General features: G+C 43.8%; 4 protein-coding genes across 8 annotated transcripts; all 4 read right to left on the reverse strand.

Annotated features, from left to right (window-relative positions):
* Positions 1 to 3,554: 3,554 nt before the first annotated feature.
* LOC108885058 (vasoactive intestinal polypeptide receptor 2) lies at positions 3,555 to 31,556 on the reverse strand. Of its 2 annotated transcripts, none has more exons than XM_018679235.2 (13): positions 30,890 to 31,556; positions 23,791 to 23,890; positions 21,977 to 22,084; positions 17,883 to 17,980; positions 9,258 to 9,355; positions 7,874 to 8,015; positions 7,390 to 7,540; positions 6,348 to 6,408; positions 5,863 to 5,932; positions 5,037 to 5,128; positions 4,680 to 4,818; positions 3,947 to 3,988; positions 3,555 to 3,859 (listed from the first exon to the last, which is right to left on the reverse strand). In XM_018679235.2, the coding sequence occupies exons 1-13, from the start codon at positions 30,944 to 30,946 to the stop codon at positions 3,686 to 3,688; spliced, it is 1,332 nt and encodes a 443-aa protein (XP_018534751.1). In that variant the 5' UTR covers positions 30,947 to 31,556; the 3' UTR covers positions 3,555 to 3,685. The 2 variants fall into 2 exon arrangements, with proteins under 2 accessions (XP_018534751.1, XP_018534752.1); XM_018679236.2 differs by lacking the exon at positions 30,890 to 31,556 and adding an exon at positions 27,863 to 27,986.
* Positions 31,557 to 32,565: 1,009 nt separating this feature from the next.
* On the reverse strand, positions 32,566 to 73,102 carry LOC108885057 (disco-interacting protein 2 homolog C-like). Its single transcript, XM_018679234.2, is given in 40 exon segments — positions 32,566 to 35,157; positions 35,678 to 35,801; positions 35,897 to 36,071; positions 36,647 to 36,721; positions 38,826 to 38,883; positions 38,959 to 39,020; positions 39,356 to 39,526; positions 40,427 to 40,595; positions 41,250 to 41,380; positions 41,868 to 41,977; positions 42,304 to 42,415; positions 42,499 to 42,620; positions 42,698 to 42,821; positions 43,004 to 43,084; positions 43,751 to 43,851; positions 43,944 to 44,145; positions 44,640 to 44,754; positions 46,127 to 46,335; positions 46,948 to 47,084; positions 48,503 to 48,642; positions 49,356 to 49,470; positions 50,190 to 50,309; positions 50,445 to 50,538; positions 50,770 to 50,834; positions 50,917 to 51,019; positions 51,410 to 51,519; positions 51,760 to 51,883; positions 54,141 to 54,251; positions 54,399 to 54,490; positions 54,969 to 55,166; positions 56,506 to 56,625; positions 57,704 to 57,850; positions 58,585 to 58,707; positions 59,466 to 59,549; positions 59,552 to 59,624; positions 59,626 to 59,765; positions 61,202 to 61,327; positions 61,927 to 62,031; positions 62,712 to 62,783; positions 72,970 to 73,102. Coding segments are annotated over 40 exon segments (4,872 nt in total). The 5' UTR covers positions 73,049 to 73,102; the 3' UTR covers positions 32,566 to 34,904.
* Positions 73,103 to 74,843: 1,741 nt separating this feature from the next.
* Positions 74,844 to 85,936, reverse strand: LOC108885056 (la-related protein 4B). 4 transcript variants are annotated; one of them, XM_018679233.2, is made up of 16 exons: positions 85,801 to 85,936; positions 83,994 to 84,151; positions 79,389 to 79,524; positions 79,093 to 79,227; positions 78,964 to 79,018; positions 78,723 to 78,859; positions 78,443 to 78,546; positions 78,230 to 78,340; positions 77,783 to 78,055; positions 77,612 to 77,688; positions 77,300 to 77,497; positions 77,124 to 77,190; positions 76,916 to 77,044; positions 76,705 to 76,775; positions 76,403 to 76,472; positions 74,844 to 76,305 (listed from the first exon to the last, which is right to left on the reverse strand). In XM_018679233.2, the coding sequence occupies exons 2-16, from the start codon at positions 84,084 to 84,086 to the stop codon at positions 76,150 to 76,152; spliced, it is 1,812 nt and encodes a 603-aa protein (XP_018534749.1). In that variant the 5' UTR covers positions 84,087 to 84,151; positions 85,801 to 85,936; the 3' UTR covers positions 74,844 to 76,149. The 4 variants fall into 4 exon arrangements, with proteins under 4 accessions (XP_018534749.1, XP_018534748.1, XP_018534747.1 ...); XM_018679232.2 differs by lacking the exon at positions 85,801 to 85,936 and adding an exon at positions 85,434 to 85,775; XM_018679231.2 differs by lacking the exons at positions 83,994 to 84,151; positions 85,801 to 85,936 and adding an exon at positions 79,972 to 80,869.
* Positions 85,937 to 86,374: 438 nt separating this feature from the next.
* On the reverse strand, positions 86,375 to 100,400 carry LOC108885055 (gamma-aminobutyric acid receptor subunit rho-3-like). Its single transcript, XM_018679228.2, is given in 11 exon segments — positions 86,375 to 87,452; positions 87,683 to 87,814; positions 88,316 to 88,377; positions 88,769 to 88,921; positions 89,421 to 89,558; positions 89,690 to 89,772; positions 90,017 to 90,240; positions 91,052 to 91,119; positions 96,579 to 96,691; positions 100,223 to 100,308; positions 100,310 to 100,400. Coding segments are annotated over 11 exon segments (1,413 nt in total). The 5' UTR covers positions 100,361 to 100,400; the 3' UTR covers positions 86,375 to 87,149.
* Positions 100,401 to 104,390: the final 3,990 nt, after the last annotated feature.

A 104,390-nucleotide genomic window follows, 5' to 3' on the forward strand; every position in this document is an offset into this window, starting at 1 on the left:
ACAGAATAATCAGCATTTTCACTCATGTTTTTTCTTCTCCCTTCAGTTTCACCACAGAAAAAGGAAAGCTCTGTGTTAGTCCTGATGCTGAGTGGGCCAAGAAACGTAAGTTACTCGTAGTAAAAGGCACAAACACTCACAAAGAAATGACAGTTGTCATCATGAATAAATATTCAATCTATAACAATCAAATTCAGAATTCACCAGGTGAGTAAAGCAGGTACGCACAGACAGTTCACCTGTATTGATGCTCCACGTATAACATAGTTTAAGATTAGGAAACAAGGACTGAATTCAAATTATGATAATTAGAATAAATTACTTGTGATTTTTCTGAAAGCGTGACAGAAGCACTGATCTGTCTCTCTGCTCTCTTTGCTCTCTAGTGTTCGATGAAATGACGAAGCAGTGAAGCACCGCTACCTGTCTGAGCAAAACGTTTTCCTGCTGCTGTTCAAGAACCTCCACCACACACGCACACACGCACACGTAAAGCAACATGTACTATATAAATAATCCTATTTTCTCCTGTAACAATCCCACTGTTTTCAACTGTGAGTTCAAATACATTCAGTATACATTTATATGAAAGCATAATGCGCATTATTAAGCAATAAATAAATGTTTTTTTGTTGTTTTTTTACTGAATAAATGCTTATTTTGATGAGTATGGTCGTCTGAAAGCTCATACTATGTCGCTTCACTTCTTACATCAAACCTAACCCTTGAAATTAAAAGTGTTTCTGACTAATAAAACTGCACAAGACATTAACATTGATGTGACAGTTTGTAAAGTATATATTGGTTGGTGGACAACTGTGCTATAGTTGCACAAAAAAATAAATAAATCACAAAAAATGTTTTGCATTTATTAATTTTGATGGAATAAATCATTATTTGAAGTTTTAGAGAGCCTTCTGTATCCACTTTGACAGTTTAACTGTGATACAACTTGAATACTTGTACTGCTCTGTAGACTGAAAATGTAAAGCACTGACACAAGCCTGAATTTTCGACTGGACATTGGTGTCATCTAGTGGCAATTGCTGGTATGAAGCAACAGTGAAAGACTGAACCATTCCTTATGGCTCCTAAGTGCTGGACTTCCTACTTCTTATCAGGAAAATATAAATGAAAACTTCCTCTTAAATAGTATTTTCTTCTCTGAACGTTTCTCAAACTTGAGTTAAACATTTCCAAGTTTGTTTTTAAACATTACATGTTTTTAAATCAAATCAGTAAATCAATAAAACGGTGTTTGTTGGTTGTTGTTGACTGATTAAATGTTTCAGGCAGTCCTGAGGAGCTACTAAAACGGCCCCCAGATAATGTAATATTCCAATTAATTAATTTAGAATTTCTGGGAAAGATTTAACAACAGTTTGTTTGACTTAAATCAAGAGTATATAGGCATATGCGGTGCTTTTATGTTACCCAACTTCTCAGGTCAAAACTAACACCGCAACAAGCTAAAGTTTTTAGCCATGTTAGCTAACACCTTGCTAATGTTTTGAACGCTAAGGTTATTCACACAGTTTTTTCCAGTAAACAGTCGCAAGGCCCCTGTTAACATTGAACGAACATTAACGCAAACAAACAAACAAATGATAAGTTACTTACCTAAATCTTCGAACGAAGTCGCGATGCTAACCGTGCTAACATTATCGCTTCATGAACTTCATCTATCCGGTAGGTCAGAATGCTTTGACGTGATTGGTTGGATGAACGGCGGAGACGTCACTCATTGGTTGGCGCTTGTCCAATTAGGTATCGCGTAGGCGGAACTTTCTCCTGCGCGTCTCACCCATTGGCTGTATAAAAACTATATTAAATTAAATTAAATTAAATTATAAATTGACAAATTGAGCAGAATACTAAACCGTGAGCACAAGGCAGATTAATTTATTATACATTTGAGAGCAGGGAAAGTGAGTTTATATACAAAAATTTCTACTCTATTCTTCTACTCTGGTGGTAGAGATTATTTATAACTTATGACCTTAAAATGCAGAGCCACAGAAAACATTTGTTTTAAATATAAATGATGGAAGTAACATGAAAAGGGCAAGGAGTGAAAGAGGAGGAAGTGCAGCATGTCACAACTACAGCCTAAAACATTCACTTATCTCATTGTAACCTGACACTGTGATAAATAAATCAACCTGGAACCCCCATCATTACCTCCCTCACTCCACATGAGCATTTCTTCTTTGCCATTTGTTTTTTTTTTTGGCTCTGGCTGGAACAACATGCTCTCTTCCTCGTTGACCTCTGACCTCTGATAGCACGGGTCAGTGTGAACTGTCAAGGGCAGATAAACACACACTGCAGAGATGGGTTTACTCTTAGCCAATAGAAACATAAATGAGAGATAAGAGCAGAGATGTATCTGTAGATAAAAACCAGCAAGTTTCTTTTTACTTTGTGGCGATGAACAAGAAAATAACTCAACCTTTTTCTAACATTTTTGGTTAATTTGCTTTAACCTGCCTTCATTCAACATACTGACACTCTTCAAAACAATCTGATCTATGTTGGGAGAAAGGAAAAAATCAAACAAACACGACTCAGTCTTCACAATAAAAGCTTTTATACATAAAATATATGGAGTCACAGGTTTACAGTTGTGCTCAAAAGCTTAAAAACAACATTGATGCTCAGTCCCCGTCGACTTCAAGAAGTACATACAGTAACCAACTGTGTAAAAAACTCAACTGACACAGAATACAAAATATCAGTACAAGGCGATGTATGTTTATTTATTTTTGGCTGTAAGTAGAAGTGAAACCCTGCCTCGGTCGCTTCTCCAATCGCGGCAGTAAACGCTAATCAACACGATCATATTCAAGGATACAGAACGTCACAATAAAACAACAAGTTTCAAATATTTTGAGCTTCAGAGACTCATACCTGTTGATCCCTGAATTTGGCACTGACGACAAGCGAAGAATAATCAAGACTCACATGAGCTACAGTAATCTGTATGTTCTCCTTACCTCCCTCCTACCTCTCACTTAGACAGTAGTCGCCAACATGGAGGTTGAAACACCAACAAGAGGCCGCAGGATAAAGGACGATTACATCTGCTGCACCTTTCTTTCTTTTTTCTTTTTTAACAGTGTTTGTTTCCTAAACTGATTTAATGTCAGTTTATATTTAAGGTAAATGACAAATGCCTTTTCTGCTTCTGTGGGCCTTCTATAATAAAAAATAACACATTTACAATTGTCAAACTGATTCCTCCACCACCACAGTGTGTTGTAATTTTTTGGTTATGAATTTGATTAAGCAACATATTTAATACATAAATTCTTTAAGGCTTGTTTTTAATCTTTGTGGTAAATGCTCTTTGTTTCGATTCTAAAACAAAGTACCTGTATAAATGTTTGTTGGCATTAAATACATCAATTCCACAGATGAAACATTCAGCTGTGCCTCAAGAACAAGTGAGAACACGTCAGAATATTGTTTTTGTTTTGTTTTTTGTTCCAGCAGGTTCTGTTTGAGTTGAGGATCACTATGAAGACGGACTCAACAGAGGCAAAACATAACAAGTCTTCAGCTCAGAAACCTCTGCAAGTCACAGGTTCAGTCCCTGCAGCAGCAAACGAGCGTCCTTGAGTCGCTTTGATTATGAGCACAAGCTCTAACTGTCTGCACAAAACCAGGTTTCCTCTGTCCCCGGTCAGAGCACGGTGGTCTCAGTCTGCAGGATGGACTGGGCTCGGGAGTTCCTGGGGAACTGGGCCGAGTTTTCGGTGCCGTTGCGGCTCACCGACATGGGGTGAAGCCTGTAGTCGCGCCCCACGTAACGCTTGAGCGATAAACTCCTCCACGTCCTCCTCAGCTCGCTCTGAACCTGTTTGTGCACAAAGCAAAGCAGAGTGAAGCGAGTGTGAAACAGAATGAAGAGGAATCTGTGGAGACCAGGAGCGTGGAGACTAACCTCGCTGTTGAGGAAACAGTACAAGACGGCCACGATTAGACCCTAAAACACAGAGACATGTCAGAGGCCAGTTATTTACATGTTTAACGCTTCAAATAAAAACACAGTTAACACCCGTTCCTAAAGATTTCATCTCTCAGTTGAGCTGAAGCTCGCAGGGTTTAATCAAAAATATTTATCAGAAAAAAGGTCATACTACAGTCATCTGCTTTACTAATCAGGGCTGAAGTTCAGCTTTAATCAAGTCCAAAACAGGGTCAGTTCAAAGTCTGTGTTAAGAACTTAAAGAGGTGAAGTTCAAGTCAAGATCTGAATAAATTAAAGTCTGTTAAACAAGATCAAAACAGGCATTAAACTGCTCATGTCTTTCCACACAGACGCAGAAATACAGAATGTTCTGAAGCTCTGGACTAAACCTTCTTTAAATACTTTAATTAATTTAGTGTTTAGATTTAAAACCAGTATCATGAACACAGTGGTTCCATGCATTTTCACTGAAAGAACGTCCAGTGTTGGTGCGAGCTATAGTCAGTGGATATAGGAGGGGGTACGGTGGAGAAATCCACCGCCATTTTGGGAAAACATGAGCAAAAGCACGAGCTTTTATGGACTGTGGACTACGTTAGTGTTCGGTTCTAAAACCTGTCGAAACGTGGGCCGGTTCTCAGCGATCCGGTACGTTCAGGTGGAGAAGAGATACACTTTTCATCGGTAAATTTCTTGTTCGTGGTACCTGGAAGGACCCGAGAGCGAGCTCGAAGAAGATCTTGATGCGCTTCATGTTTTTATCAGCCGGCTCCATCAGATAGACGAACACCACGTAGTTCATCCCAAACAGAGGGATGAGCAGGAGGGTGGACTTGGCCAGACGTCTGGGAAACACACAGGTATGGATTAATCTCCTCTACAGAACTGTACTGCAGGAAATGTATTTATTTTGATTAAAACAACTGGTAAAACATCCACATTTAACTATTTCTCTTTCGCTTTTTTGGCAACAAACACTAGAACCAAACCAAAACAAACTGAAAATCAATGGAAAACCTTCAAACTCGTATAAAAATCCAACCAATACGAGGTAAAAGCGCACCTGTATTGCGACTGCTCGTTTCCTCCGACGTCAGTGCAGCGCAGTTTCTGCACCAGAATACGAATGATGCTGATAAACAGAATGAAGTTGATCTTGAAGCAGGAAGACAAGAGACGTATTAGCAAACGTTTCTCCTTCTACACCAGAAAGAAGAATTAGAAGCGCAACAACAAAATCTGTCTTTTTAGAGACTCAGAACTGTAAGTTAAACAGCTCATTTTGAGTAATCAATAAGTAGAATTATCAACAGAATGTGAAGAAAAACACAGTTTTAACAAAAGACATTTATTTATTCTGTTGCAAGAGCTAACGTGCTAATCAGCTAGCGTAATACCACTTTGTTTAACGCTTCCTCTAGCTATGTACATGTAGCATCTTTAAAGGGAGTGTTCGACAGTGTCGCAAGTCTTTGGTGAACAGAAACCAAAGCAGTTACACAAACACATATTGTGCGTTTAAACTACACAGAAAAGCCGACAATCTGTTCACATGGCAACGTAGAAACAAGAAGTAAACACGTCATCCACAATGAAGCGAACAGAGCTGTGCTAAAGCAGCGAATCAGAAAAGTAAAGTTCAGGATGACAACTTGCTCTGATTGATCATCTGTTGGCCAACGTGTTTTGAAATAAACTGCTGAATAATTGAACCTTATCTGAAACTTATCTCTGTTTTCACATGTTTTCCAGATGACCGAGCAGTTTATAAATGTCTGTACAGGACGGTGGAAGAGCTGAGATATCAGAAAGGTTCTCAGATGTTTTTTGAGCACACAAATAATATATAAACACTGTACTAACAAATGTGAAACTGGGGGAAAACTCACAATGACAGACGCCACTATGGGCCAGTTGATCAGCCTGTTGGGGATGACGGTGTCATTTTTCTCCCAACACCTGAAAAGTAAACAAGATGATGATTCGTAAGCAAATTAACCAGCTGCTAATAAGAGAGGAAAAGAGAGTTTTGTACTTTGGGTTTCTGGTTAAATGTCGGTGGAGACGTGTCATGTGACCGTGGTGTAGTTGGTTTATAGCCTAACATTAGCTTCTTACTTCGGGAGGTTGGATTTAGGCTTCAAAGATTATTTCAATGGTGTAACATTGAACTTGACTCCTTTTGTACCTAATATCACCATTTAATTTAATAGTTAATAGAAATTAAAATGGTTCACAGGGATATGACAGAAAAAGTTCATGTCATCTTGGTGTTTTTTTGGTGATCCTGGCTGCAGGTGGTGGTACAGGCCACTAGAGGTTGACAGTCTTCTCATTTATTAAAAAGCAACCAGATCAGGAGGCGCAGACTCACCCTGTGTCCTCCAGGTTTATCCGGCACGTGATCCACGCCACGATGAAAACAAAAGGGATTCCTGGTGGAGAAGGAAAGAGGAAGGAGTGAGGAGGAGAGAGAGTCTGTTTAGATTCTCAGTCCGCCAGACACAGACACATTAAATATGACATCTACACACACTCGTGTACATTAAACAGCTGGCGCTAAATGCTGATGCAGTGGGGAGGAAGTGTTGGTAAAGTGGTGATGGATGGTGGAAGGAGGCGTCGCATGGTAGCAGCTGCGACTGGACGGGAGAGTGTTTATAACCCGACCTTTTCATGAAATACACCGATCCACTTCGGCAGCGTGACGCACTGTCTGTCGTCCTGCTCGGTGTGTGTGCACATGTGAGAGTGTTTTGTAGGAAAATTGGTCTTGGGAGAGAAGTTTGAGGCGTATTTGTTTGCTTGCAGAGGAAATGGAACTGGAAATGGGAAGCAGAATCCACCTACCAGCACCAATAAAGCTTGTGGAAAAAATTAGACAACCCTGGTGCAACTTCATGTGTCCATATTAGTGTTTACAGCCTGTTTTTTTGTCTTTGTCTACACAAAATGCTAAAACAAGCGATCGTGGGCAAGTTTAAAGTGCCAGTGGATGACTTTTTTTGAAGCAAGTTGACTGCACAATGTAACAGCGGTAGAATAATTACACCACTTGGTTTCCAAAAAGCCTCTTTTTCACGGTGCAATCGGTGCCAGCCAACGGGAATTTTCGCAGAAAAACAAAGGCTCGATTTACAGCACAAAACCAAAACAGAAAGAGGCTTTCTGCAGGTACTTCTTCACTGTTTAGAACAAGCATGAACCTCGGACGGAGAGAGCTGGGACAGAAATTCAGCCCTGGACTTTTTCTCTGGGACCAACTAAATCAGTAAGTAACAAAACCTGCCTGCTTATTAATACAACCAGGTGTTTTACTCTGTTATCAGCTCTGAGGTCAGAGTTTCGACTTCAAACTTGGATTCTTTCGCTCGTTTCTTGCTAAAAAAAAGGCAGGAGAGAAATCACAAACCCACCCCAGCCGATGAACATGTAGATGGAGAGGGGGGTGGAGTAGGTGTGGATGACGAGCAGCAGCGTGTGCAGGTAGAGACCCTCCACCAGGAGCCAGAAGAAGTTTGCCATGATGGAGTAGTGGAAGAACACCAGGCTGGTTTTACAGCCCACCTACAACAACAACAATGGATTAATGGATTCATATTTTGACGATAAATCGTGAACACAAGGTGATTTAATAAACAAAACAGCCTAATCAGTGTTTGCATGCTTTGTTTTATTGTTTTTCTTTTAAATTATACTGTATATGCATTAACATAAAAACCCTGAATAGCCAGTTATACCAGAGGTAGACTGAAGTATGTCATTCCAAGGTTAAAATAAAGTGAGATCAAGTCAAAATTGTCCGTGTTTGCAAGTAGACAAACTGCTTTATATCCAGGTGAACGTCGACAGTAACAGAAAAACTGGCACTAAAATAAATGTGTGTGTTTATGGGGTCACCATTGAGGGTTGTGTGCTGCAGTCTATGTTGCTTTCATCGTCTGAGAAGAGCAGAGTGTCTTTGATCAGCACGGCCGCGGCTCGCAGCATGAACGACGCAAACAAATTCAGATGGATGTAGTTCCTCATGCAGTGGAGCCTCCTGCACACAGACAGACACACACAAAGAGAAGAACGCTGAGAAGTGTGTTTATAGACGGTGTCAGGGTGTGAATCCAGTGAGGGATGAGGTATCTAAACACGGCGATAGCAGCCGAGCGAACAGCTGGAGTCCATCCAGACTGAGCTGCAGACGTTTCATCAGTCTCACACGTTTCTGCAACAAACTGTTATCACCCTGACTACTCCGTGTGTTAGCATGTGTGTATACATTTGTTTATATTATATATACTGAGCTCATGTCTCAGAGTGGTCCTGATGTTTCAGGGTCATCTTTAACTCTTAAAGTTGAAGCTTTCTGCACAACAAGTCTGACACTTCTGTCAGTAAATGTCAGCGCTTTGCACACGTTTAAAGGATGACACCAGGTTTTTATTTTTTATTTTTTTACCTGGGCCTTAGTTTCCCATGTTTTTGAGTGTAAATGATTGATCACGTCCACTAAAGTGTCTGATAACATTATGGACAGGATTCCTACAGAGAGAGACCTTTTTATTTAACCAGAAACACCACCATATATCAGTACCAGACTCCATTGACAAAAACAGGAATTTTACAGAGCAGAACAGAGCAGCTCCTGTGTTCTGCTTGGTAAAATTCCTGTTTTTGTCAATGGAGTCTGGTACTGATAGATCATCTGTTTCTGGTAAAACAAAAGAGATAAAGCCCGAGGTTAAATGTTCGTTAAAATAATACTTATCTGCATTTCTTTGCAGAAACATATGTGAGCTTCAGACAAAGCCTCTGAGAGATGATAAATCATAATCAGTCCAGTTATTTTTTGACGTTTTCTGGATCAAACTGGGACATCAAAAGCAGATCTTGAGCTTCAATAACATTCCTGACACTTTCTTTTCCCATCAGGACATCAGAAGCGATATAATTATCACTGCTGGAGGGCTGCTTTTAGCTTTGTAACCTTCACTAGATATTTAAAAAAACACAGGACTTTCTGTACAAGACAAGTTTTTCAAATTACATATTTTAAAAAGAAGATGGTGTGTTGTGGCCTTACTTTAGCCCTTCAGTCTTTTATTCTCTGGAGGTTTGAGCAGTGTCCTAGTTCAGTTTTAAAGGGTCATTCCTGCTTCATACTTATTTTTAACTTTTCATCTCCCCCTCAGTTTTTGGAGTGAAGATATGTGTCCAGAGCATTTTAAACTGTGACACCTGAGGATGCATTATCAGGCAGTGTGATGGACGATGGGCGTGAGTGTGTGTTTACCTGAATAAACAGATGATGACGGTGCTGGTGAGCAGGGTGATGAGCGACAGGCTGTGGCCCAGAGTGGACAGGATCATCACCACCCTGTAGAAAACCAGCTACACACACAAACACAGGAAATAAACTTATTATGCATTCAGTAAGGAATAAATATAGTGATTTTCTTTCATTCACTACAAGAAATCAGCTTTCAATAACAAATAAACCAATAAAATAGATAATAATATTACTTAAAATAAGCGAAATTATCAGGCCAATGGAACAGGAAACTCTCACTTGCCAAGATTTTTCAAACAAAGCAGATGATTTTGCTTATTTTAAGTAACATTTCTCACATTTTATTGCTTTTTTCTTCTTGTTTTTCAGAGCTGTGCTCCTCCAGAAGCTTTTAATTCTTTTAATTCTAGTTTCAAACATTAAGAACTATTAAACTGAAATGCTCTGACGTAAAAGGAAACAAAACAAAAAACAAACATTTATTGCTTTAAGATTTCATCTGACTTTGAAATCTGCTTAAATATCTTTTTTAAAAAGCATTTTGTTGAATTCTTTAACTTGATTTAATCGCTGATCTGGATGATGATAAACTGAGGCAGGATAAAGGTAAAGACAGGAAATGAGAGCCACTAGAGGGCGCTGCTCTCTCCTTCTTTATTTACACGTCAGATAGAGAAACGGACCGAATAAATATTGTTTACTCCTGCTACAAGTAAACAAAGCTGTTGCCTGGCAACGATTAGATGATGAAAAAGAAGATGAATCAACATTTTGACAGTAAACTGATTGCAGGCTGTTGGTCAGACACTGATTAATTTAAAAATTAAGAGGCAAATTAATTGAAAATTACGTCCTTATGCCTTTAAAATAAAAGGTCCTTTTGAGTAATTAGTAATCAGACATCGAGCTCTTTACTTCTGTAAGTTCTGGCTCCATTTTCCCACCATCCACGAGTGGTTAACGAGGACGCACATGATATTATGGAGCGGCGCTCGTTAAGCCTCTGCAGCCTCCTGTCTCTTTTTCCAGAGTGGAGAGGCTCTTTCACAATAAGAGCGTGGGTCAGCGGGATCAGGATGAGGATCTGGTCCGTCTCAACACAGCACACAAAACTCTTCATGCACACACACAGGGGTGGATCTGGACTGTGTGTTATACTGCCCACTTTGTGTGTGTATGTGTGTGTGTGTGTGTGTGTGTCGTGCCTGGCGTTCATCGCTCTCTCATCATCTATAAACAACATTCCCCATCTCTGACACACCATCTGGCAATTAACCAGACACACACACACACACACACACACACACACATCTCTCTCCAGGTCAGTATATACTGTACATTTAGACGCACAATCACGTGCATCTGAACACACACTAACTGTTACACACACATTTTTAGTGCCAACACAGACACACACACATTATCCATTATTATTATATTGAAGTCTGTCACTTGTGTTTTACTTAACCATTTTTGGAGACTTTATTTTTTGTTCTCTCTCTTCCTTCTGTCCATTTTTCCTAATTTCTTCTCTTTTTTTCTTCCCGTTTTGTTTTGGAAGTCCATATTTCCTTCCTACTTTTCATTTTGTTTCCTCCTTTTCTTTGCACGTTTGATCTTTATCTCCACTTTGTCCTTTTTATCCTTCTTTTGTTCCTACTTTTCATCTTTTCTTTTTTCTCCTCTCTTCCTTTTCTACTTCCCATCTTTTCAAACTTCTTTTCTCTCCCTTTCCTTTCATTCTTTCCCTCTTCCTGTCATTTTGTTTCTGTCTTTACTTTCCACATTTCGTCCTATTTCTCCCCTTCTTCCTTTTGTTTCCTTCTTTTCATCCTTACTTCCTTCTTGTCTTCCTCCTTTCACCTTTCTTTTTTTCTTACTTTATTCTTTCCTTCCTACGGATTTTTTGACTGATGTTTGTGCATATTAAAGCTCTCAATCTGAGGAGGAACTGAGCAGGATTACTTTTAAATTTTGTTTTTTTAAAGATTTATTTTCACGGCAAAACATATTTTTCTGTAACTTTACTAAACGCACAACAATCAAAGTTAAAGTTCTGGGGGAAACAAACATCCTCAGTTGTTCTTTAGAAGTTTAACACTCAGAAACTCTGCTTCATTACGACTCGACCGCCCTCCGTCTGTCCATTGCACACATATGGACAAATATCTGAGTGTACACAGACAGTGGCGGCCTGGCATCGGTGTCTCATTCCTGAGTTTGATTCTCAGGCCCTCTCTTTGGCTGGGAGCTGATGACCTGCTGGCTCTGGTCTGCTGCAGCCATGCTGCCTTCTATGTCCAAACACATCTCCATCCATAAACTCTCTGACACCGGGGGAATTAAAGCGATGTTGAACTTTAGGCTGAGCTGCTTCCTGGCCGCGGTAGAAGTCTAAATCTGGTGGGCTGTCTTTATCTCCTGCTCCTGTTAAATCAAGATGCGAGTCATGACAAAGACCAGGGAGATATGAATCTTACCAGAGACTATGACCAAATGTGTTTTTGTGATATTATAGCCAGGGCTAAAAATGTCAAGTACAACATTTCTACTTTGGGTCTAGGGCAGTTTTTACTGGTTGGGGCTTTTGCTAAAGAATACAATGATATCTGTGTAAATAGTTTTGGGGAAAACCCGCTTCTATTTCAACAGAACTAGCTCAATAAGGAAGTGGTTTTCACAACACAAGACTGAACACATCACCCAGCATCAGTGTTGTAGTGTTGTGTTTTGATGATTTACTGACTTGTAACAGGGAGAATGGAGCCTCTGTCATTCCCACCCTGAACACCTGTTGTTGCTCTGTGTAACTTTTAAGGTACAATCTCCCTCCAACAGGCCAGGATCAGAACCAGCAAGTTCCAGAGTAATGCTGAACTGTATATCAGTTAAAAAGACATAGAAGTCGTTAAAAAACCAGCGTTCATCTCTGATATCCAGCCAGAAAACGTAAAATATCCAGATTTCTAAATGGAGTTTGGTGTGGTTGTTACAGCGACAGCACTTCCTGCTCCAGAAGCAGGGGATCATGGGTAATATATACACTGTTCGGCTGTGTTTCAGTCAAACGGAGATGATACGCTTTGTTTTCTGTGCATTAAAAACCAATTAGCCGCTCGGACTCAGAGCCAATCAGAATTAACAACCACTCATGACTGCAGAGGGCGCTGTTCCTGAGCAAAATTACATTTTGTTGCTTTAAAAGTGAAGCATTTGCAAGCACATATTAATTGTTTTGGGTGAGCTGATGCCAAAAACAAACAAATCTAAAAAAAAAAAAGTACATTTGTAAGTTCATGGATTGCCAGAAAAAAACAAATCAGCACCTATTTTTTGTTAGTTTTTTCAAGTAGAAATGCCAAAGATTTGTGGCCTCCAGCTTCTAAAATGTGAAGATTTAATGTTTTTCTTTTTGTAAACTGAATATCTTTGGGTTTTGGGGCTGTTGCGCAGACAAAACAAGACATTTAAATGGGTCTGGGAAACCATGAACAGGCATTTATCATCACTTTTGCACATTTTATAGACAAAACTACCAAGTGACATTTAGACCGATGTTGGGACAAGTTTGTCTTTATCCATTTTTTATAAACTGCACTGCGCCAGAGACAAACAGGTGGATTTTTCATGGTGTCAGATATTTGATGTGTTGAGAAAAGAAGCAAAGAGGCAGGCGGTGTTTTGTCTCCCATGAGCCTGAAGCTTTCATCTGGTGTTGAATACTCCAGCTCTGATCGGTGGAGAGACGATGAGGACAATCAGCTGTATCTGCTGTGTGTGTGTGTGTGTGTGTGTATGTCTGTCTGTTAAGTGCCAGCGGTGACGTCTGGTCTCGGGGCTGAATGTTTTCCAGACGGAAAACCTCTGTCTCTTCAACAGGAAACAAATAGAAGCTTCGGTGAGAGTCAGAGAGCGGGAATCCCACACCTGAGGGCTCTGGAGAAGATCACGAGCCAGCTGTGTGTGTGTGTGTAAAAGTGTGTTTAAGTGTGTGTGTGTGTGTTCTTAAAATTCATCTTTATGCTCTGCTGTTCTCTGTCACCCCGCTCAGGAGTGTGTACAGTACATTATTTAGTAGCCTAGGTTCCCTGCTCTTGTTCTCGCTCACCTCGCCTCCTAAAACCTGTGATTCTCCCCCGTGTTTATGTCCAACCCTGCTTCAGACTTCGCAGTTAAATAAAAGCAAAGAAGATTTAATTAGTCAACTACACAAACGACGTAAATCACTCATCCTGACTGTTGAACACAGGCTGGGAACACGATGCCGCTTGTGCGACTAAAACGATCGTTTATATTCACAGGAGTAAGATGCTCTCTCCTTGCAGAAGAAGAGCGATGTCGGCTGTTGCTGCTTTTTATTAAAAATTTACCATTAGCATTAAAAATTTAAACCTTTTTTTCAATATTTGGGTTACTCTGGTGAGTTTAAACACTTCCAACTACAAGACTTCAGACTCTTTTTGTTCTTAGAAGCAAAAAACGGCTGCATTGCTGTTTGAACATTTTAATTTCCATCTTATGTTACTTTAATAATGGCTCTCTCCCCCTCTTTTTATATATTTTCATGTGAGGCCCTCTGTGCATGTAGTTTCTCTACTGTAAAACACTTTGAGCTGCCTTTGTTGTATGAAAGCTGCTGCACAAATAAAAAGTTCATCCACAGTATCAGCAGTTTCAGCTCTCATTCAGGCAGACAAACGATGTAGGTCACCCTCGCTTCACCTCATCTCGGTTTGAGTTGCAGTCACATTATCATTCTTCATCATAAAACAAGATACAGAGGTGTTATCTAAACTATTGTGCACAGTGAAGATTATAAAAACGACATTTCTCTTTGCACGCGTCTCGTTGCCACAGCGAGGTTTGAAAACCGCAGCGAGAATTTGGTGGAAAAGTTCGACGTCTGCAGCCTTATATGAGCCTGTTTACACACAGAGGGCAAAGAAAAACAGAGCAGCGACGAGAAGAGACGCTGTAAACAGAGAAATACAAGGATGTGACAGAGATGTTAAAAAGAAAGATGGACAACCGATAGAAAAATATACAGAGAGCCGAGTCTCAGATGCTCGCTGAAGAGTCCGTCCACATAAGGAAACTGATGGTGGAATACCGCTCTCATTTAAGATGCTGGGTTTAACAGGAAAGGTTTCTGCATTTTTCATCTGTCTGCAGAGGGTTTAAGACCTCATCTGACTTTGTAGTTTGTGACAGCAAGAAATAACAGTTTGAATTTTCGAGGGTTTGAAGCACTTCATCATTCAAACATCTGCTTTAGAGTCCGTAAGGAAAAAAAAAAAAAAAAAGAGGTGGAGAGGATCAGCTGCTTTCTCAGTTCAGTTCAGGAATTAGGTACCAAAAGTTGGTCCCCAGCTGAAAACAAAAAAAGCTGATTTTTGGCCTCTTTATTTTATGATTTCTCTAAGAGTTGCCTCATGAATACACTGAAAATGTGGATGTTGCACTTAAAACAAATAAGTGTGGTGACATTTCTATATTCTCTCCATGAACTGATCCTTCAAAAAAGCCAAAAACTCCAGTGTTGTCTAAAAAATACTGGACAACAATACGCCGCTGAAAAAAGTCCTCAACGAGTGCACTACTTTCAAACGTTTGTGATTGAATAAAACTTTATTTTGATGAAAATTATTAGACACTTTCACTTCCTTGTAATTCACAGAATTAAAAGTAAGTAATCAACAACAGGAGGAGCGTGTGGTGTGATTTCTCGGGCAGTGTGGACACAATCGCAGTTCCTTATATTATGTTAGTCGCTTCTTTAAACCTCGGTATGAACCAGAGGGTCCTGGAATGCAGCCACGATCATAAGCAATAACCGAGAGGGTCAAAAAATAAGCTCCATGGCATCACAGGACGCCTGAGGGCGACAGGAAGGTTAAAACACACAGGTGCAAACACACATGCACGCCTACACACACACTAACAGATAATAGAGCAGCCACAGACAGAGGTTCAGCGCTGTGAGAAAAAGCTGCTATGACCACCTGGTCCACTCACAGGGTCAGATACTCAGATGTGGGAACAGACGAGCCAAGACCGGGAACTGAACCCCACAACTGTGCTGGAGGAGCTGGGAGTTTAAGCCGGTGTCTCGCCACAAGTCAAACAACAACAACAGATACTGTGTGCGAGTCTCAGCTGATGTTAGCAGTGCTCTTTTCCCTGCTGGATGTTTGTTTGGATGATCGTTCAAGAAGCAAGGGCCCAGGTCAGACTACAGCGTCTGGGACTGAATGTGAAAGTCGAGAACGACGAACAGGCCTCGTGGTGTGTCGTAATCGAAGAGCAAGGATGTGGCGTCTGTGGTGGCCCACAACACCCCAACGAAAAGTCTAGCATGTCAGATTTTTTTTGCATTTTCCTGCCTAGTGTGGTGTCGTCTACCATGTTCCTGACCTTTCTTTCCCCAACGACACACAAGGACATGAACGACCATTTGTCAGGGTCAAATCTGACGTGGCGACCGTTAGACACAGGGGAGAACACTTTATTTTTCTAATTTACTGTACAACAACTTTACGAACTGACAGTTTGGACAAAAATACTGGACGTATAGAGAAGATGAACAGGTTAATATCTGCCAAATAAAACACATTGAGGACCTGGTGAAGGAGAAGACAGATTTCACGGTGGTCTGAGAGAGAAAGACGAGTGATCAGCTGGAGGTCACAGATCTGTCAGCTGACAAACTTGCGCTCTTCTCTCAACCCCCGACCTTCGCCTTCGTTTATCTCGGCCGTCTGCGAGCAGATAAACACAGGCAGGGACGCTGACATGCTGAGGTGATAGGAAATCAGGCTGTTTCTGAACCTCAGCCTGTAACCGCTGATTCTTAACTAATCTTTTAACCCACTCCAAATGTATGAGGCTGCATGAGAAACTGGTGAGATGTGATGGGTTTTTTTGATTGACAGTTTAATGAAGTTACACTGAAAGCTGTGGCGCCACTTTTTCTGCACATCTAAAAGTTTTTTTTTTTGTTTGTTTTAAAAAGATTTGTCAGCTTTCTTATTTTTGTGATGATTCTTTTCTTTTTTTGTTATTTTGTCTTTAGCTCATCATCAGCTTCACTCGCCTGCTTGTCACAAATTAACATCTTGGGTTGAAAGTTAAAAATTCTTTCCTACCAATGTTTTCAGTTTTAGGGATGGATGAATAGAAAGTAAAATTTATCTGAAGTTATAATGAGGCTTCTGTGTTAGATATCTCCCTCTGTTTTAGACCTCTTAGTGCACATTTTCTCTTTTTATGTTTTCCCAGAGCTGCAGCTAAAACACAGGAACACAAAGTGAGGATTTTGTTCCTGAAAAGACTGCATCTTAACATCTTTAACAGGCCAGCGTGGACAGAGGGAGTGATTACAGGCAGTAAAAACCTTTTTCACCGTTCATATCAGTGCCTGATTAATGTTTCAGGACTTGCTTAAGTGTTAATTGGTGTGTTGAGATCTGGTTTGGGACATATAGGCCAAAAAAAAATATTCACCTAACCCTGACCAAGTCGTTTTAGAGCCTAAACCTAAGCAATGACCTTTCCAGCTGTGATTTACAACATTAGACGCAGACAAATAAAGCTGTCATTTGTTGTTTAACTTGTGGGTTTGTTGCTTTACAGAGCTGAACTGTCATGTTGAAACAGGACAGGGACAAACACAAACTGCTACCACACAGTCTGAGACTCTCTAAATATAACCGCAGGCTCCTAACTGACACTGACGTGACCTGAAGGCAGCACAGGTTAAAAAGGGAGTTCTCCCTCTCTGCACAGGATGCACAGCTGACTGAAACTAGTCCGGTTTAAAAAGTCACATCAGCCAAAAATCAACTCCACATAAAAGCTCTCAGAGTGAATTTAACAGGTCAACACCACAGACTTGAACATGGGGTTTGTTCTGAGTGGAAAACACAAGAGGAAATAACTGCGGTTTTGAAACCCAGTGTGCAGCATTTCTAGATTTTCAAGCTCTCAAACAACCAAACATCAAGCTCCCACATCTCCTGAACCACAACGATCATCATAAAGAAAGTGAAACCAAAAAAATCAACTTAAACATATTTCATCTCAAGAAGAGGAACAGATTATTTTACAGATCTTGTAGTTTTCTAATATTTTCTTCACTGTTAAGTTGCCGATGAAGATCATGTGATATGAGCAAAAAGCTCCTGAAAACCTGGTAAACAGAACTTGAGATGAGAGTGTTTCATCAAATGAAGAGTTTCCAGTAATAGATAAACATTTACGTGAGCTTTCTTTCAAGGCAATTCAAGGAACTAAAAGACTGATTATAAGAACAATATGATCTCAGTTCTTTCCACAAAACCTGAGATTAATGAGTAAGGTGCTCACTGTACTGCTTACTCCCAAAGTGCACATTTCTATCCATAAAACCTCAGAGGAAATCATGATGAATGTACAGGACCTGTAAAATAAATCTATCCCACAACTGACAACGGAAGCAAAGAGAAAAACTGACAAATGAATTCAAGTTTGTGCACCAAGAACCTCAAGCAAACGCTTAGAAATATCATGAGAATCTTCACATTGCATGTTTTTCTTTTTAAAATCGCATTAATCATCTCGTGAGCCTTCTGTTCCTGTCCCTGAACTCACCTCGTTGGGTTCGTCTGTGTTGTTTGACGAGCAGGCGATGGTGATGATGGGGTAGACGTCCGACCAGCCTCTCTCTGTACAGTTCCTGCTGAGGTTACCTGAGACACAGACAGATTGTTTGAGATGAAGGTGAAACTTTAATAATTAACTGTCCAGTCTGTAGCTTAAAATCTTAAAGGTTTCCAGAACTTTTTTCAGTTTGTGATGATATATCCTTAAAAATCCTTGGGATTTAAATATCTCATCTTATACTTTACCACGATGGCTGTTTTCACTATTATCTGACAATTAATGCAGCGAGTGATTAACTGATTGAGAGGAAGCTGCAGCTGTAGATCATGAGGGTGACTCCAGGGATGGAAAGGTCATGTTGGGTTTAACCTCTGCACAGTAAACACGATCTGATTATAATACTGATACACACTTAATTTAAAAGGAGATAAACTATGTGTGTATCCGGTTTGACTTATTTATTCACAGCTACACATTTAAAACTGCAGCTGCCATCGAGGACTTTTGGGAATTTTAGCAACAAATTCTACATATTAATGGTGTTTCACATCCTGATTTTGTGACTTCTTTCAGGTCAACAAAACATTGTCCACAGTAATTTTATTCCTGGCAGCAGGAAGACATTTGTGTTGGGAAATAATATTAATAGAAAGTATAATTTAAGAGTTAACTGAATAAATAAAACACAGATAGCTAGAATAATGTAAGTTTAGAAACGTGTGAGGGTTAGAGAAGGTAAAATCGTAGCTATGCTGCAGCTAACTCCCACTCAACAGTTCATATTTAACAGTATTTATTTGTGATGAGAACCAGTATTTTGCCGGCGACTGATCTGCTTTTTTGCACCAGTTTCCAGTGTCATTTCGCTTCATGTCTGACAGGGCGACAGAGCTGAACTTATTACATGTAAATAAAGTCGAAGTGCAGCAGGGAGGCTGGAGAGGATCGACCATGTTGGAGATGGTCGACTGTTGGCGGCGGTCGTAGCAGATTGTGTTTCTAAACTGTCTCATTGTAAATACACTTGATTTGTTCTCTGCAGCGGTGTGTTTGTTAATGAGGCTGCTGGCCCGCTGACAGTTTTTTCACATTAACGGAGCTGAGCTCTTCTCGAGCTCAGAGGACGGACGGACCCAACATCCTGCAACCGGGAAAACTCACACGAGTTACAAAGAAAAAAACCCACTAAATATATCATTATATTATTAATACTGTTGATTTTGTCCTCCAAAACCTCTGTATTGTTACGTAGAGGCCAAAAAAGTCTGTACTTGCAATTATTATTTGTTATCTCCAGATAATGAAATATTAACTTGTGTTCTCGAGATAACCACGTTCGTTTTCTCGTGATAATTTATCTCATTGTCTCAAGATAACGAGCTACTCGACCTATTATCAGGATAAAACTAAAGGCTGTTTCCTCGACTTATTATGTTTATCAGGAGAGTTTGGATAAAAGAGAGTGAGATGGGACTTAATAATAATAATATCCTTTAACAAAACATAACTATTGGTGCAGGAATGAGTCCTGAAACCAGGTAAGTCAGTTAGCATGTTAGCGCTTCCCGTTCCCTCGTCTCAAAGTCAGTGTGTTTCTGGTTAAATGTCTGAAATAAGGTCTGTGGTTTTAACACAAGCTCAAGACATTTTCAGGTTTTATTCTCCGAACATAAAATGGGTCAGTAAATCCCCCACTCCTGATGGTTTGAAGCTTTTACGTGTCTTAAAAAAGGCGGTTGCTAACGAGTGTCTAAATGAGACTACAGAGGTTGTCGGGGACGTTAACATGAAAACCCATCTACTCACCAGTCCACCTCTTTCAACTCTCACTACTTTCTAGAAGAGGCTCAGAGCTAAATGAAATGACCAGTTGGAAGCTTAGTGGAGGAGACGTTGACGTCATGTGACCGTGGTGTAGTTGGTTTATAGCCTAACATTAGCTTTTTTTATTATTATATAAAAGATTCATGTTATATTTTCATATTTACAATGCAAAAAAGTAAAAGTCAAGCTTGATTTGTCTGTAAAATTTCAAATTGTTCTTGCAAAAAAAAAAAAGAAAAGGAACAAGCATTTAAGTCACAGCAGAGACAAAGGCTGATGTGTTGACAGACGGCAGAGTGAGAATATTTAACAGTCAAAGTCTCAGTCAGTGACTCTTAACGCCGTGCTGATTACGCGCCTCATCCTTTAACCGGCTGACCCCACCGCTCCCCATCTCCGCAGGGAGGTGGATGAACCAGCCGCTGACAGATGCTGCTGAGGGAAATGAGAGAGAAAAGTCGGCCGGCCCCAGATGTTGTCGGAGGCATCCGTGAATAATTAGATTCATCAACGGAAAAAAGGAGCCCCAGATGGAGTAGAGATGGAGGAGAGCGACAGATCAAACAGAGAGGTGGAGGGAAGGTGAGGAGAGGTTCAGTCGGGCAAAGAAAGAGCATCTCAACAGCTTTTATATCTGAAGCAGGTTTTTATTCTTTTGAAAAATAAGGTAAAATTAGAATAAAAGTCATATAAAGTTTCTCTTTTTTGCACAAGTCCTGCCAAAACTGGCAGAAATGCACCTTGCACCACACCTGATGTATCAAAAACACACTGTAATGACGGAAAATGCTCATTGAACCACGAGGCAGATTATTCCTGAGGAGGAGGCAGGGTTTTGTTTATAGATATTTCTCAAACAAAACTTGCAAAAGACACTTTCCAGCTGTTTTGCTTTAAAACCAAATCATCTGTTGATCCATTTAAGCCAAGTTGTCATCATTATTTCTGTCAAAAATATGCTAAAACTTCCATAAATCTTTTCTTAATAAAAAAAGATTTTAGCAGGCACAGACACTTCTGATGAAATCTCACGTGATGCACATTCAGAGACTGAGAGGTGGCAGAGGGTGAGGAGGGTTAAGATGGCGGGGTCAGTGGAGGGAGAGGAAAGGGAAGCAGAAGGAGGGATGAGATGGAGGGATGAAAGACCTGCAGGACAGTAACGTGCACAGAGGATGGAGAGGATCAAAGGCAGGGGGACGAGAGGTAATCAACATGATGGATGAAGCTGAACGAGTCCACTGAAAGACGAGAGTCGGTGAAATTAGCTGTGAAAGGAAGTGGTCGAGGTGTTTGGACACGACGGCGGACGATACAGACTCAGGAAATTATAACTGGATGCCATAAACATTATTCAATCAAATCAAAAGCTTCATTAAAATTTCAAGTTTCAGTTTCAAAGCAGGAGGAGAAAAACCTGGAGACAAATAAAGATAAAAAAACGAAAATACAAAAGCAAACCTGACAATTTGACAAATAATTAAGGAATCAAACTGTCACCAAACCTGCCCTGAAGACACTTCTATTAGCATCTCTTTTGTTTCTAAATCTTTTGTTCCCCGGTGTATAAATGAAATTTGATTGATGGACCGATTTGGAAACAGACTGGCAACCGCTGCAAAAACCATAGCAACCATTTTGAACACTTGAGTAACCACTCAGCACCCAGCAAGGAACCACTCACCAGAATCCATCTCTACATCTTCTAGACAAACAATCTTTTTGCACATTACTTTTTCAGCCCTTCCACCCAAAGTAAAACTGCTTTTTCTCCCTCTGTATAAATCTTAAAACTGGGGCGGCCGCTGTGCAGCAGTAAAGTTAAATAATTGACTCTGTAATGTCTCGTTTTACAGTAAATGTCAGTGTAGCTGTCGTCATTAACCTGGATTTATGTTGATTCAGTCCACCGGGCGGTCCTGGCCCACTTCTCAGCAGATGCTGGCTGTGATGCAGTTTTGTTGTTTGCCAAATTAAAACAGGACGATTTATGCGTTTTTATGTTGTTCAGTTGTGACCAGAACACAACACATCAGAGAGTGACAAGATATTTCAGTCAAGTCACTCACGTATTTGCTCCTAAGACACTTTAAATTTGTTGATTTATACACTAAAACACAGGTAAAGCTTACACCAGTGTCACCACTTGCTTTGGAAATGTCCAGCTGTTTAAATCCAAGAGGACGAGTCTCAGAAATAAAACGCAGCATGAGCTCAGGACTTTCTTTGACCCAGAAAAACCCCAAGAAGAAACTCACCATTTTTCCCAAAAAGATGCTGGAGGGGGGAGGGGCAGGGGAGGGTCATCACCTCACCCACCACCGCGTTCTGCCAACAGGAAGCGCTGTCCCACTCGCCATGACATCCTGAAAACACACACACACACACAAGGTATAAATTAAACGTCGTAGAACTTCCTGTTTGGCTACTGATCCTGTGCTGCTGCACGAACAGATGGACCATAAATCAAATAACATAAAAGCACTCTCTTGGTCCTCTGGAGTTTAAGGGCAGAGGAAGTCCTTAAACACCTCTTACTTATTTGTCCTCTGAATGAAATTAAAGAGGTGATAACACTTAAAATTTCTCCTTAAAAACACCAGAATGAAGCTCCAAATGTTGGTTTTGAACACCTTAATCACTTTAATTTAAGGTTTATTTATGTTACGTTACGAGTGTGATGATTGAGGAACCTGTTTGATTGAGGGCTGTTTTAAGAAAAGTTTTTCCTCTTAATTTAATTTTTTTTAAATCAATTTATCTGGCAATTATTATCATTATTGTTATAATTATTATAATCTAGTCTTTGAACTTGAACACGAGTCCAAGACAAATTTCCCCATGGGGACAGTGAAGTGTATTGTATCAAATAGTATTGTATTGTTTTGTATCGTGTTTTGTTTTGTATCAAATCGTATCCTATTGTTAAGTTTTTTATCATATCATATCGCATTGTATTGCTTTGTATTGTATTGTATCACATTGCATCGTATCCTATTGTTTTGTTTTGTATCATATCATATCATATTGTTTTGTTTTGTATTGTATTGTATTGTTTTGTATCACATTTTTTTGTCCTGTATTGTGTCATATCATATCGTATCATTTTGTTTTGTATCATATCAGTTTTCCAACGTCTTTGGTTTTATCTGAATGAACAAAAATCCAAAAGCTAGCAAACTAGCAAATAATTATCCAGAATAGGTATTTATCTACAATTATCTTAATTTTTTGTCCTTTAACTAATTGTCTCAGCTCTAATTTGACTAATCCATGATTAACACAATTTTGTTTTGTCATCTTGGTGGACTTTTGGAATTTCTGCATGTTTGCATCCTTAAATCTTTCTTCCATCTCTTTTGTTGTAAAACAAAAAAATGTAAATATATAGATAAGTTTTATTTTACTTCTCTCTACGATGTTAGGAGCTTTTAAAAGTGCACGTCTGTCTAACAGGACTGTGTGTTGGTGGTTTGTCCTTCAAGATAGATTTCTGTGAGTTTAACACACAGATAAACACACACACACACACACACACACATAGACAGGTGTGAGAAAGAACCAACATTCCACATGCTGCAAACCACACAGATAATAAACGCCTTTTAATTATCGCAGTGGTGAAACACTCAAACACACCTGACCTTTTAGAAAAAACAGAGCAGCTCAGCATCGCATGTACTGTAAGAGTGAGTGTGTGTGTGTGTGTGTGTGTGTGTGTGTGTACTTCCTGTGCTCCTCACGACTCTGGAGTATTTGGCCCGAGAGGTAAATAAATGATTGATAGCGAGTGTGTTGCAACACAGGCTGAAACGGCGTCCAGACACACCCTCCTCTTCACATAGCTGACCTCAGTCAATGTGCGCACGCACGCGTGCGCGCGCGCACACACACACACACACACACACACACACACACACACACAAACTGTGTTTAAGTATTTTTTTGTAGCTTTTGTCACTGCACATGCCAACAGTGTTAGTCACCTGTAAAGCTCCATCCTGCATTTATTTCTCTTTAGAGTTTGATGTGTGTGTTTTTTTTGTGTGTGTGTGTGTGTTTTTGTGTGTACCTGTGCTGGGTGGCGTCTGTTGCTGCAGTTGCGTCCAACACTCCCTCTCGGCCCTCTGCAGCTCCCAGCGGAACTGGCAGTTAGGAAACTTTCCATCAACCTGTCGGAACGAGAGGAAATAAATATTATGAATATTATCTCCACGTGAACAAACCTCCTGCGTCAGTCAAAAGTTCAGGCTCTGGCCTCCCTGTGTCTCGAGGGTGTTTGATAAACGTGCTTCAGTTTTCTGGACTAAAGTTCATTTTTCTGTCAGCTGCCCACCTCTTGCTGCTATCTGGGAATTTCAGATAAACTGTTCTGTGCATCTGTGCATTCAGTGTACTCATTTCATTCCCTCACTTTAGGATTTGTGCCACTGTTTCACTTAACTTTGTTCCTAAAAATGAATAATGTGCAGCATGTATCCTGTAGCCAGAGCAATGCCAGACCTGAGCCGAGTGTGCCGACAGCGAGCCTTAACTGGCACGACTCAGCTTAGAAAAAAGAAAAGGATGAGGAAAAATTGAGTTGCTGATTGTGTTACTGATAAAAGCAGACATTTCTATTTGTGTTACAGGTGGTATCTTTATCAGATTCCTAATTAGCCTCACCTCGTTAGAGCTGACTGCACCAACTAGGCCAAACGTGCCAACCAGACTTTTGTGCTGCTGATAAAAACGATAACATTTGGCAGCGTCACACCAGCGTCGTGTGTGCGTGTGCCCTGGTACAGCTGACGGTAACCAAGGACACACACTCAAACAGAGTGCACACAAAGGGCGATCCACACAAAAGGAAACACACTCAAACAAAATGAGTCCGTGTGTCAACTTGACTTCATTGATATACTGAGAGTGTGTGTGTGCTGGGAGGTCTGTTTACACTGAGATATACTGCCGCTCTCAACAGCATTTCAGACCTGACAGTGTGTTTATACCCCTCTCTCTCTCTCACACACACACACACACCTCTCGGGCTTTTGTTACTTCCCACTGAGACTCGTCGACACACCGAGTCGTCGTCTGCAGCCAAACAGCCGATCATCGCTTCACCTCTGTCTTCAACTCACCCGGGACGCAAGAAAATTAAACAACACCTTCTCACCTGTCGATGCGCAACGCTTGACAGACGCTAAATATTTTTCTTATTAATCCCATGAAAAGACCAAAACCAACATAATCCATCTGAGTCTCCATTCCAAGACTGACATCTCGAAAATATAGTTTCATTTAAACCTGCGTTAATTTATTTTTGTGGCTACATGAAGGCACGGGAAACAAGTTGTGAGAGCAGCACAGACATATAATCGGCTTCTAAGTTGATATTTTGTCAAGCATAAAAGAGCATGGTGAATCTGATGAATCTAAGTTTAGTATTCCCTCTCTTTTAGAACTGTTTTTGGAAATGCTTGCTCCACTATGTTCACCAGTAAATCTTTATAACTGTGTCTGTCTGCTGTTTGCAGCTGACCAGGTAGTGCACAGTGGCTTTTTACAGCTTGCTTGCTGCTGCTGGAAACACAGTTAATGAGAATCAAAAGAGTAAATGTGTCTTAAACACAAAAAATAACGAGGCTAAATGAGGCTAAAAAGCACCGCTGAGCTGCAGAGTTGGCGATAACGCTGTGGGTTACTGGCATCTACAACTTCACATGCAATTAAACGATACAATATGATAAACAGAGCTTGAGGTTATTTTATCATTTCAAATGTTGGAAATGCTGATGCTGGATTATGATGTGCACTCAAGTGTAGGCTATGAAAACACCAACATCTGAAACTTTGATGTGGACTTTTGTTCAAAAACTCAAAGCTGACAACAAAAAACAAACAAGCAAGTTAATCCTCTGAGGGATGATGTGAATCTGGCTGCTTCTTTTTTTATAACAGTTATAAAAAGTGAGGCTTTAAAGTAGGAAATTGATTTTTTCTGACTTTATATTCCTGTGTGACTCATCCGTCTTCCAGACTGAGGATGAAACAACAAGTAACAAGGTACATATGAGACATTTGGTCCCAGTCTGCAGTTGTTTGGCTTCATAACATTTTAATTTTCCTTCAAGAGCTGTTTTCTGAACATTTAATGAACATTTTATCCTACAGTGGTTTGGGAGAACAAAGTTTGAGTTGGAACGACAAATGTAAACTTGCTGAGTGTTTGGTTTTCTACCAACTTTAATGAAGTTTAAGCTGACATTTGGAGCTGGAGCAGATGATAAATTTTGATTTTCATTTCATAGCAAACAATGTGACTCAATTTGACATCAGATAATAACTGTTTAATTTCCCCTTTCAGGTAGTCAAACTTCAATAACTGTTGGATGATTTGCAAATATTTTTCCAGGCTCTTGATGATAAATAGCAACATAAACTCTGGGTTTTCCTCTGGGGGGCGCTGTGATCCTCACTGGTTTTACTCCTCTGATTTTGGTTCATGTCTTTTCCTGTTTCCATTTTCTGCTTCTCAAAACAAAAAACTATAAACGGAAAGCAGCAAAGGGCAAAGGATAAAGCGTTTGACCTTATTTAATCCACCGCCGTCTAACAAACAACATAATCTCTGTCATCTAATGAGCTCTAATACACACAAATACACACAGAAACACACAGATCCATTACGAGGTAGAGGATAAAATGTTCTGGATTAAACTAAACAAAGGACTTTTTTTTCCCAGTTTGTAATCCTGAACCTCGTCTGACCCTGACTCCGTCCCAAAAAAAAAAAAAAAAAAAAAAAAAAAAAAAAAAAAAAAACCCTAACCGATCAGACTCGTCCTGCTCACAGAGAACAATACGCCAACATCCAAAATGAGAAAAAATAACACAACTATAATCTGTCTCTGGCAGCAGGAATCGATACAAATCTATAACAATAACAGATTTCATCATGTCTGCCCTTAAACTTTGACCCCTGTTGGCCACCATACACCCAGTCTGACCATGAGCCAATTACAACAAATCAAACAAACAGGCTCCTGATCACACACACACACACGCTACAAAAGACATCATCCCATATTTATTTTTCATTTATTTCAATTCCTGGACTTGAAACCTGAACCGCTGTTCCTCATACTGGATCAAAATTTTCACTATTATCCAACCATTTTGAACAGGAAATAAATCAGAGCACCTCCAGATTGATTTTATCTTGAGCTGCAACTTTGGAAAAAACTGAAATTTCATATCTGAAACTGTCACAGACCAGCTGGAAGAACTTTTTTAGCCCAGTAAATTCTAATTTTAATTTCATTCTCTTTATTCAGCTCCACTAATCTCCTAGATGAAGCTAATTTTTTCCATCTTAAATCCCGGCCCATTTATCCACAAATCCACACTCAGGAACAGGAATTTCAGCTTCAAATATCACTGTTTTAAACATACTTTACATTTTTCCTTTGTGACGACACCAGTGACACAGAAAAAAGCAGCTGTGATGAGGAGAAATCTGCAGCTGTTACACCTCAAACATGATTCAAACATGCCCCGTAAACACTGGTTTTGTGGTTTGGAGGTCAAAAGATGTTTAGGTTAAAACTGGATTAAACAGGATTGTAAAAATGTGTGTTTTTAAAGGTACAACAACGGAAAATTCATTACCCATTACTTTAATAATTGAATAATCGTTTCAATCATTGCTTTCGAGCAAAACTGCTAAATATTTGCTGGTTCCAGTTTATCAAATATGAGGATTTGATGCATTGCTTTTGTTTTATGTGAGAGTAAACTGGTGGGGTTTTTTTTAATTATTATTATTATTATTTCTGACTGTTGGTTGAAGTAGTGGGCCGTGCATTTCACACCTGGACACACACACCTTCACTGGTCTCCTACCTGAATTACCCACCTGTTAATACCGTCATTATGATGTCACGGCTATAAACCATCAATAATACACAGAAAGGCGGTATAACACTCACACACACTCTAATATGTAATGTAGCCAGAGTAAATTACTAAATTACTAAACCAATGCTATAAAAACCCAATTGACACAGTTCAAAAGGTCTCTAAACACACATATCATCTCCAGCAGTTAACATTAGCTAATAAAATGACAATAAATTATAAGTAAAATGCATTTTACTCACCGAAACTGCTGGTTATTCGTAGACAAAGTAAAACCCTGCTTCTGTCGAGCGGACATTTTTAGCCTTGTGCGACTACGCAGATTCACTTTCAGCATTAGCCTCCACAGCGAAAGAAAAGGACTTATTGTTGGAACTGAGACGCACAGATAACCTCTACAACAGAGTTACCGAACTCTCCCTCCTCCTTAAGCCATTGTGGGTTGAAAAAACAACTATTAAACCTATACAGACATGTTTTAGCTTGCGCTATTAGCTATAGCCGCGGTTTGCTAGCTCTCTGACCATCCAATCAAATGACACGAAAATGCCGACGTCACGGTTGTTAATGTCACCTGATCTTGCCAACTCGAAATCTGATTGGTTAAAGGATTCGCGCGGCAACAGGTTCGTCGCCATTTATTTTAAATTACCGGGTTTTGAACAGTTGTTTCTGAGGCCTTTAGGCAGCTTTCTGTTACCTTGGCAACACGGTGCTGAAATCTGATTGGATAAAAGCTCTAACATTAACAGACTGTATTGGAAGCAGTGTAACAAAGAGGAAAGCTACGAGATAAAGAGAGTAGACTATTAGGAACAATTTAAAACGTATAGTATTGATGGAAAAACATATATAAAAATATAATTCAGTGATTGTGACAGTGTTTAGGCCCTGCTGGCCCTGGCAGACGTTACATCGGTCGACCAAACGTTGTGTATTACCCATGATCCCCTGCTTCTGGATCAGGAAGTGCTGTGACTGTAACAGACGCACCAAACTCCATTTAGAAATCTGGATATTTTCACAGTTTCCTGGCTGGATATCAGAGATGAACGCTGGTTTTTAATGACTTCTATGTCTTTTTAACTGATCTACAGTTCAGCTTTACTCCTGAACTTCCTGGGCCTGATTCCAGCAGTTTAAACCGCTGACTATCACTCAGTTAGAGGGAGATCAAACCTGAAAAACCAAAGTTACACAGAGCAACAACAGGAGCTCAAATGACAGAGGCTCCATTCTCCCTGTTACAAGTCACTGAACCATCACAGTGATTCTGAAGCTGAGATTTTAATGGTTTGAACTTTATCATTATGTCACATGCAAACTAGATTTCACTTCCTAAATAAATAAGTCCAGTTTTCAGTGACGTCTTTTCACCTGCAAATCACCACATCAGTTCTTACTGAGACATGAAGAAATTACTTTCATATAAAACTAATTTACAAAAACAAATATGTTCAGGAAACATAATGCAAACTGGATTAGGTTTCTTGTATTGATATAATGAGGAAAAGTTAATTGAGAAACAGATTCATGCTGAAAGCCATAATTTATAACTCATAAAGACTGAGCAGCTTAAATCAAATTCAGTCTCCATACGACGACAGTTTCAAACTAAAAGTTAGTGTGTTAACTGGCAGTGACTCTTTAACATCAGGTTTTCCTCTCTCTCTCTCTCTGTGGTGTCTCTAATCGTCTGGTTTTGTCAACATGAGTGAGGTTTACTGACGTCACCCTGCAGGATTTTCATGCTGAGGTTTCAACAGTTGGTTGAAGCTGTGAAACGTCCAAAAAACCAACATGGGATTAAATCGGTTTTATCACAGCTTGGTCTGAATCATCACACTTAGAGTACGACAGCGGCTCGCTAACTTCTTACATGTCCCCCGCCTCAAAAAGTCCACGAACCCCCCCCAAACACATAATGTTTTATCAATCATTAACAATGACGAGAGAAGCTATGAATAAAAATGTTGAATTAAGGTGAAATAAAGCATCAGTTAACTCTTGTTTGTTTATTTTTCGGTCTATAAATCCTTCCTATTCAACTTAGTTTCGCTCCATGTTTTCACCCTGGTCATCCAAGACCCTCCTGAGAGGAAATAAAAGTGAAGCTCCTGTCGTGTTTCTGCAGCTTCACACAGAGAGCAGCAGGACTCTGCTCTGCGGTCATATCAATAGAGGAAGCAGAAGTCATTAACCTTTAGTTTAAGTACTGTACATACACACTCAGGTTTGACATCTATTGTAACACACACACACACACACACAGAGAGAGAGCTGACACACTGAGAAAATATCTGCATATTTCTAAGAAAACAGGCCTAAAATGATCTTATCAGCTGAAAAACATGCAGATTTTCCAGCTCATACTCAAACGTTTCAGTGATAAATCAAAAATAAATAAAGACTTAGGGTCAAACTACAGCTGATAATAATATAGGATGTTATCAGTCTGGGATGTGAACTGCTGTGAAGTCACATCAGGAACTTTTCCTCTTAACTGAGTCACTTTTCTCTCACTAAAGTGCATTTCTGTGGCGCTGACGTCACCTGCGCTGCATCTACTGAGGTGAGGTCTGAGTGAAACATCCACTTGAGTTGTCTGGATGTTAAATCCAAACCCACTGAGGAACAGTCCTGGTTTTAAAAAGACGATAATGACTTGTCTAAATGAGCTGATGGTCCAGGCTGCCGGGTCTAAATATAGAGCCGAGCCTACAGTCCTGAATATTAAAAATTTACCAGCAGCAGCAGCAAGAAAAGTGAATCTATATTTGATGTTTCCACGCAGATGAACGATGAGGAAGAGTCGGCAGCAGATGAAGCTGCAGCACAGATCCATCCAAGTTTATCTCTGGTGTTTATAAATGAGAAGATGCAGATGTTTACAGTCCAATCAGTGTGAAATCAATAACTCTGACAGCAGCAGTGTGCGAGCTCAGACTGTGAACAATGAAATGTGATTATTAAACCATCCATCACCAGGACAAAAAAAGGAAATCCTGAAGAAAAAGGCAGAAATAGAATTTCCCAGGAGGAATATTTGCTAAAATTAAAGTAAATAAAGTAGGATTTGGTGCCTGTAAACTCATTTAAAATGAATCCTTCAGTGCCACAGGAGAGAAGTCTGCTCAGTAACACTGAAGGAATGTTTAAAGTCAAAGCATTAAAAACGTACAGCACATTCTTTTATCTCTGAATTTGAGAGAATACAGAGCAGTTCAACAAAATAAAGCCCTGGTTTTGATGCTGGGTGCAGGACTGACCGTGTGGATGGAGCTGAAGCCGAGCAGCAGCAGAACGAGCCGGTGCGTAAAGGACATGGTCACATCTCATCCAGAGCAGGGTTAAACCCACCTGAGGAGCAGCTCGCACTTTAATGGGACTGTCATCGTCCTCACACAGGAAACACGTGTGGTGAAAAGTGCGACTGAGCTGCAGCCTGTTTGTCAAGTTTCTGGGGGGTTTTTTTGTGCGTAAAAATGCGTAAAGTCCGGTTTCTTTTGGCGCGCTGGTCAGCAGCTTTACGCACGGGTTTATTCACAGCAGCGTCTCCGTGGATCAGACCTCTCCGTGGTTCCCAACCAGCGGATTAAATGTGTTTCCAGAAACACAGGCTCCAGTTAAATATGTTTCCAAGCGCCGGAGAAAACAGTCCAATACGAAAGTCACACCTGAAACAATCCGAAGTCCTGGATCTGACTCCCGGGACTCACAGTGAGGCGGTGGTCCGGTTCACTCCCTCTTCACTAACAAGCGCGTCCCCGGTGCACGTGTCCCTCAGGAGGACACCCCGGACTAATGCGCGCTCCCGCCACTGGGACCTGAAGACGGAGCTTCCTGGGATCCCGCTGCGCGTCGAGACGAAACGTCAACAGCGACCTCTGGTGGCTGAAATCACAACTGCTGCCTGGAAAAAAAATCAACTCTCAGAGGAAGAACTTTATCTCCTCATCATGTAAAAATAAAGAATAAAAGTTTTACATTTATGCAAAAAGAAACACAACTGACTTCTTGTGTTTGTCCACACTTTGCATTCTGGAAGCTTTGCAGTTCAGTTTGTTGCTTCTTGACCCAGTTTTGTGTTTTAATGTTAAATAAAAACATTTTTAAAAAGATATAAAGATAATTATCCAAACACATGTGAGAAACACTGTCATTAAAACTTCATCAAGGCTATCTGCTTGTATCTGGGACTCTAAAGTTGAATTTTAGCGTCTGAATAAAACCACAGATATTAAATCTTCAGTTTGTTAAATTCAGTCAGGAATGTTTTTACTGCACAGGAAGGAGAATTAGAAACAGAGAGAACAGGATGAAGGAAAAGTTTTAACATCCAGTGTTTGAAGCAGCTGGACGGATGTCTGTCTGTCCGTCTGTTGGAGCTGCATTTCTGTAAATATTTGCTTTTATTTGTGTACACGGTCTGTTTACAATTAATATGAGCAGAGAGAGGAGGAGGAGGAGGAGGAGGAAGGCCAGTCATCGAGTCAGTAAATCCACTCTGACTCTGGGAAAACTGGGGAGGATGAAAGAAGAGGGACAATGGAGAAAGAAAATAAAATTAAAATAACACATTTACAGAGCTGAGTCTGAGGTTTTTAAACTGCTGAGAATCAGTTTGTCCTGTGTTTTATTTTTATATTTCCTCTTTTTACTATCATCTATTTTAACTAAGACTGAAAGAAACATCAGTTAAGTTTGTTTTTGTGTTGATTGATTCTGCGGCTCAAACTGAAATATATTGAAAGAATATTTCATCTAATAATAATTACTGCAATAAAACCTTAGATTGTGGTATAAACAATAAATAAAACTCAGCCTTTAAACCTGCAGGAAATAAAAACAGATTTGTCTGGATAATCATCGATTACAAGTTCAGCACAAACCAGTCATGTAATAATAATAATAATAATAATAATAATAATAATGAGGACTAGTCTGAGTTTTAGCCAATCAAAGCACTTTATTGCACTGTATAGTGTGACGGTGAGCCAGTAGCAGGCTCTTATAAAAGTGTCATTTAATCTTTTTATCATGTGTACAAAACAAGTCACACACACTTGTACCGTACAAAATCAACACTATTTACATACAATATACACACACACACACAGATACACACACACCTAACACACACTCACACACACACCGTGCAGTCTCTCTCCCATCCAGCCCTGAACACACACAGTCGAGTCCTTCTGGGTTTCTGATGGGATTTCCTTCTTGTTGTCGAACGTCCTCCACCTCTCTCTCTCTCTCTCTCTCACACACACACACACACTCTCACACACTCTCTCACACACACAGGGACTGAAACATGACCGCTACGCTGCTACCAACGAACCCAAACTGCTAAGATAGCCGAACAAAGCGCTAAGCAACTTCTGATATGCATAAAGATTTTTTCTTCTTCTTCTGATAAAAACGATGATTAAAAAAAAAAAAAAAAAGACGATGAGACAAAACGAGGAAGGATGAGATGAAGCCACAGGAAACTTTATCCACAGGGATGTAAACAAAAGGATGCACTGTGCATGGATTATTCTAAATAAAGTTTTCTTTCTAACCTGACGGTCTGACAGGTTCAGTGCTGATACTCACTACACCCAGTGGGCATAAACTGATTTCCTTTAAATCTTTTAATATAGTTCTTTATCTTAAATCTTATATATCCTCACAGTATCTGAGGAAACTCTGCAGTTAGTGCACACACGCTGGTAGCTGTTGTACCAAAGCCCAGAGGACGCTCTTCACTGAGGATTCTGGTAGAAACGAATGGATCAGGACTTTTTACATTTACAAATCCTCTCGTGTTTGATTTCAGTCGGTCTGATTTTTCCTCTCGTCTAAAATGACGTGGTTTAATATTAAGATAAAGAAGTGAACCTGACTCGCTGCAGTGAAGAACGTCCTCTTCAGGCGTTATTGCTACAAGAGGAGCTTCTCTCTGTAAACTTTTATCCCTTTAGTACCGACAACATCCAGATGTTGCTGCCGTTAACTTTGCATCTGGATTCTGAAAGTGACTCTGAAGCTTCACCAGCTTCTCTCGTTGCGTTAAAACGTCACCTGCGTCTCTGATCTGCAGCGACACTTCACTGAGGACGAGTTCCAACTCTGTTTCCCTTTAAATATTCATAATACTCTGTCTTTTATATACACACAGTGCACTCTGCTTGGTGAAATGCTTTGGATGTTGCAGGGACTGAATTACACTGAATTTCTCTCCTTTCTTACAGGTTTACAGAAAGACGAGCTCAAACTCTTATTGACGCAGTTTTTTAAAAACAGATTTTGCCTTTAAATAAGTCAAAAAGAGCTGAGTGATGCTAAGAAAAAGGCTGTTTTTGTTCTTCGGCGTTTCAAAACTGAACCAGATTTTAGAAAAGTTGCATTGAGGTGTGATTTTACTGCACACTGGGACACTGAAAACACACATCCAGTTGTTTCTTGTTTATGTGATCTGAGCGTTTCCAGTCCCCTTATAAAAAAATCTCCTCATCTGATCGTCTGAAGGGTTCAAATCTGTTTGAAATCAGCGTTAGATTCACATTGAAACTAGGTAAAATGTCCCTGTCGCACATGAACACGGACAGATGAACACACACTCACAGACAGAGACACACACTCTGCAGACACACACACACAGGGTGCGGGTGGAGAGAGCTGCATATAGGGGCTACTACACCTCACCGTGTTTTAGGTACCTCTCCATATAGATTATTATGTCTATGTACAATATTTATATTTTTACAATAATCTGGCTGCCCCTGTTCTAATTGAAATAATACCACAGATCTGGGATTTTTCGAGTCGACCAGTGAAACATGACGTCAGATACAGCCTCTAGTGTTTCTCTCTCTCTACTTTTACCTCCTAAAACCTCTGAAAAACGACCCGGAGCTGCCGCCCCGTACACAGTGTTCCCCTAAGGCTTTCTACAGTGACGAGCTCCTGGTAACGGTCACGAGATTGAGCGGGGGTGGAGAAAAAATAAAATAAAATAAAGTAAAAAAAGGTCACACCACCACTGAGCAATCAATCAATCAATCAATCAATCAACCGGCACAACACGACTTTAAAGAAAACGGACGACTTAAGACCACACCATATGCAGGTTCAAAAATACAGTACATCTGGATTTTGGGAAATAAATGAACAACAACGGCGATATGCACGGCATACAGACGCATGCTCGCTCTCTCTCTCTCTCTCCTACACACACACACACACACACACACACACACACACACACACACACACACACACACACTCAGGCTACATGTTGTAGGCCACGTAGATGGGGTCTAGCTGGTCTTGTAAGAAGCCGTCGCGGAGGTGCATGCGCTGTTTCTCGCCGCGGGAGTTGATGGGGATGACGCCGATGTCCGTCACCACGACCACGCCCACGATCAGGTAGTGCTCCTCCAGCACCGCCTTGGTCACCATGGGAACCAGGTCCAGGGCCTCCTGCTCGGAGCCCTCCAGCTCCACCACCACCACCAGCAGGTTGGTCCAAGGGAAGACGGCGCTGATGAAGACAAAATAATCACATTGAACTGGATTCTATTGTTTGTTTTGCTGGGAACACTGGGGGGCAGCAAAACTCCACAACCACTAACTCTGGTATTTTTAAACCCTCTGATTGTTTTATGACAACTTCTAACCAGAAACACCACTTCATATCACCACCAGACTCCATTCACAAAAACAGGGATTTTACTTTGCACCTGCTGGAATATTCCTGCCTCCATCTGTTAGTGTGTTTGTGTTACTGTGTGGTACTTGTACTTCAGTAAAGTATCTGATTACTTCTTCCACCACTGGAAGTCACACAGTAACACAGACACACTAACAGATGGAGGCAGTGGTATTCCAGCAGCTCCCAGGTAAAATCCCTGTTTTTCTCAATGGAGTCTGGTACTGATATATAGTGATGTTTAACATATATCCTCATCAGTCATTTACAGCCAAACACAGGTTCAGAAATACCTGACTTATTGTGACAGAGCTGCAGAGTTGGTGCTAAGTCTACGTGGATTCAGACCTACCACTCCATGATGCTCTTGTGCGCACGTATGACGGAGGTCTCGATGTCAATGGGATGGTACCTCATCCCCCGCAGCTCCATGGCCTCCTCCAGAGCTCCCACCACGAACAGAGCGTCGTGTCTCTCTGAAAAACACACAAGCAGAGTTGTTGTTGTTGGAGCAGAAGGCGGAGAGGACGCAGGTGAGGACACGTGGGAGAGAGAGGTTATAAAGACCAACCTCCGTTGGCGTCGGTGAGCTCGGTGCGGCGGAGGAAGCCCAGGTAGCCCGTCCTGGCCCAGACGGTCTGAGTGTCTCCAAAACTGAGTCTGGAGTTGAAGTGATCGGACTGGAGGACCTCCTCGCCGTAACCGCTGTAGTAACCGCTGCCGTTATGAGCGCTGTGAACCCAAATCTGCAGGAGGAAGACGACAGAGTTAGAGAAACGTTTAAGGCTGCGGACGAACGGAGTATATCAGTTACACCGAGACAGACAGAGGAGAGGTTATATAAACTACATCTGTTCCTCCTACACCGACATTTAGAAGAATAAAAACACCCAGAGCAGAGAAAGAAGGCAGGAAGGAAGGAGGGAAGAAGAAAAGAGAAGGGAAGGAGGAAAAGGTCAAGGGAAATAAAAGAAAGACTAAAAAGAAATGAAGAAAAAGGGAAGAAAATAATAATAATAAAGAAAATAGAATAAAAGATACAGAAAAGATAAAGAAAGAGACAGAAAATGGAAAAGAAAGAAAAACTTGGAAATGAAGAAAGTAAAAGAGGAAATTAGATCAAGAAACAACAAAGACAGAGAGAAAAAAGAAAAAGAAAAAAAGAAAAGAACATAGAGAAAGAGGCAAAGGGGAAAGAAGAAAGATGAAGAAAAGACACAGAAAGAGAGAATGGAAAAGAAAAACTTAGACAGGAAACGAGATAAAGAGAAAAACAGAAAAGAAAAGAAAAGAAAAGAGAAAAGAGTTTGTGTCTGTCGACCTCTCCGAGGTGCGAGTCTCCCAGCGGTCCTTTGGTCTCTGGGTTGGCGATAATGATTCGAACTCCAGGTAGGATCTGATAAAAAAAAAGAAGAAGAAGAAATCAGTTGCCATGGTTACCGCTTCACTTCACTCTGAGTCTCTGATTTGAGCGTGACTCGGGAAACAAGAGGCAGCTGTTTACATTTAACACGTGGTCACACTTTAAATTCAGGTGTCAGCTCTTATTTAATGAGGCAGGTAAAGAAGCTTTTCTTCCTCCTCCTCCTCCTCCTCCTCCTCCTCCTCCTCCCACCTTCAGTGAGTCAAAATAAAACAGCGGGCTGATCGATGACCAGCTCTGAAAAATATGACGTCCTCCTCTTTGTGTGTCAGCGTGGGGGAAGAAAAGAGCCGAGCGTCTCATCAGGCTCCAAGAAAAGATCCGACAGGTTCATATTTAACTCGCAGCAGGATGTGCCCTGGGTTTTGCCTCTCAGGCAACATTCAGGTTACTGTCCCACCATCTTTGTCTTTGTTTAAGGAGTTAATATTGAACATCAAATAATGTTCAGACACATTTAGAACAATAAAAAGTACAAGATTTTGAACCTGGGTCTTATTTTCTAATTGCTGCCAGACTCCATTGACAAAAACAGGGATTTAACCAGGAGCTGCTGGAATACCACTGCCTCCATCTGTTAGTGTGTCTGTGTTACTGTGTGACTTTCCAGTGGTGGAAGAAGTAATCAGATACTTTACTGAAGTAAAAGTACCACACAGTAACACAGACACACTAACAGATGGAGGCAGGAATATTCCAGCAAATGCAGAGTAAAATCACTGTTTTTGTCAATGGAGTCTGGTGGTGATAAATAGTGATGTTCCTGGTTTCTGAACCTGATTATTTCTTCACAGACATACGTGACTGACGTTGTGTTTCATGTCGGCAGATGTCCTCTCTTCTGCTCTCTCTCTCTGAGGCTGTTATATATTTAGACGTTATGCAGTGCTGTCTGTGCTCCTGCTGACCTCTCTGATGAAGTTCAGTTAGTTGCTAAGAGATCTGTAATGAAACTGGAATAAGTGCTGCTCAGCGATCAGATGAGTACAAAGCAATTTGCTCCTGGAATTAAAGCAGCAGATTTGAGGAGAAGCAGAAGGAGTCGGTATTTAGTGAAGGATGACTCGTCTCCTCGGCTGCAAGGAGACGATTTTTAAAAAGCTTTTAGAGGACGTTTCCTGATTTTATCAGGCGGCTGGAGAGAGGAGAGGAAGAGGACACAGGACAGAGGAACATTTCATCCCTCTAAAAAGAGCAGCTGTTCTTTACACACAGCCATAGCTGAAATTTATCCTGAAATAAACTGAAATATCGACTGCAGTCATTTACAAAAACTCTGAAGACTCTTTGGCACGTCCTCCTCCTCAAGTCCAGAGTCTAATCTGAAAGTTTTCACCCTCCATCTGCTGGCTCTCCTCCACCACCAGTGTCTAGACTCTGTGGGGATCCTGTCCTATCTCCTGTCTTCATCTGAGCTGCTTCATATCGTTGGCGTCTAATCGCCCCAAAAAATCTTTCCTCTATCGCGACCTCAATTAATGCTGGCGTACACTCTCTGCTTGATGAAACGGCTGCAGGAAAACAATCTGTAAGTTACATTTCTGAGCAGCAGAAGATCAAAAGATCAAACGTGGACGACGACAGCAATGAACAGAAACTAAATGGTATGGATCCTAAAGCACTGATTCACCAGGACACCTGAACATGTGTCGTGTTAAGAGGAAACATCGTCAGCATCTTATCTTCCTTTCGGCCCACGATTCCTCGCAGCGGAAAGGAAGGAAGTCTGACGCAGACGTCAGGTCTAAACTCTGGAAGTCCACAGATCCACAGACAGACAGGGAGACTGCTTCAGAGCTCATCATGTCTGTCTGTCTGTCTGTCTGTTTTGACTCAGTAAATGTGGGAGGGCACGAAGCCCAGAGCAGGAATAGCTCTGGAGTCCTCTGTCATTCAGCTGCACGACAGCCATTTTGGTTCATCTTGTGTCTCTGAATGGGCTCTCACAGTGTGGGCGTGTTGTGCGTCAGTGATTCCCACTGATGGTTTCAAGTCAGGTTAACACAGCCAGCATTTAAAATATGAGCTTTAACTTCTCCATAATATCTTTCTAAATCTTCATCCAAAGCACACTCACCTTGCCGGACTCCATTAGCGGCAGACTGTGAGGAGAACCTCTCTCCACTAACCGAACCCTGAAAGACAGAAACGCTTTAATCCTGTGTGGAAAATAAAGAGTAAAAAAAGACCATCGGGGCGGACTGTGGTACCTGTCATGGCGCAGCGCTCTCATGTCCACGTACACAGTAGTGGGGTCCGGTCCTGACGTGCCCTGCAGCCAATCACAGCACAGACACAGGTGAGCATGTGAGTGGTGTGTTTTTGTGTTTTTTAAAGTTTATTTTCGGGGTGTTTTCCATCTTTATTTGACAGCGACAGCAGAGAGAGAGGACGTGGATAAATCTACACTTCCAAATGAAACAAAGAATCAGAAATACCTGGAAACTCAGTGGCAAAGTTTAGATTTGAACTGAGTGAATAAGTAGGAGGAGAAAAGCTGCAGGTTATTTCTGATTTTTGACACGTGGATGATGTAAACTGAAGCTGAAAACAGAGCCACAGGTGATGTAGTCGTACAGAGTGTAAGGTCAGTGTGTGTGTTTGTACCTGCAGGCAGATGGCCAGGTTGACCCTGCAGCCGAAGGCCGTGCTGACGGAGCGCGGGTGAAGGCCGAGGTCTTTGAAGAGTTTGGAGAAGGAGTGTGTGAGCGACATCCTGGGCCTCTCCTCCGCCACCACCACGCAGGCCCGCACCCGGGACAGATCAAGACCCCGAGCCTGGACGACAGACGGGAGGAGGGGGGAAAGATCTGAGCACATGGAGGTCTGAGGGACAGCGGTGTGTGTTTTATGCTCCTCACACAAAGAGTGTGTGGAGTGTGTTGTGTCAGTGTCGAGAAATAAAAAAGAACATTTCTGCTTTTCGCTCAGCTTTCAGTCTCCATGGAGACTTTAAGACAGATAATCACTAAAATTAACTCTGCAGCTTCCACCAGTGACCAATCAGAGGCATCTGTAAGTCCAGCACTCAGACGTGGCCTCGGGCTCAAACAGGCTGAGTTTATTACAGACGCCTCCTGCAGAGGAGGAGGAGTGAAGTCAGTTAGTCTGCGGGTTTATCCCACTGCTACAGGGCGAGTGTTGAGTCCACCTGACCTGCTGCATGTCGGGAAAAGGAACCACTCGCTAAAAGACAAGTTGTGGTAAAGATTCATCGTCTCCTAACAGGAAACCAGATTTCAGTGGGAGCAGTTTGAGAACAGACCAGCGGGAAAACGTCCTAAAACGGAGACGTGGTGGGAGGACAGTGACAGAAACACTGAGATTAACTGGCCTTTGGCTGCTCTTAGGGGTCTTTAGAAACTGTTTTCTGCTCATTTTTTCGAGACGGTTGTTGCTGCGCTGCATGATGTTCATGATATGTTAAAGACTAGATCTTCTTTGGAAAGAAGACAGATGTATGTGGACAGATTGCATCTTGCCTTGTGGCAGCTGTAACATAACGAGCTGCTAGTTTTGTGTTTTTTCTGTCCTCCCCCGACGGAAAACATTTAGCTTTCTTTCAGATTTGTTTTATTTTTAGTTGAATTTCTCTATTTTTGCAGGTAAAAATAAATGTTCCTGGCTTCCCGGAAGATTTCCTGTGCTTGAAAAAGGTCGTGTCGGTGCCGTGCTGACCTTGAGCGCCTCTGTCTGCAGGCCGAGTCCTTTGGTGCAGAGCTCCATGACGCTGTAGGAGCAGAAGGTGTCTCGCACCCTCAGCTGGCTGACGGCCAGCAGCCACAGCGCCGGGTTGGACTCCAGCTCCACCGGGGGGATCAGGATGGACTGGTGGCCCGAGTACACGCTGCAGACAACACAACAGATTTAAAATCTTCCTACACAAATAAAACCGATATATGACAGCTGGAGGACATATTAGCTGGTTACACCCACTCACAGTAGCATCAGAGGATCTGGTTATGGCTGCGATGTTTGCTTACCGAGGTCCTGTTTAATAATTACATGCAATAAAATGAACATTTATCCTTTATATAACCAGGCAGTCTGAGAGAGACTCATACCGCAGGTGATTTGCAGCCTGTTTTATTTACAGGACGTTCAGCAGCAGGAGCTGGCCTCGCCAAGTTCAGAATTTATGAGCCGGAGAATTTAAAAGAAGCCAGACCTGAGATCTGGAACCAGGATTTAAGATTTAAGGACGGTGGAGCTTCAGACGCAGAGTGTCGCAGATAAATATTACTGCAGTGAATCTCTGCTCTTGTTATTAAAGGAGAGCAGACAACGTTCAGACGTAAATCATGAAGCGAGTGTAACGTGGACCGAACCTTCTGTGATAGAAAAAATAACGACACAGGAGCGCCTTTCCAGTTAGGAGTTTCTAAAAGTATGTGGACACCTAAACCACGATTACTGCAGTTAAATCAGGGGACTGCCTCTTTAAAAACACATCTAATAGTGGTGTAAGTAGGTGGGGACACTTTTAAAGGTTGCGCCGAACCTGCAGAGACACCAGAGGACGAAGCCGAGGCCGCAGTACGGATCCAGACAGATGGCCACCTCCCTGGACGGGTACAGCTCACACTGCAGCTTCACCGACCGACAGAAGGCTCCGACGGCATTGTGGGACATCTGGAAAAGTCGGAATAAGGGAAGAGAGACACAACAACACACACACACACACACACACACAGACAACAGGATGGAAGAGTCGCACAGTTAATACAGGAGTTATTGAAGCTGCTCAGATTGTTGTTGCTGGTTTTGTTAGCTCTTAATTTCCTCTAATTTCTTCACGAAAAAACACAAGTAAATTCTTTTTTTTCCACGACAACACAGACGAGTTCTCTGTGTCGTTCTTCAGTTTGTGCATCAGCACTGAAAGGTCTTGTTTCTACAACAAGACCTGCTCAGATTTCTGCTCCACACAGCGGTAAACATGTATCTCTGGGGGAGGAGGCAGCTCTGACTCTGTTTATTACATACAGGAGCCCCAGATGCTCTTTTATCATGTTTCCTGACGGCTGAATTTCCCTGCGGAGTGAGAGCGTGATAAATGAAATAAGGAGGGGGACTGGGTCCAGGCGACGGGGTGTTGAGGATTAAACGCTGAGCTGACCTGAACTCCGGCCAGCATGCCGGTCGTAGACACGCTGAAGTCCAGATAGGCCAGGCCGTCAGGGTTGGTGGGCTTATAGAGAGCTGGAGGCTTCTTCTTTGGCAGGTCATCTGCAGCACACACACACACACACACACACACACACTTTTGTTTTATTACACTCAAGAGGACAGTCTGCTCAGTCACATTCACTTCAGAAACACTGACCTCAAGCTGAACTCACACTTGTGCTGTAGCAGGGAGGGAGAGAGATTTCAAACGTCCTGCTGACTCCTCACTGACACGGACACAGAATATATCTCGCTACACGTTAAAGATCACGTTTCACTCGTCCTTTTACGCCACAGTTTAAAACTCTGCAGGTTTCAGAGACCTGATGAAACGCCTGGTTGTTGAGAGGTTGAGGGGTTTGTGTGTGTTAGAGAGGCTGCAGTACCTGTGTCCAGAACAGGAGGCCAGTTCCTGATGTCCACGGTGGCCGTGGCCTCCTTGGAGCGCAGCAGCTTACAGATGACCGCCGTGGTCATCACACAGGCTGAGTGGCTGACCTGCAGAGAGGAGAGCAGGGAGGCGGTGACGCTTCATCTGACAAACAGAGAGGAAAGAAGCAGTTTATGGTGAAAGCTCTGACCTCGACGATCATCTTGACGGTGGGCAGCGTGGTGGAGATGTTCTGAGGGTGAGGAGGTCGCACTGTGATGGGAACGCAGCCGGCGTACAGGCAGCCGTAGAACGCCGCGATCAGGTCTATACCTGCAGGAGACAGAGGTGTGTCAGAGTGTTCGCTTTGAGCTTGTCAGGCGGAAACATGGTCCTGGATCATGTCTGACCTGGTGGGTAGACCAGAGCGACGTGGTCTCCCTCCTGCAGACCTCCTCTCTCCATCAGCAGAGCTGCCACTCGCTCTGCCCTCTTGTGCAGCTGCAGACAGGTGAGAGAGCTGGACACCGCCCCCTGGAGACGAAGGAGAGAGCTTCTCAGTATTCCAGGCAAAAAAAAAAAAAAGCTGAATCCTGCACAAAGCATCACTCCACGTTTTTTTGTGCAGAATCCCTTGAAAATAAATTCAAATGACAAAAATTTGACGTCAAAAACTCAGTTTAACTCCAAAACAGGAGAGAGGTGTGTGTTGTTACCCGGGAGCTGAGCAGGGTGTAGAGGACGTGGTCTGGTGTGGTCTGAGCTCTCCACTGCAGAACCTCAGACAGGAACAGGAACTGGAAAAACATCGTCAGACAAATCCCGGCTGTTTTATCGCTCTGAGATGAGATTCTTACATTAATCTTTCTGATTTAAACTCACAGGTTTATAGAGGCTGTAAAATTACACAGAATTCCAACTAACATCAGCACATCATGTAAAACTGCAAACCAGACATGAGACATAAAATCCCAATAGTGGAGACGCTGCTGCATAAAAGCTGTAGATAAATCTTGCTGCTGATGGAGCTTTATTTTGTTCCTCCTGTCCAACACTTGAAAGTGGTTTTAAATCGATATCACAGGCCGTGAAATTTCAAAGCAGGTGAGAAACAACCTGCTGATGCCACAAACTGACTGAAGGAGCAGTTTCACTGAAACCTTTTCATCTGCTGAAACAGCGATCGGACAGTTCAGAAAGATGAAGTCGAGATTGTTGTTTCTCTAAAATAAGCGACTAAGGAAACAGTCTTGACCTTCGCTTCACTCAGTATTTATCATCAAAAAAAGGGAGGAAGCACGATTTAGATCCAACACTGATGAGGAACAGTTAATCATTTTGTCCTTAAACGTTAAAATAAATTGTGAAAAATGTCCAACATCATCATATAAAACAGAGAAAAGCAGAAAATCTGAGAGGCTGGATTCAGAGAATTTCTATCCCTGCAGTTTATTTATCATCACCTGGTCGTTGTCGTCGGTTTGTCCCAAATCTCTGCCGCTGGCCTGAGCGATCCTCTTCCCTGACACCAGATTCCCCACCATCACAGAGGCAGGTCCGATCTCTGCAGCACACACACACACACACACACACATTAACATCCACACACACAGTCAAACCGAGGCTGTTTACAGTACCAGTCTCTCTCTCCCCCACCTGGTTGTTTCTGCCGGGGTTTGGGCAGGTTGGTGACGCAGGTGTGGGGGCACATGAGGACGTTGCAGGGGTGCAGCCCGCCCTCCAGGTACAGCTGCTTGATCTCGGACAGGTGTATGCCGCCCAGAGGAGTCTTGGGCAGCGTGTTGGCCGGGACCAGAGCGAGGCAGAACACACCCACCCCGTGGATACTGTCTATGGCCTGAGAGGGAGGGAGGGAGGAGACAGAGGACGGTCAGAGGACGGGGGGATTATCTGCTGATGAGGAGTTATTTTCACCAGCGACGGGGATTTTGAAAACTGTGGTTCTGTTGTTAATACATGTGATTTCTCCAAATGCTGCTCGTTTTAATTGGGCATTTATAATCAGTAAATATAATCAGTTGCACTCTTGACACTGATTCTGAATTAATTTCACTTCTCAGGATTTCTAGATTGACCTTTTGCATAATTTACTAGATGTTAAAATGGAGGCTTAAAAACATCTAAATGTAAAAAGTCACACAACAACACAAACTAACTGAACAGCTCCTGTGTTCTGCTCGGTAAAATCCCTGTTTTTCTCAATGGAGTCTGGCAGTGATATATCGTGATGTTTCTGGTTAAACAAAAAGGATCTTCCTCTTTGATAAAAACTACATAGAAACTAAATATTTACTGCAGAGCTGTGCAGGTCCACAGTCTGAGGCGACCTACCTGCAGTACGCGGCTCATCCACTGGAAGCTGTCCTCCTCTGTGGAGTCGGGCCTCTGCTCGGCCACGACCACGATCCTCTCGTCCCTTAGCACCGTCACGGAGAAAACCGCTATCCTGCAGGGGGACAGAGGACACAAACGTTTCTGAACGTCATCAGAGCCGCAACAATTAGCCGATTTATTCTGATATCAATTAACCATTTGAGTTCCAGTGGAGAGGTTTAGGTTAGTAAATGCGGCTTCAGAGGCGTCCTCCGCCCTGATAACAGTAAACTTTGACATCAGGAAGGAGAAGCAGCGGCAGATATCTGATTTAAAACGTGACCCCTCTGATCCTCCTGGTGTCACGTCAGAGGAAAGCAGCATGAATCTAAAACAGGTCTGACGAAGAAGAATCACTGTGTTGGAACCGGTGAACGTTCATTTGTTTTCAGATGGAGGCTCCGCTGCAGATGGAGATTAGAGTTTGTTTGATGCAGGTGTTTTCCTGGATTCACTCTACCGACTAAAAAAAAAAAAAACTAACTGTACAATGTGTGCGAGCGACAGAGGAAGGATGTTACACGTCAGATGATCCGGAGCGTACTGTGAACAAACAGACTAACCGGCAGAGCTCCGTCTTTACCAGATTCAGATCGAGCCGAAACTGAGGTGTTAAACCGGGGTGTGGTCAGGAGCTTTCTTGGTGCATTGGGAAGCAAATGAGCAACAAAAACCTGATCTGAAGTCAGTGGAGCGGCATCTCAGTCTTATTTTGAGGATGCATTATGGAGATACCTGCTTGTTACAGTCACAGCGACAGAAACACGAAACAGATCAGAAACAAAGAGGCATGTGTCATGGACGTCTGCTGGACACGAGGTCACATTAGAGGACCACAGCTGAGAGAGGAAGCGGGAAAATCTGCCAGTTTAAAACCACCACTGGCTTTTAAAGGAGAATGAGGAGGAGCTCCTCTGATTGGTTTATTGCCAAACACAGCCATGATTAATTAAGAGACTGAAACAGCTCTTCTGAACCATGCGTCTGACGCCGCAGCCTTTTTTTCCTGCAGTGTAAACTGACCTGGACACGCCCTGAATGCACCTGCTCCCTGTGCTGTAAACTCTTTACATCTTATTATCTCATTAAAATGTCTCTATCCGTTTCCACGTGTTTAAACTGAAGGATGCTTCCTCTGTGTGAACTGTGGCTGCCTTAAATAGCTCCAGAGAACGTCATCACATCCTGTCAAGGTAAAAGATGAATTTCCTCCTCGGTGGCCGTGGACACAATTAAACTTCACTCTATTACTGTTTCTGGATTCATCCACTATTGCTCTACTTTATTAGATTTATTATGTGCGGGGGTATTGCTCGTTTATCAGCGTGACAGTAAATGTGCCAGGATCTGACGTCTGGCTGGTTTTCAACTGCTATCGATGGGACGACGTTAAAAACTATTTATCTGACTCTCAGTGTGACTCTGCGGGGGTGAGACACGCTCACCTGCCTCTGTAGACAAATTTCATCGGCTCCACCGCCAGCGCCGTGGCGACGATGTCGTCGGCGTTGTGCCTCCGCCCGCTCACCATGATGAGTCCGTCCATCTTGCCCGTGATGAAGACGAGGCCGCCGGGGCCGATGAAGCCCAGCAGGCCGGTCCGCACGAAGGCGTACTCGCTGATCAGCCCCCCGCTGGAGCTCACCGGGTAAACCTGCAAACACACACACACACACAGGCGTTCAGCTGCAGAATCACCATGGCAACCAGCCAGCGCTAGAGCTGCATCACAGAGCCAAAATCAGATATTTTTAACTTATGACTTTTATATTGCTAATGCCACACTGCTGGTCTTAATAAAGTGGATATGATGGTAAAGCAGATACTGTGGAGGCATTCACTTCTCATTTTATTCAGCCTCAAGACTCATGAGCTCAAAAAATGTCTCTGTTGGATGTAACATGGCATTTAACACAAAAAACCCCCAGATATTTTGAGAACCAGAAACAGCCCTTTTATTGCTACCAGACTCCACTGACAAAAACGCCAATTTTACCAAGCAGGGAAAAAAGAGCTGCTGGAATACTCCTGCCTCAATCTGTTAGTTTATCTGTGTTGCTGTGTGACTTTCAGTGGTGGAAGAAGCATCCAGATCCTTTCTATAAGTAAAAGTGGCACAGAACAACACAGACAAACTGACAGATTGAGGCAGCAGCTCCTGTGTTCCGCTCAGTAAAATCCCTGTTTTTCTCAATGGAGTCTGGTGGTGATGTGTAGCGATGTTTCTAGTTAAACAAAAAGGACCTTCCTCTGGAGGAACCCTCACCTCAAACGTATTCTTGGTCATGCCGGTGAGGCCGTAGTAGGAGGTGCCGGTGGCGATGGAGCAAACGCAGAGCTCGCCGATCTCATCCGTCTGACAGAGCTGAGGGACGCCCTCTGGTTTCACCACACACACCAAGCCTGAGGGAAATACAGGATAACACTCCCATTTTAATAAAGTTATCTGTCACACGGGGGGAAGAACAGAAGCATTACTCACTCCAAACGCACCTGTTTGCTCACATCTGAGCTTAAAGTAGGTTGTTCTAACCCAGTTATAACGTCTGTGTCTCCACAGAGCCAGGTTACTTCAGTAACTGGGTTGGAAGCAGAAAACCCACAGCAGATAACAGGAGAAAAGTGACTCCTCAGTTTCCGACACACTTTGATAAAGCTGGCAGATTGTTTAACCCCTCTGTGGTGCGGCAGGTGCAGTTCCTGAGGCGAACACTAGGTGGGGTGAGTTTTTTGTGGTCATGTTTGATGAGCTGTGTCAGCCTCGGTGTTTACACGTCCCCCTCTGCAGATTACTGCCTTCTTTGTGGATTAGAAGAGACAGACCTTCACTGCAGCATGTGTGGATTCTATTTACATTCACTCATCTGAGCAAACATGCTGCACTAGCAGCTAAAAATGTACAGAATATCACTGTTTATTTTTGCTTTTACAAGGAATAATTTCCACTGTACTCTCCTGCTCCTGCTCTGCAGAAACTCCCTCTAATGTTAAGCACATTTACGAGGATGTACGAACAGTAAGTAGTTATATTTTTACACAGTAAGGTTGTAAAAACTACAGCTGTACACTGTGATGTATTTATAAGCTTCCATTAACATATTTTCGGATGTTTAACTCATGATTCAGGGCTTCAGTTAACCACTTGTTTCAGATATTCTGCAGTAACGACAACTGGAATTTATATTTATTACTTAATTAGCAGCAGCTTTTTGTTATTAGAAACAGGTTTAAACCTTCAGTGGAGGAATGTCAGCCAAGTAATAATGTCAGTGGCGTCGGTGGATCCTTCATTAGGACCTGGACAGATGATGTATTATGTGCTAAAAGCTTTTTTATGTCCTGTATTACCTTGTTAAACTACCTGTGTGACTCTGTCCCTGAGCTGATGAGAATGGATCCAAGCCAAACTGAAAACTGTCCCATCTTTGTTTTTCTTCTTCCATGCTTTTGAAGCTCCTGAAAATTTAACGCAGAAGCCACTTAACGCGCTCGGTCATGAGGAGAGAGCGAGCTCCCGAATCCGGACGATGATGAGAAAGGAGAGGGCCGTACATTTACACAGCCGCAAAACTAATTTTACGATTTAATGAACTGCCAGAAACCAGAGAGAGAGCAGAGAGGTTCAGGAACACAAGAACACACGCATGAAGCCTGTGAGCTGAGACACATTTATCAAAGTAGGACGTTTTTTTGTTCTGATGTATCATTAGGAAGTGAGCGTTGACTGCACAGTGTCATGGCTGCAGAAAAACGCCACCATCTTAGTTTAGATCGGTTCCCTAAAAGCCTCGCCCTCGCCAAATGAATTTATGGACACGTACCTCCTGGTGTGACGGTGCCCACGTCCTGCACGGTGAGCACCGAGAGACGCTCCTCTGTGTCGACCCTGACCACGCCGTAGCTCAGACCCTGCATGGACAGGACGCCTCGACCCGGAGGCTGGCTGCTGTCCTCCACTGGCCTGGACACGACACAAACACACAGCAGTGACCCACAGACACATGGCATAAAACGCAGTGTTTAGTTTGCAGTCACCACACCACGTGGACGCAGGCTGAGACATGACCAGCACGGTGAGCGTGAAGGAGACAGAACCAGGTCGCTCCGAACAGGAGAGGGACGGGTCGGGGCTACCTCTGCAGCACGGTCCTGGTTTGTCAGACACAGACCAGAAACCTGCACTTTGCAACAGCCTCAAACACCACAAACATCTTCCACCGATAGAACCACAACAAAGAGTACGGAGACTGGTGAAGATGGAAGGAGATAACAGCGGCCATTACAGCTTATATCTGCAGAGACGTGGCCATTTTGAGACGGTCTGGTTCAGGGAAACTCAGGCTGAAGCTGAGAGCTTGTTGCTGCTCTCAGCTCCGTTACTGTTTGATAATGCACTGTGTTGTTTGTCTTTCCTGATTGCTGTGATTCATTAGTTGCTCCGGGCCGCGGCAGCCTCCCCCCTCCTCTGATACGGGGCTGTGTGCTTCGCTTGTTTGTGTGAATTTGTTTGCTGTATATGTGATTATGCGTTTGCGGATTGCGCTCTCTGTGGATGTGTTTGCATAGGCGAGTGTGTGTGTGTGTATTTGTGCGTCCCTGTTTGCATGCATGCGTTTGTACAATCTGTGTATGTAAAGTAGGCTTTGGAGCATGTGTGTGTCTGTGTGTGTTTACCTCCTGATGGCGACGGTGAGGGCCTCGGGGGAGCTGGCGCAGGGACAGATCACCTCACCCCGCAGCCCTTTGGTCTGAAAGACGTTGAGGAAGGCGTCGCAGGAGGAGATGGACCCTGACGGACACAAACAGTCACAAACCGTGTTTCAGCTTCTGTTACACAAACTCCTGATGATTAAACAGCCTTTAGGTCCTTTCAGGGGAACGTTATTAAAAAACACTTAAAAGATGATTCTGATGTTTTCTAGCAAATAATTAAGTTTACTGCTGAACACACTTCTTCTTCTTCTGAGCAGATAATCCATCACTTTGAGCAACTCGCTGTCTTTATGGTTTTTGTGGACGTTACATTATCACAACTCAGGGAAAATCTAATTGGTGGTGCGTTCAAGGACGCTCAGACATTAAAGATGTGTCAGAAAGTCAAACCAAAGCTGTGTCTACGTACAGAACCTGATTTTTTTGTTCTCCTTAGCTGCTGTTTGCTGCTGAGCAGGTAGAGGACCGTGGCTTTTTAAAGCTTCTTTCTCAGGAAAGATAAAAAATAGGAAAAATAACTTGTTGTTTTTAACAGTAACACGTTGTATGAACTAGAGAATGACATCACTTCCTGGTTATATTTCAGTCGTCTCCACTGGAGTTGGGTTGAAAACCATTTATCGTGCCAAATGTGCGTAGTTGGACACATCCTGCTCTATTCCTGTAAAGCGACCCAGTTTTCCGACTTCCCCAGAGAGTTCATCCATTTCCCTGACATTCTCTATCTCAAATACACCTCTCTAAACTCCCCCGTTAGTCAGAGAGCGCCGCTGTGGAGGCCGAGTGTGACCTTACAGGGGTTTGATCCGTCGGCCACCAGCAGCATGCGCAGCGAGCTCAGGTTGATGTCCTTCTGGTCTTTGTGGGCCACCAGAGCCCAGTGCATGTCTCTGGACTTCACACAGGCTACCTTGGCTGCAGAGGGAGATCCACACACACACACACACACACACCAACAGACAGAGAGGAAATTAGCATTTAATCTATGTGACGGACAGGTGAATGGAGTGAATTGACTGAGCTGAGCGACGGGCCGAGTGTGTGCCTGACCTTTGTACTGGCAGACTTTCTGGATCCACGACAGAGGGTTGACCTTCATCAGCGAGTAGGGCACGCTGATCACGTGCATCATGTTCATCACACTCTGCACAGCACACACACACAAAATGACACAATATTTAAAGGGCAGTTTCACTTATTTTTGTGTCAACACAAGCAGGTTTTACTTAAGACAACACCTCAATCTGTCACCAAAATACAGGATTTAACACCTAAAACATCAGCAGTGATCGATCGCTCCACCTTCAGCTGAGAGGGTGAAACACAAGCAGGAAATGAGGGTCATGACCTCTGACCTCTATCAGGAATATCTTACCGTCAGGATGCCGTGCCACAGGCCCACGTCCTTCTTAAAGTCCAGGACGTTCACTATGGTCTCGGCTGCAGGAGAGGGTTCAATTATTAAATCATGACCTGGAGACTGAGCTTGTGTGTGTTTATGTGTGTGTGTGTGTGTGTGTACCCTCAGTGTAGCTGCAGGACTGGGTGAGAGCCTGGCAGTGTGTGAGCAGAGCGATCCTCGTCACTGTGACTCCCAACACGCTGCCGTCTTTACAGGTTTTATACTGAGAGGAAAACAACAGACGGGTCGTTGTAATGAGAAGAGACAGAGGCTTTTTCTCTGCTACCTGTCGTCTTTAAAGTCAGAATAAACTCTAGGTTATTTCAAAATGTCTGCAGGTTGTTAAAGTGTGCATATAAAATGCTACACACTCAAATAAATCTTTTCTGTTTCAGAACAGCTGCAACAAACAGTTATGTTCAGTATCGATCCATCTGTTGATTATTCTACAAAAGCCACAGAACAACGTCTCAGAAAATGGAGGAAAAATGTTACATCCGTTATTAACTCTGCAGCAGACGGAGGACAGGTTGTTGAGGTGACCAGAAGAATGTCAGCTTCTGTTAAAGACGACGTTTATTCACTGTGTGTTCATGTGTGTGTGTTAGCTGACCTCTATGTAAGCAGTGTCATTGTTTGCATCCTTGATGTGAGGGAACCAGTCTCTGGGAGGTTTGGAAAGATGCTTCGACTCGGTTACAAACCACAGCAACTTGGGCCAACCTGCAGGAGAGAGACAAACCAGAAACAAAGACAGGCGGCCTTCAGTTACTCTCAGACGAATCTGTGAGTAAATCATGAATAACACAAGCTAACATTTTCAAACACACAGAAAAAGAACTTTTCTCTTTATTTCTGAGTCTGAGTTTCCTCCAGCGTTCTCACCTTCACTGACACAGGCCGCCCCTCCCCCGACTGGGAAACCTTTCTGCCCCCTCCATGATTGATGATTTCCACTCTCACCTTTGAACTGTGGGATCTCTCCTGTTGCACTCTTGGGCAGACCCTTGTGGCAGGCATCGCTGGTCAGCGCCACGGTAACGCCACAGCTGCCCAGCAGGAATCCGATCTGCTGGCTGCCGGCGTCCTATTGGTCGAAACGCACACAGACGCATATTAATGAACCCAGAAACAAAGGTTAATTCTTCTCCAGGTTTAAACGCTGATGTAGAAATGCAGGAAAACAGTGTTCAGGTGCAGGTCTGCCGACGTCCCTCTGTGAATAATCCCCGATCATCTCTGCCTCACACAGAGTGCTCTGACCTGCAGATGGCCACAGGGACTGGAGAGCTGAATTTCAGCCATACACACATTTCACATTCAGGCTTTTTCGACACACACATATGTAGCCCTCCTTCTATTTTATATAACAAACTAATTCCCTCTGGTTGTGGTTGTCACTGGCTCTGAGAGACCATCTGCTAAGAAAAAATACATTGAAAAAAGGTTTTGGAAACAAAAGGACGCCTGTGTGCACTGCTCACTAACTGCCCTATAAAACCATGATCAGTAATTCAACCTTTCAGTGAAGAGGCAGGCAGGAGAGAGGAGAGAGGAGAGAGGAGAGAGGAGACAGGAGAGAGGAGAGAGGAGAGAGGAGAGAGGAGAGAGGAGAGAGGAGGGAGAGAGGAGAGGAGAGAGGAGAGAGGAGACAGGAGAGAGGAGAGAGGAGAGAGGAGAGAGGAGAGAGAGGAGAGAGGAGACAGGAGAGAGGAGAGAGGAGAGAGGAGAGAGGAGAGGAGAGAGGAGAGAGGAGAGAGGAGAGAGGAGAGAGGAGACAGGAGAGAGGAGAGGAGGAGAGGAGGAGAGAGGAGACAGGAGAGAGGAGAGAGGAGAGAGGAGAGAGGAGAGAGGAGAGAGGAGAGAGGAGAGAGGAGACAGGAGAGAGGAGAGAGGAGAGAGGAGAGAGGAGAGAGGAGAGAGGAGAGAGGAGACAGGAGAGAGGAGAGAGGAGAGAGGAGAGAGGAGAGAGGAGAGAGGAGAGAGGGAGGGAGGAGGAGAGAGGAGACAGGAGAGAGGAGAGAGGAGAGAGGAGAGAGGAGAGAGGAGGAGGGAGGAGAGAGGAGACAGGAGAGAGGAGAGAGGAGAGAGGAGAGAGGAGACAGGAGAGAGGAGAGAGGAGAGAGGAGACAGGAAGAGAGGAGAGAGGAGAGAGGAGAGAGGAGACAGGAGAGAGGAGGAGGAGAGGAGAGAGAGGAGAGAGGAGAGGAGGAGACAGGAGAGAGGAGAGAGGAGAGAGGAGAGGAGGAGAGAGGAGAGGAGAGAGGAGAGAGGAGAGAGGAGACAGGAGAGAGGAGAGAGGAGAGAGGAGAGAGGAGAGAGGAGGGAGGAGGAGAGGAGGAGAGAGGAGAGGTGTGACATGCAGCAAAGGTCCCAGCTCAGATTTGAACCACATGGATGTTGCGTTTAGGTGGCGCTGTAACCACTCGGCCATCAGAGTACTGCGAGCTTGTACGTGTAATTTAAAGTGTGTTCTTTAATTTAAGCCATCAACCTCAGCTCTGTGATGTTTACCTGAGAAGTTATTAAGCATTAAAGAGCATTTACACTGCAGAGAGGGTTTAACTCTCTGTGTTGGTAACAGAGGTGGTGTTTGCTGCACTGCTGCCGCCTTGTTTCTCCACCACAAACACACACTTTATGGAAAATCCTGCAGCACGGATGCAGGCTGGGGGAAGGGGTTCAAGAGAGGCGACCGACGTGAAGCCAAAAGGCTTTTTCTGCTGCAGCAAGTAATCGCTGCGTAACCATGCCGACCGTTCACTGGTCATCGCACCGCCGCAAAAACAGACACACAGCCGAGCTAAATAAGTGACACTGAGCTAAAAGTGACATGAAATACAGAAAAGAGGTCCTTTCAGAAAGCTTTTTGTCAAAGCACTGACTTCCATCTTTCAGACGTTTTTGTTCCCAGGGGATGATGGCACGCACATCAACTGCTGTAACCCAGCTGATGACTATAGTTTCCCCCGTGATGGCAGGGCAGCAGGAGGGCTTGTTGTTTCTTGCGTGTCAAAAATGTTGAGCATCTGACGTGTTTTTCTGCTCTCCCTGTTCAGACGGGATTATTTTCTCTGAAATAACTTGTTGCTAGCAAACAGCTGCGACAGTCCACGGCATCACCGAGACGTCCACGCCAAACAGAGCGGAGCTGAAACACGGCGGGTGAAAAACAGATGTGGCCAAACCAGAGAGGATTAAAAAAAAAATGAAAATTACCTGACCTCCTGTAGAGAAACTAATCCTGAGGAATAAAACTAAGCAGAGCTGCTGCGATGAGAGATTTACTGTGCAGCTCAGTCAGGTGACACGGTGACGGACACACAGGTGGATTCATGAAGTACCTTGCGACTTAGTGGCACCTCTATGGGGACAGGGACCACCTCCGCCAGCAGGCAGCCGTAGAAGGCCACCATGAAGGCCACAGGGTCGTTGTTAGGAAACACCAACGCTACCTGGAGGGAGGGAGAGAGGACACATGTAACGATCAGGTTTTACATTCATTCCAACTAACAACACGGCTGCAGTGGAACGAGCACGACAACGAGAAACTGAAATCTGTGTGTGGCGGTGGCAGGTGGCGGTGGAGGAGTGTGACTCACCCGATCGCCCGGTCGCACCATGGGCTCCTGCTTGCTGCCCAGTTTGTGGAGGATGTTGTAGGCAAGCTTGATGCTGCGAGACCACAGCTTCCCTGCAGGGAGCAGGACACAGGATATGAGGGTGTGAGAGAGAGAGAGGGAGAGAGACTGAGTTCACAGGATATGAGTGTGTCTGTTCTTGGACGTCTATTTTGAGGACAAACAGTCGATAAAAAAGGAGAAAAAACTGTCTAGAGTGACGACATTTAAGAAGTGTCAGCGGTCAGGAGAGGTCACTATTGACATTTAGAGGATTGTTTTTATTTATTAGCAGTTCAGTTTATTGAGGACACAGTGTTTTGGTCATGGACCTTTGTCAGACATCCAATTCATGACTCAAACTCAAGGTCTTTGATGCAAAAAAAGTTTCGTAAGTGTGCATCAACCACAATCAAACATGGGTCTTCCTCACAGATCTGCTAACTTAAAATATTTTTTTTATCTACAAGCTCTTCAAAGTTGTGTCTGCTGTAATTCTTCATCTGTTTTGCTTCTCATATAAATGACTGAGGAGCATGAGCGTCTGTTTACCATATGTGAGCACATAGAGCGGCTTCCCTGCCGTGTCCAGGCTGGTGAGGCAGGGGGCTTTAGGGGATATGGTTCCCCAGCGTTGCAGCGCGGCCTCCAGGGAGGGGGGCCAGTTAGTGACCACCCCCAGCGCCTCGCCTCGCACCGGCATCATCTCCGCCCCCTCCGGCCGAGGCTGATTGGGGTCCGGCTGCTGGACTGGAGATGAGGAGACAGATAACGGCGTCAGTGTGCAGCTCGCAGACCTTTACTGCTCACGGTTTGTTTGCTGTGGAGTTGTTGCTGAAAACACCACATGGAAACATTTAGCCAGAGCAGTAAAACGAGACAGCTGTAGGGAAGCTGTAATCACACTCAAACACTGATAATTAATTAGGTGTACCTGTTATTAACACAGATGTACTGTGGGAATGTGCAAACTCGGGACAGCTGATTCCCTCTAATGTTTAGTTTAGACAGCAGTGAGCCTCAGAGGGAGGCAGCAGGGGAAGGATTTGGCAGGAATCAAACTTGAGCCGTTGTCATAAAAACATGGATCCAGAGTGAATTGGAGATCTTAACCACTACATCAAACTTAAAGCTCAACATTATCTTGCAAGACCACACTACAGATATTTACAACCCGCTGTAAAATGGATCCAAACTGGACTAGAAAACTGTAGAAAGACGAGTTTTCTAAAAGACAATGAAAGATTACAGACTAGAAACGAAGAGACAAAGATAGAAAACGCAGCCAGATGGTGAAAGCTGAGCAAACAGAAGACAGACGTAATGATCTGCAAAGATCTCCAGGCTCCAGATTCCTGTGATATAAATTTCAAAATACCTCAAAACCTTAACTGGGTGAAGAACTTTTTTGATCTTTAAGAACCATCATCTGGTCTCAATCATCTGTTCCATATGACTCAAGAGGAAAATAACTCTTTGCACTGACACAAGGGTGTGACCGAGATGTGAATGTCAGTTATCAAGGTGTTAAAACACTGAGAAGTGCAGCTGCATGTACAGAAGGACGACGTTTTCCAGTCTCCTGCACAGTTTTACTAATTACAGCAGAATAGAGCAAACCTTTTGGGCTGTGCTGCTGCTGCACATCGTGTCCCAACACATTCACTTTCATTTCAGAGGAATATTCAAGCTGTCAGAAATGCACAGCTCTCCCTCTGCTCTACCAGTGCCACTGCTGCTTCACTGCTCTGCAAGAATCCCTCCAACCTTCACTGCAGCTGATGCTTTGCTTTATTCAGCCCCAACAACACCCGAGCATCCACCTGCAGGCTCTGACTGTAGTCCCACGAGGGAGGATATCTACTATCATCACTCCCCAGTCTTTTTCTCTATGCAAGCGTATGCTGTGGGGAGTGATGAGGTGATGAGCCAAGATGGCAGACCTACTGTAACTATCCTGCTGTGCTGTAAATACGTGTTATTACAGGAAACATTTAGAGAATCCGTCACGACTCCCAAGTATGAAGATAGACTGGATAACATACTGTACAGAAATATGACTCATGGAGATGCAGAGATAGTTTCTAACCCTCGAGAAGTTCGTCAAAGTCGTCGACAAAAAACTCTCGCAGCGGAGGTCTGCGGGGCTGCTTCAGCGTGTTCACGAGCTGCTGGATCTTAGCCGACACACGGCTGCTGACCGGGACGCCTGCAAAAAGACATACACATGGGGCAAGGGTAATGTTTTCGGCTAATTCCCGACAGTAGAGGGGGAAAAAAAAACAAGTGGTGGCAGTCCTGCAACAGTCCTCACAAATTATCAGTAACAAACCCTACGAGGTGCGATCGAAAAGTTCTGAGACTGTTTCTGCTGCAAACGAACACGCCACGGTGATGTGCATGCAGCAGAGCGCGGGAGCGATAACACTCGTGAGTCGGTACTCCACGTTACAACCCAGAGACCAAACATCCGTCTTCGCAGTGGAAGAGCCCGCAGACTCCAAGACCGAGGAAGGTGCAACATGTGAGGAGCGAGACCAGGAGCATGCTCAACATATTCTTTGAAATTCGCATTTGATGTCAAATTCTACTGCACCGTTCTGAGGCGTCATATTCAGTACAAATATCCTGTACTGTGGCGCACTAGCAACCAGTTAAAATCATGCAAGCGTCGCCCCCTAACCGCCCTACTAGCTGGATTTGGTTCCCAGCCTCTTCCCTGAATTGAAATTGAAGCTGAAGGGTTGACACGGTGGAGAAGATCCAGATCCAGATCCAGTGATATCGCTGCACAAGGTGACTACTTTCACGTTTAAATCAGGTAGGATTTTTGCTCGTTATAGACGCAGTCTCAGAACTTTTTGATCGCACCGTGAACAAACCTAAACGTTTGGTAAGAAGACTAGAGTATTGCTGGTCCAAATCTGAAGATTGGCTTCCAAGTGAAAAGGAACTAAACAAGAAACAGCTTGCTCAAGAAATGCTGTTTACCACAGACTGTGGTTGTTCTGAACTGCTCTCAGAACAAAGGTGCTCTGTCAGCTTCCCTTAAAAAAAATAAACGGTAAAAAAAAAAAAAGTCCAATCTGTTCATCCGAGGGAGTGACATCAACAGACTCAGTGTAATTGGTCAGTTCTCTAAGGTGGTGGTCCAATTTGAGTTCACCTCCTGATTTAAGAGTTTCTATTTTTATGTGAGTGTCTTCAGTATCTTTATTCAGAGGCTCCAGTTGGGAGCAGGCTAAAGGTGTGACAGCGTTTCACACGGCTGCGGCGATGACTCTTACCGTCGCCCGTCTCCATGCGCTCCGCGTTGCCGTACTTCTGTGTGTTCCTGGCAATGGTTCCCATATTGGCCATGTGGTGACGCTCGGTGTGGGAGTGGGACGAGTCCGACGAGTAGCCTGTCACATCCGGGGGGGCCGAGTGGTTCTCTGGAGGGAGAGGGAGACGGTGAAGCAGACAGATGGAGAGCGCAGAGGGAGAGGCAGACAGAAAAACAGACTAACAGCCAGTGGTGACTCATTGTTCATATTTATCACTGTACTGTTTGTCAAGGGCCTTGTTTTATTGCCTCTATAGTCAATTAGCCATGCTTTGATGCTCGTTTTGACTTTTCAGTTAATTTGGGTCACATCCCTGACACACACACACGAGAGTATGAGGAACCTCTATTCAATAAAACACCTGTTTCAAAACATGGCTTCATTTAAATACTCAGAAATAAATTAAAGCACATTTTACGACACAAAGTGTAAAATGTCTACAAGCTTTCCCAAACAAAATAAGATCACATTTAACTGGTTTCCTCAACACACATCTCCAGAAATAAACAAATCATTTCGTTTTATTACAAGAAGCTTGTCAATAACTTTTAATATCCTTAAATTAGAAATAGAGCACAGAGCGTTTTCAGGATCAAAAGAGCTCACCGAGGTCAGAGCACTCATTAGATCTCTTTGATTTCAGATCAAGATGTTCCTCTTTTAAATCTGATTTATTGGGAGCTATCAGGCGCATTCTTCTGTCTGACTTTGGCCCAAAATCAATATCATAAATGTGTGCTGTGAGCCGAGTGCCACACTTATTCTAACAAGTATGAAGCCCTGATTAAGACACTTCCACAGGCTGCAGAGACTCTGCGACAGGTGGAACTGTTTGGACCTACCGTCTGACTCCAGCGGCGGGGGCCACAGCATGTCAGATCCAAACTCGCAGGATCGTCGCAGAGATCCTCCGTTCTCTGCGACACTCAGAGCTCCCTTCCTCTTCAGAGACAAGTGGCCGATACCTGGATTCACACATACAGGTGTAAGATGGGGGTAAAACCAATAAAGTAGCATGTCTGAGAAAGAAAGGAGGCTACATGGGAGGATTACTGGGGTAAAGGCACAATAAATAAAGCAAAGAATGCAAAATACTGGGCAAGATACACGAGACAGAGGGAAGACATTTGGAAGAAGATGCAAGTATGGTAATAAAAAAATAAAAATCAGCTGCATTTTTGCATGATTTTGTTTCTGTTCTGCAGCTTTTGATCATATCACATGGCCTTCCTCAACAGATGGGAGTTTGCCCAGTTGTCATGGAATTGCAGATGTCCAAACTTCTATTTTTAACATGTGCTGACATTCATTTGTGAGTATTTTACGACGGTTTGTCCATGTTGGCTTGTACTGTGAGCACATCTGCCAGTGAAGAAAATGTGGTACGTATAAAAAGCTTTCTCAACTGCTTGTTTCCAAGGTGCAAGAATGAAGAGTTTATAATGTGCTTTAAAGTTGTGTTTAATTAAATTAGCACAAACTAATTTATGCACAGAAACTTTATGGGTTTTCAGGCTCTGTATAGGGGCCTCTAACAGGTAAACATGTCTGCTAAATACTGTGCTTTAACACTTTAATTAATACCCTCCTCTCAGGACACGTTTATGGAAACACACGTGATTTAATTACATGGATGCTGTGATTACTCTAGAAGCCTCACACGTGCACATCAAACAGGATAAACACACACAAAACAACCAGGTAAGAACTGGTGAACTCTTACCGTGGTGCGACTGTGACAGGTGGCTCTGCTGGTGGTGCGACTGGCCCAGGTGCGTGTGCGCCAGGTGCGTGTGCGCCAGGTGCTGAGATGTGCGTGTGCGCCAGCGAAGTCGGCCAGCCGCCCGGCGTTGCCGCTGCCTCCGCTCTGCGTCGACGAGGACGGAGGAGGAGGTGGAGCCCAGGTGGGCGGGGCCTAACTGGGACGGGCGGCTCATCCAGTGCTCCATGCCCGACATGTCGTCGCCCGGCCCCGCCTCCTCCTCTGAGCCCGACGACGAGTCTGAGCACAGGGGGGACAGGCCTAGTGAGAGTCAGTAACCGCCATTATTTGTTAACGTTAAACTTTCACACATAAGCAGTCAAGGTCAGAGACAAATTAAAGGAACAGTTCAACATTTTGGTGAGTAAAGGAATAAAGTCTGATGCTGAACCTGCAGCATTTCTGACGGACTGGTGGGTAAACTTACATATAGCACCTTTAAACAAACAATTTCCAATGTTTTCAGCCTTTATGCTAAGCTAAGCTAAGCTAACCAGCTGCTATCTGTGACTTTCTATCTCCTCATCTAACTGTAAGCAAGAAAGTGTGTGAAAATGCCAAACTGTTCCTTTAAGGAGATGCAGTCATAACACAGAAGTGATAGAGTTGCATGGCTTTAAAACATCTGTAAAACTACCTGAGCTAAATAGAGCTGCAGCTCAAAAAAAAACAACAAAAAAACAAGGGTTCAAAGAAAAGCAGCGTCACCACTTTTCACCATTGAATGTTTTACGCCCTTTAAGTGGCAGAGGCGACAGGCTCTGGAGCTCACAGACCCCGAAATGTCAATAATTAGTCAGCTTACGCAGAACAGCCACAAGAACCAATTTAGTTAAAACCGGCTTCAGGCTGTGCATCGGAAAAGAACCACAAAGACTGAATTTGCTTCTTTAAATAAGAGATAATCATGTGAGCACAGAGGAGAAGGCATTTAAGTAACATAAGAGACAGATACTTTCTACTTTCCATTTCAGTTTTCATAATGTTATACGAGCGCTCTCTGATGCATTCAGGAGCCTTTGGGGAGACGTCAGGTTCACTTAAGAATTTCCTCAAAGGTTAAAAAGCAAATTATCAGCGAACAAAGTTATTACATTTCCTTCATTAAAATTCAATCAGCATCTAATTCATGTTATCAACTCTGATTATGTTCAATCTAATGAGCTCATATTTGAGGTAAAGGTCAACTTCAGCCAAGTTCCTGTGGTTACAGAGACCAAAACTTCAACTTGAAAACAGTTAATAATGCTGCTTTCAGCGGCAGGGCCACATCAACAGTAGCTCTCTGGCTGCAACTTCACAGCTGTCTGTGGTTTGTTTTTACTGTAAATCTGTCAGTGGGTTTGCATGCCTCGGAAAATGCTGCGTGTTTGCAGATTTTGGTGAAAATGAGTGAAAACGTCTGAGAAGCAGAGACACGGCATTACAGCGTAATCCTGTCTGGGCACAGGACGGCCTCTCTGGGGTCAAATTTTAGGCTTAGTACGTACAACCCAGCTCAGCTGAGATAACCACAGAGTGTGTGTGTGTGTGTGTGTGTGTCTTTTTCACTTTCCAAGCATTTTTTAAATTCTAAGTCAAAGGGAAATTCTCCTCTATCTCTGCTTTTACACTGAGACTGTTTGCTCTGCAGCTTTACACCTCATCAGGTCGGAAAAGAGAAGCACAGGTGTGTGTTTTCGTGTGTGTCTCGTCACCTGGAGGCGTGTATGCATCCATGGAGGTCTGCACCACCAGCGAGCGTCTTTTGGACGGCATGGGCACCGCCACCTTCCTCTCCACGTGTCGCGCCAGCACAGCCTGCACGGCCTCGGTGTGGACGTCTGAGACAGACAGACAGAGAGAGAGTGATCACATCTTCCAGGCTGAGCTTCAGGTTTTACTGAATGTGTGTGTGTTTTCATTTGGATTCGATTCTGTTCACCTGTGGAAGCAGGAGTTAGCACAGAAGGAGCTAAATATCAGTTTATGGAACTAATTATCAAGGTTTTGGTTTGAGTCTTTTACTTAAATACAACATTTTAAATCACATTAAAAGTTGCTTATTTGTGAATACTAGCATCGAAGTCATCAGACATCCAGACAGCTACAGGATTATCCCCACACTTCCTCCTGCAGTCTGCAGCTACATCAGGCGCTTCTCAGCTCGAGGACAGAAAAAAAATAGTGCAAACACATGACACATTACTGAGTCTATCATTAGTTTGTGTTGTTGTTAATTAAGTGGACTTGCTACTATCAAACTATCAAATTCACAAAAAGACAAATTTGTTTAAATTTCACAACAGCAATTCCAACTGTGCTGTAACTCCTGACTCCATTCAAGACTGAGAGGAATGAATAGAGCCTAATGCTGTTTTTACACCACATTATCACACATAGGTGTGTTTGTAAAATGCAGGTAAAGGTGGAGGTTCTGTACCTGATCGGTAGCGTTCATCTCTGGTGCCGGAGGTTCTCCGCCGGTGGAAACGGGCGGCAGAGGGAGGGCCGAGCGGGGCCCGGTGAGACATGGGCCCTTCCATACCTACAGAGGTGAGCAGGCGAGCAGGCGGACAGACGCACACATATATATACACACACACACACACACACACACATATATGTACATACATGTTTGACAAAAGCAGTAGATACAGTGCATAAAAAGAAAAACAAACATGGAGATGATTTGATTCCGCAGAAAAATCACATTTTTCTGACTTTATAAAACAAAACAATAATAAAATAAAACAGAAAATGAAATTAGAATAAAGTGATAGTTGCATCATCGCTGCTCTGTGACAGAACATCCCTCAGCATCCCGTGACCCCTTTTCACTAAAGCTACATCCCCGTGATAAATGACGAGGATACACCAGATTGTGTGATGGATGTGTGTGTGTTTTAGTTGCCGTGAGGCCTGCGGGGGCCGGTGTGTGTGTGTGTGTGTGTGTGTGGAGGCAGCGAGCGACTGAAGCGACTACAGCACATTCGGATACAGATACAGAGGAGCAGGCCCAAGCTGAGCTCAAGGGAGTCTTAACCTACATTTGCTAATGGCGGCGGCTGAAGACTGAATCGATAGAGTAGAGTACAGTATCATCGCGCAACTGTATTTGTCATGATACCAGATCGATGCTCTAGCAGTGGTGTGGGAATACGCTGGTTGAGGGTGGGTGGGTGTGTGTGTGTGTGGGGGGGGGGAGGTCAGAGGTTGCTAAATTACCTCCAGCATGTGGAACATATGCCCTGATCAGCTTGGACCTCTTCTTCTCATAACCCTTCTGAGTGATGTCCCCTGCGAACAGATAGAGATAAATAGAGAGTGAGAGAGCCAGTGACGGCTGCGTGGGCTGGTTTTGTCCTGAAGTTCATCTAAAAAAACATGAAATCTTTTTGTTTTTCTTTTTTTTTTTGTGGTGGCTTGTTGGACAAACGCCACACAAGTACATCGCCCTCAGTCGAACACCAACCTCTCTGTCTCTCCCAGTCTTTTAATGCCTCTGTCTAGACTGTTAATTAAAAGATAAAAGTGTAAAAACATAACTGAAACAACAGAACAGAAATAATGCGATGACTAATGATGGAAATGAAGAATGTGATAAACAAGAATAAATGGAAGGTTTCAGTTCAACAGTCAGACTCTCTTTCTTTCTTTTATTTCACCGTACTCATCGAAAGCATGAGATATGAGCAACTTGAGCAAGAAACAGTCTTTGTTTGCGTTCTCATTTCAGGACACCAACACCTGGTGAGCGTCGAGAAAGCTTAAAGGGGCTATTTGTACGTTTTCTCTGCCGCCAAACGCAGATTCTTGCAGGGAGACGAGAGGTTAGAATAAACCTGGAGGGAAGACTAAATATGAGCCTGTGGAGAAGGGTGATGGATAAGAGAGCCCAGAGATGATCAGCATGAAGCTAAGGATAGAGAACAATATTGTGTTCAGGTCAAACTCGTCCTGATTCTTCTGTAAATGTTTTCATATTTGTGGAAATAACCCGTAAAATAATGCTCTGCGTTAATAAAAGCCTGGATTTTCTTTTATAGCAACTAACTATTGTTGCTGATGCTAAGCCCTCTGTTCTTCTTCTGTGCTCTCCAGATGAATGACTCCTGTGACCCTGAGGAGTTTCCCAGGAAAGACCAAACAGACGTTCAATGCATAAGCTTTCATGAACTGAATTATTTTCATTTTAGATAAGTCCCAGAGCGTCGAACTGTGGAGTTACACCTTCAGCTCAAGTTTTACCAGTAAAGTGGCGACAGCAGAGACTCGTGGACGGCCAGCCATGGAGAAGCTCATTACAATCCCTGAAGGGGGTTTTCACTGCCTAGGCAACCACTCACGCCCCCCTCTCAACACCAACACCACCACCTGTCAATCACACAACCCCAGGGTCCTCGCAGCAGGGCTAATATCAGCTAATACCTCCCTGTTTGTCCTCATTAAGTGCTGTTAAACTGGCTTGCACCAGTTGGCTAATTACTGATTCTTATTTGATTGCCACAGAGATGTTTAACTCACCAACAACGGGGGGAACCAAATCAAATCCACTTGTGAAAGCAGGGCGAGGACCTGAGCGCGCTGGTGTGATAATATGCTACAAAACAAAGTCAGCTTTCATTCAGCAAAACCACAAACGTGTTACTCCGCCTGTCGGTGCTTTCTGACTTCCCTGCTAAAGACGCAAATCTCTAAAAACAGCTCACGAATATGTCGCTTCATTTTTAAAAAAGGCTCGGTCAGCTGGTCACTGTGGTTTTTAACCAACAGACAGAAACAGCTCATTTGTTGGGGACTATTTTCAGCGGCGGATGAATCCACATTTGGTGCTCTAGTGCGCATTTCTAGCAGCATTTCTTAAACTTGGAAAGACGCTCACTTTTTTCACACATCTTGAATCACCAGTTCTATTTACTGCTGCTTCATTTTCAAGCTGTTTTTGTTGCTTCATCTGAGATAAGTGAAATTATCCCACCTGAGTGATGACTCCCGCACTCAATTTGCCAAAAGATGAACTCAGCTGTTTGCACACAGATTGGTTTTTTTGGCCACATGGATTGAGGGCACAGATGCAGTTGTGCATCTACGCATGCAAACAAATTACGTCTGCAAACAAATATTGACACATCTCAGACTTTGCACCAGGATAGCAGTGAGTCCAGTTTCCAAATCAGTCACTTCCTAGGGAGGGAAACGTCTTTTTGGTCAGCTTCCTAAACAACATAATCCAGGGGAAGTCTCTGGACTATAGATCAAGTTCATAAATCGCACAGCTCCTCTGGGTGCACACTGTTACAGATTAATTTTCCACAGCTTGGCCGTGTCTTCAAAACTCAAAAATAAGAATTAACACAAAAAAAGACAATGTGGAAGCAGGTCTGCTGCAGAAACGGCTGTGGAGTGTGAGTGTCTGACGGAGAGACTGAATGAGAAACAGAGGGAAGGAAAGCAGAGTGTCAGATATCCATGTTTTCATGGACCACAACCAAACCAAGGACAGATCTTTTAAAATGCTGGATGTATAACAAAGCTGCGTACTTGACCAATCAGTGACATTCAACTCTTCACCTCCCCCTCCACCCTAAACCCTCAGAGAGTACGACCCCCATCCCCTTTTCTGGGGGTAAAACAGCCTTGAATTCAAACCCTGGTTCCTCCAGTGGAAACACAAGTAGGGGAACCAAGTTCCTCAAAAGGTTGCTGTTCCCAGGGGAACGTTCCTGCGGTGGGAATGCACCTTAAACACTGACAAACCACAATTACTGTTTAATTGTTTTTCCATTTTGATAGTTGCTGAAATAAAAAGTAACGGTGCGTTAACGTTTGGAGGAAGCCTCCGTTATTTTCATTAAACAAAATGAGGTGAATGTCATTTCCAGCTGTGGATGGATAGATGCAGGCAGATCTTTAAACATAGAGAGAAAGACAGAGAAAGAGAAGAGTCTGCATTTCACAATCTGACTGTGGAGAATGGCCAGAACATCTGGGTCCAATCTGCTCATCTGTGCTGCTAAAGCTGTGTGTGTGTGTGTGTGTGTGTGTTATATCAGAGCGAGGCCTTTTCTCAGATCAACCGCAGCATAACAACATTCTTCTCTCTCACACACACACACACACACACACACACACGCACGGTCTGTGGGGAGACGCCATCTTCCACTCACAGCGCAGCAGAGCAGGGAGGGAGTTGCCTAGCAACGGTTCTCCTGGAGAAGGCCTGAGACAGCCATCTTGGATTTGGAGCGTCAGATGCGAGACGTGGGCTAATGATACCTGCCTGGGTGAGTGCATATGTTTGTGTGTGTGAGAGAGTGTGTGTCTACCAGCCTGTATTGGCACCCTAATTACTTTCCTCCTTCTCCTCGCTCCCTCTCCTCTCTGCTCCCTGACACTCGGCTGTTTTAATGGCACACAGCTGAGAGAGAATCGATAGCGGCCGACTGCAGATTGGAGTTTTTCCGCCCGCTGAGATTGTGTAGCCAAAAGGTCTGAGCTTTCAGCGCCGCTAAAAAACTCTCTGAAAACTCATTTCGGCAGGTTCGCCGCAAACCTGCGACGTCGTCTGTGGTAAACACATCGTAAGGAATTCCACCAGAATTCCATAAACCTGAATATAACGTGGATTATTTATCCCGAATCCTCTGTGCTCACATGTTCTCATGTTTAACAGCCAGATTCTCCCTCAGCCACTTCCTACATTTCCCAGAATGACCTGCACCTCTCCCTCAAACCCCCAATCTGTCTTGTTATGCTGCTTTGCATTCTGGTCTATTTCCTCCTCCTGTTATCTCCTGTAATAGATTTCTGCCTCTTTACTTTCAGATCATTTGTGGTCGCTCAGAAACGCCTCGCTCTGATATTAAAAACTGACATTTACAGTTGATTTATTTTAGATCTTAGAGACACTTTGTGCTCTTTTGAGGCTGCTGGAAATATGTTGGACTGGGTATCAAGCATCAATACTTTTCAAGCTTTGAAAATGTCAAATACCAAAAGTTTGCAACAAATATCTGATCGGATAGTTGCTGGTTTAAATCTAAATTCTGACTCTGAAACGCTTTAAACACAAACGCTGACGGAGCATCCAGACACAGACAAGTTAGCCTACAGCTTTAGGTGCTGCGACATGCAAACTGCATCCATTTTAACAACACGCAGCCACGCCGACGACTTCTCTGACATGGTGTCAAGTAGTCTGGAGTAAATGTTAAACATGTTAGAGCTAGCAGTGTGTGTTCACAGGTCGTCTGTCCACCCCCCCGCCACCAAAAACAATGGATTCATCCTGGTGGGGTATTGATGAAAAGCTCGTCTCCTCATGACATGAACACAGGTGACTGTCCCACCAGATTTGTCCTCATGAGAGCACATCAACCAATCAATCGTCCAGTCGATCAGGGGAGATGACTGTGCAGATTCATAACCAGAGTTTATATAATAGGCCAGTTAAATCTATCGATCTATCTATTGATCTATCGATCTATCTTTTCCTCTCACACAGTTCGTCTCTTCTGCTCAACATCCTGCTTTTATTTGATCTCTCTCTCTCTTCTTTCTTATCACATCATCATAAACAGCCAGTCCACCCACAAAGCCACCATGGTAACCAAATCTACCTCCAGCAGGCGCACACACACACACACACACACACACACACACACACACACACAAACAGAGGACTGGAGGATGCGTCATGCGTTGGGACCTTGGGCTGTCACACTCACATGCAGGGACCCGTGTGGACTGCAGAGCGTCCACTGGCTCTGCAGCGCATGTGTCCACAGCAGAGCCAGGGGCCACATGGACACACACACACACACACACTCATATATACACACACACACTCATATATACACACAGCTGCAGTTGAGGCCAAGTGTCACGTTCACAGCGGCAGAAAAAGCAGAAAACCAGGGCGTCCCGGTGGTTCAGTGGGTTAAGATGCCACGAGTGGAAGTACAGTACAACGTCAAGTAGAGCTGATTAATGTCACCATCAATTATTATGTAATGTCTTCAAATGTTTTATTTTATCTGACCAGACGTCCCAAAATCTAAATCTACTGCAGTTTGCAATCATGGAAAGTAGAAATAACTGAAAGCTGTTGTATTTAGCAGAGAAAAACACCAAATATTTAGCATCTCGCCTTAAAAAATGACTAAATGACTGATACCCATCTCCACTTATCGCAGCCTGTAATTATCATAAGTAGCATGCTTACATAAAAAATAATCAATACTAGATAAAAGGCAGAGTGAGCTGTGCAGATAGCTGAGCTGTAGAAAATGTATCAATAACAATTTTGATGAATAATTAATCGTTAAGCTCAGTTTGGATGCCATTACTGTTCTGATAACCTGCCAATTTGTCATTTATTTTTGTCACATTATGGAGTAAACATTTAATCAATCAATCATTCTGGAGAACAATGTGATGGTGAAGCTCCAGCAGCAGCTGTTTCCACTCGATAACTGACACTAACTCTTCATCAATGATCAAAATTAGACCCAAACGTCGAATCCATTCGCTGCTTCAGCTCGAGTGACACCTCCGCTCTCTGAAGTTCTACGTTTCTATTTCAGTTTGGTCAAACAAAACGAGACATTTGAAGTAATCCTAAGTTATCATGGCAACAGCAGAGAGTAAGAGTCTGTGGAGCCAGGGAGTCTAGTGGAGTCCTTCAGGAGGTTTCTGGTGGACCCTTAGGGGATTTTAGGGATTAAACACCTTTGGGAGAATGTTCAATACTCATGAAGAATTTATGACGAGGACTGAAGATGTGTGTGTTTCCTTTAATTTGTCCCCTGCCTGTGTATAAAACACGTTTCTGTAGATGAAGTGAAGCAGCTCTGTAGCTGTCCAGCAGCAGTGACGATAGTTAAACTGATTTATTTATCATCCTCGTGATGTAAGATGATGATATTGATTTTCAGTCAATCAGCCTTTTATTTGTGTTTTCTCATGTGAACAGTGGAATAATGCATCGCGCCCACAGGCCCGGCCTACGGCTCCGTTCTGCCCATTGTGGACTTGACGAGGCTCCGCAGGCATCGGCTTGAGACAGACGTCATTTCAAACAGGCTGCACGACAACTGACTGACAGCTGCTCTATTTTCATAACACACCAACGCACCGCTCACTGAGCTGTCACTGGTTCGCTTCCCACTTTAAACCGGAAACCACATGGCCTCTGTTCTGAGGACTTGTTCCATCAAATTTTGCCTATATTATTGATTATTGGGCGTTTATCACTCATCAGTACACAAATGTGTCACAGACATATAAAAGACTGTTGGATTAATCTACCATTTATCTTCTTAATTAATCAGTTGGTCCAGAAAATGCCAGGAAATAGTGAAATCATTTACCAAAGCCAGAGTAAACACATTCAGGTTGTTGTTCTTTTTAAAGATATCCAGTGTATAATCACATATGACAAAGAAAAGCACCGAATCCTCACATTTGGTATCAGACCTTCTGACCAAAGCAAAACCAGCTCCATAAAGTGGCAGCTTTCCCCTGACTGGTCCGACGTCCAGCTGCTGGACTCGGTGCATGTTTTCCAGTGGCTCTGCGTCCAGTTTAAGATCAGCAAATCCACAGAATGTGGAGCATTTTGCTTAAGTTGTTTTCTAGCGACTGACTGATCAGTTTCTTGACTAACTGTTAAAGCTTCATCTTCTAGACTAAAATCTTTGATGCTGAAACCTTCAGAGCAGCTTCAGTGGGTTCATATCAGTACAAATGTTGATTTTAAAACATCTACTTAGCGCTAAACTGCTTATAAGAAGAGCTGAGTGCCTCTAAAATGGATCCCTACTGACTCCACTGTGTTTATACAACCTTACTTTTACATGTCTGTTATCTATACTTCCAGATTTTACTGATAAAACATCTAATTTCCCAATCAAAGAACACTGGTAGCTCTTCTGTAAAGCTACGTTCTGCAGCAGCTTCATACTTTCATTCATTAAGCCTGATCAACATGGAGTAATTAATCATAGATTATTCATGAACCTCCCTATTAAAATATGGTGATGTTTTTGCAGCGTGAGGCATTGCAGATAGAGAAAAACAAGGCTACACTGACCTGAAATGCACCGCTCCAGGCCACAGATGCATGTTGTTGTTGTCGTATGTACGTACACACAGAAACTAGGGCTGCACTGGTAAAGAGGGAAAATATAGAAGCTGCAGTGTTGCATTTTCTACAAGAGTTTGGAGGGGAAGCCACAAATAACAAACCAGCTTTGATATGATGATGTGAAATATTTAGCAGAGGAGAAAAGATTCACACCTGAGCAGCACTTTGTTGATGAAATATGCATGTGTGGACATTCCCTCGTTTTAAATCAGTTTCTCTTTGTTTCTCCTGGTCAGACAGTTTTAATATTTCACACCTTGGACTGATCCCACAGCGTCACACGAGCCCTGCTCCTGCTCCTTTCTGCCAAAACAACCTACAAGAAAACCTCCAGAGGACATTAAACACACCGAAAAACCACCAGCTACAGTCAACTACAGCTTCATCGTGAGAATTTAAAAGTTACTTCGAGGTCTGTCGGACATCCCGGCGCTGGGGTTCAACAGCTCCTCGACCAGCAGTTGGAGCGACCGTCGTGCAGCCGAAAGCTTCCAGATCCACGTCCTACAAGTCCATCGACAGCTCAGTTTGTCCCGTCTGCAAGTCGCTCTGCGTGAGAGCGCCAGCTAAATGCTCCAAAACGCTCGAGAACCGCGCCTTAATGCCTAGAGGTCACAGTAATACGGCAGAGATGATGTGATTTAGGCGACACTAAGCGAGGGAGCGGGGGAGAGAGGCTTATCTGCAAGAGCTCAGCTGATTGCTGAGTTTATCTAATAAACAGGTGGAGCGAGGGACCGCCGTCTTCTGCAAAGACGAAGAATGAAAAGTTTCATCCCGCAGCACTGCCAGTCGTGGCTCAGACGCAGTTTATTTGGAGGCAGGCGTCTTTGTTAGTTCTGGAGAATACTTGTTTTACTCCCTCACCTGTACTTTCTGTTGAACTGTGGCGTGTTTTAAAACTGCCTGAAACCTCTTTTAATGAAGCGCTGACATGATTAGTCAATTAAATGAGGATCAATTAATCATTAAACAAGCCAAAACAATCAAACAGCTAATGTTTTAAAACTCTCTCTAAAGTTATTTAGATGTTGTTCAGTACAAAAACATCATGAACAAGGTAAAAATATATTCGCTGTTTGCTGATGTTTCTGAGCTTCAGATGGTTTTTGAAATAAACATCAAGATGCTTTCAACATCTGGATCTTTGCTTCACATCTTCTCTGGACGTTAGGGCAGTAAAATGAAGATTTATCATGAAAAGCTGCCTGCTAACACGCTAATCTACTTCGCTAAATGTGAGGATTTGTTGTTTTAACAGTAATTTCCATTATGAACGCAGATTTATCTTCAAATGTTTTGTTTTGTGCAATCAACAGTCCAAAACCTGAAGATATTCACTTAAAAAAACACAAGAAAACTAACAAATATTCACATTTCAGAAGAATATTTTTGCATTTTTACTTTAAAAATGACTTAAACCATCAAAACTGTTGCAGCTTAGTTTTCTGATAATATGATCTTTACCGAAAAATACCAAGAAAAGCTGAAATACAGCGACTAAATCAGGCTGTTTTTCTTCCCTGTCTGATTTTAAGCCTCTTTGAAAAGATGCCATCCATTTACACAGCCTCATCTGCAGCACTGCCACGCTCTTATTTTGTAATGACCACACACACACACACACAAAGCCATACACTCTCCCTAAATGATCAACACACAAACCAACAGCAGACACTTTCTCACCCTCCGTGACAGACACACACACACTGACACGTCCATCACACTATCAGGAGGTCTGTCAGGCTCCATCCTGCTGTGATCCACCAATAACCCTCAGTCCTCTAAACACACACACACACACACACACACACACACACACACACACCTGAGTGTTTGGAGTGTTTCATGCTGTCTGACGTTCGGGCCATGACGTTTCCACTTCCTCCCGCCGTTTCCATCATTAATAACATCTGCCAGCAGCAGGTTCTGCTCTGATAAACACTCTCGGCTGGATTAGGAGCTCCAATAGGCCTGCAGCTGCCACAGTTTCACCTCAGTGTGTGTGTGTGTGTGTGTGTGTGTGTGTGTCGCTGCAGTGGGGGGAAAATAAAGGCTTCTATGAATGATGAGGCTGATCAGAAGGGAACGGGACGGTTTGATGTGTCGAGGTTCGACTGCTTTCGGAGGTTTCAAAGGCTGGGTCTGATGTTTTTTGGGGGATTAAAGCTTGCAGATTCTCTGATTGTCTGCACGTAGAAACACATTTGACCCTTTTCACGCTAAATTATTCAACATCTGCCCCCGAATTCACAGCATCTATCCTCCTACATCGCCCTGGAGATCCTGTGACAGTACATCACTGCAGGTGAGGCAAGTTTCACTGCAGCCCTGACAGAAGTGACGGACGAGGAAAAGCTTCGACCGCGCAAAAATCTGATTTTCTTAAACCACAATAAACGCACACTTCAGGCAACAAGGTGGCTCACATCCAGCATGTATCTAGGCTTCCTCCCTCACAATGTAGGCCCTCCAAAGCCTGTATGAATAAAATATGCCATCCCCATTATATAAGGCAGAAATGCCCTGTTCCTGTCTGAGATGTATTGAAGTAACAGCAGGGTGGATTGCTGTGATTGAGATTCAATGGCCCACAGAGACAGAGAGAGGGAGAGGGAGTGAGTGTTTGCTGCATCTGTGTGTGTGTGTGTGTGTGTGGAGGAAGGAATAAGGAGGAGGAAAATGTTCCCAAGCATCCTCCTCATCCTCAGCTGCTCCGCAGGCCCGAAAACACAAGGAGCAGGAGGCTGAGATCACGGGCATCAAAAGCCGAGCTGCCCCTGTGTGCTGCTCTGTCACGCAGCGTTGCATCGCAATGCTATTATTAAACCCGACCACACACACACACACACACACACACACAGGTATGATTGTGTCAACATCTCAAGGTCAAACAAACGATTGGTTTTCGGACCCAAAACGGGAGAACGGGCCCGGTTGGGTGTTTTTTTCTCCCCCCCCTCCTCTTAAACATCACCGCCGCGGAGACAAAGAGCAGCGGCCGAGTCCCGCAGTGTGTTCCCGCTCTGCCCTCACCCTCTCCCGGCTACACAGAGCTGTCCAGGGCCGGTCCCTGCCTGACAAACATCTGGATGGGAGGAGCGGGAGGAGGAGGAGGGGGGAGGAGGAGGGGGCCGCAGGAATGAACGGTTAGATTCCGTTAGTAAGGTAGGCTCCCGGTGTGGATGGTGGTGATGATGATGGTGGCGGTGATGAGATAACGGGATAACGAGAGGAAAGAGGAGAGGGAGGAAGAAGAGGAGGAGGAGGAGGAGGAGGGAGGGAGGGAGGGGGGAGGCTTGCGCTTTTCTCGCCCCGTTTTTATTAATTCCTTACCCTCTGACAGCTCCAGCTCCAGCTCCGCCAGCCGGGCTCGGATCTCCAACGGTATCGGCGACGCCTCGCGGTCCGCCATTCGGCTCGTGCCGTAGAAAACAGCTCCCCGGTTCAACTGCTGCCGCCTCCGCCGCCGCTGCTGCCGCTGCTGCTGCTGCTGCTGCTGCTGCTCCTGCCTCCTCCTCCGCCGCTCGGAAAGGGAGAGAGCTTCTCCTCGGCGGCCCCTCCTCGGCGGAGGCGCGTGAAGACTGCGAGGCGTCGAGGGGGAGAACAAAGAGGATAAATCTGGGGCTCGGTTTAACGGGGGCCCGGCATGGCGCCCGGCTCCTCGAATCGGTAAAGACCCCGGTTTCTCGGTCGGCTCTCTACGCTGCCGCTGCGGTGGTTGTGGTGGCGGCGGTGGTGGTGGTGGTGATGATGATGATGATGAGGCTCCGAGTCAGCGCCGTTTGCAGCTTCTTGCCGCTGGTGTCACGTGACTCTACGGAGGAGGGAGGGGAGGAGGCGGCGCCGGACATCACCGGCAGGGGGCGCAGCGAGCAACCACACCTACAGCACAGGGAGAAGGTGTAGTTTAACCGCAATTAATTACACCTGGGGCAACATTTATCAACAGAAAAGTAAAAAAACTTCACTTTTACTAACAAATCTAAAATAAAAACTAGTAATCAAACTGCTGGAGGTTAAAATTATGGACTTAAATTAAAGGTAAAAGCAAAGATCCTTCACTTTTACCCACAAATGCAAAAAGAAAAGATATTTATCACGTTTGTTTTAACTTAAAAATGCTAAATATAGTAGTATATATATATATATATAGTAGTATAGTATTAGCAGACATTTAAAGATTTCACACATTAACATACCATACATAAACTGTGCTTTTCTAATACTGGAAATAATACTGCTCACACTCAGCCAAGAACTTTTTACTCTCAAGTGGAGACTTTTCTAATGTGATTCTTATAACAACTGGATTCACAACAGTGTAGTGTAAAAATGCTCCTTTACAAGTGAAAGTCCTGCATTAAAATTCTACTTAAGGACAGAAACAGAAAAGTGAAGTACTCACCCTGGAGAAGATCGCCCCTGTGACAGATAAATTAAAAGACATTATTAACACTGATGCATGAAGGTGTGAGCAGCGAGTTAGGGTCATATGACCAAAGGGTCACGTGATAAATGTGAGATGGAGAGGAGAGGACACAAACATCTGCTCTCCTGTTTTTAGCAGACGCTTCCTTATAAATGTGTAAAGTTGGATTTCATCAGGCCTGTCTGAGGATACTGTGAGCTGCCGACATTTTGGAGAAATAAAATCAGATTTATGTTAATACACAGTTGTATTTAATGAAGCAATGTTTGGTCAGTGATGCTCTCCTGTTGTACAGCCCGTCCTCTCTGCCTTTTAATGTGGTCTTTCTTTATTCAGCATCTGCATGTGGAAACTAAACCTCAACAGTATAATGTGATTAATATTTAAGGTCAAGCAGCCTTTAATTAAGTCCGGTATGACTGAACAGGCCTAATGTAGCAGTGACACATATGTGAGCATCAATTTGTCCTTCTAATACACTGTATTTCATTAGTATTATCCGGCCCATTCATTAGGCCTATAGCCCTCCTGGAATCAAATCATCCTCATTGTAAACAAGTGGTGAGGCCACATAATGGAGTAATGACTGTTAGAGTGTGATTCAGCTTCCACCTGCTGGTTAGAGGGAGGAACTGCAACCAAGGGCGTGACTGTCGTCTGCTCACAGGAGGACGTCCAGTGCTCTGACTCCGTCACTGTGCACACTGCCTGAAATGGTATCAGTCATGGTAATGTATACACGAAGGCTGTGAAATAAAACAAACTTAACATTTCTAACTTCAAAGGCACTTCTTTAATATTTGTTCAGTATTATGTACATCTGTACAGACAAAGTAACATGTGCCACACCTGCTCTTTCTCCATGACAAACTGCTTTACATTTAAAATTTTATGTTTTAAACAGAAGAACATTGGACTCAATACAATCAAATTCAAGTTCTCAAATACAGTTCAAGTTCTTTGTGCTGAAACAGTGTTTGCTTATGGATACTCACTAACTACCCCACCCAGCCAAAAGCATGCTTCCCTTTGTGGGACGACCTGGGTCCGAAACACCGGACACCGTGACACCGAGGTTCGTCCAGTAGACGTACACAGGTGAGACTAACACACAAAAGCACTCCTGTCTAACGGAAATAAAAATACGACATAAATTAAATTCTTAAAAGAAATAAAAAAAATCATGCAGAGATAAAGGATTGGTATTCAGTGGTTCTCAAGGAAACATACTTTCAACTTCAATTTGATTCCTCGACTAGAAAGATCAAATCAATACAGAGGTGTGATCCTCCCAGTACTCACTCACACACACTGGACCTTGGTTCATTACAAGCCTCGACATCTCACCGACATCTGAAATGGAAACAAACTGGGTGACTAGCACTAACATTTAGAGAAAAAGCATCATGTGTGCCCACAGAGGCCCTGCAGACGAAAGCATAACACAGATGTATGGAAATAAAAACCACCAAAAAAACAAACAAAACAACAAAAAAAAAACGAGTTCTGGATCATGGCAGAACGTCCTGTACAGCGACAAATCGTCCAACGCACACAGAAAAAGCCGGGTAAGAAGTGCCAGTGCCATCAGCAAAACAAGACTAAATCAAAAAAACGGAACCTGGCTCTCGATAAACGGACCTGAACCACAAACCAAGAAAGAAAACTAACGTAAAGTAGCAGATCAACATTTACAGATTCTTCCCAGCTTCCTGTCTGAAAGCTGAAAAGTTGGCTCTGACATCCTGAGTGGTTAATGCCCCTCGGACCCACACCAGCCCGTACCGTCCTAAACCAGCCCACAGCAAGACCCCCTTCCTCCCAAACAGTATTTATCAGCGTTCAGCTCCCAGATCCAGACCTTCATTGAGTGGATTTAAAGGCTGTGTTTGGTGCTCGGTGTGGTACATGCTAATGATGCTCCTGCACAGTGAATTATACCACACAGAGTAAACATGCAGCCTGTTTGTACAGTTAGAATAATACAATAATACACTTTCAGCTTATAAGACACTCATAAGGAAACAAAAAAAAAAGACAGAAAAAGAAAAAGAAAAAAATTCATAGGTGTGTCTCTCTCCGTCTTATCTGATCGCCGTGGTAACAGAGCTGGGTTCGGAGTGCTGGCCCGGATAGGTCAGGATGTGCTCTGCCTCTGAGGGGGCGTGGTCAGCGGGTGGGGCCGGCTCATTGGTTGACGCTCTCTGGCAGATCTCGGCGTAGCTGGGCTTTTTGGACTCCTGTTCAAAAGATGTATTTCAACGTATTATAATACAGGACAGGCTGAAACACATTCTATTGCTCAAATAAAAACAGAGCAAACCATCAGTATCTTACTGTGACTGGTTCCTGTGTGAGCTGAGCAGGTTTGGCCTCGCTGGTCGTCTCTGCACTCTCCTTCACATTCCTATGGAGACAAGCAGAACAATCTCAGTACACACAGCTCCGACCGTAACCAGCACCATGACAACTGGTCAACATGTGAAATACCTGAAAGGGAAAAAGCAGATTTGTGCTGTGGCTGTAGATCCAATCATGTGTTTAAGTAAAAGAACCTTGAGAAACATGTAAATGTAAAATGAAGCAGAGCAGCTGCAGAACTAAATCTTCATCCAGCTGCTGTCTCAGGGATTACTTACTGCTGTGAGACTGGCTGAGGCTCCTGTGAAACTGTGGGTGATGCACAGGGGCTGCTGCTTCTGACTGGACCCTGTGAGGATCAAAAGAGCCATCAGAGCAGGTATATGTGTGTGTGTCTGGGACCAGACACTGCCTGGGTTTTAAGCATGAATACACACTCTGTTACCTTGTTGAGCATGAACATCATCAGACAGACAGACACTTGGTTACCTTGATGTTGCCGTTAGCTGCAGGTACGGTTGCTATGGCAGTGTTTGCTGGAGGAAGAGGAGGGAAGCTCGTCAGCCCGAGCTCAAGAGGAGGAGACGGCTGACGAGGAGGCGACTGGCTCGGTGGATTCTACACAGACATACACAAAGTCAATACGCAGTCTCAGAATGAAGTTGACAAACAGTAATAATGCTCAGCAGCAACGTACACGACTGTTTCCAGATTTCTCCCATGACCTCGGGTTCTCCCTCCTCCTCTGGCTGAAGTTTCCTCTCCTTCAGAGCAGAGACACAGACACAGAGCAGAGCAGTGATATTGCTGTGCACCTTTGTAGTCGATTGGAATTCTGTAAAGGTGCCGCGTCTCAGCTGCGAATGTTTGTACCTGCCCCGCTCAGAGGTGAGTGACACCTCTTGCTTGTTGGGCTCCGTCCTTCCACCTCTGCTCTGACGGCGCATGTTGCCCCGCGACCGCCCTCGTCCGGGCTTCGTCGGGGACGAGGAGCGCTCCACTGACACTTGCTCTGAGTCACTCTGATTGACCTGCCAACGGTCTCCAGAGTTTGGCCACCTCGAACCTCTCCTGGAAGATAAAAGTATTGTCACAGCTACTGAATGGGAGGCACACAACAGGTTCCTTTCTTATAACAATCACATAAAACAACAACAGACGCGAGGCAGAGTGATGAGTAGCTACCTCGGCCTGTGTGGGTTGTGAGGTTTGAAGTTAGAAGCTGCTGTGAATCCATTCATGAAATCATTCAGTGATGGAGACTGTGGGGGAAAATGGAGCTTGATGTCAACTAAAATAAAAAACTAAACTAAAGCGTGGTCATCCTTCAAAGTATTTGTGACAACAAGAACTCACCTCAGCACATTTCTGGTATCCTGACGCAGCTGAAGCCCACATCTCATTGGTGAAATCGTACAGCGGTTGTGTTGGCATGTGGGCGGGGCAGGGCTGCTGGTAGGTGGTTTGGGGAAAGTAGGAGCCGTAATGATTGCCGCACTGGTCCAGCTGTGCGGGTCTGTAGCCATTTTTGGGGGCGTAGGTAGTGCCTGCCATGGTTTTAGCCTTTATCCTTACCATTAACGGCTTTCCCTGAAACACCCGGACCTCCTCTCTGAGGTACTTGTAGGCCTGAAGACGTCCACAGATAATAACACGTCACTGTCTGAGTAACTTTGTCTTCAATTCATAGAAAACACACACTTTTTGTAGCCTTTTCTGATGACAATCTCTGGACTGAAAACAATAAATCATCTTCAGTGATTATTTTAAGGAACATCACAGTATTGGTCGGCTGTATTCTACCTGTTGTGCATCGGCCTCAGATTTGAAGGTGACGAACCAGTTATCGTTGCTTACAAACTCACAGCTCAGGAACTTGGGCAGGTTCTCCCCGTCAAAGAGAGCCTCCACTTCCTGCACAACAACAGTAATATTAAACATGGATAAATATTGTGCTATGAGGGGGAGGAGTATGAAAGGAGCTAGGTTGCGTTGGTGTAGGCGGTGGGCTCTTGCCTCACGAGGGGTGGTGTCAGGGATCTCGCGGAGGATGACGACACATCGACTCTGTCTGGGCCGAACCTTCTGTCCACATGGAGCCACCTGGACCAGAGGCAGAGCTGCCATCCAGTGAGGGAACAGGACAATGTCTCAGATACGACAATAAGCCACATTCATCGCTCTGTACAATCTGACCATTATCTTCTCCAAATATCATATGGAACCTTCCAACCCTGAATAAAAACTTAAACGGTTAATGTCAGACAGAGACTGATGTGCGGAGATGAACACTGACATTTCAGGATGTCAGAGATGAGGTCCAGGTCTGTGGTGAGATTCTTGATCTTGTCGAGACTGGCTAGAGTTGCGATGGAAACGTACTGGTCGCTGTCCATCTGAGATTTGAGGTACAGGTCGCTGCCCAGGTGCTCCCTGTGGAGGGACAGAGGGATCTGCTGCTTCAGCAACATGATGCATTGTTCATAATCACAATCAGCGATGACATGACTAAAAGAAATTGTGCTGTGAGTTGTGACCTGGTCAGGCAGGACTCCAAAACTGTCCTCAGCTCTTCTCTGATCTCATCTGAAACTGAGACAGAGTCGTTACGTTAATAAACAGTGGTTTTGCTGTGCTGCAGCATTACAGTTAAATGAGATTCCTACCTGTGACAGGTGGCTCACTGGACTCTCCGTTAACTACAGGTCCTTCAGTAGTCAGCGTCTGGTACTCCAGTCCACTGGGATCAGCCACAGCCTCGACCAGGCCCATGTTCTCCAGCTGGAACTCTGGCACGTACCCTAAAAATCAACCCGACCACATCATATCACAGTCTGCACGCAGGCATCCACATCCAGTAACTGAAGCTGTGAATTACACACTCGTCATCAGTAAGTACGAATGTGGGGGACTGTACACGTCTTTTAGCTCAGGGGTCCAGGTGAAGGTGACAGCAGCCTACCTTCATGATTGGTCAGCTCGGTGGAGAACTGCAGCCATGGCTGCTGCGCCTGAGGGTAGGCGGAGCCAGTGATGTTAAAGTTGTGATTGGTCCATACCTCAGCATCAGGGTTAAGGCTGGGAGCAGCAGCTGGTTCCTGAGATGAAAAAAGACACAAACGTGCACAGTATTAGTCTAAAATGAAAAGTTAAATCAGGTGGATTCTTTACAAAACACGAGTGGCAGAGAGATCAGAGACAGTTCATCAATGAAGGCTCCTCTCAGATAACAGACCCTCTGTAGTCTGTACCTGCTATTACCACTGTTACATCATTTCTCACCTTATAAAACTGTGACTAAGCATCAAGGACATCTGTGTGAACAATGATCACTAGTTATGTAACACGGGGCATATCAGACTCTGTCTACCTTCATTCCAGTAATAACTGTGAAGTCCTGACCTGTTCACTGTGTTTAGTTTGTAGATGTATAAATGAACAGTATCATCTAACAAGACACTCCAGTCTTTCTTTCCTCCCAGAGTCACATCAAACTGAATGTTTTCACTCAACCCAGCCACCTCATATGTCGAGCCAACACTTACAGACTGAGTGCAATCTGTGTGCCAGTCCCACACACACGATCCCTGAGGCATCACAGTGCTGTAGGGGTAGGCTCCCAGCAGAGCCATGGAGGGCTGGAGCTCTGAGACCAGCGCTGGGATCTGCTCTGCGTCCATGCCCAGTTTGCTCTCGTCCTGACTGGGCTGGGTCTCAGACGCCCCCTGAGCCCATCCCTCGCAGCTGGGCTCCAGACCCAGCTTGATCCAGGGATGTGGATAGAGGCGACAGACTGAGGAGTCTGCATCCTCTCCCAGCAGCTCAGACACCATCTCCCTCATCCCTCCTTCCCTCTCTCCCTCCTCAGCAGCTGTCGGCAGCTCCTGACCCAGGAAGTGAATCTCGTAAGATGGAGTTGAGGCATAAACATCGATCTGACCTGGGTCCACTGAGATCACAGACCTGTCATCTTGACAGCTGAAGTCATTAGGAATCTCATGTGTCTCAGCGTGGACCTCGAGGCTTTCAGACGGTGTCTCTGCAGCTGAGGTACTGGGAGTTTCTGCAGGGTGCTCCTCCTCTGACAGCTTAATCTCACTGCTTCCCTCCAGGTGAATCTCATTTGGTGAATCTCCAGCTCGAGGTAAAGAGTCAGCAGCGTCATGCTGCAGGCCGACGTCAGCTTGAGGGTTTACAGAGTCGGAGCAAACATCAGAGGTACATATTTCTGTGGGTTCAGAGGACGGTTGAGGACTGTGTGACTGCTGTTGTAATGCACCTGCAGATTCAAGCTTAACTGGCATAGAGACGGGATAAAACTGAGTCAGCTGTGCCACTGCTTCCCCACACTCATACACAGACACTGTCTCTGCTGGATTTACCTTCACCTGGGATTTGGCTGTTTTCACTCACAGTAGCGGCTGAAAAACTCTGCTCACCTTTCTCAAAAGACAAGCAAGGAGATGAGGAGGAGGGAGGAGGAGGAGGAGGAGTGGAGGGAGTGATGACAGGAAGCTCGTTTTCAGTAGGAGGAGGCTGTGTGGGAGGACTGAGACTTGAATCCTTTATGCTGCTCTCCAGGTCCTCAGGGTCTTGAAGAGTGATGCCTGTATTTACAGCTACAGAGTTGTCACCGTGCACATCACATTTTTCCTCACTCGTCTCTAAGTGAGAGGTGTTTTGGCCTGTTTCAGTTAAATCGACCGTAACATCACCTCCCTCAACCTGTTTACTGCTCTGACGAAATTCTGGGTTTGTTTTTTTGGCTGCCTTTCTGTCATCTCCGCTCATGAGGACATCATGGAACAGCTCGTCTGAGCCAGACACCGGCTCACCTTCAGTTTTCACATCAGAGCCGTCCATCTGTTTGTCACAGCGATCAAACCGGGAATCACTGAGCTCAGACTCTTCAGCAGCTTGAGTAGAAGGTTTAACGCTGCTCAGATCAAATGTCGGATCATTTGAATTAACATCTAATTTGTCAGACGTGATGGAGTCACACTGGGGGGATGTGGTTTTAGTTAAATCTGAGGGAGGTGTCAAATTTGTGTAACAGGAGAAGGCAGTGAGTTCAATGGGCAGTGATGCCCCAGCGGAGATGGTGGAGACTGACGACACCTCTGTCAGAGTTGTTCCTGCTGTGCTGCTGTAGACAACATCAGCCTCCTCACTGTGGCTTTTGCAGATACTCACAGGGATGGGCTGGCTCTGCAGAGAGGATTTATCCATCTCAGCACGTCCTCCACAGAGAGGCAGCACATCACTCTCCTGCTCGTGCAACAGTTTGAGGTCAAGCGTTGAAGAAGTGGGGCTCTGACTGGAAGTATCCAGCTCAGGAGTCTCAGTGGCCGGTTGTGAACTTTGAATGTGCGTCTCTGTGAGGTCAGACTCATGCAGATGATCGTCCAGAGGATTCAGCTCAGAATCCACTCTCTGATCTAATTCTCTCTCCTGGAAGTCGGCCACTGTTTCCTCTGTGGCATTTAAGACTCCCTCTGCTGCGCTGTGGTCCTCCAAGTGCACACTCTGCTCCTCTGAACACACACTCTGCCCACACACACACTCCTCTGTAACTGTTATCTCCTCTGGCTCCTTCACAGTCTCACTCTCCACGCACACACTTGACATGTCAGCCTGGGATTCATCTGTATCCTTTGCAGCTGTCTGGCAACTCAGATCTTCAGGCTGAGGGCCGTGTGATACGGACCCCTGAGGGTCCTCGTCCTTTCTCTGACTGCTGGGTGGAGGCAGCGGGTCAGACACGGGGTCTACCAGCAGTGGAGGAACAACAGGTGGAGGTGAGGTGGTCTGCTCTGCTGAGACTGAAGTACTAGAGTGTGTATGTGACAGGATGGTGGAGGACTGTTCAGCAGCGTGTGACAGTGTAGGAGCTGCTTCCTCATCATGTGACCAGCTGGTCATTTTAGATTCTGTGACATGTGTCTGGTCAGAGGCTGTAGATGCGTCTGTGTGTGATTGGCTGGGGAGAGGAGACTCCAGCGTGCAGGGCAGAGCAGCTGTTTCTGCCTCAGCTGTGTGCAGAGACTGTGTAGCTCCAGCTGTTTGGGACTGGCTGTGATCGTGGTCATGTTCAAGGTCATCGGCGTCGATGGAACATATGCTGTAGAAGCTCTGGGTCCTCGTTTCAAAGCCCTGACACAGTGTTGTGACGACACACACTTCCTCGCCTTCCTCATCCTTGTGCTCAGCCTCGGGGGAAACCGGCTGTGTCCCCTGACACGCGCTGAGCGGCGGCGGCGGCGGCTGGTCACCTGACACCTCGCTCGCTGTGGCGTTGCCTGGGCGGGCAGCAGAGGCTAACCTGGCGGGAGCTGACCAAGAGCTCGCAGGTTTGTGCCACTTCTGCCCCTCTGGGAGCTGAGTGAACCATGACGCCTTCAGAGTGGCATTCTCCAGAATCTTCTGTCTGACTGGACTCTGTGTGGGTACCTCCATATAGGGAGCCGGTTCACAGCTGGGCCCGGCAGTGTGTGCCACACCTGCCTCTGTGTCCGTGTTTGTATGTATATGTGTGCTGGTTGTGATAATAATAGCCTCCTTCTCCTCGTCAGTGCTTGCTGGTTTAAGATCCCTCTGGCTTGCCGTGGTGCTGGCCACAGCGACCTCTGTACAAACTTTGCTGTCCAGTTCCGGATGTCTCTCCTCCTCTTCTAGAGGCTTCCTCTGGGCCGGTCCGTTTGGCACACATGTCTCCTCTTCCTCTAAGCTCACATGCTGAGCCACGGCCGCAGCGTGTTGCCTGACCTGCTCTGTCACCTCACTCAGCCCATCGTGGAGCCGGGACTGTAACAGACTGCTCCTCTCATTCTGCTGGCCGGGGTTGAGCTCCTTACTAAAGCAGCAGCCCATCTTCTCCGGCCTAGAGTGGGAATAAAACAAAAGACTGCTATGGCCACACACACCAAGAGCCTACACAACACGAGACAAAATCATGAGCAGCTCCTCACGATGGCTCAGCCACATGCAGAAAGAGAAAAGACCCTCTACTCCCCCCTGCTTCGCCCACTCCCTTTCCCTCCCTCTTTTTCCCCTCCCCTGCCCAGAATAGCAAATGTGAAGGAGCTCACATGTCCCTGCCACTCAACAGGGGGCTGCACTCCACTTTATGTGTGTGTGTGTGTGTGTGTATATGAATGTAGGTGGAAGCCCTAGTTAGGCTACAGTTTGAGAGGGGTCAGCACATGGTCTGGCGGCCACCAATCACAGCAGCAGTGTGCACTCCTCCTCCTCCCTCCTTCTACCCATCCCACCATTCACTTCTCTCTCCCTCCCACTGACACCTTTCCGTTTCACTTACATCAGTTTTGCCCTCACTGCTTCAGCTGCCCCCTCCCACGCCTGAGCGGCCGCCCCGGCCCCAACAATCAGTCACATTATTCTGTCTTTGTGGACAAGTTAAAGACGGGAAACACTGGCTCCAAGTGATGCAAGAGCAGAGGGTCAATTATCTTTTTTAAAATGAGAATTACTTTCTGTTATTTCTGTGTACAGATAGTGTGTGTGTGTGTGTGTGTATGTGTGTGTGGTGAGATTAATGTTACAGTACCTGGTAGAAGTAGTAGTATCCAGGGTTTAGCGCTCCCACCGTTAACTGCACCTGAAGATCAGCTGGACACAGTGGATACTGGTCTGACGTCATGTGACTCGGGCTGGTGGGTAACTGTACGGGACGAGTGCTGCCGCTGTCGATGGTCACCACGGAGACTGACAGGGGGAGCGATGGAGAGCAGGAAATGAGTCACAACACCAGCTGGCATGATGGGAACACGGCAACAACTAGATTGCTCAATATGCACTAAAACTGCAACTGTCCTACTGCAGGATGAACAGAGTCATCAGCTTCTATTTGCTTACTGTTTCTGACCCTTCATTGACTCATCGATAAATCAAAAATAAAATCACCAGGTTAAGCTGAGGATCATTAAAGTAAAAAATGTGATTAAAAGAACTGACTTTTTATTTCATTGTTGGAGTCTCAGCTCGACTGAGACCTACTGTTCAGAGAGTATACGTTTCCTCTACAGCGAGGAGACTAAATCAGCAGCTCAACATCAAATTCAGAAACCAGTCTGAGAGTAAAAATTCATACAAGCCAAGAACAAACAACAGAGAAAGTCCAGAAACGGAGAAGCAACTTTCACAGTCAAATCTTCAGGCCATAACTGTCTACAACAAGATTCATAATTCATAATATAGTAGTGGAGAAATCAGAGTAAATATAACTGAATAATCCATCTTGTTTTCTTCTGCTTTCTGCTGAAAGCAATCATTCAAGATTTGCTCATCTGTACGTCACAATATTTCCCAGTTTTGTTGAGCAATTTCATAGTAAATTAAGCATCATAATTCAAACAGAGTGAGAGAAACTGGGACTCAGTTTCCACTTCATATATCCACTGATCACACAGCTGAGCTCTCTCAATGCCTTTAACACTGACTGTTAAATTGTATTGCAGGTATTTTTTATTGTTTTGCCTTATTTATATCAGTGAGGAGGCTAAATAACAGCAGCACTACAGATTATATCCTATAAAATGATCATGCTGTCGACTCAACACCTCTTTAAAACAATTTTAATAAACACTAAACATTATAACCGCCATCAGAGGAGGATTAACTGCAGGGCTGTTGCATTAGATTGCACTAGTTTTAGCTAGGTGTACCTAATAAACTGCCGAAAGCTGCTTTTTAAAAACTGTTATTGACCTTAATGAGATCTGCATCACTTCATGTTAATATTAACTGAACTAGTTTAGTTAAATTAAATCACAGGACCAGTAACTAATTGGTTAATGCGACAAAAATAAGATTTAACTGGTCAAACTTCTGACATAACTGATTTTAACGTTAACAGCTAGCTAGCACTTTGCTAACAAACTCTGCAAAGCTAGGTCGACTTTTTAACACTCAAAACATGTTAATCTACCACTAAAAGCATTTAATGGTAGATTAACATGTTAGTAAACAATAAAATGTGTTGTGTTACCTTGCAGGATTGTCCCGGTGTTTACTTGGTGACGTTAGGTAGTTTTCTCGGTAGCAAACCTTACAACCTTTAGCTTTATTTGCCGAGGAAACGCTACAAACACACTTGCGTGAGTAAAAGTCAAGCTAACCGAGCTGATAACCTCCTGTCTCCCGCTGTGTGAACGGCATTTCAGGCGAAAAGCAGCAGCCAACCGAGCGTCTAAATTCTTATTATCCACCGACCTACCGTTGGTTAGCTAACGTCCATAAATCGAACAAAAACAATAACGTTAAAGAGGCTAACGGCTGATGCTAACGTAGCTCCGTGGTGTAAAAAGCGGGCTCTGTCCCGAGTTACTGCCGCTGATTGTGACACCGGAACTCACCTGTCACCTTTCCTCTCTGTCAGAGCCGGGATCACACTGGATTTCTGCCTTTTTTTTTCCTGTTCGTGGTGTTTTTCTTCCTTTGCATCCACCTGCCCGTTAACGTTACTTCCCCTACCGTACTCAAACTCCGCAGTTGCTATGGAAACTGATGGTTAAAATATTGTGGATGCAAATCCAGTGATATACTAACTAAACTTTATTTTGAAAGTCGATCTAAAGTCGATTTAATTCACATTTTTGAAATTTCAATTTGCATTTTAGATCCAAATATTTTATATTTTTTGCACTTAAATTCTCTTGCACTCTTGTTAATTGTATTTTACACTTTATATCACTCATATTTTGTACTGATATTGTTTAGATTCTGTGCTTTTTTACATCTCTTTTTACCTCATTCCTGTCTTATTTATTCTTTCTATTCATTAATCTTAAATTCAAAGATATCATTTGTGGTTTAAATTCTGTTGTTGAATTTTTGAGTGCACCTAAAAAAAAAAAAAAAAGAATAAACTCTGTTAAATAAAAGTTCACAAATTCAGACAGAAAATTCAAGTGTTGATATTGCTGAAAATCAGGTTTATGAAATGAAACTTGAATTTACCTTCTGGGAATTTCAAAAAGGGGAATTAAATGCAGATAAACGTTAATTTAGTGTTATTCAATCAGTCATGATTTAATCCCACAATGAGGCCTTCAATTGTTTTTAATATTCAAATCATCTCAAGCTTTCTTCACTTCTATAAGGACTCAAAATACACTGGAATCAGCAATAAATTAGTCATATATTAAAAAACCCAACTTCACAATACTGGCTTGAATATCTATACAGCCAGTCTTACAAAATCTATTGAGAAATAAATTAAATTCCATGTAGAGTTGTTGGTTTGCTCCAATCACATCATTCATCAAAAGGAAAAGGATGTTTTTAAAAAAAAAAAAAAAATCTTACATTAATTTGATCCTAATTTCATACTTCCTTGTAGCTAAGGAATTCAACATGAGTCTACTAAAGCTGTTGAGCATTAATAGTGTAATGATGCACAGAAAGAACAGTCACATGTACAGGTTATTAAAAAATAAATCAGGATTCATTACTTTCCAAAGTCTCCTCCCATGAGAGAGTTTCCACTCAGGCTGAAGGACTCGAGTGCTTTTATCTCAATCTCTTTTGCAAAGAAGATGATTAGTGATGAAGCAGGAGCTGAATGTGTGAGCGTGGGCTCCTGTGATCAAGAGTTAATTCGGCGAAGTGTCTGTGGAGTCCCGTGGAGAGGAGGGATCCTCCAACCCCGCTCTCTGACTCAACACTTGTGCAGCAGAGTTTGTGGAGACTCTGCGGTGCTGGATCAGGAGTACAGGCTCCAGTAGATGGTGTTGAAGAGCAGGTAGGACAGAGGGAAGGCCAGACGGGAGTACGAGTCGATCATGTAGCTGTTGCTGACCAGCAGGTCCACGTTTTCCCGCACCGAGCGCTGCCGGCGCAGGCGGGTTCCCTCCGTGGGGCGAATGTCTGGGGTTTGGGTTGGAGTGGTGAGAGGGTCAGAGGTCAGGGTGGGTGCCATCTGGGGGAACGGGGTCAACTCGATGTCATTGTCGTGGAAACAGCCGTCGAAGGCCATCGCCTGGCTGGCGTTGAAGGTGGACGGGATCTGAAGAGGCGGAGAAAGAATTCAGAACATAATGGATCAAACTGTGAAATCCATCTATGCATGTTTATCCATCTTGGCTCTTGATATATGACCTGGTGCAACACCTGTATTTAACCACTAGAGGGAGATGTGCTGCAAAGTATGATTCCCTGTAATTCCCATGATTCCCTCCCTGTTGTGTCAGTGTGTTGCTGTGTGGTGTAATAATCTCTTTTGTCCCCTGTGCCGACCTTCCCCCTCTTCATCTTCCTCATCTCCTCCAGAGTGGTGCAGTAGTTCACCGCCGCGTATTCGATGACGGACAGGAAGACAAACAGGAAGCTGGTCCACAGGTAGATGTCCACCGCTTTCACATACGACACCTGGACGCCACAAAGTCGAGAAAACAGACACAAACTCTGAATCCATTGGGTTCATGCTGTATGTACGGGCTTTAACTAAATCACAGAATCTTCTTGATACTAAAAAACTACTTTTGCAGTGAACAATTAAGTAGAGGCAACAAATTAAAGTAAGCAAATGACTGAACCAATACTGGAGGTGAATAAACTGAACCATATTAAAAATAAAAAATGAAGTGAAACAGTCCAGTAAAATAAAAAAGTTAAATTCTGCGTAGGCTTTAGTGACATCTAGTGGTGAGGTTGTAAATTGCAACCAGCTGAACACTGCTCCTCTAATCTGACCTTTTCTAAGTGTGTACGAGAACCAACAGTGGCCTTCAGGTGTGTTTGGTTTGTCCGTTCTGGGCTACTGTAGAAACATGTCAAACAACCAGCTCCCTATGCAGAAATGAAGCACTTATTCTAAGGAAACATCCTGTTTATGGAAGCAAGTGAACCCACACAAACACAAGCTGTTACCTGAGGCATGGAGGAGGACACTCCTGTGATGATGGTGGACATGGTGAGCACTGTGGTTATACCTGCAGGAGGAGGAAGCACAGGTGTGTTTTCACATCACAGCAAAACACCTTCAAATGAAACATGAGGCTTGGTGTAGACTGGTCAGCAGGTCAACAGGAATTTGGACTTTTTATGACAAACCAAGAATATTTCCAATCAAGCAGCATCTTTAGAAAGAAAACCACTGATTCCTCTGCCTTAAAAATCACTGTCAACAGTTTCTCAAGTCCTAATTTAATGCTATTTTTTATTTTGATTAGTGGCAAAGATTTCTTTTCAAACACTTTATCTAAAAAAGTGATGCAATGGAAGAAAAAGATCTTGTATAAATGCACCTGCTGTCGATGTCCTGACACTTGGAGAAAAGTGTTGAGACTTGTTCGTTTGGTTCGTGTTAATGTCGAGTCTTACCCAGAGAGACTCGTGCAGGAACAGCCCTCCTGTCGATCCAGAAGGAGACCCAGGACAGGACGACCATCAGCATGGTGGGGAAGTACGTCTGCAGCATGAAGAAGAAGATGTGCCTCCGCAGGATGAAGGTAATGAACAGTCGATTGTACCAACCTGACAAACAGAGACGGGGATTTTGAACTTGTCAGTTAGACAACATGGGTGTTGGATGCAGGACAGTCAAGTTCTTCCTCACTAAACTGGGAACCCATCTCTTTCTGGACTCACAGTAAAGGGTCAAACACAAACTGTCTGGCGACACTCTGAAACAACGCACTGTCTATTTGTGACCTCTTGTCTCAGGTTACATCCACCTGTGGGCTGTGACCAGAGATTTATTTTTGTTTTATCTGAGGCCTGAGGAGGTCAAATTACCCAAGAAAGTCGAGTGAAAGCAAAGATTACTCTGATAAAGACAAAAAACAAAACAAATATGACACGACACACTTACATGTTACTGTATTATTTTCTGTAGCCGACACTCGGGATTCATTTTTTGTTCAGTTTTGAGAAGTGAACTACTTTCTATATCAGTTTGTAAACAGAAACCTCGGCCCTTTCAGTGTGAATTGAAGTTATTAAACCACACACACACACACACACACACACAGACCGGTGCTGCTGTAGAAAGCCAGGCCGCTGGAGGCGTGGAAATGCTCGATGAAGAACTGAGACAAGACGATTTCATCCGTCCTCAGAGAGTCGTTCCCATTCTTCCAGTAAAGCATCAGGTCGTTCTCATTGTACGCATCTACAGAGAGAGAGGGAGGGAGGGGGGGGATGAGGAGTGAAAGAGGAGACAGAGATTGGTTGGGTTTTTTTTGGCTGTCCCTGAGAACACGTCTTTATCAATACTGTGTTTAATGTGTGTGTGTGTCTTACAGCTCTCCAGCTCCAGCGAGCAGTTCTGTGTGTCCAGAGGGAAGCTGCTGAAGTCCATCGAGCAGAGAGCTGTAACTGTGACCCTGAAACACACACACACACACACACACATATCCAGTATAAAACAGCTTTCACCACAGTAACTCCTACACTGCACACCACATTCACCGTGTCCTGGACAGACCTTTCCTGCTGTTGCCAAGGAAACCTGAACACAACTTCTCTTTTTCCCTCTCTCTGCCGAATTTTCTCAGATTTTCATCCTCTGTTGCCTTCACTGGCGCCACGTGTGAAGTGAATTTCATCGCCAGAGGCCACAGGCCGTACCTGACGCTGTAGAGGATGTTCCCGTCGGGGTAAACCCGCAGCATGATGTTCTCCATGGTGGTGTCGTGGATGAAGGAGCGTTTGGAGTGGACGAAGAAGACGTCAGGGACCCAGATCTTCTTCACCAGGCGAGAGTCGAACGTCCTGCTCTGGTTGTTGCGGGACGGAAACGCCAGCCGCTCGTCTTTCCAGTAGTGACGCAGGTAGAGAGTCATGGTGAAGTCCTACGAGACGCAGACACAAAGCAAAGAAATCTCAGCTTTATATCTCAAGTTTTATCCGCCTTTAAAGCTTGGATTCGTATAAAATAATGTTAAATAAGTAACTGAATTAACATTATGCTCTCAAACTTAATCTTAACACATTTTCCTGGTAAAGTGATTCATATTTATGAGCAAAGAAAAACAAAAAGAGAAGGAAAAGTTGTTTTTTTTTTGCTGTCAAAAACTTCTGGCGTCACATGGACGAACTGGACATTTCTCTGCAGCAGTTTGAGAAGAAAACTTTCCTCCAGTCTGAACTGAACATGCAGATTTTCACCGTTCCAGTCCAGGCTCCCGTGACAACACCTTCCTCTTCACCATTTATCTCTCTCGGATGGAGGAACTCGGTGAAGCACTTCTGAGTAAGTGGCCGGTTCAGTTGAAAGCAGAGCCACTGAGAGGTCAGGGACCAGATGAAGGGAAGTGATTTCAGGGCGTCGCTCGTCTCCATTTTTACAGTAAACCCTCTGAAGTTTCAGGTTATTTGCATGAATTATTAGTAAATGGAAAAAGCCTGTTACAAGAGCAGATCCTAACTTTTTAAAGGTGCTTCTAATCTCTACACAAAGTTAAAACAGAGCTATTATCATTTGTTTTTTTCTGTGGTTTGTGTATGTATCTAAAAATATATCTAACTTTATAGAACAACAGTTGTTTTCAGACTGAAGACCACATTAACCAGCGGACAGGAGGCGTCAGGAGTTTTCTTGTTTACCAGTCAGTGAAATGTGGATTAAGCTGAAAAAGAAGTTTAATATTCAGTGTTTCTCACCATGTTGACCTCTGAGATGCTGTCGATGCTCTCCACCTGCACGTCGATGCCTACAGGGATGGCTGCACCTGGAACAACAACAGAGGAACATCATTAGTTTTAAAGGTTTCGCAATCTAAACTCATAAATCAGTGTCAGGTTTGACAGTGTACGGTACAGAGAGTCACTGAGGAGCACTCTGCAGCGTGTATCTGGGGTCATGGACAATGTCAACTGTCATTTTACATTTCATACACCCACCTGAGCATGAAACACTGAAAGCATATAAATGTTTGGAGTGAAATCTGTTAAAAACTCTACGTCAGGACGTCACATATCAGCTCTCAGCTTCAGCCCCATCATCCGTGTGGGCCCTCAAACCTCATTTTGGTCAAACACCGGTAACAACATCCTTTGTTCCGGCCTCCAACTCACCGCAGCATCAACATCTGTCTTCATCCCCCCACTACATCCGCCTCATTAGCAGATGAAGCTTGTTTAACCGCTAGTAGAAATAGCTAAAAAGCACAACCCCTCCCAAGAAAAAAAAAAGCTGTTCACTCCCTCTCTGCTGCTTCACCTCCACAAAACAAACATGACCTGAGGAGGGTTTTCAGCAGTGACCGTGTCTGGTGGTCTTGTCCTTTTCTAAAGCTAATTTTAGGATTGATCCACTGAAACGTTCATTCCTGCCTCGACCACAGAGCATCAGCAATGATTTCAACCTCTCCATGTTAAAAGTTAAACAATGAGGGGAATGCACTGCGAGAATGAGCCTGAGACTGTGAGCTTACCCAACAGCTAAACCAGCTCTAACCACTCTGAACTTTCACCTCACTCAGCGTAGCTTGTTTTGGTGATTTGCACTTTAAAATATGTCTACATTTAAGTGGGCTAAGTGTGGTATGTTTTCAATGTGAAGCAGCTCCAAACTATGCACTGAAATACACTCACTTCACGATGATGGAGACACAGATACAGACCAGTTTTAACCTCCACGCATAGAGAGGACAGTCTGTATATTTTATTTCATAATGAGCATATAAACAATAAGCATACAAGACAAAATGTTGTTTTAGCACACATAAGTACGCTGGGTTTGTTTGTGACCAATCCTTTTTAGGACAGCGATAAAAAAAAACATTTACTCTAAAGTGTCTGTATGTTTCTGTGTGTGTGTTAATTCCACTTGAACGTTTGCAGGCCCGGCAGCTCACCAAACACTTTATTTAATGGAGTTCATCTGACAGCCGGGACCATAAAGCTCCACGGAGCTCGGCTTTAGTCTCCGTCTGACTCGTAAAAAACCATCAGCGGTGCAGACTCAACATTTAGCGTCGCCCCGACAACGGCTGCTGTTGGTGGGAAAAACCTGAAGCAGAAGGTCACTCGCTCTCCCTCTACCCTCGCTTTACTGCTCTCCTTTTCCCAAGTCACACCCAGTTAGATAATGTTTGAAGCATGAGGCAGGCATTTTATGGGCAGACACGTGCGAAAGGAGGTCAACTTCAACTCTCTAGGTTTATATGATGCACAGAATCAATGTCAGCAGAAATGTTTTGTATTTAAAGGAGCTATATGTAAATTTTTGCTGGTGCTACATGGCTAAAATAGCATTAACAGCTAAGCTAGGTTACCAGTCTAAAGGAAAGCATCAAACTTTATTCCTTTACTCTTCTTTTGCAGAAATTAGCATGCTAACAAGCTAGCCTGTGTTGTAATAGCAGGACAGGCTAGCATGCTAACTTCAGTAGAAGAAATGATAGAGATAGAAGCAAACAAAAACATTGCTTCCACAGCTGGAGAGAGCAAAGGAACAAAGTTTGATGCTTAAAGCACATTGCTTCTTCTAGAGTGCTAATGCTAACGTTAGCTCCGTAGCAAGAGCAAAAACTTTCATATCGCACCTTTAAAAAGTAACGGACAAATTGGAAAGCCCTTTACCACCTGACTTTGAAGTCTCTTTTTGTTTTCTGTACATTATTTAATCCAACCCACAACGTTCTGGCTCAGTTGTTCCACCAGACCTGTTCTCTGACAAAATCAGAGATCTGGAACCAGGCTGAAACTGGACACTGTCTTTACAGAACTTAAGGGAATGGAGAGTCCAAAACTGAAGAAGCAAAGCGCACCATCTGATTACATATAAAATGAGATGCCCTGCAAATTCAGTGAACTGGAGGGAAACTGGGTCGCGGGGTGTTCCTGCTCAGCCTGTTTCACCAACAAAGAAAATGAGTAAACAGCCTCAGGTGGTCACATTTTCTCTGTGGTATTAGGCAGTGTCATTACTGGATTTAGTTATGTGATTGACAGCTTAATTTTGTGTTTGCTCAGTGTCAGCAAAACAGTGCCACTCACTCTTCAGTGCAGAGTAAAGACATGTGTTTTGCATTTTAGTATTTTCCTCGCTCAGGGCTGCAAGAGCACATTTTGTCCTGGTAGTCACCAAATCCAGCTCTGGACTTTTATTTGGGTAAATCTACAACATCTCAGTCAGTGAGCTGTTGCAGATTTACCTTAATAACACATAAAATCTTGCCCGCCGGAGCTTTAAGGTCATGTTTTTTTTGTCCCTAAATGTTTGTGTGCTCAGCGTTTTAGAATGAGTCGTTTAATCCAGGAGCACAACGCTGCAGACGGATCAATTCATGCAGTCATAAGCAGCATAATGCAGCTTTAAGGTCTGTCCAGCCTCCGTCGTGATTTGACTCTCCGTCGCCCTCCGTGAAAAGAGGGGAGAGGTGAGAGGTGAGAGGGATTATGAGTTGATTCTCTGGGTGGCGTTTGGAGAACATAAACGTCCGACTCCTACACAATCCATATTGACTCAGCGCAGCCATGCGTAACACTGGCAGCCTGGACTGAAACACTGTAATGTAATGAAAGCTCCCCTCTATCTGCCTACACAGACTTTAACCTTTTAAAGGACCACACTTGTGGTTTTCCATGTTGCATCCCACTCACTACAAATAACATATGCTTCACGTCACAGCTAACCGCTCTGGAAACAATATATTTTTACTGTTTCAGACTTTAGGATGTATCTCTTTGCAAGTTCCAGGTCCAGTTTGGACTTGACAGCTGCTGCAAACTTGTAGCATGGGATGTAGGATCCAGTGTTTTTAGCTGGATCACAACAGTGAGATACACAATCGGCCGGCCTCCTGTTGCTCCCTTTTCCCAAAATGACTTCACCTGAACAGTTTCTGTTACGTCACTGGAGAGTAACTTGTTTTTGTTTACCTGTTCAGCTCTGGTCTCAGGTGTTTGCAGAGTTCTTCCTGCCTGACGAGAACTGGAAAGGCTAAAACAGAATCCACCTGTGCTCCAGCCGTAATAAAGTGGGGATAGCCAATCCTTCTAAACACTAAATTGTTTTCTTTTTTCCAACCACATCTAGCTATGTTAGCTCATATGTTCCTTTTCATGCTTTTTAAGACACTAAAACAGGTAATAAAAATATTACTGCCAATAAGAACAGTACATGGAGTTACGTGATCGTAAGCTAAAAGGTTCTGACATTGCAAAATATAGTTTGAAAGTGTGTTTTATTCTGTAGTTAAACAGTAGTAGTTAAGCGATTCACGCTGCCAAATCTGGTTTTTATGGCGAGAATAAATCTGCCAATAAGAATCAAGGTTGGTCACCTGAAACTGAGGCCAGACAAGGTCACACACTGAGGAGCTACGGCCAAAATATACCAGGCCGTCAGCTGAAGAGTGGCCCTGCTGGTAAATCAGTTACGAGCATTTGGCATCATGAAGTGTAGCTGCAACGTGGAAGGAGCTGATGGTGGCCTGATGTGGCGTTTATAGCAGCGTTTGTAGGGATTAATTTAAGTTCATAGACGTTCCTTTAAAGGTTGACCTCACCGATGAGTCCTTGACACGTGCAAGAAATAACAAGAAATGTCAGATGGTGTATTTCTGGACTCTGGTCCCTGGAGGGGTCTGACGAGGGGATGGTTTTGATTCCTCAGCTTCTACACACACACACAAACACACACAGGAGCTATAGGCTTATCTGAGGCAGAAAAAGTGGAGATTTGTCCCCGTGTCGGTGTAAAATTATAGTGCGTGGAAATGCCGCTGGGCCGTGGGGCAGACAGTGGTGCTTTTGTCGTCCCCACCCTGAATGACCGGCAGGACCACAGAGACGCCAACCAACCAACCGTATAGACAGAGGAGACTGAGATATGGCGGCAACAAGGAGGCTGAAACAGTGGTGGGGCCTTTACACAAGCACTGTAGTCAGGTACTTGTAACTTTACCTGTAATCCTGAGCTGTTTCCTACCTCTATTTCACCACTTTCCAGAGGTAATTTGTGCTTCTTACTTCCTTTACTTTACATGACAGCTACTGAAACTGGTTACTTTGCAGATTAAAATGTCAAAACCAGCCATTAAATGAATACATAACAGTCCAAAACTAAAAAATACTAAATATCCTGTAACGTAAGACCAAGAAGAAGACTTAAGTCTTCGTTTGAGAACCTGAATCCATCAAATGTTTGGTATTTTTTATTTGACAAATCAATTAATCAACTAATTGTTGTCGCTCTAAATATATGAGGCATTGTTATATATACAGTAAATGAACCCACCCAGAGAGTACCTCTGGGATTTACAGATACGGGTACTGAGGAAGAGCAGAGTTCAGTTTTGAGAAAAAGCTCTGAGATTCACTTTTGAGGCTTTTCATGTCTTTGAAAGAATAAAAGGAAGAGACTGTCATCACCAGAAAAATGACAGCATTGTCCTTTGTTCAGAAAACTTAAAACGACCTACGTTTACATTTTGACATGCAACCTCTTGTGGTTGCAAAAATAATGAGTGTAAAAACCTCGGGGGTCAGGATCAGTGACTGGGCGCGTAGACCGGAGACCACAGTCCCACCGTCCTGCCAAGAACTGACGTTGCTGCTGTAATCTTAATCCTCTGAGATGCCTGCTATTAAAACATTTACCATTCTGCATTATGGGTTTACATGAGATATGTGTGCACGCGTGTACTGCATTGTGGAGCGATGATTTTTCACTGCAGACATCAGTTTGTTTCCCACCCCTCCATCTGCTCCAGACCTGGAATAATAATCCAGATTAATGCACACGAATCCCCCCGACTCACACAATACACACACAATACCCACACACTCACACTGAGGCTCTCATTATACCACAAAAACACACAATCACATCTGAGTGAGCACACGGAGTCCTACTGTATTTCAAATGCATTAATGCTCTCACACACTCACACACACACACACACACTCGTGCTCGACACACAATGGTGTAATCTGGGTCAGCGCTGGTGATTTTGAGTTGGCACATCCGTTGTCTGGGTGACCCAGTGCCCATCATCATCACATCATCATCATCATCATCATCAAACCACCGCATCATCAGCGTGGGACGAGGAGTGATTTTCTGTGTTCGACGATGTGTGAGAGTGGATTAAATCATCAGGGATCAGAGATGAAATGAGGTGTGCCTTGGTGTGTGTGTGTGTGTGTGTGTGTGTGTGTGTGTGTGTGTGTGTCTGACCTCCGAAGCCTGGTCTCATGGCGAAGTCGTGCTCCTCGATCCTCAGTAGCTGTTCACTTTTTATGAGCAGCGTCTTGGTGCTGTCCTGCCTCTTCAGTTTGTAGTCAATGCGTCTGCACACACACACACACACACACACACACACACACACACACACACACACACAGTGTTGAGTGATTAGTTGGTTTATTAAGTCTGTAATTGCAGGTTTTGATTAGAGAAAACACAGTTTGTGGTTTTCCCTCTCTCTCCTCCCCCTCCCTCCCTGCAGCTCGCTCTCCTCCTGCCAAGAACCATAACCTTAATCAAAGGCGTGGCATGGCTCCATGATCAAATAAACACACGAGCATGCGTACACATGTGGGCGCATGTTCTCTATCTCACACACACACACACACACACACACACACACAGCGTGTTATTATGTTCCAGAAAACAAATCCTCTGTGTGCTGCTGCAGAGCTGATAAAACCAAATCGCTGCTCTAATGGGGGTAATATACAATTTATACTACATTTCCCATGAGCCCTCTGTTTCTCAAACTTATATAGGGAAGTCTGAACTTTGAACTCAAAGGAGAAACATCCCCAATGCTCTGTGAAGGTTTCAAAATGTCCCCCGGATGTCCCCTCCTCCGTGGGACTAGAAAGTGTCAGAAAAAGAAAATACTCAAGTATCTTAAATCTGTAATTTACTTAGTTACATTACATCAAAACCTTGGTCTCTGATATAAACAGAGCAAACTCTGTCCACTGATGAAGACCATGATTTGCAGCTAAAAGCCCATGAAGGACAAAGTAAGAGATACTTTGACAAACTGCTGTTTCAGAGGTCAGGAACGAACCTTCACGCTTCTTGAAAAGTTACCTGACGTCACGTTACGGATGTCTGCAGCAGCAAAACACAAAGTACACAACAGCATGTCGGCAGTGTTTGTGTGTGTTTGTGTGTGTTTGTGTGTAAAGTTAAATAAACTGTAAACTGCTACGTATGTCTGACATTCAACCGGGGAAACCCCAACGAGAGACTCAGGATGTAGAAGGTGTAATTACAGCTTCAGCATGGCTGACTCTCAGCTGCAATGCATGCTGCGCTCTGTGTGTGTGTGTGTGTGTGTGTGTGTGTGTGTGTGTGTGTGTGTGTGTGTGTTTGGGAGGGGGGTAAACACACACACATGCACACGTGCGGTGCACAGGTGAGCGCGCAGTGTTAAAAGCGATAAAAGCTGTTTTCCCTGCTGACAGATGAAAAGCCTCTTTGAAAGTCACACACCTTGACGCAAACAAACAAGGACACACACACACACACACACATGCATGCACGCAAACACACACATTTGTTCCTCTGTTATTATGAGGTCAGGCCAAATCCCATTTTCCATAATCCGCTAAATTAACCCTGAATCAAACGTTAAAATCCCCCAAAACAAACCACATTTAACACTAATCTCAAACCTGAGGCCGTTTTAATTAACCAAACTTCAAACAAACAAATCATTTTGGTCCTTATAAAGACAGACAGACCACACACACACACACACACACACACACACACACACACACACACACACACACACACACACACTGGACTTTTATAACCTCTCAGAAAGCCTCAGGTCAGGCATGACAGATGATGGCGGCCTGGCTTGTACTGTCAACAGCTCTACAACTGTAACTAACTATACTGAACACACATACACACACACACACACACACACACACATGCACAAAGTAATTTCATTCAGGTATAATCTATACAGATGCTAATTTGCTGTAGTTTGTTGTGAGTAATGTGGAGACGATGTGTCTTCGTCCTGAAGGCCTGTTGAACAATGGCTAATTCTAATAATCATAAGAGGAAACTATGACCCTGGATACACCTGATTACACCTGTGTATCTGACTCCATCTACACCTGCCGTTAAAAACGTGTCTCATATCTCGCCTCTGTCGATGATAACATTTACACCTGGTGTTAGTTTGTGTCCACACTGAGATCTGAACTCCTAAAATGGATTTTAATCCAGTGAGTCTGACACTCGACTGCATTAGCGTTACACTGTAATCTGATCACTAAATAACAGGAATATGGAATAAACTGTTAAATGTGAACATGCTGCAGCATAATCTGCTAAAACAACCAGATTTAATTTAAATTTATCTGAATTTCAACCTGTGATTCGACAGGACTGCGCAGACGTCCTTAGTGTTGATCTGAGCTGCTGTGATCAGTAGTGTCCCTCAGATCACTGAGCCTGATCTGCGCTGTGACATTACACCGTGCATCAAGGTTATATCGTATTGTTATCTCACTGTTGCCACACACACACTCGTCAGGTATCAGCTGACATCTTAACCACCGGCCAGTAAAGTGAGACGTTTACTGCCGGGAATGACCAGGGCTCTCTGTGTGAATGTGTAATAAAATGTGGCTGTTGATATCGTTACAACATCGAAATCAAAAGGTTCATTGTCTACAACATTTTTCCATTCTGTGTTTCTAAAAATCAAAGCTGAACCTACTGTAAAGAAATGCAAGAATTAAAATACGGTGAAGTGTGTCATCTTTAATTTGAGGCTCCATATTCGTTTATACATTTTAATCCAGCCTGTGATTTACAGTGTCATTCGATTATATGAATCAGGCTTAAATATAGGTAGAGTGGAAGAAAACGAGGCTATGGTGGAATAAAGGAGCATTTTAGAGGAAAGGAAAAATAAATAACCTTCATTTTGCACCAGGTAGCTACAGAGAAAAGAAGTGGGAACCAGTGCAGGAATGGAAGGTCAAAAAGGTTCCCTGTAGAACTGGTTTTGACACTGTGATCATCAGATGCCATTAAAATAAATCTTTTACTGGCTGAACTGCAAGAACTGAATGATATCAAGTAATTCTACACATCTTAGGTTTGTCTTTAGAAGCAGAAAATAACAGGTACTGCGATGCTGTCAGTCACTATAATGAGAAACACTCTTGAAATGATGATTTAGATGAGTAATACAGTAAAGTTTAACATACTTTCATCATCATAATGACTTACAGGATCTTTATGTAGTAATGCTCTTGCATAATTTCCCTTTTCTCTAAACACACACTTGTCACTCCCTCCTCCTCCTCCTCCTCCTCCTCCTCCTCCTCCTTCTTCTTGCTGCTGAATGTTCTGATTTTACTTGGTTTTCTAACACAAGTTGCCAGAGTTCCATGAAACTGAAGCTGCATTCATTTCTCTCATTCGCTCCAACACGAGCTCCAGGAAAGTTTTTTTTCCTATTAAACAAATAAAACCTGTCTGAGGAGCACACTCCTGCCACCAGCTGAAATATTTTTAACCTGCCTTGGTCGGCCCTGTGCTGAGAGCAGTGTAAAGACACAACACTTTTTTCCACTTGAGCAAACGTTCAGGGAAGAGCACTGCTGTGAATTCACTTTTAAAAATAAAATACTCTGGAAGTGGAAGTGTTCAACGTCCTTTCAAGGCCACTGTGTCGGCGAAATGTAGAGAACTGAGATTTTCCTCACAGTGACGCTCTCTGGTTTTTTATATGAAACAGGGAAGTGAGAGCGGTTTAATTGTGGGAACCTCGGCGTGACGTGTTCACTCGAGGAAGTGAACCAGCAGAGAGTGTGAGTGTGTGTGAGTCTCACCCTCCAAACTTGAACTTGCTGTTCTCCCCGAGGAAGACCTCCTTGTGCTTCCTGCGTCCTGAGCCGCGACCGCCGGTCACCGTGGCTAACGAGGCTGGTTGCAGCCAGGGTCAGACAAGTCAGCACGTCCACCTTCATGTTTCACAGCATCCCTGCTCCTCCCTGCTGCTCCTCCACCTCCTCCTCCTCCTCCAGGTCTCTCCAGGCTGTCCCGTCCCCGCTGGACTAGCGCCGGTGGTTTAGCTCAGACATCCCACAGCAGCTGGAGGCTTCCTCAGCTGGGGAGCAGAGCAAACACATGAGTGACCTCCGGACGTTTTCTCTCACATGCATATGAACGTTTCAGCTCCTCGGTCTCCAGCTGAGATGATCTGCAGGAACTTTATTCACTCACTCCTCCTCTCTCTCGCTCACAGTCTGTTTTATCTGTGGATCTTTCAATCTCTGATTAAAATCGATATGAATCTATTCCTCGCAGCGATAGAGGAATGACACTAATTCCACTCTAATCCTCTTATCTACAGCCACAGCAATCTTTCCCTAACCTACAAACAGTCACACACACACACACATCCATCAGTAATCAGGATTTTCTCAGCGGGACAATGAAAAAACAGGCACCTGGTGTGATTATATGAGGCTAGTGCACACCTCCACCTCGTGCACATGTGTGTGTGTGTGTGTGTGTGTGTGTGTGGAGAGAAAATGAATCACAGGTTTGGAAGCAGCTCAAACAACAAAAGGTCGTCAAGATCAGCTGAGGTTTAATCCGAGCTGGAGTGGAGCAAACTGCGTCTAATCCAGCTGCACCTAGAGCCTTACACCTCTGGAAGACATAATCCCACACACACACACACACACACACACACGCCCTGAAGAAACAAAATCTTCAGTGTTGCGTTCATGTTCAGCTTGGTTTTTGGGCAATCGAGGAGTTTAGGGAATTTCCTTTAGGTTGTGTTGTGTTTGTTATGATGAGATCACCAACAAAAAAATGAGAAAAATAGGTGATGTGTTAAAAGAGGACAGTTTTACAGCCCTGACGATATTTTCAGCAGCAGTCGTCTTATATTCTACAGAGCGTTGCATTATGGGTTGTCTGTGGCCTTAATGTTCAGGCCTAGATGTGCTTCATTAGCTCAGTTTCTGAAGGCTTGTGTAACGTGTTTCGCTGCCACAGAAGACGTAAAATTCACGACGAGTGAAAACAAGTTCACAGTGTCTTTTCAGCTGAAACTCTGCTTTTTGTTATTAAGGAACTTACTGTGGATTTCTCAGTAAAAACTGCTGGGAAATGGTGAGATAATGATGAAGTAACTGATGGGTTAGTGGTTTTTGTGCGGCTCAGAGTATGATTCTTTAACACAGTATCTCCTGGTCTGTGTGGGTATTGATGACTTGTTTTTATCTCTACGCTGCTGCTGCCTCGTCAGACTCAGACTTGCACAATCACCACTGTTTAAAACAGCAACAACAACACAGGAAACAAGGACTTCATCACAGTTATGATTCCAGTCTGAGTCATAGTTTCAGTTTCATTCACTGTAGCTGCCTTTTACCTGAAGCCTCCAGCTCTCAGGTGTGGATGTGAGGAACTGTGGCGGGGCTTCCCTGAAAAACAGAACAACGCGCGTCAGTTCAACTTCCCAGGTTAAATAAAAGTCACTCATCTGTTTTCGTTCAGGTGAACCTCACTGACTGAACAGTGAATTAAAGCTGAGAGGAAAGGCGACAGTCTCCTGATGTTTGACACAGCTGAGCTCAGAGGGAAAAGCAAAGGCAGAGCTTTACTGAGGTTTGTGTGTCAGCAGGTGTCGAGCTGCCTCTCAGCTGACTCTCTGACATATAGCACATAGCGCAGGGTGCACAGCGCGCACTAAAACAGCTCCCCACTTTGAAAACAAACCCCGCTGACATTTGATGGTGCTGCAGGAAACTCTCTTGTCTTGTGTTTGTGTGTGTGTGTTTGTGACTGTGCCAATCACGATCCAAACTCCACCCATTCAGAGGGTGTGTGTGTGTGTGTGTGTGAGGAGTGACCTTACCCTCCCTCCTGTGCTTTGTGTATGGTGAAATGTGTGTGTGTGTGTGTGTGTGTGTGCTGCCTATTCTCTAAATAACCTGTTGATCCAGACGAGCTAACGCTCAGTTTCAGGAGTGCAGCAGGCTCAGCTCTTCCTCTGCTCTTCATTTCTTCATTCCTCCTGGATTTAATTTGAACTGAGTCACTGTGAGTATCTGGGTTTTTTATGTGTGTGTGTGTGTGTTTTCTCAGCTTTCACACAGATCTCCTAGGAAATCACTAGCAGATGGCAGAGATTTCAGAATTCTACGTGATATCATAGGTCTATAAAAAGTTGACTTTTTGTGGTAATCAAGAGGTTTCACTGCTGATGTCCAGGAACTTCTGTGAGTACTTTTCTGTCATTTATCTAACACATAGAGGATGCTACAGCTGCGACTTCTACTAGAGATAATATAAATGATAATCATGACGTTTGTAAAGTTATCCAGATGCTGGAAAGGATCTGTTTCAGGTTCTAGAAGAATCCAAACCTTATTTTCCTGTGCTAGCTGCTAAAAAACATCATTAATCGCTTTTAGAAAGAGCAGTTTCCACACTGTGGAACTTTTAAAAACCTCATTTTCATTCTTAATTTTCTGTTTCTAGAGGGGCTGAACTGTTGAACTGAAATTAGGAATTGATCAGTTACTGATGTGTCTTGTCTCCTCTGCTCTGATGTGTTGTTTGGTTCAGTGCTGTTTGATGTGTGATGCCAGAGAGAGACCAGCGCCCATAAATGCTCATTGATTAATTATTGCTGTATGTATTTTAATGTAAAGTGCACTGAGGTAGAGATAAAATGGAGGACACCTGAGGTCAAAGACTTAATGTTAGTGTTTTGATAACGGCCAATAAATTTTTATCAGGTGCTAAAATGAAGCAGCAGAGTGAGTGTGACGTGTCCCTGCACAAATCTGATATATTGTTGAATTTTCTCGTGCTTTCAGATAACGATGCCTCGTGTGGTATCATGAGTGTCTTAATAACTTTAAAAAGGAGTTAGTAATACTGTATAAGACATTTAAAAAGTGTTGCTGTATGTTTTAGATGCAGGAAACTGAGTGGAGTGTGTTTCTTTTAAGATAATCTGGGACTACTGAGGTAAATAAAGTAAAACACTGAATTTAGTTGTGAGGAAATGTGCTGTAAAAACAGAAATTCCTCGCCTTTATTTCATCCTGATAATCACACGTCTCTGGGCTGTTCTAAACTCTGTTAAACATTTACTCATCTGGAAATGGAATCATGTATTGATTTCTTATTCACACATTTGCCTGAGGTGATTCAGGTGCATTCCAGACCTCTTTGTTTCTGCTGAGAGTTTTTAAGAAAACAGACAAACTTGTTTTGTTTTTTTCAGACCACAAGTAAAGGCAATAGTCATGAATCTTTTAAAGCACATCTGCTCGACTGCTGCTGCACTTTTGCTCCGTAACCAAGAGGGATTATTTGGAAAAACTCCAGCTGAAGCCAACAGAGAGAGCTCAGCAGTGAATATGAGATAATGTGCTTCTTGCGTGGCACTTGAAGAGGTGATCGTCTTCAGCTCTAATGCAGGAAGGATCCTGCATAAACACATGACACCGGCGGCACGCTCGCCTCACCTCCACCCTAATAAACGTCACGTCACGCTTGAGACTATTCATGATGAAACTCATTTTCTTCCTCCTCTGCGTGTTTCAAACATGCTCCAGTGACCTTCTCAGGACTGACTGACTGCTTTATCAGCAGCAGGATGCCTCACATTTCCTCACACTCTTTGAAGTGCGGTACCAAGTTCACCTGTGTTTATTTTGGAGTGTTAGCGATGGTGTCGAGATAATGTAAGAGGCTTTTATTGTACATGAACTGCAGATGTATCCTCTTCCTTTTCGCTTATCAAGTCCACTCGAGAGATAAAGAGAAGGGCTCAGTGTGGAGGATAAGAAGAAGAAATGACAGAGCGGATTAAGGGAGAGGAAAAGAGGAATAGTTGTTGGTTTTCAGAGGAAGGCTGCAGGGCTTCCAGCTGCAAATCTCACTTTTATTTAGCATTTTTTGGGTAAGGTTTGAGGCTGAAGACAGATGAATCCTCCTCACTCATCACAGGATCAAACCTGAATT

The sequence above is a fragment of the Lates calcarifer genome, linkage group LG24, assembly GCF_001640805.2.
Source record: "Lates calcarifer isolate ASB-BC8 linkage group LG24, TLL_Latcal_v3, whole genome shotgun sequence".
NCBI lineage: Eukaryota > Metazoa > Chordata > Actinopteri > Centropomidae > Lates > Lates calcarifer.

Coding starts and splice junctions, on each gene's coding strand:
- LOC108885058 (XM_018679235.2), bottom strand. CDS start 30,946: ATGTCCTTTACGCACCGGCTCGTTCTGCTGCTGCTCGGCTTCAGCTCC. Junction 22,085..23,790: donor ACAGACGCCACCCAGCACAG/GTACACACAAAA, acceptor GTGTGTTTTCAG/GATGTCATGGCGAGTGGGAC. Junction 3,860..3,946: donor ACTGTTTCCTCAACAGCGAG/GTTAGTCTCCAC, acceptor GTGCACAAACAG/GTTCAGAGCGAGCTGAGGAG.
- LOC108885056 (XM_018679230.2), bottom strand. CDS start 83,296: ATGGGCTGCTGCTTTAGTAAGGAGCTCAACCCCGGCCAGCAGAATGAG.